General features: G+C 45.1%; 1 protein-coding gene and 1 pseudogene across 2 annotated transcripts; both read right to left on the bottom strand.

Moving 5' to 3' along the window:
* Positions 1 to 3,035: 3,035 nt before the first annotated feature.
* Positions 3,036 to 4,787, bottom strand: LOC120222613 (annotated as a pseudogene).
* A 45,301-nt stretch (positions 4,788 to 50,088) lies between these two features.
* On the bottom strand, positions 50,089 to 121,093 carry PRAG1 (PEAK1 related, kinase-activating pseudokinase 1). Of its 2 annotated transcripts, none has more exons than XM_039221137.1 (6): positions 120,993 to 121,093; positions 96,495 to 96,980; positions 92,444 to 94,278; positions 70,964 to 71,121; positions 58,961 to 59,718; positions 50,089 to 51,576 (listed from the first exon to the last, which is right to left on the bottom strand). In XM_039221137.1, the coding sequence occupies exons 2-6, from the start codon at positions 96,822 to 96,824 to the stop codon at positions 50,455 to 50,457; spliced, it is 4,203 nt and encodes a 1,400-aa protein (XP_039077068.1). In that variant the 5' UTR covers positions 96,825 to 96,980; positions 120,993 to 121,093; the 3' UTR covers positions 50,089 to 50,454. The 2 variants fall into 2 exon arrangements, with proteins under 2 accessions (XP_039077068.1, XP_039077057.1); XM_039221126.1 differs by lacking the exon at positions 120,993 to 121,093 and adding an exon at positions 101,523 to 101,576.
* Positions 121,094 to 130,816: the final 9,723 nt, after the last annotated feature.

The raw sequence follows: 130,816 nt of genomic DNA on the forward strand, positions 1-130,816 counted from the left end.
CTTCATAAATGAGGGCGACCAGTGGATGCTCCTTTTAACTTGTATAGAAATAACATCTCCTACGTTTGGAGCAAGAAGCCAGTGAAATAGCCAGGCGGGGAGCACAGCGGGCCAGGACTGCTCTCTCTGTCACTTCCTGCAATGTGGCTTCGGAGGTGGCCCCACAAGTGGGCTCCAGTTCCTTGCTTTCCGAGGGAAAAGTCTGAATGGGATGACCTCTCAGCTTCAGCCAGGTCTTGTCGCCTCCGATTCTACTGAGGTTTTACCGTATGGAAGAGGTTGACTTGAGTCTCTCTTTGTCTTCAGACTCCCCGTCCAAGGATCTTTCCACTGCACCAATTGGTTTCTCCAATTTCTACAATTAGAAACAAAGTTGCTTTGAAAGCTTGGTACTAGTTTGCTAAGTTAAAGGTATTTTTTACTAGGATTCCGTTTCCCTTTTTCTTGACGTTTGACAGCCATTCTTATTAGCGAGTGTTCCTTTTTCCATCTTCAGTTTCTCCTCTCTCTGCAGTACTCTGTTTTCCTCTGATTTAATTGAATTCTGCCTCTGCTATCTTTCCAAAGCACTAAATTTCCCTTGAATCAAAAACTTCTGAGTATCTTCCAGAAACGTTATGAATATTTTACTACGTTTTGTCATCTGAACCACTAGTGGAAATATAATATGATTACAGAATAAGCGAAATGAACCTGCCTGGAATAGTTTCCTCATGTTACTCTCCCATGCAAAGCCTGCATTCCATCTTTCCCCAAACTCCTCTTCATATGTTTCAACTCAGCTGTGCTAAGGCCCAGGGGTCAAGAAGAGAAGTCTGCATTCAGGAGTTGCTGGTGGTTGAAAAAGGCTGGGAAGAGAGTGAAACGTGAAATTATGGCAGCAACCAGATGAGGCTTTCACAACAAGGCCTGCATCAACATGGAAGTGTAGATACCTGGATGAGGTCAACGTGACGACGTCTGGGAGGCAGTTGTTTTGAAGGTAGGGAATTCTACAGAGATCTTGGCAAGAATGATGAATATAAGGATGCTGCCCTGGGATCTCACTGGAAGGCTAGGGAAAAAAAGGAAAAATAAGGATTCAGGACAGAACCCTAAAGAACTCTGATTTTTGTGGCATGGACAGAGTATGAGAAGCCCACAATAGAAGCCCGAGTAGGAGAGTATAAGGAGATAACTGTGCTGAACATTCATTCATTCCCTCAACAAAACATACAATGCACTATTTTGGGACCTGGATAAGAGATCGGAGACAGATAAGAGAATCATGCTAATTTTCCTCAAGTTTGAATCTAGGGGAGAGACAGACATTAAACACGTAATTGCCCATTTACTTAATTACTCTCCGGATAAGTACTTTTAAAGGGACACAGAGCTTGCATGAGAGAAGATGGCAGGGTAACCAGGCCCGTTCCAGGGGCTTCGGAAACGTGTTCTTGAATAAGTGAAGTTTGATCTGACCTCTGAAGGCTGAGTAGGCATTAGCTAGGGGGCAGTGAGGTCACCTCAGGCAGACGAAACTGTGTGGACAGGAGAGTCCAGCAAAGGATGGAAAGGCACGTAGGGTTGAAGGGCCGAGATCGGGAGGGAGAGCCCCTTGAGGAAAGCCTGGTGACTTAGGAAGAACACACAGGCTGGAGACTGTTCTCTTTATCCTATGGGAACTAAGATGCCTTTCCCCCGCCCCCCCCCCCCACCCCCCAGGTCTACAATAATTTTATTTTATTTTTATCTTATTTATTATTTTTTAACTTTATTTCTTTTTGAGAGAGAGGAAGAGCACACAAGGAGGGGAGGGGCAGAGACAGAGAGAGAATCCCGTCAGGCTCCACGCTGCCAGCGCGGAGCCCGATGTGGGGCTCACTCTCATGGAATGTGAGATCATGACCTAAGCCGAAATCAAGAGTCCGACAGCCAACCAACTGAGCCACCCGGGCGCCCCCACAGTAATTCTATTTTAACAGACAAAGCAGGCTGCAGTAAGTCTACCTGATTGGAGTAGGTGGTGGTTATCTTTCCAAAGAGTGGAGCCTGAGCCCAGCTCGCAGCACACAAACGTTGAACCCAAAGCCCAGATAGCCTCTTTCCTGGTTCTTCCTGGCATCACCCACTCATGTGTGAGATAGGAGACTTCACGACCTCGCCGAATGAAGTCAGGCGTCCAACTGGGCAGAGGCGACATCCCAACATCACTGAGACAATCATTGAAGACGATGCTGAAATCAAGTGCAGTGACCTACTCTCTGCTGTTCTCTGATGAGGAAGATGAGGGTGTGGGATGAGCACTAAATTGTGTTCTTTATTCTTCAAATAAGTTTATCCTATAGGATGGGGTTGATGGTCAACCAAGCAGTAGAATAGGGTGAAAATCTAGGCTAGTTTTAGGTCTCGGCACCTAAGGAAAAGAAGAGCAATGAAAAAGGAGAAGAGAGGAACATTAAAATGCCTGGAAGTATTAAAGAGAAGAGTGGGCTTTTTTTCTTATATAACACAGGAAACAGCATCTTTTCCTTGCTGCAGACTTGCTGGTTTTCTTGTAACGTGATTTCTGGAACAAGGTCTGTTGTTAAGTTTGCTCAATCACGGGAGGGCACACACGGGGCTGACGGCTCATGTTAGAATGAGATCTTCCCACAACGCCTCCTGTGCATGCTATTCTCATGCACGTACATGAGATCCACAGAGGTGCTCCCAACACCATAAGATGCTCCAATTAAAGCTTCTGAAATATTGCAATTTCATGAACAACAGGTTTTGGGGGGGACTATGTCTTTCTTGTACATGTACACTCTTGGAACAGCTAAAAGATGAGCAGGAGTTTGGTTTTGAGCCACAAAGTTTCAGACACCAGCCACAGATATCTCTGCCCTATCTCACTACAGGTTCTTTTCTGAGAAACATATTCAACGGTTGAGTGTTAAGTACTATGGTGGAAAGAAATGACCTGCTCACCCCCATCCACTCTTTCTTCTTCCATGTGAATCCACAATAGCAGATGCTGTAAACAGGAAGTAATTTCCCTCTCACCAAGGAAATTACTTGGTGACCTAGTGAAGGGCGTAGACAAGGTAGTCCATGTTGCCCGAGGCTACCCCTGCCACAGATACACGGCCATCCTTTGTCATGTAGATGAGAACTCCTTGGTCAGCCTCTCCACCTATTCAGGCTTTAGTCCTGTGAAACAAAACATGCCATCTGGTCAGTGATGTGCCACCGGTGTGGGAGGAGCCCTCTTCCTTGTGGTTGGAGACCAGCTGGATCCACAGGCTAATGATGCAGTCAGCCATGCCTTTACTTCCTGCAACCATTGTTTCTGCAGGTCAGGGCTGGTCAGGATGGTTGAGGCAATCTGGGCCCAGTGATTGGAGGGTTGGAATACATGGGATGGATCGAGATCTTCAACTGTGACTCCACCCTTTTGGCTTCATCGGCATCTTTGCCAACCACAGTGAAGGCTCTTACATGTTCACCGTATCAGCCCATGTTCTTGGCATAAGATTGGCAGAGACAAACATTAATGCCCTGTTTGATGAAGGGGCGTACAGCCAGGCATCCTTGTTGCTATGACCACGGGCAAAGCCTTGGTAGGTCATGTTAAAGAATGCAAAGAGATTGTTTTTCTTTGCCATTGTTGCAATTGCCTTCCACTGCTCAGGGTGAGGGTCCACTCCCTTGGGACTGTGGGCACAGGCATGAAGGAGAAGAACACTTTGCTGTGGCATTTTTGAAATGGCTTCTATAGCGCCTGTGAAGTTAGGGCCACACGCCTTGGGGTCATAGTATCAATAACCATGTAGCTGCAGGCCAGCATCCATGAAGAGGGGTAGGTGATTTCCCCAGGATAGTGTGGACAGAAAGACATCTTGGGTGAACTTAAAAAATCTTTGCAGAAAACTGGCTCCAATCCTCAAGTCCCGCAGTTCTAGAAACGGTCTGCATGGTGACATAGCAGCTACTTTTCAGCACGTGGTTGTTCTCACCCAGGGTTAGATCTGCAGATGCCTTAACAAAATTCAGCAAGTGCTGTGACAGGCAGGTATCCTTTGTCCAAATTTTTTGCAGCATTCTGGGCCTCTGCCTTCTGGACATGAGGGAGCACATAAGACTCCATTATCATCCCTGTGGGCACCAACTCTCAGATTCATCCTAATTTTTTTTTAATGTTTTATTTTATTTTTGAGAGAGAGAAACAGAGAGACAGAGACAGAGAGACAGGGCATGAGCAGGGGAGAGGCAGAGAGAGACAGAGACACAGAGCTGTCAGCACAGAGCCCGACGTGGGGCTCAAACTCATAAAATGCGAGATCATGACCTGAGCTGAAGTCGAATGCTTAACCAACTGAGCCACCCAGGTGCCCCCCAGATTCATCTTTTTGCTCTTGCTATCTTTTTAAAAATTTTTTATATGTTTTTCATTTATTTTTGAGTGTCACAGAGAGACAGCGTGAGCAGGGGAGGGTGAGAGAGAGAGATATACAGAATCCTAAGACAGGCTCAAGGCTCTGAGCTAGCTGTCAGCATAGAGCCTGACATGGGGCTCATACCCACGAACCATGAGATCTTGACCTGAGCCAAAGTCGGACGTTTCACTGACTGAGCCACCCAGGTGCCCCACTTGCTATCTCTCTCAAGATCTTCTGTGACTCCCACAATGGGATCTGGGGCCCCCATCTCCACATGGGTCCATCATGAGCTGGCTCTGGCAGAAGCCAGGGCAGCGAGTCTGGGGGGACGGTGGCAGCGACCCTGGACAGGATGCGGCTGGGGTGTGAGTGCAGCAGGGACATGGTGGGGGTGAGAAGGCAATGGGTAGATGCAGGACAGAGTAGAGGGCCACAGGTGGATGTCTTTAAGCAGGCGAATAATGCGATCGTATCATGACTTTAGAAGGCCAGTGTGACTGTGGTGTTTCCTTCCTGCAGGAGCTATGTATTATGCCTCTTTATGCACACCACAGTTCCCTGTCATGTGCTACGAGCATGTGCTGAATAAATACTTGGTAATGATGAACAAGCTAAAAAACAGAGGGTCCCAAACTGGCCTGGGCACACATCATTCTTATACCTCCTCTTTGCCCCCAACAGCCTTGACATTCTCTAAGCTCTTTTCTTTTTTTTTTTTTTTTTAGCCCATATTGGTTGAATGGAATTGCATTTGTAGAAATATCCTTAGTTTTATGCACTTTGCTAAAATAAACCCACTTCTTCCTGCTTACCTTCTGCATAGAAATCAAGTATAATCAGTGATCAGTTTCCTTCCTATATTAAACATGTATTTACTGAGCACCTAGTAGGTCCAGGCATCGGACTTGGCTTTAGAAGGAGCCAAAATCACCACCACCTCCACCACTAACAACAAAAAAAATCACTTTAATACAAAGCAATAATTATGTTTTACCAAAAGTTCATCTGTAGTAGTTAGTTTTGGGGTAGTCTCAAAGTATGCTCCAATAAGAAATAAAGTACAAATGACAGCTAAGCTTTCAAACCAGTCCAGAAAACCTTATGTAACTTCACTGTAGTAACAAGAGAATTAGTTCAGGTCCTTCCACGTGTCTGTGTGTGTGTGTGTGTGTGTGTGTGTGTGTCTTGATGATTGTACAATGCTTTTTTCCTACATATAGATTTCTAGCTAAAATTTTGCAATAGATGAAGTTTATCTCTGGTTTCCTTTCATTTCCTTTCTACACTCTGTCACAGTGGGGTGCTCTCTCTAGACCCCCAGGCCTCTCACCTTCCCCTGCAGCCTGGCCTCAGACCCACTCCCCTGCCCATGTGCAGCTCTGTTCGCAGAACCACCCCATTCCCTAGAGATGTCCTGTCTGTTTGGAAAGAGGCACTCAAGTCACCTGGTGTGAAAACTAAATAAATGGCTGGGTGGGGGTGGGCTCAGAGGAAAGGAAGCACTGAGGATTAAGGAATTTATAGTCTGCAGGGAAGATAGACATCAAACAATTACCTAATTATAATTGGGGCAAGTACAAGAAGTTTAGGGTCTTATGAGAGCATAGAATACAATGATCCACCAAACCTGGGATTAGGAAACCCTCACTGAGGAAATGGCATTTAAGGTCACTCATGAAGCATGAATAGGAGTCTTTATGTAACACAGAAAATTCCTATTCTTCCATGTGAAGTCCTCTTTTGTTCTTACCTAAGTCCCTGGTTCTCCCACGAACGTCCTGGACTCCAAGAGCACCGTGCTTACCAGATCGACCCCAGGACGAACACACTGACAAGGTGTCAGCCACCTGGATTGGGAACCCTCTGCATGCATGTCCATGGTCCGTGCTTTTCTGAACAAGAGTCAGATTAACTGTGTCAACCAGGGACTCCAAATTGTGCATGTTAAGAAAACAGGCTTAGGAGCTGGGCCACACTGGGTTCAAATCCTGTACAGCTAAGTTGCTGTACTACTTTGGAAGCATCACCGAACCTCTTCAATCTCTAGTTTCCTCATCTGTAGCAGAGGGAGAAAACACGCCTGCCTTTATTATTATAACAACAGGATGCTTTGACAGCAATAAGCAGAAACCTCCCTTACACCAGATTAAACAATAAGGGGATCTATTATCTCATAGAAGGGACAGTATATCAGAACGCTGGTTGCATTTCTCTGTGATTCTCTTGGTTCATGCCACCTCCTTCTGCAAGCATCAACCTCAGGCAAGTAGCAAGATTCCAAGAATTAGACTAAAGTTCATCATGGACTAGAGAAAGAAAAGAACTTTCTCTCCATGGCTCTAGTAGGAGTGAGGATACACTGCCAGGACCTCTGTTGGCCACAACTGGGGCAGGTGCTCATTCCTAAAACAGAAACCATCAAAAGGAATGGGAGCATACTCAGGCAAAACAGCCAGCCTCGTGCTGAGCACAGAGTGACTTCTCCTAGGGCACGTGGCTGGGTGAGGGTGGAGAGAAGAAAGGGGTCATGGATGCTGGGGAGGGTCTGCTATAGAATGTGGGAGGCATTCCATGAGAGTCACACATGAAGTCCCATTACTGTGCTTGACTTACATAGTTAGTCCACATTAACCTGATAAAAGGGCAATGCGGAAGTGTCTGTAGCTCTACAGAAGCCAAATAACTAGTGCATCCACCTCAACTCCTTTCCCAACAACATCCATTCTATAACAATAGACCTGGCAGTTGACAAGTCCCTGGGGGCAGGAGGGAGTGCGACACCTAGAAAGATCTCTAGAAAGCCGTGTTGTATGTCAAGGGTCCAAAGTCATATGATAGCTGTCCATCCCTAAAATGCCTGGCTTTTCTCCAGAATCTTATAGACCCTACACTTCAGAAACTAGAAGTCCACTTGGGCCCTGCGAGCTTTCTGTTTCCATCTTCCTTCTGCAAACATCCCCATGGTGCCCCTACAGACCCCAGACCACCCTCAACACCTCATCCTGGACACCAGACCCCAACAAGAGCTCCGGTAACTTATCCTCTGGGACAGTGGGAACGCCCTTCCAGCTTCAAAATGTAAGCTTCAGACTTTTTCAGAGCCTTCTACCAGGCAAATCCAGGAAAAACCCTACAGGAGAAAGCCTGGCGGTGGTGGTAGTGGTGGTGGTGGTTTTGGGGTTAGTTTTGAACTAAATCCTTCTAAACACAGGCAGCATGACCTCAAATAGCTGCCTCTTTGGGTGCCGCCTGATACTCTTACTCAGCAGTTTGCCTCTTTTTGATTGTTTTTCTTTTTCTTTTACCTTTTGTAAAGCTTATTTATTCTGAGAGAGTGTGTGTGTATGAGCAGGGGAGGGGCAGAGAGAGAGAGAGGGAGAGAGAGAATCCCAAACAGGCCAACATGGTGCTCAAACTCATGAACATTCAGATCATGACCCAGGCACCCTTTGTTTTTCTAACCCATTTGGTGCCTTACCTTAGTTTCTACTTGTTCTCTGACCCCCAGGATTGCTGACCCAGTGTAGAATGTTTATTTTGGCTCTGACCTTGCTTTCCTCCATGGACTTGACCTTCAATATTTACCTGTCTGTACACAGTGCAGCAACCAGCAACCAGGAAAGAGATGCCTCATTCCTTAGCCGCATCCCAACCCATAGACTGAAGCCAGTCCCACCTGCCCCAGGAAGCCAACTACAGAAGAAAATTCTGTGATGAAGACTCATCTTGCCTCCCCTCCACCCCTGCCCGAACATTCTGCTCCTTCCCGGCTCTGCAGATGTAGGCGGAAGGCTATCTGACTGAATTGATTCCATCTTACGTGTGAATAAGCAATACCCATTCCACACTTAATCTTATGTTTTAAACATATTTCTGGTTTTTAGAAGTAAACAAAGGTAGCAACACAAAGTGAAGTATTCGGTATTTGGGGTACAGGAAGTCTCAAGCTGGAATACGTTCCTTCCTGGGAAGGGAAATCTCATGTCTATCCTCAGCTGCCTCTTTTCTTCACCTTTTTTCTTACTCTACTTCTGAAATCATGGATCCCATAAATGTTTCAGGTTTTCAAATGACTTCTATGGTTGTCACGGTCCGTAGACAGATAAGGGACAATACGCTTAGGTTTTTTTGTGTGTGACTTGGCATATGGAGCTATTTACTTCCAATCCTGCCTTGAATAGTCACTCTGATTAGTACCTTTGTGTTTTCCTTCTCACTTAATAGAAGAGCTCCACAGAATGAAAGACAAGACAGGGAATAAATCAGACTTATCTTAAGAAAGGAATAAGTTAAGTTTTAAAATGTAAAATAAGTACTTGAATTCTGTCTTGGATTTTAGCACAGTAGCAATCCCCCCCCGGCCCCCACCTGTGAAGGATGTATTCCAAGACCCTCAATGGATGTCTGCAGCCGCAGCTAGTATCAAGCCCTATATATACCATGTTTTATCCTATTCACACGTGCCTATAATAAAGTTTAACTTATAAATTAGGCATGTTGAGAGATTAACAAAGCAACTAATAATAAAAAAGAAAAAGTATACAATATTTACACTATACAATTATTACAATATACTATAATAAAAGTTACATGAATGTGGTGTCTCCCCCTCAAAATATCTTAATTGTGCTGCCCCTACCCTTCTTCTTGCGATGATGTGAGATGATAAAATGCCTGTGTAATGAATTGAAGTCAGGTGAGTGGTGTAGGCATTGTGATGTAGCATGAAGCTCTCTTGACCTGATGATACATCAGAAGGAGGATCATCTGCTTCCTGTCCTTGGTTGACCGAGTATAACGGAAACCATGGAAAATGGACTTGGACCCCAGTTCCTGGCACTTCCTGGATGATAGGAGTGCCTTTGGTTCAACTGGGAAGACTCTGGGTGGCTTACCAGAGAGGGTGGTTACCAGAGTAACCACATTCTCAAGGGAGGGGAGCAGGGCCAGAAAATGAGTTAATGATTAATTAAATCTACAGGATGAAGCCTCCATAAAAATCCCTAAAGTGCTCCAGAGCTCCTGAGTTAGCAAACATATCCATGTGCTGGGAGAGTGCAGCAGACAGAAAGTCCTGTGCTTGGGACCCTTCTGGACCATCCTATGTATCTCTTCATTTGGTCGTTCATTTGTATCCTTTATCATATTCTTTATTACATAATAAACTGATAAATGTAAGTGTTTCTCTGGGTACTATGATATCATGAGACATAATAGCAAATCATTGAACCTGAGGAGGGGGCCACTGGAACCCTGGATTTGTTTTGTGCAAGTTGGAAAGAAGTGTGGATGACCTGGGGACACACTACTCAAAACAGGCATCTGGGTTAGTCTTGTGAAACTGAGCTCTTAACCTGTGGAGTCTTCTGCTAACCCCAAGTAGACAGTATCAGAGCTGAACTGAATTGCAGGACACCTAGCTGGCGTCAGAGGACTGGTCAGTATGAGAAAAAACCCACACATCTGGTATCAGAGGGACTGTGAGTGTAAAGCACAGGAATAGAGCTTTCCCTTTCATTTAGTAACTAATGGTTATCAGGGCCACAGCCAGATGATGATGCCTGGCTGTACACATGAACCAAACGTCACTCCCTGAGTCAGAGGTACATATGAAACTCTGTGTGATTTTAGAGACTCTAAAGATATAAAAATGTCTGTAGTTAAACATTTACCTGTACTTCTAATTAAACCTTTATTTGAATGCCAGAACAGGAGGCTCTGAAATGATCTACATAAATCCTTCTTTCAATAACTGCCAACTCTGGGTGGTAGTAGTAATAACTCCAGATGTTTTCATAAAGCTGATTAATTAGCGGTTTGAATAAACTTACATAACTTCCTACAATAAATAAGATCTGTGTAACTCTCATAATGCAAATGGATATGATGAGACTATGGAAGCCAACAAACCTAACAGACCTGCTTTGGCATCTGATTTCGCATCCAGATGCAAGGACACTGGAACATGACTGTTCTCGAGAAAATTTCCATGGGCCAATGAACCATTTTCCAGTAATTGCTCAGGACTAATGATAGCTCTACAGGAGGCAGGAGGTTTACACCACTATCAAGTTCAGACTGACACCAATATGCAAGTTTCTTTCAATCGAGCTTCAAGTTCAGAATAAGCATATTCTTTGTGTAGGGTGTTTATCTTCCTTCCTAAAGTGATACTAATTTTGTTATCTCAAAAAATGGATGATTGCTGGAACATGTATCTATTTACCATGCCAAAGCCAGGAAATAAGTCTATTGACATTCAAAATAAGAAACATATTTGTAGCTAGGAAAAAAAAACAATAGGAAAAAATAGTTTCCAGGATTGAATAACTTTCAAACACTTATAGATTCTTTGTTTAGTTTGAAACACTGACAATAGTTAGTCAAAGGGCATAGCAACTTTTTATTTTCTGTTTGAGAAGCACAGACTAAAAGGAGCCAAAAGACTGAGAAATTTGAAACTACTATAAAACTGCCTTCATGTTTCCTAATTAAAGAGTAGGCTGCTCTGATTCAGAAACGGGCCTGAATCAGTGAATGTTTTATAAGAAATGTAATTTATGGCCACCCTTGACAGGGATAAGAGAATTAAATTAAAAGCCTTACAGAATAAAAACTGTTTTCATAAAATAAAGACTAATCATTTGGAGTTCATTCATTACTTATATATAAAGGCTACAGCTAGGTTCATTTCCATTTTTTTAAAAAATGCATTTGCTTTAGCACTTAATAGACTAAGCATGTCCCTTCTTAGGTTATTACTGGCAATGTAGTCTATCTGGAATGACACGAAATTCCAGATTAATGGAGTCCAAACTAATAAACGATGCTGGCTTTGCCTATATCGTGTCAGAGATATATCAGTTGCTGGCTGGCTTTGGTGAGAGGGGAGGATATTTTTTTAACATTCTCAGAAAATAAATTTATAGCTGCATGACAAAATGATGGTTCATTTCTGCAATGGCCACCAGAGGTCTACTTACCACTACAAATATTCCAGGCCTTGCTGCTGAAAGCAGTTTCTGGTTAAGAAATAGATGCTCCACATGTACCCCAATGTTCATAGCAGCACCCTCAACAATAGCCAAAACATGGAAAGAGCCTAAGTGCCCATCAACGGACGAATGGATCAAGAAGATGTGGTTTATCTATACGATGGAATACTACATGGCAATGAGAAACAATGAAATCTGGCCATGTGTAGCAACATGGATGGACCTTGAGGGTGTTATGCTGAGTGAAATAAGTCAGGCAGGGAAGGATAAATATCATATGTTTGCACGTATAGGAGGATTAGGAGGAACTTCACGGAGGACCGTGGGGGAGAAGAAGGGGGGAAATGGTGGGGGAGAGGGAGAGAGGCAAACCATGAGAGACTCTTGAACGCTGAAAACAAATTGAGGACTGATGGGTGTGGGGGGGAAGGGCATAGAGGAGGGCACTTGTGGGGATGAGCACTGGGTGTTATATGGAAACCAACTTGACAATAAACTATTTGTTAAAAAAAAAAAAGAAAAAAAAGAAATAGATGCTCCAGCCATTCCCCAGAACTACTAACTCAAAATCTGCATTGTAACACCCCCTTGTGTTGTGAAGTTTGAGTTGTGTGTGAAGTTTGAGAAGCAGTGTTCTAGGCTATGGAAAGAAAACAGTTTATGCTCTACCCATGACCAGGATGAACAGATTAGACAATTCAGAGGATCTTGCCATGAAGTTCCAAACTTAATCTCCTAACCAGATTAGCTGGGTTTTCATAAAAGCATTACAACTAAAAAAGTAGTCTTTTCTTAAAAACATTTTCCTTAAAGGGTTTCTTTTATGACACACTCTAGTTCCATAAATTATCATAGTCACGGATGCTTATTTAATTTCTGATTTATAGATTTGGGATGCTGAAAGAGCTCTTACGTATTATCTCACACCAGTCTACACTTTCTTATTTTACAGAAGAAAGACCTGAGCAGGGGATTTTCAGAATGTGGTGATCTAAGTGAGATTCTCCTCCCCTCTACTTCCAAATCCAAAAGATTTGCCTCACAAGAGCCAGGCTCCACTGTGGTTATAAATGAGGTTCTGGGCCCTCCACAGGGCTCCCCACCTCCCTGAAACTTCCCGTGGAGAAGGAAGTTGTGCTGAGCTGGGTGAGTTCAGAAAAAGGGACTGCACTTATCAATCAATCAAGATATATAGACCCCAAAGGGGGAGTCCACCCTGTCCTACTTGAGCATGCCAAGATTCCCCAGGGACATAAAAGTTTGGGCCAGTCTTCCCTGCCATGGGTGCTGGGAGATCCCAGGTGACTGGCTTCCTCTAGGTGCCCCAGAGGGGACTGTCTGCCTCTGCGCCAGGCTCACAGGGATGGGACCCCTTGGCTTGAGAGTTTCCTGATTTTTAGAGTAGCACTAAAAATAGGCTTAAAGTCCAGTTGCCAATGGAAGAAAACAAACAAACAAAAACAAAAACCCCACATAGATATAAAGATGTCCAGAAGCCAAAGAAGACAAATAGATTCAACAATCAGATTACATGCCCAATGGAAGAGACCTGCGGGAGGAGACAAGTGGATTCCTAAATTAAACAATTAGAAACACTAGGAACAAAACTACAGAATAATAAATGAAATAAAAAGCTTTCCTAGAGCATTTAAAAACCTCACTTATTCAGTGCCTGAATCCAGAGGGTAGAGGGTGACTGATGAGATTTGTGTTAGTGGGGGATCATCCTCAGCACAAATCACAGACTAGAACATTCCATAAGCTGGAAATCACCAGGGACATGACAAGGATTTGGGAAATGGAGGCAAGATACCAGCCATTTGAATAACAGACATCCTAAAAGAAGAAAGAATATATGAAGTAGAAGAAATAATTTTAGAGGCACCTGGGTGGCTCAGTCAGTTAAGTGTCCCACTCTTGATTTTGACTCAGGTCATGATTCCAGTGTCATGGGATTTAGCCCCGCTTGGCTAAGCATGGAGTCTGCTTGGGATTCTCTTTCTCTCTCTCTCTCTTCCCCACTTGCATGCGCTCTCTCTAAAAATAAATAATAATAATTTTAAATCACTTAGAAGATTTTCCTAAGCCTAAGAAAGACAAGTTTGCAGAGTAAAAAGATTCAGAACGTTCAGTTAGATTGATGAGACAAACACCTGTTTAGGCCTATCCAGGTAAAACAGGTTTCCAGGCTTTTCCTTTTTTGACTATTGCTATACTTCTTATCTGTAACTCTGGCAGCTGGAGAGGAGTGGGCTCATATCTTTAGAAGATTGCAAGGAAACCGCTCAGTATCCTATACTGGGCGTTTTCAGTTGCGTAATGGTAAGGTAAGCGTAAGATACCCAAGGACACACACTGATTCAGAGAATAAATCATAGAGTGCTCCATCTGAGAAAAATACTTGAGAAAAAGACCTTTCCAAAGACCAATGGACTGGAACAGAGACTTCAAGATGGGAAAAGGGAAGGCAGGACACAATAAGAGATGAATGATGCATTGGTTTTAGAAATACATCATTAAATATTAATGGATAAGAATATAACATATAATATAAATCCTGCACATGGACCCTGAAGAGAAACAAACACACAAACAAATGTGAAGTGAAATTCTATGTCCAACTATCTCAGCAAAACCTCAGAATTAAGAGGGCAAGAGGAAGCAAAAACATTCCAGGGATTAATTAGGGGGTGAGAGATGCCTTGAAGGAGGGGGAAATGGGAAAATAAAAAAATTCTAAAGATCTCATTCCATTAGGCTTTGAGCAAAACATGGAGAAATCAGAAAGAGAAATCAAGAGGGAAATAATGGATCTCAGTGGAAGAAATAGCTTTGAAATAAGAGGGCAATAGAGGCACTTGGTCTGATTTATAGAACTGGAATAAGCCAGGTCATTAGTTGAGTGGGCACATGATGGTAAAACTTCTAAATCAGCAAGATGAAAATGGAATGCTTAGCAACAAAAGCAGACCAAAAAAAGTAAGAAAGGAAAATGAGGAACAACAATGTTCAGTAAAAACTGTAAAGCAACAGGAAAGCAATAGTGTTTCTTTTCTTCTTCATTATATGACTTTCTTTTGGTACTCATCACCTTCTTAAATTGGATGTTAGCACATATATTTTCATCTTTTTGAAAACTTAAGGCATTTAAGGCTTTTTTTCTTATGCTAAGTACAGCTTTAACTGCAATGATATGTGGCATTTACCTTACTTTGTAATTCTAACTATTTTTTAAGAAATTGGGACTTCTGACCCACTGGTTATTTATTTTTATTTCTAGGGACTGGGTTTTTTGAGGGAGTGCAGTGAGGGATTACCTTTTTGGTATTGGTGTCTAATTTAGTTGTGCTGTGGTTAGAGATTGTCATGTATATGAAGTAGTTTTTAAAAATTATTTGTTGTTACTTGCTTTATAGCCCCAAGATATAATGACCTTTTGATCAAGTTTTTTCTTGCCTACTTGATCTGTCAGTTGCTACAGAGGGATAAAGGAATCTCCCGCTTTCATGATACATTTAATAGGTAAATTTCTTCTTGTAATTCCTTTAAATTTTGCTTTTTATATGTTGAAGCTGTTTATTAGATCTGTACAAATTTTGAATTCCTGGTGAGTTGAAATTTTTATCAATATGTAGTGATCTTCATGGTCATTAATGGTTTTTGCTTTAGGGTTTCTTTCATCTAAGATTAAAATGGCCATCTTTGTAGGATTTGCCTTGTATTACTTTCCCCTATCTGTTTTTACTCAATCTTACTGTGCTCTAAAGTTTTCTTCTTGTAAACAGAATGTAGCTGGATTTCTAAAATAAATCCAGTCTATCTTTATCTTTGAACTGGAGATACTAGTCCATTTATAATTAATGTGCTTATTAGTTCATACTTTCTAATTGTTCTCTGCCCTCACCCCCCTGACCCCTACACTTCTGGGTTTATCTCTCTTTTATGATTTTTCTTACCCTCTTTTGGATTATGGTTGTTTTTGGCCCCATTCTTTAACACTGTCTTTCTAGAATTTTCTAAGTAATAAGCTGCTTCCATTTTTTAGTAGTAACCCAGAAAATATCACATGGATATTTAACTTAACAAAATGTAAAATTAACTAATAGCTTTACCTTCCTCTGAAAGAATGGTCTTAGTTAGCTTTTTAAAAACTTTACATTCCCGTGGGGCACCTGGGTGGCACAGTTGGTTGAATGTCCTACTTTGGCTCAGGTCATGATCTTACCGCTTGTTGGTTTGAGCCCCGCATCAGGCTCTGTGCTGTCTGCCTGGAGTCTGCCTCGGATTCTGTGTCTCCCCTTCTCTCTGCCTCTCCCATGCTCATGCTCTGTCTCTCTCTGTTTCTCAATAATAAATAAAAGTTAAAAAATAAAAATAAAAAAACTTTACCTTCTCGCCAGACTTTTATACTATTCTGGTACAGAAATTTAGATCTATCTTATTTTTGTAGCCTTATATATTAGGCATTGTTATTGTTATTACTTTGTCAATCAATGTTAACTTAAATTTTCTTTGTTGACTTTTTTGCATCTCAGACTCTTTCTGGGCTCATTTTCCTTCTCTTACAAGGAAGTTACTTTAGAGAGCATCTATCTATTGATCACGACCTCTCAGTTTTTGCTTATGTAAACATGTCTTTTTTTAAACTCTTATTTTTAAAAGAGATTTTGCTATTATGCAATTCTAGTTGCGTAATTTTTTCATCACTTTGGAGATCTTATCCATTGTCTTTCTGGCTCTCCTTGTCCTTGCAATCAATTGAATCATTATTCTTTTATAGTTTTGGTGACCAGACACTCATATTTACCTGAGGCAGACCCAGATTACATCTATGGTCCTAGACTCTATTTGGATTACATCCCCTTTCCTTCTCAAAAGCATCCTGGTTTGTGTGATAAATTATGTAGTTAGCCAATTAATGGGCAAGTTATCCTTTCCCTCTGGCTATCTGATGGATCTTCATAATCTCTTACCACACTGTCATTCTTTCTATTTGCCTTTTTGCCCCTTAAGCATATTAAACATACTTGTTATATATTCCTTGGCGATTCCAATATTTATCATCTTTGCATTTTTGACTCTACCGTTGTCTGTTTCTGCTGAATCTTCCCTGTAACAGCCTTCATCCTCCTTCCTCATCTGCGGGAGGGAGGTCTGGTTTTACAGGGTGAACTTCCTACCAGCAGTCTGGAAATACCTCTCCCTTAAGGTCCCTACCAGCTCAGGATCATGTTAAATGCAAACTATGGTTTTTCAGACCACATAAATGGTAGAAATTCTGGTCTTAAATACTTGTTAATATGGTTTCGAGGTTAGAAATTTTCACAAAGTATTTATCTACTTTCTTCTAGTCACACTGCAGCCAAAAACAATATAAGCAATTCCGCTCACTGTCTTCCTCTCCAAACAAGTTTCTGGTTCAGATTGATCATGCCACCCATGGAAATACAGTCTTATGAAAGGGGTCTCATTAGTGATCTCTTGCAATGTTCAGGCTCTTGGCTTTGTTTCCCAATCCCTATATGTGGACTGTTAAATTTCAGGCTCTCTGTCACCAGACCACCAACATGCCTCCAGAGAAAACTCCAAGGCCAGTGCATGTCCCGTGGATTTAAGATTTCTTGTCATTTCTGTACACTAAAGAAGTTCCTTACTTTGACCAGCTAAGTCATGTAATATACATCTGTCTATCAATAACTTATCTACCCATACACATGTTTATATAAGTGCACATCTAGCAATTCTAGATTAGTTATATTTAAACAGATTAATCTAAATATCTTGTCTACCTTATTTCCAGAAATTGAACTGGTCTTCTGTGTGTGTGTGTGTATGTGTGTGTGTGTGTGTGTGTGTGTACTTGTTGGCTTGCTCAGGGAAATCTAACACTTCACAGGGCAAACCCTACCATATGAATGATTTCAGTGTCTTAAGTGAATTGCCTCACCCTCATACCTTGCTTCTAGCCTCTCCTGATACCCTGAAAGCATTCTAAGCTAGATTTTTGCTTTGACTGAATGTTTGTCATATCCAGTGGCAAGAATTCAGGGGCTGTTCTCTGGTGGAAATATAAAATGAGAATCACATGCTTCAGTGAATTTCTTGGCTACTGAATAATTTAATAATTATACTTACTAATGAATGCTTGCCAAATACAGAAATGAAGTCATGAAAAGAAAAGGCAGGTACATGTCAGTAACCTAAAAGCATAAACATCTTATAGGACACAATAGGTCTATTGATCACTGATAACTGACTGTGATAGGTATTACATAGCTTTGAAATTATATTCAAGGTAAGGTCATTTGAAGTATATGACCTTTAAGTCATGAAAAGTATCCTCTATCTAGACCTGCCACTCCCTTGATTAAGGAAATATTTTTAACTCCTATAGACAAAAACTTAATGGCAACTAAAGCATAATATCAAAAATTTCTTTAACACAGAATTATTTGAGTTACACGTAAGGCTTTATTCCTTCCTCTCCATGCCTTATCTCATTTCTTTCTCATTTGTTCTTAGCGTTCCAACTTTCTGCTAGAATCTACCTCAGAGTCTTCTTTTTATCAAGCTAATTGTGTCATCTTAACTTGTTAAAACTGTATGTGTGCAGCTCTGTCTGAATGTCAAGGCAATGTTTATTTCATTCATCCCATGTTCTTGAATCACATATTGTAACATGCTTGTCTTTGGATGACTTTGCTCAGAGGAAATCCACTCACCTTTCTCTGAGTGTCACTCAGTATCGCAGACTCATTTGCATTGTGCCACTCCATCACATGCCTTCGATGTTTAATATCCAAATCTAGGAAATGAAGGAAAGGATTTTCCGGAGTTAAAATTGCCTCAAATCAAACCGAGAAATTATTGTGGGTGCGTTTTGGTTTCTTAACTGAAGGATGCGTGGCAGGATGATTCACTGAAAGGTTAAAATGTGTTTCTTTTTCCTGTTTCCCTCTGGTGTTCATAGTTTGCAGACACTGACTCTTGCTGCAGGCACCTTAGGCATGGCAGAAAGCAGGAGCTAATGGAGGGCAATGTCTCCGCTGGTCTTTTACAAAAGTTGGAGCTCACTGAAGACAAGGTAGTCTGTGTCCCAGGGAGGGAAGAAACTCTTTCTGTTATTATTATTGTTTCCTTCCTTCCTTCCTTCCTTCCTTCCTTCCTTCCTTCCTTCCTTCCTTCCTTCCTTCCTCCCTCCCTCCCTCCCTCCCTCCCTCCCTCTCTACTTTCCTTCTTGTTCTTTCTGTAGTGAGATTATAAGGTTCAAATGTATTGGAGACCACACTCTCATGTTCGCAGTACCTCTGGGGGCAAATCCATATGGTGTAACTAGACACCTATGTCTTGTGGCAAAACAAGAAGAAGCTAAGTTTGAACTGAGGGTGTGCTCATATCTAGGGCTTGCAGGCTCAGAGAAATGTGTGGTCAGGGGCAGCCAGGATGGGCTGAAGACATCAGGTAAGTTCCTCTCCATTTCGAGTATGATTCAGGCTTTCTGGGCTCTTTGCATCCCAGAGAGGAGAGAGGGGCACTTGGAATGATCGAAATGGCATTTTCTACTTGTCCCCTCAGAAATCCCAAATCAGTATTGCTTTAAGTGAATGAAATGGAAACGTTCCTAGTATACATGAATTTAGGTTTGCAAATGCATGTCCTCCACAAGTATCTGTTAGCACCATAATGGCCTCACAGCTCTAAGGAAGTTTGGAAGTTCCTGAGGCAAAGACACTCACCTTTGAGATTCTACACACCCCTGAGAAAATGTATGTGAAAACCTGTGTGAAGTTTGAAGTGCTAAAAGTGATTATAATTTTTAAAATAAAATATGTGTCAGGTATTGCCTGAAGGACTCGAAGTAAGAATTCCCCATGAAACAGAACTCAGAAAAGTGCTTTAGAGATTTACATAACTGAGTTTCCAAAACTGAATTGTAACACAAAACATCATAATCAATCTTTAAAACAATTCAGGGGTACCTATAACAGTGCGCATTGAATCTCAAATTTGGCAATTTCCCTGAACTTCTCTGAAATTTGGCATTTTCTTCATTTGCTTGAGCATGGTAGAACCCAGGAAATGGCCATTTTGTTGGCCAAAACTTGTAGACTCTTCATGATTTCAGTGTTCCTATACACGTGACAAGACTCCTGCTTTCTAGTCACACAGGTGAAGAGCTTGAAACTCATCATTCCTATCTTTACAAGAAAAAAGCTGAGCAAAGTCAAGATAAATGACTCTTCTTAGATCCATCAGAGAAGTGAGGTCATGAGCCAACTGCTCTCTCTAAAACTGGAGAGACAGGTAGGTATAGAGAGTCACGGTTTACTTTGAGAGTTAGAAACTTCCCCTAAGACTGGACGCCCACACTTTCATGAATCTGACCTTCAGGAGTTTTGCCAGCTTTTCATCGTGAAGGCTGAAGAAAAATCTCCTTGTGTTTCTGGCAAGGTAACTATTTTTGAAACATCCCCAAAGCATTCTGTTCTCCTTAATATGAATGCCTGAAGGGAAACTATTTTACCAAAGCCTCACCCACTAGCCTCACCCACTCCGGGTGCCTCACTGACAGACTGAGACCTAGTCACAGGATTACAAATGCCTCCCCTACTCCTACTGCTCACACCCACATCAGTGGGGCTCCCGTATTGTAACCGGGGGACACCACTAAAGGAGTGCAAACCTCAGACCCTGTTTACGGAGTTTCTGGATAATCCAAAGACAACAAGGGAGGGGCACAAAAGCAAAGACACTTAAGGGAATTTTAACCTCAGACACCACAGCTAGAGCAAACCGTAAACATGGCCTCACTCCTGGCCAGAAAAATGTAAGGCCTTACATGAAGATATCTGTACCCCAGCACCTTTTATCCCATGGAATGAGAGAGGCTCGGGTAGTCAGGAAGCACTCAAGGACTACCTTAGAGGTGAGGATGGGGACACACTGTGGACCATTCCCTCAGCATTTAGATACAAGTTGCCCACAGGCTACAGCAATCATCATGTGCACACCTGCGAAAGAGTCCCCAGGAGACACCATCCATCTGGAAGGATGTCCACCAAGCTCTGGGGTCACAGATTATCATCAGTACGGGTCAGTGGTAGTATCATCTAGTGCTCGTCTAACCCTAACTTTGCACATGAGAAAATGGAATTCTGGAAAGGAGGAGCATTGTCCCGCATAATGTAAATAGTATCTAAATCTAAATTTACATGTACATCTAAATGTAAATAGTAATCTAGAATCTGACTTTCTTCTCTGAAGACATGTATGTGAAACCAGCAAATATAGTAAACAGGCTGGGCTCTCGGGGTGTCAGCTTAAAGCTAAATTCATTTTTTTCCCTCCCACTGTTCCCGTACATTTGTTCAGTGGTGGACGTTCTTTCCTTGCCTCTGAATGAAAAATACATTAATTTTTCATCAGCCTGTTCTCAAGATTAGTAATGTATAGTGCCCAGGCCTCCATAATAAGCAAAATTTCAAATCTAAGAGTAAAAACTCTTACATTGTCCATGGCCCCCATGCATATACCCAAGCCTGAGGGCTGACCCCTCACAATGGGACAGGAAGGCTTGCTCAGTTTGGCCTCTCCTGCCACAGAGCTTTCTGACCCTGTCAGGCTGACGCAGGGAGAGCAAGAAGTAGAGGGAAGTTCTAAGACAGTCATTCATTCTCTAAGTGCGCAAAAGGTTGAAGTCTGACTCTTTTTCCCACTGGGGCATTTCTGAGAGTTTGCTGAGATTCTTTCCCAGCCATCAGCTAACATTTTCTGCAGAGGACCAGGTAGTGACCATATTGGCTTCACAGGCCCTACAGTCTTTGTCATGGCTACTCAACTCTGCTATGGAGGGTATGTCAAAGAAAAGGTCTGGTTGTGTTCTGGTAAATACATATTTACAGAAACAGGCAGCCAGCCTGCTGGCCGTAGTTTGCCAGGGCTGGTCTCTCTAGCTTGAGGCGGCTTCCATATAGTGTCTCCTCACCCTGGGCAAATGGAATTTATTTTGTGGTTGCTCACCCTCTTCTCAAGCCTGTGGAAAAAGGAAAGTCCCTCTTGCTTCTCCTCTCCTGAAGGCTGGTGCTTTTCTAGAGGCCCCGAGAACAAATTCGAAGACAAGTCTTTATTCCTTCTCTTCATTATGGGCTCACCAGATCAGGTCAATGGGAAACGCTCATGAGTGATTTGCCCACCCAAAAAGCTGAGCAGCCAGGTCCCAACCTGCAATCTCCTTCACTCTGACATAAGAACAGAGCCGGGTACTTTCGGGCCTTACATTCCTCAGCCATGGGTCAAATCCAAGTCCATTCTGTCTACTGCTGGGACACAAGTTTGCTAAAAGGTCTTGAGAAGCCCCCTGCTGCTAGAGGCAAGAGCCATGGGTAGACTTTGTAACATACCAGCAGCAATTTCCAAATAAGTAACTCCACAGATCCCTTCAATCCCCAACCACACAACTTGACCCTTAGCATAGGTGAATTGTCTGACATGGTTTAACATTTCCATGGGATCGTACATCTCACAGCTCACCTGACACGTGGCAGCCACAGTCTTTGTGCGTCAGACAAACCAAGACAGGAAGTGCCCATTTCTCACCATACGGATAAAGTGCCCATCCCAGGCCTGCGCTCAGTGATTGTCAGTTCCTGTGTTTCCCTTCCATCTGAATTCCAGATGGCCCAGCGTGTCCCACACTGGCATCATCTCTTTCCCTAACATAAATTTTTATTATTATTGTAATGAGGACCTAAAAGATGTAAGGAACACATTCAACAAATTAATGCATGTGTGTTCACAATCTTCCGCTTTCCTCCACTGCACATTTTCGGTGGCAGGGAAAGGTGGGCAGAAGGGAAGAGGACCGATTTGCAAGGCAAGAGGAGAAAGAGACAGTGAACAGGTGTGAGACAATTGTGTGGAGGAAGGAAGCACACGGTGGGGGTGACTGGGAGTCTGCCACGGTGCAGACTCTGGGGAGACTGGGGCAGGAGGAAGAATTTTCGGTGCTTAGCTATGCACATAATGCACTCCTTGAAAGCACTGAACCCCCCTTTCAAGAATCTGTAAGAAATATCTGTATCATTCTTTGAGGTTTCTGGAAGAGTCTGCACCCCCCCCCCTTTGTTACTGGTGGTGGTGGGGAGTGTTAGTGTCAGTAGGCAGAAGTAGGCTTCAAGATGGCTGCGTTCCAGGTTGTTTGAGAAATACAGGTACTGCCACTTTGTTTGAGTGCCTGCGTATGTCTCACCAACCACCTTTAGGGAGGGTATCCTAGTGCTTTAATTTATCCAAACAGTCCCTGTTATCATCTCTTGTCTTGGCATAATAACTAATAATACCATCTTTCACTCTCAGAAGTGTCCCTGTTTAGATGATACATTACATGGTTTCTCTTCCTTTAAGTGACAGCTCTTAACCTTACTGCAGGGCTTCTCAATGCTCATCTTGCTGAAGATTCCAATATGTTTTCTATTGTGAAAAGAAGATTAATTATTTCTACGGACAAGAGCAATTTGTGACTTAAAGAAACTGGAGAGTCAGTAACACACTTGATCCTCCCAGGCTGGGAAAGTGAGGAGGAATTTTATTAGCCCCTGTTGCACAGGAAGGAGCCATGGCTGTGCATACATGTGGCCCAAATGTCGCTGTGGCTCATCAGCCTGGATACACTTCAGCATCAGTAACTCAGGCAACCTATTCTGCCCACACTTCCATGCACAGGCCTCCTTCCTGCTTCCTCCCAACCAAAATACTTCTGGGACTTTCCCAATAACCAGCTCAGCCACAGCAACCCCCCCAAGACATCTGCTATGTTCTTCATTGTATACCCTGCCTTGCCCTTTTCTGAGTGAGCTGCCTACACAGGTACTTGTGGGAGCCACATGCTTGCTGCAGATGACCAAGTCACTCACGAGGCTCGGTGTCTATGTGAAGGTGTCTCCCTCCTTCCCCCACTGCTCCCTAAGCTGTGCATCCTGGGTGGGGGGGCTGCAGCAGAGAGGAGCTCCATGGAGAACCACAGTTGGTCACTGGGCCCCACGGTAGCGTGCTTGTGCATGGAGCCCTTCGTTTTCTGGCCCTCACTCTTTGTTTCCATTGGAGCACCAACCAGGCCAAAGGGCTAGGTGGGAAACTGTGTAGTCTTTATTTCCTTCTCTCCCCTACGGACCCCTCTTTTTGGTCAAAACTAAGCTCCCAATCATATTGCTTCGTGCACATGGGTACTTGGTGAGAGACCTGGAAACTTTCAAAAGTATCTAATCCCTAACCAATCCTATCACATAAGAGCTTTTCTAATTATCAGAACTATTCAAAAATAGACTGGCGTGCCGGGTTAGGTCATGATTTGTCCATAATCCTGGCAATTTTCAAGGACTAACTGGATCTGAGTCATTCCCCAGAGTACTATAGGAGTCCCTTCATTGGGTGAGAATTCTAATATCAAGGCCACCAGGTACCTGCAATTCTGGGTCTGCTATTCTAAAATTAAGTTACTTACTATCCATTGACATATTCAGAAATGTAAAAAATAAGTCTGTTTCAATCACAACATGTTAGTGAAATCATGTTATTTATAAACTGGAAAAAGAGAATAGTCCAAAGAGATATTTTCTAGGCAAAGCTACCATTTTGCTCGCACGATTAAGCTTCTCTCCCCTCACTTTTAATTAATATTTCGGTTTGGGACAAGACATTCATTTTGGACTCTTTATACTCTTCACTTACCTACTTAGACCCAAATGTCAAATCCTTTTATACCTATACTCTGTAACAGACCAGGGGTTGTCCACAGCGGTATCGGTGATGGATGAACCCAGCCCCTGCACTGTGGCGTGCGCGGCAAGGTGCCTGGTATGCAATCACTCAATGCTCCACCTGCCTTTCAAGGAGATGGGGTTGAGAGATCTTTTATCACTTCCTAGTTTCCCGTCACAGACTATTCATCAGGGCAGAATAATTGACAGGATGTATACCGAGTTATGAGTAATAGTCTTTCCCTAGCAGCACCTAATCTTTTATTTGGTTGCTGTGACCATATCATTAGCATTTCTTACCAGGGCAAGAGGTCTGCCCAGCGGGAGAGAGGACACATTTGTGAGGAAATGAAGTTGGAACAAAGGTTACTACTTAAATCCCCTTTGCAGAAAATTTTAGACTTTGGGGAACCAAAGAACTCCAAGGCAGTCTAAATGGTTTTTGAATGCTTAGTCACACCCTCACATTTAAAAATACAACTTTATGTAAGCTGTGCATATACAAGCCATATGTGACATCCATACCCATTTGTACCTCTGCAAATGAGACGCTGTAGACAACCCCCGTACTCTCCCTCTACCCAGCAATCTGATAGGCACTCAAGCGTTATGAATGCGGAAATAATTAATTCTAGAAAATGGAACCATCAATCGCCATCATTTAAATGTGTTTATGTATACAAATATTTGCATTTACCCTGCAGAGAAAATACAGTCAAATATTAAAATAGATATCTCTTCCCGTCTGCAAATAATCTAGGAGAGTGACTTTGCTCCACTGGAGCGCGGTGACGTGAAAACATCTTCAGCTGAGCCAGGTCTGGCCAACTGGGTGCTGCGTGGTGCTACCCCGCCTTCCTGAACCTTCCCTGTTACAGTCTCCATTCCCAGCCTCATTTCCGAAGCTCTTCTCCAGTCTGTAACTTCCTAGTGATACATTTTGGGATTTTGCAGCTCCTTATGTGGTGCTATAATGTCTTTGGAGAAAAGCTGTTCTAAAGAGAGAGAGAGGGAGAGAAAAAGAGAGAGAAAGTGGGACAGAGATTCCTGTTCATTCCTTTCATCTTTATTACCATCTTTTGCCTTCCCTGTTTCTCTATCCTTGCTGTCTCTTTAAAACTATTAAAAGAATCTTAAGTCTAAATACATGAAAAAGTCATGTTATGATTCACTACTTACACAGAAACATGTATGTATTAGCCAGCTGGTGGGACTAACAACTACTAAGACCGTGTTCTTTCTGCTTCTGGCCGGCAGATTTCTATCACCGTTTGGGTTATGGCAAAGGGTAATGCAAGGGACCCCAGAATCAGCCTTAGAAGACTAGAGTCTGAATTCCTGTTGAGCTATTACCTCCCCATTTCATTTCTGCCTCGCAGATTTAAGATACATGCAAATACACATATATGCACACAAATGTAGATACACGCAAATTTTTATGTGGTTATATAGTCAGGATAAACTCCATTCTCTTCTTTTGCTTCAATCAGTATAAAACGACAGAGATTTGTTTTGGCCCAAATTTCCTACAGCGAACAGAGTGGATTTTCTGAGGGTATAGTAATACTATTCTTCATTTGGTTTTCAGATAAACAACCAACATTAGGAAATTGAGGTGTATCGTATATAGAAGGCTGTGCTCTCAGAACAGAAAGTGTCAGCTGCACACTAACTCTCTGTTGTGTAAAGAGATCATCTAAATCCCTTGAGTGGCTGTTCAGCTAAAATTTAGAGTCTCTTAATCTTATATTTGATGCTAAACCAAATAGGCCCTTAGGGAAGAATTAAAAACAAGCCAGACAGTATAAAATTCTTATGTTGTTAAGGTTGAATAGTATTTGTTGCATTAGGTACAACCAGAGTGATCGCTCTGAGGGTTAGTTGTGTATACTATCTGCCCTTGAAAATAAAGTGCTCTAGGATCCAGACGGACTAAAGAGATTCAATACTTTCATCTTATTATTTGCCATTCAGAGTATTGCCCTTTCAGAAACCAGAATGTCATTCAGATTATAGATAAGGTCATGCCTCCAGGACCACAATGAATCAAAACTGGGGGGTGCATGGGGGTAGGGAAGGGAGAGGTGAGTAGCAAATCTTGACCTAAATGCCATGAACCTCCTTTTTAACCCTCTTGAGTCTTGCATTTTATCCACAGAACACTATCATTATCCAAGTAATGGAAAATAGAAAAGATTCATCGGTAATTAGAAAAGCTTTAAGAAACCAAAAATGAACATGAATTTCTAAGAAATCAATTTTTTAAACACTCTCCTTTGAGCAAATACTGTAGTAATTTAAGATCTGTTTTCTCATCTCAGAAAAATGATTATTTGCGAACACATTTATCTTTTAAGACGCAGATTTTGCCTAAAGTCTAAGTTGAAATGAAAGCAACCCAAACACTTGCCCGTAAGGCTAGTTGAATTTTTAACTAGAGGTCACATCTATAGTCATCACTTGTATTTATCGCTCGTGCCACAATTTTTTTCCCCCGGGGATTCTTTGGGATTTGTTCCTACATTTATTTGTAAGATTATTTCTCTTGTTTACAATACTGTTTGAACACAGCTCTGCTAGACACGTCAGTAAGTACCAGCCCCATCCCTGCTTCCAGACAGTGCAGCAGCTTTTGTTTGGTACCAGAGCTCTGGTGGGGACTTGCCACTTCATCCAGATACCATGCTGTGTGCACCGGGTGCGGCCACACCCCTGCTGGGCACTGCCAGGCTGCTGGCTGCTATAGCCTCTGCCCTCCCCCGCAGGCGCCACTGTTCCCTGTTCACATTCACCCAGACACCCTGGAGCCCACACAGAAGTAATGGAGATACAGAAACCTCAGGGTTGGGGGGCTGCTTGGACGTTGCTTTCTGAGCTGTAGAACATTCCTTGGAAAAGTGGGAAAGAATTAGCAACTTCGTTTTGGTGCGATACACCTGTAAACTGATCCAGAAGATCCATACCTCAGCGTTTTGTGAAACCGCTATATATTTACGTGACTCTACTTATAATCTGTTCGAAATAAGATTCAGGCGTGAATGAGTCCACGGGATGCAGCAGGAGATACACCTGAAAGATACACCCAGCCATCCTCTTCCGGGATCACCCAATCTCTAGTCTTCTAAGAAAGAAGTCTGCCTGCCCCTCTCTCCTTTAGGACCCATCCTATGTATGTGTAGGTTTTTTCTTTCCCGGGACTCACTTTGGCTTTCATGTAAAAAGGCTGCTATTTACCCAGGCCATGTCTGAGTCCCAAACTTGGACTTAAACGAGCTGGCATGACAGTCCATGTAATGCAACCTTCTCTTGGGAGAACCCAAGGGCATGAGGCGAGAATTCTCACAGACCCCTCAAATAAACTTATTCTTTGTGAGCATCTGTTATGTACGCACTACTAATTCTTATGCATTGCATGGAGCCATTCGTCACCTCCCTTACTTCTTTGTGCCTCAGTTTCCCTGTCTCTAATACAGGGATAATAAGAGTTTTCAACTCACAGGGTCTTTGGGCAGCTTAAATGAGTTAATACATGTTTTATGCTTAGAAAAGCGCTTACACTGTGACTGCTATTTAAATATTCGCTATGATTACTTCCCCAGCTTTTTCTAATTCATTTTGTCACATCCTGTGTTTCATTAGCTAACTTAGTGGGTTTTCACAGGTGACCTAAGTTTGTTTGCTTTTCCCTTTCTCTTTTTTATTTTTGTCTCCCTACTTCCTGTGTGAGGATTTTCCTTTAAAACATCCTTCCTGCTTTTGTTTAACATGTTTGCTAGGATTCCTGATGTAGTTGCTTTCGCCTTCATTTAGTTGCTGACCTCACTCAGCTTCCCCTCCCCACCCCGGGTAAAATGGGAAGGCAGGCAGTACTTCAAAGTCAAAGCAAGCAGGGGCCCGATCCAGGAGAGAGGGACAGGGATTAGTTAATTATCCCAGAGGAGGTGGTGGGGAGGCAGCTGAGGGGAAAGTGTGCTATGCTCCCCTAACCTCAGGGACTGGATGAGCCTTTCAGGACCCAGTGAAGGGTCAGCTAGCAGAAGTCGCAGCTCGGTCCCCGCTCACCTCGTGTCCTGTGCCTTCAGCAAACTGAGGGTCCCTCGGCTACGCTCTTTCTCCAAATCAGCACGCTTCTCAAAGCTCGGGCCTCCGGGGGTTCTTTCCTTCTTCCCGGAACGAGTGCCACCTGTCCTTGGGGGAAACCACGTGCTACCTTGCAGGTCTTAACTCCTGGCTGAGAAGCCTCCCCGGGCCCATCTCCCTGGCGGTCTGCCATTTCTTCTGCCGTCTGTCCCTCTCGCCACCATCACAACATTTATCAGGGATCCTCGTGATGCCTTGGGCTTGTTTCCCTCACGCCAGCGTGAGCCCTTGGCAGACTGGGATCCTGTGTCCCCAGGCTTGCTAAAGGGTCTGGCGTGGAGTACCCACCCAGTCTGGTGGCGACGTGACAGACTGAATGATGGAAGAGGCGGATGAAAGAGACAAGTCGGCAAGAGCTGAGATTGTCCACAAGGAAAGGATGCAGGGCCGCTGGAAGCGAACCTCTAGGGCAACCCAGCACGGTAGGAGGGCTCCATGTTGTGAGAAGCAAGCGAGAGCAGCGGGCAGAGAACCTCGTCAGGAAGAAGTCAGAGCCCTCCCTCCTGGGAGCGAGGCCACCTGGTGCCCCTCGCTCAGAACCTTCATCTAGCTGGCTGGTGCAGCTGGGGCTCCTCCGTCTAACCCCCATGGCTCCCTGTGGCTGAGCTCAAGTTCAGGCTCTGCATTCGCCCCTTCCAGACCATTCCCAGCAGCGGGAGGGACTCTGATCACAGAGCAGGGCCCAGCCCTGGGAGCCTCAAGGGCCAGCAAAGCCAGCTGACGTCCCCACGTGCCCAGGGCTCCATTTGCCATCTCCGGGCACCGTCCCTCAGACCCGTCCGGCTCACAGAAGTGGCTTGCAGAGCCTCTCAGAACCTGGGGCACCATGCTCCGAGCCCCAAGCAGCCTACTTACCCCAGCCCCAGGTTTCGAGTCCCTCAGCCTCACTCTGGCCCAGAGGCCTCAAGGCCAGGCACTGGTCCCATGGCAGTAAGGCCCGTGGCACCTCTGTGGAAACTACTGTTAAAAAAACAAATATTCAACCAAGTAAATCCGAAGATCTAATTAGCCTTATTTAAGAAACAGTGCATCAACAGGGAGCTTCCCAGCTTGCAAGGAGAGGGGAGCCCTGAGGCGGAGCAAGGAAGTTACTAGCTAAAGAAAGCAAAGGACTATGCCAGGCAAGGTCTCCTTTCCTTAGAGGGAAGAGCAGAGGGTCCCATTAGGTGGCTTACCTCCTCTTCCTTTGCGAGATGGAGAGGGCCCAGGTGACAAATCACCTCACTGGTGATCAGAAATTGCCTAACTGACCAGTGAAGACTACATTCCTGCGGGGGTTTGAAATTGCAATTTGGTTAGGTGTTAAGCCCCGATTTGGTGGCTTGGCCTAAGTGATGCCATTTTGGGCCTATGGTTTTCTTTTTCATACTATTTTTTTTAAAGGTCCTAGGCTGTGTCCCACAATTAGGCTGCTGTAGTCTGCCCCCTCTACCCCCCAGCTGCCTCCACAGATCTCATCTGTGAAAGTGCTGAGCCCATCACTGCCATTTCTGATTTGGTGGCTTGGCCTAAGTGATGCCATTTTGGGCCTATGGTTTTCTTTTTAACACTATTTTTTTTAAAGGTCCTAGGCTGTGTCCCACAATTAGGCTGCTGTAGTCTACCCCCTACCCACCCCCCACCCCCCGCTGCCCCCACAGATCTCATCTGTGAAAGTGCTGAGCCCATCACTGCCATTTCTGAGTCCCTGAGCTATTCTAAGTTCCAGTCCGTTCTGTGGAGAAAATGTGACTGCGAGGGAAGCGGGGGAGATCTGTGGTAAGTGTTGCTCGAGCGCAGACACCCCGTTTCTCAGCCCAGCGGAGTCCGTAGTCGCTGACCGCCTACCGGGTGCCAGGAGCGAGGCTCCCTCTGACCGTGTCCTTCGGACTCTGCCTTCCTCACGGAGGTCGCTGGGGAAGGCAAATGACTTCCTCCTACTGGCTGGCAAGGAGCTCAGGGGCTTCTTCCCACTGGCTTGCAAGTCCTGCACACCAAACCCGTCCGGGGGGCAAACACAAGTTTCGGTTGTTTGGAAAAAGAGTCGTTTGGACTCCCCGGGTTCGGGTGGAACCGGGGCCGAGCCCCGCCCGGAGCCCAGAGCAGCAGCGGGAAGGGTGACCAACGCCCTGCCCCTGTCGTGGGGGAGGGCCAGCCCGGCTCTCCTGCTCTTCTTGCTCTTGGGGCGCAGTTCCGTTCACAGCCAGGCTGGGCTGCTCTCGTAGCCTCTGACTCACTACCTACACGAGGGAGGGTGTGTCACCTAGAACATTCCATCCGGCTGACCTCGGTGGTCAGACCTGATCTCACCCCCGTCTGCAAGGTGGCTCAGGGCGCTACTTCATGATCACCGCCACTTCCTGCTTCCCCTCACACCCACTCTCTGAGAGTAGGCAACTTTCCTGTGAATTCAGCAAGTGACACCTTCTCAGACACTTTCACACGGAGGGAGACCCTGTGCAGAGCCGACCAGGAAGGGGGGCTCACCGGAGCAGTGCTTGGTGGGGGAGGGTATCTGTTCCACAGTAGGGGTCACCTGTGGAGCCATAGGACATGTTTGTGGTCACAGGCACCTGTGTGGGGAAGGAGGCCGCCGAGGGACCGTCCCCTTCAGCCAGTCTGGGGAGACCACAGGGAAGGCAAAATGGGGCTGAGGGGAGGATCTGAGGGGATTCGTCCCCATCTCCGTGAGTGTGTGTGGAGAATCTTGGGGTAGAATCGAAAACGGCCCTGTAAGGGTCAATGGAAAAGGTTAGATTGGTTCAAATAACACAGTAAGGGCTACTGACTCCGATGAAAAATGCTGAAAGAGAGCTGAAAAATGTAGGCCCTAGGTGGCCCCTGAGTCAGATGATGTGGTGACTTTGATGTCCTCCTGCTTCCTTCTTTATTTAAACAGAGCTGGTGTCATCTCCTGCCATCACCCAAAAGGACACAGAGGAACATAGACACTTAGACCATGGTGGCATTATAGTAGAAAACCACTAGCGTTCAGTTATGCCAAAAGGGGACTTGCGTTGACCTGATAAATGACCAGGAAAGAACAGGTGTGGCGGAGAAATTCCTCGGCAGGTTCTAGCTGCTGGGTTAGGATTTCAGGTCTGAAGCTTTGCCTAGGAAGGTGGGCACAGTGTCCTCTGAAGTCGGGCCACCCGGACAGGGCCCAAGGGTCAGCTGGCAAATCCCTGTGGGGAGGGGAACACTCAGGGAAATATTTTCACAGGTAGAAATGTCTCCCCTCGAAAATGGAAAGTGAAAACCAAGAGAAAAAGACAAAGAGGGTGAGAGAGAAAGATAATGTAAGAAGAGGGAAGAAGGAAAAAAAGCAAATGTCTGGTGTAGGGGGACCCATGGTCAGGAGAAAACTAATGTTAAAATTCGAGGCAGTCTCTCCCTCGGTAAGCCATTCAGCCATCTTGAAAGGAAAGGTAGTGAGAAAGAGAGGCTCTTACCTTTAGGGGCCTTCATTGCCAACAGTGGCTATCGAGGATCTTAATCATTCAGATATTTAAGTAACTTTAACCATAAGTTAAAAGAATGGTTGCATCCGGTTATTTACAGTTTGTCTAGAACCAGCCCCTATGCCCCAGGACAAGGCCCTCAGAACACCTATGTCTCACATGCCACCCAGGACCACCAACCACAGGGAGGGCTCCAGACACACCAAGGGGCAGATTCCAATTCTCTTCAGTGTCCCTCTGATCAAGGTCCCCTTGTGGGCCGGGAAGGCCTCGTGCCTAGCACATGGCCCTCAGGTGGGTCTGCTAGTGTTTAAAAAGAACTGCCGTGTCTACCTCCATTTTAGGTTGGAATGAGCCATTTGTCTAAGGGGACAAACCTCAAAATACTGCCAGACTGTCCCCATGAAGAATCATAGTGGGTGAAAACTGGACAGGAGAGCGAAATCTCTGAATTCTCGAGCTAAATGTTAAGGCAAGGTGCGGGGGTTACATTAACCATAAAGTTCCCTAACATCTGTGAAAGGCAGACTTTGCTGAATAGACAGAAGCAATAGTCTTTTGGTTTTGTTAAGGGGAAACAGCATCCAGAGAGCCAGAGAACTGGAAAAGACATTACGGATTATCTTCTAATGTAAACCCCAGGCGAAAATTTTCCGCGAAAGATTTTAGGTGGACTGATTACAAAAAAATAAACATAGGGACGCCTGGGTGACTCCGTTAGGTAAGCATCCGGCTTTTGCTTTCAGCTCAGGTTATGATCTCCCAGTTCCTGGGGTTGAGCCCCGCATCGGGCTCTGCGGTAACAGCCCAGAGCATGCGTGGGATTCTCTGTCTCCTTCTCTCTCTGTACCTCCCCTGCTCACTCTCTCATTTTTCTCTCTCAAAATAAGTAGACATTAGAAAAATAAAATAAACACATTCATAAGTGATTGCCAGTAATGAGGTGGTGCTTGAGAAGACAGAAAAATAAAAGCTGTAGTTTTAATCAGGCTTTAAGGAACGCCAAGTTTTATAATTGGGCAAAAGACCAGCTTATGGTATGGAAGTGAGCCCTGGATGCCTCTAACTCTGCTCTCCCTCCCCCTCCCCCACCCACATGATCTGGGTTTCTGGCTCCCTGCCCCACCACATTCCTGCTACCTGGTGTATAGAGTCTTTACCCATGGAGAGATTTCTGGAAGAGCAGGGCCACAGCAGAAGCCAAAGATAATATCAGGAACCCCTCAAAGACCCTTCGCACACATTGTCCCAGTGAAAGGATGGTACACGGAGCCTTTCAGTACAGCAGTTCTCAAGGAGACGAAGGAGGATTTTCAAATGTGAAGGCCAAGAAGATGACGTCTTTGTCAGGGGGGTCAATGAATGAAGAATTTGATGGAAAACAATTTGCCATATGAAGTAAGAGATTTATTTATTTATTTATTTATTAATGTTTTATTTATTTCTAGGAGAGAGAGAGAGACAGCGTGAGCAGGGGAGGGTCAGAGAGAGAGGGAGTCACAGACTGAAACAGGCTCCAGGCTCTGAGCTGGCAGCCAGCACAGACTGCGGGGCTCGAACCCATGAACCGCGAGATCATGACCTAAGTGAAAGTCGGACACTTAACTGACTAAGCCACCCAGGCGCCCCTGAAGTAAGAGATTTAAAATGAGCGTATCGCTTCAGTGATTCTCTCACAAGGGAGCCATCAGAAATGCACCCTTGTACCACAACACGTGTACAATTAAGATGAAAAAGACTGGCCAGCCCATGCCATGTGGGGGAACCGGACCTCTCATACACTGCAGGCGACTATGTTTCCTACTTTGGAAAACTATTTGGCAGGGTCTCAAATGTTAAACTAACCTTGACCCTATGACCCAGTTATTCCACAACTAGGTATTTACCCAAGAGAAAAGAAAGGAACACTTGTACATGTGTGTGTTCTCAGCAGCAATTTGATAAAAGAAACTCAAATATCCATCCAAAGATGATGAATACCATGCGGTAAATCCTTACAATGGAAAGCTGCTCAACGATGAAAAGGAAGAAACAACTGATACACATAACAAGACAGGTGAATCTCAAAACGATGACCCCTGAATGAAAAGCGTACACATTCTATGATTGCACGAACACACAATTCGAGAAAAATGCAGGTTAATGCAGAGGAAGAGAAAGCCTATCAGCAGCTACTTGGGGATGGGGTGGGATGAGTGTGGGATGAGTAGGGCAAGGCAGGAGGGAGAGATTACATGGGCCACAAGGAAACTTTTGGGAGTGATGATTATGTTCAATATGTTGATTGTGGCACAATTATATGGGCACAAATACGTGTCAAAACTGACCAAATCTGAAATATAGATATGTGCAGTTGAATTTATATCAAATACATATACCAAACTAGTTGCTAGTCGTTACAAAAGATAAAGTGTCTTTTTCCCCTTGTCTGTCTTACATTGTTTTAATTGTCCTTCAAAATTCACCTCCATATTGTCTTCCTCTGGGATCTTTCCCAGGTCCTCCCCTTTTCCACTCCAGGAGGCAAAATTAGCTTTCCTTCCCCTGTACTCTGCTTGTCCCTTGGCTCACATCTCCATGATAGGTCACATTTATGTTTGTAGTTCATATATATGTTGCTCTAATAGTTTCTTTGTTGCGTCTTCTCTTTAGCTCTACTGGGAACCATCCCTGTTGGCTGTCTAGTCAACGTAAGGATACTGAGACACGTTTATTATAAATATAACATCCTGAAGATTATATGACCGGTGTCATGGACTTTTAAGTTGAAAGGTACTACAGAAACATAATAAATAAATCATAAATAAATACACCAAGCTTTGCTTAACTAAAGACAAGCAACTCCTCCTGACATAAATTCATAATGCCTGGCAGAAGCAGAGAGAACAATGCAGTTTACTTAGCATAATAGTAAAGGAAAAGCTGGGAACAGAGAGCTTGTCTTGGGCTTGGCTTTTGCATAATTAACTTTAAAAAGTCTCCCCTTTAGACTGCCTTTAATTTCTAATTCAATGTTTTCATTCATTGATTAGACATTAAAAGTTAAGAAGCCCCTTAGTTTTTAAATTGGAGGACAGTCTAAAAGCTAGCTAGGTTCCTAGTCACTATCTAGGGCTTGGAGGAGCACAACTGTAAATTCAAGATCACAATTTCCTTTATTACACTAAATCTTTTGGGGGCGCCTGGGTGGCTCAGTGGGTTAAGCACCTGACTCTTGATTTCGGCTCAGGTTACATCTTGCAGTTCTTGAACTTGAACCCCATGTCAGTCTCTGTGCTGACATTGCAGAGCCTGCTTGGGATTTTTTCTCTTTCCTTCTCTCTCTGCCCCTCCCCTTCTCTCATATTCTCTCTCTCTCTCTCAGAATAAATAAACAAACAAAAAAAAACCCCACAAAACAAAAAAAAGCTAAATCTTTTGGGTGAACTTGGAAAAAAAAATTAACCTACTCTTTTTAATTATACCATTTACCAACCCTCTGTCCTCAAAGTCACAAGACAGAACTAGACAACTTTCCCCTCCACAAGCAAGTCAACTTCTTGGACTTGTTTCCTCATCTTCTAAATGGGAACAGCAGCGCATGTACTCTCTGAATCACAACATGAAAACACTTTAATAACGTAAGGGATGACCCAATGACTCCACCCGTAGGTAGGTACTCCAAAGAAACGAAGCCACACGTCCACACAAACACTTGTATGTGATGTTCACGGAAGCTTCATTCATGATGGGCAGAGAGTGGAAACAATCCAAACGTCCATCCGCAATGCCCGTGGACAAATCAAATGCGGGAGAGCCACACCATTTTATTATTTGCAATAAAAAGAAATGAAGTATTAACACATGTTATGACATTGATGAATCCTGAAAATATGCTGAGTGCAGAAGACAGTCACAAAAGAGTTTAGATCATATGGCTTCATTTGTGGGAAATCAAGAATAGGCAAATTTGAAGACAGTAGATTAGGAGTTGGCCAGGCCTCGGGGAGATGGGAACGTGGGAGGTGATGGCTAGCGTGTGGGGGTTCTTTTGGAGAGTAACAGAAATGTTCTAAAATCAATTATGGTGATGGGTGCAAAACTCTGAATTTACTAAAAGCCATTGAATTGTAAAGTCTAAATGAGTGATTATACAGCATGTGAATGAATCATATCTCAGTCGAGGTTTTTTTGATTTTTGTTTTTTTTTTTAAAGGAAAGCATTTAGGGCACCTGGGTGGTTCAGTCGGTTTAGCGGCTGACTCTTAATTTCAGCTCAGGTCATATCTCATGGTTCGTGAGTTCAAGCCCTGCATTGGGCTCTGTGCTCACAGTGATGAGCCTGCTCCGGATCCTCTGTCTCCCTCTCTCTGCCCCTTCCCCACTGTGCTCACTCACTCTCTCAAAAATGAATAAATGTTAAAAAAAAATTAAAAAAAGAAAAGCAGTTATATGATAATAACTGGGCTTGAAGATTGGCGATCTAGAGATATAAAAGGCGCCAGCAGCACTTTCTATACTTTAATGTGCATACAAATTACCTGGGGATCTTGTTAAAATGCAGATTCTGATTCAGTAGGTCCAGGGTGGCGCCTGAGATTCTGCATTATTAGCAAGTTCCCAGGGAAGCAGAGGCCACTTGCCTCATGGATCACATTTTAAATGATGTAAAAGAGTGAAGAATGGTTGTTTTTAAGAATTTGAAGAAGCATTGGTGAAACAAGGCACACAGAAAATATTGATCAAAAAATTTATGTTTGAAAGGTGTTGGTGTGCAAACTTTAAGTGCTATAAATTTTGCAAGGCTTGGCCAAGTTCTGGTGGTTAGAACAATCTGAGAAAATGGCCATCCCTTTTTTCAAGCTCTGACTCAGAACTGACTTACTTTGGTCATTGTTTCCTGACTGTCCCTATCTTAAGCCAATAATCTTTTTCTTGCTTCTATCAATCTCATGTATTAAAGTCACAGGACATGGCCATGCCTTTGATCTCCAGTTTTTCCCATAGGGCCATCCTGTTCCTTACTGAGGATGCTGGACAGGCAATTCATGCTGCATGTAAAAATGACTTAGGGAAACTTTTATCATAGCTCTTAGTAAGTAACATTGCTATAAATTTCTATCAACCACACAGTCAGTGACTGAGGAAATTGCTTAGGGCCCAGGACATCAAACAGTGATCACATTACAGCTCAGTGATTGCCAGAGAGAAACTTCTTACCCCAGGACTGTGGCATGTCACATGTTTCATTGGCTTTTGAATACAAACAAATTTTTTGAGGATGTCTATGGATGCAAGAAGGAGTTAAATAGGAAGATTTACATATTTCTACCTCTTATGTATTATTAAAAAATCTAGTTTCAGCATCTCTTAAGACCCCAGATTTTACCAAGAACTGAATAGTACCAACTCAGAGCTTTCAAAGAGGTTTTATGGCCCCTTTTGCACACCCAGCAGGCTCTGCACACCGTGGAGATCTTCAGTCCTCACCAGGACCCTCGTATTGTCTTAACTTCCTCTGACCTTTCTGAATGATGGGAGCTAGGAGAAAGGCAAGCCACCTGCAAACCCACCCGGCTGCAGCCAGAAAGTGTCCATTGCAGTCAGCCCCCGGCTCCAGATGCAGAGAGTATCGTCCTCAGCCAAAGTAAACACTTCCCCATCTGGGAGGCCCACTGAGTGACAAGCAGCTTTGATATAGACATCACTCCCCCAGAGAGCTATTTGTTTGGAGGCTGGGATGGCGGGAGAAGGAAGACATTCGTCTGCTATGATGTCCTGCTATCCTGCGTTTGCTTCCTGCAATGCGATCCTCATGAGTTTGGGTAGAAGCGATTACCCTGGCACTTTAAAAGGAAAGTTGCTTCTGAAACCAGATTCTTCTTGGCAGCGCCCTGACATGCTTTCATAGGGGCCGATGAAATAATCTGCTGAGGATTTAGCTCACTTTCACAGACCTTCCTGACCCAGAAATGGAGAGAAACCAGACAGAGGCCTGAACTCTACCCAATGTAGCTGTCAGAGACACTGGGATAGCTTCATGAGGTTTGTGGATCCTTTTATCCCAGGGTAAAGGACATTACTTTGGAAAACTGAATTCCTTGGAAAACATAACACTGAGAAGCAGCCCAGAAACAAAGGACCCTTGGGCCATGGCCAAGAAATAAGAACATCTCTTAAAGCTCATCCAAATGTGGGGAAACCCAGAGGGCAGAACCCTGCATAATGGAATTTTTTGCTCAACAACATTCCTTTAAAACCACTGGCAAACATTTAAATGATTTGTAAACTTATATATGCTTATAGATTTAAGTGGTTCTCATAAAACTTCATCCTACGTTTTGCCTAAGCATTGAAGAAAAGTGTGCTCCCTGTAGGAGTCCCATGTATAGGGACTTCCTATAGAGCGAGTTCGCTGTTACAAGTAGCCTAGTAAATGTGCTGCCTGTAGAGCTAAGATCACAATGTGTTCACCATGCCATTCAGCACTGCACCCTGCTATCCAGAGCCCCACTGAAGAGGTTCAGTTGCTGGGAATGTTGGGATAGCCTCATTATAAACCGGAGGTGTCCCACCCAGCTTGGAGTCTTACTAACACTCAGCCTTAAGGAAAAAAATCTCACCGTACAGAGAGAAAGATCAGCAGGTTGGGAAACGTGAAGATTCTTGCTCCTTTTCAGCCCAGGTAGCCTCAGTTTGATGCAGAAAATGGAATTTGATGTTTTATAGCAGTCTGGCAAAAACCAACCAACCAACCAACCAATCAAACAAATGAACAAACTACAATGCTCCTGCTGTCCAGCCGTCCTGCTTGAGGCTGGGCACCAGGCTGACAAGCTGAGGGATGGAGACACCTCAGGAAGGTGACCACGGAGTCACAGCTATTTCACTGCAGGCATGCGCAGAGCCTAGCACAGGGCTTGTCAGGGGCTGAACTGGGCAGACACCTTGGACATCCCCTGTGTGCCCATCTGACAGGCCCCGTGAAGCCTCAGTGAACTGTGGGCTGGCAATTTGGCAGAGCCAGTGGCTTGGGTAAGAGCGGATGATTCAAGAGAGAATGTGCTCTCTGGGGATGGGGAGGGGGGGGCCTGCAGGGAGCACTGATACTTTGGGAGTGCATCTAGGGTAATTCAACTGAAAAATGGTTCTAATAAAACTTGTGCGCATCTGTTACTACCCACCTCAACACTGCACATTTCAGAGAGATGGAGAATGTTTGCTTGAAATGCCTAAAAAAAACCCATAAAATGTTCCTTTGAATTTAACTTTTGAAATCAATAATGGAGAATTATACAGTCATGTTGCAGTGGAAGCTGTCAACGTAGCAAAACAGAGCCGCTTTGGTGGAAAAGACAGAGACCATGGGGTTCCCAGTGTGAAGGCAAGTGTGCTATACTTCAGAAACAATGGGGTCGCTGTGTTGTGGGGGAAAGAATACTGGATTTGAAGACAGATGATCTGGTTCCAGCCTCAACCTCATTACTCACCAGTCAAAAGGACTCTCCGGCAAGTCACTTTAGTCTCTCTGACTCTCTCTTTGTCATGCTCTGTGCTTGGGGACATTGTATGACTCTGGAGAAGTGGTGTGAGGTAAGCTGTGCTTTCTCATCCATAAAGCCGAGTGTGATTTGTGAAGTGTCATCTTTCCTAAGCAGTGGGGATAGTCATCAACTGTAAACCATGCCTCATCATAAATGTCACATAATGACACAGTTATTAAGCATCCAATGTACAACATAAGGAGATAGGGAATGGCGCAACAAAGTGTTTTCAGGTATGGTCACTGCCCTCAAGGGGATCAGAGTCTACTTAGTGAGAAGGAATATACTACATTGCCACTCTTATTTTAATAAGACAAACAACAACAACAAAAAGTACCTGTCTCTGAAAAGTGATCAGTAGTGGGTCAAGAGTGAATGCAGAGAAGACAGAAACACTAGCTTTCATGGACAGAGTAAGACTTGAGCTCAACACTGATGGATGGCCAGGAGGTTGATGGTCAATTGTCTCTTTAAACGTAGGTCACCTGTCTGGATTCTCACATATATCAGAGAAATGTTGTAAAAAGGTAAAGTAATATTTCAAATACCAGGACTTTAAGTCTTTTGGAACAGAGAAGTCAGGCAAACAAAAAGACTATTACTATGTCATTCATAGTTTTCTAATATTTTCATTAGATGCCAAACTAATAACGTCTGTTATGAAATCCAAGGAGTCCATGAATGAAAGGTTGCCCATTATGTCAAAAGAAAGCCAGAGTAGCAATACTTATATCAGACAAGCTAAATTTTAAACCAAAGATGTAACAAGAGATGAAGAAGGGCATGATATCACAATAAAGGGGACAATCCGAGAAGATCTAACAACTGTAAATATTTATGCCCCCAACTTAAAAACACCAAACTATATAAAACAATTTTAATAATAAACATAAAGGAACACATTAATAATAAAACAATAATAGTAGGGGACTTTAGCAACCCACTTGCATCAATTATATAAGAAGAAAATCAACAAATAAACAATGACTCTGAATGACATTTTGGACCAGATGGACTTAACTGATATATTCAGAACATTCCTTCCTAAAGCAGCAGAATATACATTCTTTTCAAGTGCACATGGATCACACACTAGGTCACAAATCAGACCTCAACAAGTACAACATGACTGAGACCATACCATGCATCTTTTCTGACCACAATGCTCTAACACTTGAAAAAATTTGAACAGTAGAACAGATCAATGTAACCAGGAGCTGGTTCTTTGAAAAAATTAACAAAATTGATAAACCTCTTCCCAGACTTATCAAAAAGAAAAGAGGAAGGACCAAAATAAATAAAATCACAAATGAGAGAGGAGAAATAATAGTGAACACCAAAGAAATACAAACAATTAGAATATTATGAAAAATTATATGCCAACAAAACAGACATTCTGGAGGAAATGGATAAATCCCTAGAAACATATAACCTACCAAAACTAAAACAGAAAGGAATAGAAAACTTGAACAGGCCAATAACCAGCAAAGAAATTGAATCAGTAGTCAAAAATCTCCCAATAAACAAAAGTACACAGCCAGATGGCTTCCCAGGGGTATTCTACCAAACATTTAAAGAAACGTTAACACCTATTCTTCTCAAACTATTCAAAAAAATAAAAATGGAAGGAAAACTTCCAAACTCATTCTATGAGGCCAGCATTACCCTGATTCCAAAACCAGATAAAGACTCTACTGAAAAAAAGGAACTACAGACCAAGCTCTCTCATGAACATAGATGCAAAACGTCTCAGCAAAGTACTAGCAAATTGAAACCAATAGCACATTAAAAGAATCATTCATCACAATCAAGTGGGATTATTCCTGGCCTGCAAGGTGGTTCAATATTCACAAATCAATCAGCATGATTCACTACATTAATAAGAGAAAGGATAAAAACCATATTATCTTCTTAATAGATGCCCAAAAGCATTTGACAAAGTACAATATCCATTCATGATTAAAACCCTCAACAAAGTAGGAATAGAGGGAACATACCTCATCAACCTAAAGGCCATATACAAGACCAACAGCTAATATAATCCTCAACAGGGAAATGCTGAGAGCTTTTCCTCTATGGTCAGGAGCAAGACAGGGATGTCTACTCTCACCACTGAAGTCCCAGCCTCGGCAATCAGACAACAAAAAGAAATAAATGGCATCCAAATTAGCAAGAAGAAGTCAAGCTTCCATTATTTGCAGATGACATGATACTCTATATAGAAAACCCAAAAGACTCCACAAAAAAAAATTGCTAGAACTGATACATGAATTCAGTAAAGCCTCAGGATACAAAATCAGCATACAGAAATCTGTTTCATTTCTATAAACCAAGAATGAAGCAGCAGAAAGAGAAATCAAGGAATTGAAACTATTTACAATTGCACCAAAAGCCATAAGATACCTAGGAATAAACTAAACCAAAGAGGTAAAAGAGCCATATGCTGAAAACTATAAAACATTTATGAAAGAAACCAAAGGTGACACAAAGAAATAGAAAAACAGTCCATGTCCTTGGATTAGAAGAACAAATATTGTTGGAATGTCAATACTACCCAAATTTAATTCAATCCCTATCAAAACACCACGAGGATTTTTCACAGAGCTAGAACAAACAATCCTAAAATTTGTATGGAATCACAAAAGACTACAAATAGCCAAAGCAATCTTGGGGAAAAAAAGCAAAGCGAGAGGCATCAGAATTCTGGACTTCAAGTTATGTTACAAAGCTGTTGTGATCAAGACAGTATGGCGCTGGCAGAAAAAAGACACCTGTTTGTCAATTTTCTGATCAATGGATGATCAATGGAACAGAATCCAGAAAATCCAGAAATGAACCCAAAACTACATGGTCAACTATCTTCAACAAAGCAGGAAAGAATATCCAATGGAAAATAAAAACAGTCTTTTCAACAAATGGTGTTGGAAACATTGGACAGCTACTTGCAAAAGAATGAAACTGGACCACCTTTCTGGTACCATACGCAAAAATAAATTCTAAATGGATGAAAGACCTGAGACAGGAAACCATCAAATCTTAGAGGAGAACACAGGCACTAACTCCTGACATCAGCCATAGCAACTTCATTCTAGGTATGTCTCCTGAGGCAAGGGAAACAAAAGCAAAAATGAATTTTTGGGACTTCATCAAGATTAACAGCTTCTGCATAGCGAAGGAAACAATCAACAAAATTAACGGTCTACCTTTCGACTGGGAGAAGATATTTGCAAATGACATATCTGATAAAGGGTTAGTATCCAAAATCTATAAAGAACTTATCAGACTCAACACCCAAAAAACAAATAATCCAGTGAAGAAATGGGCAGAAGACATGAATAGACATTTTCCCAAAGAAATCATCCAGATGGCAAACAGACACATGAAAAGATGCTCAACATTACTCATCATCAGGGAAATACAAATCAAAACCACAATGAGATACCACCTCACACCTTTCAGAATGATTAAAATTAACAACACAGGAAACAACAGGTATTGGCGAGGATGCAGAGAAAGGGGACCCCTCTTACAATATTGGTGGGGATGCAAACAAGTGCATCCACTCTGGAAAACAGTATGGAGGTTCCTCAAAAACCTGAAAATAGATCTGCCCTATGATCCAGCAAATGCACTACTAGGTATTTTCCCAAAGGATACAGGAGTGCTGATTCAAAGGGGAACATGCACTCCAATGTTTATGGCAGCATTATCAACAATAGCCAAACTATGGAAAGAACCCAAACATCCATCAACTGATGAATGGATAGCAAAGATGTGGTATATATATTTATGTATATTGGGCTGCTACTCAGCCATAAAAAAGAATGAAACCTTGCCATTTGCAATGACATGGATGGAGCTACAGAGTATTATGCTAAGTGAAACAAATCAGTCAGAGAAAGACAAACATCATATTCTTTCACTCATATGTAGAATTTAAGAAACAAAACAGATGAACACAGGGAAAAAAGAGAGAGGCAAGCCAGAAAACAGGCTCTTTATAGAGAAGAAACTGAGGGGTTTTTGAAGGGAGGTGGGCAGTGGAATGGGCTGGATGTGTGATGGGCATTAACGAGGGCACTCATGATGAGCATTAGGTGTTGCATGTAAGTGATGAATCACTAAATTCTACTCCTGAAACTAAAAAAAAAAAAAAAAAAAAAAGTTTCCCATTAAGGCATTCCTTTCTTGGTGCTCAGACCTCAACAGTATGGGAGTCAAACTAGACAAAGGACCTAGATTACGTGGCCAGTTTCTGTTCGCTAAACATCGTGGTGTCCATTTACAGACACACAGCGGGGCCAACCTGTAGCTGGTGCCCGGGACCCATAGTGTGCTCTTAATAGCATCACCAGAGGAATATTAAGTATCTCTCTCCTACCTCCTTTCTTTCCATTCAAGGTAGCTTTAGAGGTGTCACCAAGGAGAAATTCCAGACCTTCCAGGGCTTGGAAGGTGGTAATCGCAGCCCTCTGGCAAACCGCTCCAGGTGAGTGCCTTCCAGACATGCATGTGCACCCTCACGAAAACCCTTTTCAGGAGCCCTCGTGGGGCTGGGTGCTGTTTAGAAATGGTTATCCTACCAGTGCTGCAATCCCCTTGTAACAACGCCCTTGTTTTTCTTCATTCTGGGGCTTTCTCCAGTGGGCCGTTGCCTTTCAGAGCTGAAATGAAGGGGGCTGTCCAGTGATGGGCCAAGGCGGGGCAGCTGGCACAGGCCGGGCCTGTCTGCGGGATGAGGGCAGCTACTAAATGTGTGATTCATGGCCGGAGGAGGCTGCCAACCCCAGCAGCTGGGGTACAGTGGGCACTGACCAAGAAGGCACTCTCTGCCCCGTGCCCCTGCGTGCCTTCTGTGCCGGGAGCACAACTCCTACCCCCCATGTTCCTCCCCTACCCCCTGCCTTCCCAAGAAACCAGTCTGTGGGACAAAATGCTCAGCAAGTTCCTTCATTCTATCCATATTCAATCAGATACTTGAAACAGCGCATGGCTCATGGTGGACTCTGCCAAGACCAACATCATCAGGGCCCCTTTGTGTAAGAGTTAATTCTCGGTTCCATAAAGGATTTCAACGAGTGGAACCTCGTTGCTTCCACTGCAGCGCTCGGGAGTCAGGGAAAGGGGTGAGGACCGCACTGGAGCCGCAGAATAGCTGGGCCACAGAGGGTCGCACGATCTCCTTCTCCTCTTGACCCTCTTTCTGGGAAGTGTTTTCCTCGAAGACCTGGTCATAGTCTCTAGGTGGCGTTTGCTGCAAGGGATCAATGACGGGTTTATCAAAGAAGTGTCAGGTTCCCAGGACGAGGACTAGCAGATCACTCCAGGGAGGAGGGGGCACCTGAGAACAAATCTCATTTAACTCTGCTGTCAATGAAGCTCATGGTATCCGTGTGAGGACAAGCAGCCCATAGCTCCCACAGAAAATAATATGGGTTATCCTAAGAACCAAGGGGCAATACCAGAGAGTGATCATTAAAAGTTTGGTGAATTAATACTCCCCAAGGTGTTTTTATCACCTTGGCAGAGGGTGATGGACTGGGTTAATTCTCTGGATCAAGAGAGAGATCCAGTCACCTCCTTGCTCTAAGGAAGTTTTTGTCGACACACTGCTAAGAGAAGAGCAAAGTGCTCTTGCAGTTCTGGTATACTAACGTGTGTGTAAAAAAATAAAGAGAGTCATATCTGCTCATTTGTGTAAAAAAAAAAAAAAGCAAGAAAACCCACAAGGAAGATAAGAAATTAGCAAGCTTGGTAACTACAGTGGATTGGTGGAAGCCAGGTAGAGAGGATGGAAAGATGGGCACAGGGTCGGGGGAGCGATACTTCTCTGAATATATCTTTTCCCATAGTTTTGGCTTTTAGTGCCATGTTAAGTTTTGCATGCTCAAAATAAATAGAGCCAGTAAGACTGAGGGGTAGGGGAGACGGAATCGGTTACTCCTTTACGAAAATGGAAAATTGTCTCTATCATCATGGCAAAGAAAGGACATATATAAAAGGTACAATTCTTAAAGCCTTTCTGACTTTTTAAGGAATCTGTTACAAACTCTAAAATTGGACTCTACACCGCCAAGGATTCTATAAAGCTTCCACAATCTGTAAGAATAGAATAGATGTACAAATGTCTGTATGATTCCAGAAAAGGGCTGGTGCTACAGTAACACTGTAGGCTGAATGTTTGTTCCCCCCAAATTCACCCATTGAAGTCTAATTCTCAAGGTGATAGATTAGGCGGTGGGGTCTTTGGGATGTGCTTAGGTCATTAGTGTGGAAACCTCATCACAGTGGGACTGGTGCCCTTAAAAAAGGGATCCCTGAAAGCTCCTTTGCCCTTTCCACCATGTGAGGACTCAAGAACATGGCCATCTATGACTAGGAAGTGGATCCTCATCAGAATCAAATCTACTTGCACCTTGATCTTGGTCTTCCTAGCTTCCAGAACTATGAGAAATAAATTTGCATTGTTTATAAGCCACCCAGCCTATGGCATTTTTCTGTAGCAGCTTGAGCAGACTAAGACTCATGAATCACCTTCTGGGGTCATGGGAAGGTATTGCGGCTGGTTCCAGGCAAGTAGCAAAGCAGGTGCTTTGTCTCTGAACCCTGTTTTCCTGTCTTCTCTGCCCTCCTTGAACCTCCACGCTTAGTTCCCCCAATCTGTTTCCATGCCTGATTATCCCCAATAAGGCAGTAAGTCAGAAGTCTGAAGACTTAATAACCCTTCTTAATAACCCTTAAGAAGTCCTATAACAGAACACAAAGGTTCTCATGGTCTGAGCGCATCCAAAGTTCAGGACAGTGGTTTTTATTGTAGTTGTTGTTGTTTGTTTGTTTTTGAAATAGCTATACTCACTTCTGGTAAAGGATTATAAAGATTTGAACCCAGCATTTATAACATAGGATAAAAGTATATGTTCAAATTCTCACTCGTACAGTTCAATACTAAGCTGGCCTGTTTGCGTGCAGAAGACTCCTAAGTAAACTTGACTTTGATTACCCCACTCCAGAAATGGACGTAGTCAAGCTCTGGGAAGAAAGAGGTGGATCAGAGAAGATGGAGTATCCAGGGCTCAGTAAGGTTCCAAATTGATCATGGAAGTTCTGGCTTAGCCCTGCTTCTCCCTAAATAAATGATAGCATTTCTGGATTAATTTACATTCCGTTCTTGGGGCCCTGGAACCCTTCTGGCTACATCCCAACTAACCTCCCAGGGCATAAGTCCTCCCAGGACACCCTTCATCTGGAGGAGGTGTCCTTGGCTGTCCCTTAACTCTGCATTAATTAGCATTGGAAAAGAGAAGGGTATTTTGTTAACAGATTCACCCCATGGAATTTGCCCCAGACATTGTCTTCTATTTTTAGCAATGACATCAGCGGGTTAAATTTTGTTTTTTAATGAATCATTCCATTCACTTCACCCTCTATTAAACATGCCAAGAAGATTTTACATTACAAATCTCCTACTTTTAATGAGATTAATAAGCTTATTCTTAGATCTTTGAAGATTTATAGATATTCAGTAGAGTGGGAAAGGCCTGCCTCATTTATTGGCTGTGTATATTTAAAGAATGGATTTCAGAGAAGTCATTAAAGTGACATGTGTCTTCCCTCTTCAAAATCTTTATAACTCTTTGTGTGCATGTATACATCACAAAAGAGCTTTCTCCAGCCCCAACCTCTTGAAAACCAGGAAGTGTTACACAGAGTGGTAACCACAGCTCCCCAGAGCCCTGTCTTTTGAGATCTGAGCCATGTGTTATGATAAATAAATAACCCCCTGAAGTGCATATCTTGCTTCTGGCAAGGATGTGACAATTTAGATGTACGGCTTCATAACGCCTACAGGAAAGAATTTAGGAGAAGAAAACGTTCCACATCTTGGCATGAAAAAGGGAAAGGCCCCATTAATAACCAAGGTTACCAATGCAAAAAGTATATGGAGGCGACCTGACTCAGAGCTGGAGAGAAAGAAGGTCTGGAGATTTAAATACCAGTAATTGGGTCTAAAGCCAAGCAAAAAGGAGGAGATGAATCCCCGGATGCCAGGAGTATTGAATAACCAAATGTTAGGAGCCCGGCATCCTACAAAAGCCCTGGCTTGTTTCTGAACCTCAGTCCAAACTATTGTTTCTGGACTTCATCTGTTTAGCGCTCGAGCTTTCTGTGAGATAAAGCTGCGCATTGCAGGTGTATTTCGAGGCAACAAACAAACAAAAAACTAGTTATATCGAGTCCCTGAATTTAGAGTGGCTAAAGCTGTTTGCCCAACCTAATATAGGTAGTCATGTGACTTATCATTTATTGAAAAGGCAACAACCCATGGAGATGAATGGGTGGCAAGTACCCTGTAAAATCACTCCGATGAAAATGGGTTTGAATGTCACCAACTGGATTTCACCAGTGGTGAATATAAGAAATTGCACTATCTAGGGGCGCCTGCGTGGCTTAGTCAGTTAAGCGTCCGACTTTCGCTTAGGTCATGATCTCGCGGTTCGTGGGTTCGAGCCCCGCGTCGGGCTCTGTGCTGACTGCCAGCTCAGAGCCTGGAGCCTGTTTCAGAGTCTGTGACTCCCTCTCTCTCTGACCCTCCCCTGCTCACGCTGTCTCTCTCTCTCCTAGAAATAAATAAAAATATTAAAAAAAAAAAGAAAGAAATTGCACTATCTAGGAAAACGTCTTAAAAAACAAAACAAAACAAAAACAAACAAAAAACAGCACCACCACAGAAAACAACAGAACCACGCACTGGGAAAAGGCTTGTTCATCATGACGACCTGAACCATCGCCTAAGATTACACACAAAGAATTCGGCAGCCCAGTGTTTTCTACTTTTGCCAGGTTGGTGGACCGCTGAGAAGTAAGTTTCATGTGTGTTACCATTCATCTCTACTGGAATTTATTGCTGTAATTTGTTCTCACCTTTACTTTGGGGTTCATTTTGGTTTTAAAACCTTTTCTACAATCTCAATTTTTTTTTCCAAAAGTGGGTGGCATATACAAAAAGTGTCACTAATACAGAGATTTAAAACGTGCCTCTTGAGACATTTCCAAATGCATTCCCTTGGCAGAATGTCTGTTTCCTCCCTCACCCTTGCTTATTTACTTGAAGTGAGAAAGGAGAAGAAAGCAAAAGACAGCAAATGGTGGGCAGAGGGTGTGCCTGGAAAATTCCCAGGAATAAACAACTGACAAACTATTGCCCCTGAAACAGATAGGTCCTAGGAAGAATAACGAATTCCATGTTCGAAGACTCTTTCTCTTGCACAAGCAGAGTTGGAAGCTGGTTTGTTTATTCAGTTCCTTCTTTGGTGCTCAAGCAACAGGTGACATGACAGATGTGCTGTTTGAGCACTGTCTGTTTACCGTAGTCCAAAACCAGCAAAATTAATATGCAGAAGGGGACCTGAGAGGTTTCCCTGTCCTGGTCGCTAACCACATTCCCAGATTTCTAGGACATCCACGAAGATCTTTGCATTTGTTTTACAACTGTCCAGAATTATTAACAAGGTTATAGAAATTAATTAGCCCACAAGTTGGAAGATTAGCCTTTAGGTAGAAATGTGAGGGTCTTGTGGGCTGTCTCCTTTGGAATGAGTAATTAGTAACCTTTTGTGTGTCTAGTTTGAGGAGGAAAGTTCTGGTGCTTCCTAATTCTGCACGCTTGAAAGGTATGGTGACAAATATTGACTGCGGTAGATGCCAGGTGGCAGTAAACATGTTAAATGAATGAGTTTTACAAACGGAAACTGGAAGGAGCTGAGAATGGCAGAGGGATTCCTGGTCTGGGAGCCGGCCCTCCTGTTTCCTTCTGCCGCTGCCGTTGCCTAGCACAGTCGAGGCACCCATCCTTCCCCCTTCCCTGCCCCAGGAGGCCGATCCTGCTGACTACATCACCCAAGCCCCCCGTGTGCTTGGCCTCGGGATGGCAGGTGGGAAACAGAAGGTGAACAACTAGTTCGCCCGTCTCAGCTCCTGCTCTTTGCCTCATCATCTTTCCTTTTTTCTCCTGACCCTGCCCACACCTCCGAGTGGGCCCCTTAATTCGTTTGGACCATCGGGGGTGGATTCCATTTCAGCCAGGCCTCTGATGGATACAGACGGCAACCAGCTTTAGCAAACTGGAAATGGATTTGGAGCAGCGGGGTTGAATTCTGAGCCTCTGCTGGGCTCCGAGTCAAGTCCGGATTCTAAGACACTGCTGGGTGGGGAGGGGGGCGGGGAAGGTTAAGTGGTGCCCACGCACCCTGGGCCTAGTGGTCTGCTGCTCTAGCTCACCAGCAGTGTGAGGTCAAGGACACCTCGAGTGGTCTTGAAGCTACTGCTCACAGGCAGCTGAGCTGTTCAATTTAACCACCAAACATCTTAACGCATGTGGGCGCTTGGAGATATAGGAGCTCAACCCCCAATTTTTTAAAATGAAGGTTTGTTGGGGCACCGTGGCTCGCTTGGTTAAGCCTCCGACTCTTGGTTTCTGCTCAAGGCATGGTCTCACAGTTCCGGAGTTCAAGCCCCACGTCTGGCTCTATGCTCACAGTGCGGAGCCTGCTTGAGATTGTCTGTCTCTCTGCCCCTTCGCCGCTTATGCTGCCTCTTCCAAAATAAATAAACTTTGAAAACCAAAAAACATTAGGGGCGCCTGGGTGGCTCAGCTGGGTCAAGCCTCTGACTTCCCCTCAGGTCGTGGTCTTGGGGTTTGTGAGTTCAAGCCCCACGTTGGGCTCTGTGCTGACAGCTCAGAGCCTGGAGCCTCCTTCAGATTCTGCGTCTGCCATGTTCATGCTGTCTCTCCATAATAAATAAAAACGCTAAACAAATATTTAATACACGTTTGCTTGTTTTTTTTTTTAAATAGCTATTTGACAAAAGGGTAAAGTGAGGTAGCGAAGCCAGAGTCCAGGCTTCACTGCGTCCGCGGAACAGTCCCCAGGCCCTGGCGCTGGGCCAGAAGCGTAAGTAATTACAGGAGGAAACCCGGAGGACTCGGGGGGGGGGGGGGGGGGGGGGGGGGGGGGGGGGGGGGGGGGGGGGGGGCCGGAGCGGGCAATGACAGCCACAGTCCTTCTCATTTAGATATTTTACATATATATTACATCCAAGTATGACAGTCGTGTGTACCATTTCCCGGGGGGAGGCAGATGTTTCCAAGGCCAGGCAGGGCGTGGGGGGCGGGCTGGGGGCGGGCAGGGGGGCCGCGCTCACAGCAGCTGCAGGAGCTTCAGCGACTGGAGGAGCGCCCCGGGCTCGGCCGCCGCCAGGTACTGGCAGCACAGCCAGTCCTCCAGCTCCACCCCGCGCCTGCGGTCGGCCGCCCGCTCGGCAAACTTCATCATCATCAGCGCGCGCTTCATGTCGATCCAGTTGTGCAGCGTGCCGCGCAGCGCCTCCTCCGACGTGCCCGGCGGCTCCACCAGCTCGCGCCGCGGCCCCCACAGCAGGCACTGCAGCACCCGCTTGGCCTCGCCGATGCGGATGCGCTTGATGGGGTCGGCCTCCAGCAGCAGGTGCGCGAGCTGCTGCAGGCCGGGCGAGTAGAGGGACAGCGCGGGCAGCGCGGGCAGGTCTTCGCGCCGGTAGTCCTGTTCGCGCAGCTGCGCGCGCACCTCGAACGGGTTGGGCTGGTGCAGGAGCTCGTAGATGAGGATGCCCGTCTGGAACTCGTCGAACTTGCGGTACTGCGAGGCGGACACGATCTCGGGGGCCAGCCGGGCCTGGCTCTTCTTCTGCTGCAGGTTGGCGGTGCCGCCCGGCTTCTGCTTGGCCTTCAGGAAGTTGCTGATGATGAGCCGGGGCAGGTACTTCTCAGCGGGCGCCCCCGGGCAGGCGGCAGCGGCGGGGGGGAGGGGCGCGGCGGCGCCGGCGGAGGAAGCGGAGGGGGCGGCGGGGGGCGGGGCACCGGGGGCGGAGGGGGAGGCCTGGGGGGAGCAGTGCACCAGTAGCAGGTTCTCCAGGCACAGGTCCCGGTGGATGATCCCGTGCTCCTTCAGGTGCTCCAGCCCGTTGCAAAGCTGCAGGAGCAGGAAGCACACGCGCCGTTCGTAAACCTCCGGTTCGGACTGGTGGCTGGAGGCGGAGTCCCGCACAAAGTCAGAGGCGGTCTGGTGGGGCACCTCGGGGGTGATGACCACCACGCAGTCCTGCTCCTGGGCGGGGGGGTGTGACGGCGGTGCGGGCAGAGGGTCCTTGGGTGCGTCGGGAGAGGTGAGCATGCTGGAGGGCACCGAGGCGACAAAGTGGCCGCAGTCCTGCTGGATGTTGAAGTGCACGGGCACAGAAGGGCTGCAGTAAGGGGCTGCTTTGGGCTCTGGGGTCTTGCAGATCTGCGGGCGAAAGGCAACGTCAGGTCAAAAGTGGAATCCAGCATCCCGCTCAACAAATGGCGTTGGGATATTTGGGTGTCCGCGTGCAAAACGGGGCAGTGAAACTCTTACTCACACCAGACACACAAATGACCTCAACAGGGATCACACTTAGGTGGAAGCGCCCCAAATACACATTTTAGAAGAAAACCTAGGACAGAATCTTTGAGACTCTGGGCTGGGCAAAGAGATCTCAGATGCCACACCAAAAGCATGGTCCATAAGGGAAGAAAGTAGGAACTTCTCAAATGTCTTAACTTCGGGGCTTCAAGAGATACCATTAAGAAAAGGAAAAGACAAGTCACACATAAGGCTGGGGTAAATATTTACAAAACACCTGTCTGATGAATAACTTTTAAATAAAATTTAATAAAAAACTCTCACAATGCAGTAAGAGAATGAGAAACTACCCAATCAGAAGTGGACAAAAGATATTAATAAGAATTCTACCAGAGAAATATGTGAATGGCCCCAAGCACAGTGGTCACTGGGGAGGGGCGCCTGGGTGGCTCAGTGGGTTGAGCGTCCAACTTGGGCTCAGGTTATGATCTCTCAGTTAGTGAGTTAGAGACTCATGTCGGGCTCGCTGCTGTCAGCACAGAGCCCACCTCAGACCCTCTGTCTGCTCCCTCCCCCCACCCAGCTCTCTCTGCCCCTCCCCTGCTTGTGCTTTCTCTTTCTCAAAAATAAACAAACATTAAAAATAAAAAGTAGTTACTGGGGAGATGCAAATCAAAGCCACAATGAGATCCCAGTTGACGCCCACTAGAAGGTCTATAATAAGAATGTCAGACAGTAACAAGTGGCCATGAGGGTGTAGAGAAATGGGAACCCTTATATGTTGCTGGTGGAGTATAAAATGGTGCCATCACTTTGGAAAATGTCTTTACGAGTTAAACATAACACCATGACGACACGATCCAGCAGGAGGGGGGTTCCAGCAGAGCAACGTGGCGCCCTGCAATGGGTAAGAAGACATGTGTCTGCCCACAGTGTGTGCTAGACAAATTCTCAGGGCACCAGACAAGAGTTTACACAGGCCGTCAACCTTAATCCTCATTCCTTGTGCCCTATGGCGGCTGCCTGACCGCAGACATGTTTGACAGCTGGGGTGCTCCCTTCTTGGGGAGTCTCAGGGACAGAAGCAGGCCCTTCTAGCCTGTGGCCAAACTCCCGAGGCTGCCCTAGTTTCCAGATCCAGGTAAACGTGCAATGCTGGGCGCTGGCACGGCCTGCGAGCCAGCCATTTTATAGGAGCTGTTACAGGGAAGTCACACACCTCCCTCCGAGGGTGAGTCAGGGAGCTGAAAGGAAACCGAGGGCTTTCCAGGGTTAGGGAGGCCAAAGTGCCCAAGGCACCCTCTGAACTGAAGGCAGGAATAAAGCAGCAGGTGAGCTCCAGGGAGTCCCCACAGCCATCGTTCTTCTGCGTCTTCAACACCTTGTGCTGAGGCCAGTGCCAGCCACGGGCAATCTGGAGCCGCAGTAATCCTCCTCTGGCCGCAGCGCAGCTGGAGAGTCAAGCCAGACACAATGGCCCTCTGTCAGGCCTCAGTTTCCCCGTAATTACAATGAAAGGGACAGAAGAGGGTCTGTGGTCTCCTCTCTCAAAACGATACAGTACATCCTCAGCTATGCGTTATAGAAAGGTGAGGCTCGGTGTGTAATCCTGCAAAGAAAGGCACCTCACATTTACCTAACGCATACTATCCCACGAGCAATCCAAAATAACCCTTCAGGCTGCCGCGTTGCCAGATGCGAGTGATTACAGCAGCGCTTACAAAGCGCCACATTGCTAACAGGTGACGTTTCTAGGAGTTCTATTGCAAGCGTCTTTTCACAGGAAGTTGTTTAGATGGCGGCTCTACAAGCCTTCTCAGCATGAAACCTGAAATAAAAGAGTCCAGCCTCTGAGGAAACATTTACAACGAGAATTAGTGGGTGAAGGGAGGCAGCACATTAGTAATCTCTGTATTACAGAGGTAAAACAGAAGTCAAACGCAAGTGCATTTTCTCCTGGACATTGCTTCCTAATCCACTAACAGAAATGATTCGGGAACACATATCTAAAGGGCATTGCTGCGGACCCCTCATTGTAGCCCATCCAACTGTATTTGGTTTTTAAATGGCCGTCTTCTAAAACACTATTAAACGAAAGGGAATTTGCAGTCCTCAAAATGTAGTCTTGCATATAGATTGCAGCCACTGTGTATGGACCTGTCTGCTGAGCCCTCTGTGGCAATATGGGCCACGCATGGCTGAGGTCGGGGTCACTCCTGTCCCCTGAGAGCTTCTCAGCCACGACACACACCTACGAACTCTTGCACGTGTGAGGCACTGTGCCTACTAAGCATTTTTCACACAGTCTCATTAAGTCTCAGACAACCCGATGAGAAAGGGTGAGGTAGATGCTTCTACAGAAGAGGAAACAGAGGCTTCGAGGGGTTAAATTATTTGCCCAAGATTGTACAAGGGAGAAGTTTCCAGGAGTCAAAAGTATGGGCTTGGAAGTGAAAAAGACCTTGGCGTAAATTCGAATGCGGCAAACACTGGCAAGTTACAATCGATTCTTGTTATTTGCAGAACTTAGGGTCTATTAAGTAGCCACAGACACGGAATGAGTGAATACGGAGCCACTGCTCTAGGGGAAATAAAGGGCGAAGTTCTTGCAAGCGTCTGTTCATAACAGCTTTTACCAACTGGCCAACATACCACTTTACTTTGTGTGTGTTTCTGTTTAAAGACGCTTTATTAGTGGATACTGTTGATTCATGAACACAGAACTCCCGCAGACGGCACTGTAACGCATGCCTAAACGAAGCTCACCTGACACTCTCCCAAAGGCACATCTTGCCCTCACGACCACTAGACAGGGCTTTAGCGCTCAGCTCAGCTTGGTCATTTTCAACAGTGGAGTCATCAACACAAAGCACAAATATGTGAAGAACGAGACAATGAAGAGACACCTGTTTACAGGTGAGAGCCGAAACAAGAAGCTGGAGCCTTGTCTCATTCCAACCTTGGCTGGGAATTTGCATGTTGGGTGACTCAGATTTCCCCCTCATGTGTGCATTCCAGGGGCCACAAAAGGGCCACAGATTATGATTTGAGGTTACAGATAAATTTTAGCAGGTGCATTCAGAAATACGGAATCCACAAATAAGGAGGATCAACCTTACTTATCTCAGTCTGTTTTCTCCTCTGCAGTCCGGGCAGTGATAGGTCCTTTCTCCCAGGGCCACTGTGAGCAGCCGGTGGCAGGACCCAGGTGTGGCTCTCAGCAGTGACCAGCCCACGGTGAGCACTTGCTAGAGGAGGTTGCTATGGTTACCGCTCTGCAGGTCTGGCTGTGGCCATGTGGTGAGGCCATCCAGAGCTGGCTTGTGGGTTATCTTACAAACCCGGGGGCTGCAGCTGTCCAGGGCCTGGGACGTGTTTCCAAGGATCCCTTTTCTCTAGGGCATCAAAGGCCTGGGCCCAGCAAACACCACTGACAGTTTGCACAGAGATGTAAATGAAGGAGCAGAATACATGGGGGCTGGGCTGGATGCATTTTAAAATTGGGAGCTAGTTATCTGTCAGGATGCCCCAGCTTTCCCCCTGCCCCGTATCTGAAAGTCAGCACAGTGAAAAGGGGGGGGGGACCCCCGGGCGAGTGCCCCCGTGATCGTTTCATGGTGCCAGATGGCAGGTGTGGGTAGAGGAAGGGGAGGAGACAGGGAGGCTTCTTCTCCACCCTCACCCCCTTCATTTCATTTTCAGGGAGTCTGAGCTTTGGTTTCGGTGCAAGACCTCACAAACCTTTGGTTCGGCTCAAATTTCAAACGTTTTGCTGAGCCAAGTCTCACTTTCAGCTTGGGAGCCATAGCCTCCTTCGTGGTTTAAAAATCTGGGCTAAGTCACGTTCTTTAAATAAAGATGGCCCAGCTGGCTTAACACAAGTCCCTAATTACTGAACTGGAGTCCTAGTTGACCGAGGAATAAAGCAGCTTCTAAAACTCACACACAGCTGATAATTTTTCCCCCCTGGCCGCATAGTCACGGAGCAGGGCTACAAGAGTTCGCTTTAATCTCCTGGCTGCTGCAGGGCGCCGAGCCCATAAACGAAGGGCCTGGCATTTAGTGGGAGCAGGTGCGAGCCTGGTTTGGTTAATGGGGACTTGCGAGCAAGGCTCGTGCTTACCAGGCACAGATGACAACGAGCTCAGTGACGGAGCGAGTGGCGGCGCGGGCGGGGAGACCGCTCCGGCCAGAAGATTCCAGATGACCGTATTCCGTCTAGACTGCAGCGCTAATGAGGGACAACAGCTGCACGCGGGAAATGGTGTTCCGAGAGCCCCCGCCCGTTACCAGGCCAGGCACACTCGCGAATTGATACTGTTGTTCCTCAGACTCTGAACACTGGATGCTCTCCTCCAGATTTCCTTTTCATACATTATAGAGACAGTCCTTGGGCTTCCGTGTCTCTGGCAGAGTCATATAGGACCGGGGACTCTCTTCCTTAGGGGGCCGGGGCCTAACATCTCACTTCCTTATGGCTTACGTTTCTAATGGAATGAGGAGCGACACTTGTTTTTAACCTCCTCCTTGGGGAACTGGATTTTCTGCATTGTTCTTCAGAGAATGCAGCTAATTCTGCATTGTTCTAGGAGGTCCTAGATCCAAGCTACACATAACAATCACTTAAAAATATAAAAGCCAGGGGTGCCTGGGTGGCTCAGTCAGTTAGGCATCCGACTCCTGGTTTCGGCTCTGGTTGTGATCTCACTGTTCATGAGTTCGAGCCCCACATCGAGCTTGCGCTGACAGTGCACAGCCTGCTTGGGATTCACTCTCTGCCCCTTCCCTGCTCTCTCTCTGGTGTGCTCTGTCACTCTCTCTCTCAAAATAAATAAATAAACGTTAACAAATATATATAAACCCCAGAAACCCTTTACCCCGAGGTTCTGATCAGTGGCCCACGAACTCCTTAGGTCTCGCAGCAGGATCACGTGATTTACTGTCTACCCTGAGGCAGGAGGGTGCAAGTACTTCTACCAGGTTCTCCCTTCCTCAAAATGGAGAGGCGCCAAAAGAGCCCAGTTCCAGTCCCAGGAGCTGGGTGACCGTGGTGATGCCCTTGACCCCAGGGAGGGGAAGAGAAGGGTAATTCACAGATGACCTCCTCAGGTTCCCTGGGGCTAGCAAAAACGAGGACCCTCCTCTGTAGACACCTCCATCCCTCAGCCTTTGAGGAGCCCACATTTCCATCCCTTTCATTGGTTGGGTCTAGACCCCTGGATCTGGGCCGACAGGGACGGCCATGTTCTCCTGTTCGGCTGGCTGGAGAGTCCTCTCCCTTTCCCTCTACCGGAGGGAGGGATATAGCACCACCCTAACAGGAAGGGGAACACTGGATTATTTCCTTTTTGCTTTTTGCTGTGCTTGGGGAGTAGCAGAGCAGGATCACTTACCAAGAAACTGGTGCTGGGTTTAGACAGAAAGAGACAATGAAGGTCAAGAAATCCACAGACTCTCAATACAGGATGTTTGCATTTTCTTCCATCCGGTGCCTGCCATCTTAGCCACACACCCCCTAGTCTTTTGGGACCTTGATTTCTGGATTATCAGTTGTTTTCTTATAGCCATATTGGCCTCCTCGCCCCCAGTTTTTCCATAGAAAGGCAGCAAATAATTATATATGGCCCCCTGAACCTATAAATCTGGGGTTACTAATCTATTTTTTATGGTAGTATCACGAAGTTCTTAAAAGAAAAATATCTCAAGGTAAAAGTCACTGCCATTTTCCTTGGCTAATTATCATAATATTTATAAATTTTTTTAACATTTATTTTTGACAGACTGAGAGAGACAGAGCGTGAGCAGGGGAGGGGCAGAGAGAAAAGGAGACACAGAATCTGAAGCAGGCTCCAAAGGCTCGAAACCACAAACCATGAGATCATGACCTGAGCCGAAGTTGGACGCTTAACTGACTGAGCCACCCAGGCGCCCCTAATTATCATAATATTTTTAAAAACTCCACTAGTAAGCAGGAAGCCACCCTACCTCCCCAGGCCATTTCATGTTAGTTCAGTCTTTGCATTTGTTTTTATTTTCTGACTGGAAATAAAAGAAGATCTTGGGACAGGTGATGGCAGGAAAAAGACCTCACTACCCGCAAAAGCTCGCATTTACAGAAGAGTGACAGCACTGCCAGGTATTCAGGGGACACCGAAGAGAGATGAGAAAAAGGGCCACATAGACGGAACAGAACGTGTGGCAGAGACCAGAGAGACCAGATGGGTGCAGGTGGCTGGACTGGCTTGCAGAGAACTGCAGCTTGAGAGAGAGGCGGGGGAGTGGGGGGGGGGGGGTTGGTAGCAACAGCCCTGAGCTGGTGGCAAAAATTAAGTAGCTGTTACTTGGGCCCGTCACTTAACTCCTCTGAACTCCATTTTCCTTTTGGACAGGATGGTAGCAGAGGTGTTGCAGACAACACGGGGCAGCATTCAAATCCGTCGCAGCCGCCAGCCAGCCGTGGGCAGCTACATCCTTCTGCGTGTCAGATCCCCCATCTGTAAAACCCATCTGCCCCGTAAGGATGTGAGGTCATGGAGTTAACGCACCCGAGAGTCTTGTTGCACAGTGAATGCTTCATCGATGCAATTACTCTTCTGCTCAAGATCATGCCTGGGCCCACCTCTCTCTCCAGCTCTAACATTTGAAGAACAGTGTCTTCATTGTCCATCGCCCTGACTGGATGATAAGCTCTATAGGAACCTTATGTTCACCTCTGTGTACTCAGACCTTTATAAAGCACCTGGCCTATCGTAAGTAACTGGCACTCGGTAAAATCTGCTGAATAAATGAATGAAACGCCTGCTGCATTAAAAGACAATTTGTTTCCCTAATCCAATAGATCACATAGGTTCATTCCCCAAAGCACAGAACGCGTCTTACATTCACTTACATTACACTACAAATCTCCCTGCACTGTGTCCTGGGCCGGGCTCACGGTGACGTCAGTGAGCACCAGTGCTAACAGGAAGCTCAGGCATCAAGCCTGCGCCTGAAGCCCGGACAGGTCAAAGGACTTGCTCCAGCGGCAGTCCTGCCACAGCCAGGACCAGCTGGCTGCAGGGCAGAATAGGAGGAGGGGGCAGGGCGGCACCTACTTTCACAGCAGGGCGCAGGGCGGTACCTGCTTTCACAGCAGGGCGCAGGGCGGTACCTGCTTTCACAGCAGGGGGCGGGGCAGCACCTGCTTTCACTTCAGGGGGCGGGGCAGCACCTACTTTCACAGCGGAGTGGGGGGTGGGGAGGGGGGGGTACCTGCTTTCACAGCAGGGGGCGGGGTGGTACCTACTTTCACCGCGTAGGTGCTGCCGGGGTCCTCGGAGCAGGTGGCGCAGTAATAGATGGCGTCCCCAGAGTCACAACAGGGCCTGTTACAGGTCAGTTTGAAGAGTGACCAGTTATTCTCATTGAAGTGCAGCTCCTTCTTCTGGCCACCCATGAACAGGTCCTCACACTTGGCCGCGAGGCGGACCAGGGACTGGGCATAGAGCCCCCCCAGCTTGGCGTAGGTGCCCTCCTTGCTGCTGATGCTGCCCAGGAGGCTGTGGAGCTGCAGCTGGGTGCTGCCGGTGGAGGCCTGGCTGGACACGCTCAGCTGGGAGGCTGACGCCGAGGGGACCCCTTTGCACTGGAGGCTGGGGCTCCCGCAGCTGCTCTGGCCGCCCGCCAGCCCTGGTGCCGGCAGCCAGTGGCCATTGCCTTTCAAAGTTTTCTCCAGGGGCTCAGAGGAGGAGAAGATAGGATGATGGCGGCTCCCGGGGCTCGAGGAGTAGCTGAAGTGGGACTCTTCGTGGGCACAGACGTTGGTTTCCGAGTGGCTGAGGTTCAGCTTGGGACTTGCGGTTCTTGGCTTGGGGGAGCCTTGGGTCCAGAAGAAGCCATCAGGCGAAGAGGCCGCCCGGCTCACTAACTTCTTCTGGGGGAGCGGTGGGGGCTGTAGGGGGCTGCTGGGGGACACATCCTCTGGGCAGCCCGAAGGGAATGGAACAGGAGCGAAGAGTTTCTTCCCGCTGCTGGTGGGCGAATGCGCTGGCTCAGACGAAGGGCCTGAAATTGAGAAACAGCAACAATCAGGCTAAGAGGCCTATGCCACTCAGCTCCAGGGCCCTGTGGTCGAAGAAATTTATTTTATTTTATTTGTTATCTATTTCTAAGAGACAACATATGCACAATGAACACAATTCAAAATGCAAAAGAGGTCTATCGTGCCACCGACCTCTGCCTCCTACCCTGTCCCTTAGTACCCAGTCCCCTTCATCAGAGAAACCCACTGCTGTCAATCTCCAGGGATCCTTCTAGAGTTGTGCCAAGCAACCCAGACAAATGCACGTGCACACATTTATGCAAGGGAGATATTTTACATCAGATGTGCAGATCTATCTAATTCTTTTTAAGAGCCATCTCATCATCTATCATCATGTGTAAGTATAAGGATTTATTTAACCAGTCCCCTCTTGATGGACACTTAGGTTGTTTCCAATGCTTTGCAAACAATGCCTGTAAACAGCAACAACAAACTTGAACATGTGTTTTGGATGGATTTTTTAAAAAGTCAGGTTTATAAAGGGTACAATTTACCTAAAGTAAATATCCCCCCTTTCAGTGTGTACTTCTATGCTGCTCCGGAATGGTTAACGATTTTCTAAGTCCACCCGGAGTTGCTCCCTGCTTTCCCAACCAAGGGAAGGCAGAATGGATGCCCCCAAGGAACAAGCACTGGCACCAACACAGGGTGTCCTTACTTGGGCTACCCCCTAGGGAGTGGGCTCCCTCTTTTGAACAAGGTGAATGACCACGTCATCAGGGCTCACCTTGCCCATTGATATCCAGACCCCAGTCTCACTGAGTGAGCACAGGGGCCTTCTGTCCAGTACAACCCCAAACGCAGAGCTCACAGCGCGACAAAGTTGACGCACACAGCAAGTTGAACTCAGGAGCTGGGAAGCAACAGGCTCGTGCAGAGAGAAGCCTGTGCAGCACAGCAAGGCCGTCGAGCCCCACACCCACACCTTCCCTGGCTCTGCTTATCGCTCTCACCGGACCCGGGAGAAAGCACAATGCTTCTCACACTCCCACATCTGCAGGAGGCAAGCACGCTTGCTTCTCAGTGGTTTACCAAGATCGCAGTTAAGTTTTCTTTCCCACCTCACCCCTGCGCTGCTAATGACAGGCGGGGCGCCTGCTAGCAAGGCTGAATGAGGGATTTATACCCTTCCAGGCCAGGTTGATTATAAACCAAGCAGCAGTGGCACAGTCAGGCCAGGCAACATTACACACCCGTGTATTTTCCCCTCGCGGTCTGAATGGGGGCTGGTGACCCTGATAGCAGCAGGTTCTAGAACCCTGGGGTCTATGGGTGCCCCACCCCACTCTCCCCAGGAGGCTTTTCTGCTCCTAAGAGTACAGTCAGCAGTGGGGGAAGATGAAGGCTAGGGCTGCACAGTCACTTCCTCTCCATCCTCCCTCTAGCAGAGGCTGAGAGAGTCGGGGAGCACCGCTCACTAGCTGCTGGGCTGGAAAACGGGAGGACCGAGACCCCTTATATATGGGGCTCTCGAAGGACACTAAGCCTCAGTCACCAAGTACCCAGGGGATGAGCAAGAGGGTGACTGAGTGGAAACAGGTCCATTTCCAGATCTTTCTGCATTCTGGATGGCAGAAGCTTGCTACCATCCAACTGATTTCTCATTTGTTATCAACACACAGAGGATGGAGGATAAGGGGGGGTAGGCAGGGGAGTGTGATCAGAGTCTCCGGTCAATGCTTCTTTTTTTTTTTTAACGTTTATTTATTTAGTGTGTGTGTGTGTGTGTGTGTGTGTGTGAGAGAGAGAGAGAGAGAGAGAGAGAGAGAGAGAGAGACAGAGAAAGAGAGAGAGAGAGAGAGAGCATGCGTAAAGGAGGGACAGGGAGAAAGAGAGAGAATCCCAAGGAGGCTCCTCGCTGTCAGCACAGAGCCGTATCTGGGTCTCGAACTCATTAAACGTTAAGATCATGACCTGAGCCGAAACCAAGAGTTGGATGTTCAGCTGACTGAGCCACCCAGGCGCCATTCTAGTTAATGCTTTAAGCAGTCCCTCCGGTGACAGGGACAGCCTGCCTACTGTAGCCTACTGCCTACAGTCCTCAGTCCCCAGGTGGTTTCTGACAAATCAGTTTCTTGGCTAGATGCCTCTTTAAGTCTTTCGCTTACTTCTCCGCTCTTAATGGTTTGCCTTCCTTGCCTTCCCCATATGGCTCTTCGTGACGCCTCTAGCATGTCCTTTCCTGCCTCTACCTGTGACCTGTGGGTAGACAGCGGGATGAACCCCTAACTAGCTGTTGCGCTCACCGGGCTGAGTCATTTAAAAACTAACCAGATAGTATCACGGTGAAGGTCCCTTCCAGCATGAATAGTCTATAGTTTTGGCTACTCTCTCCAGTTGCAACCTCTTCCAGCATGCGTTTTGTCTCAGAGCTGCCCCTGAAATACAATACCTCTTGGCAGATGGCTCTCCTGCTTCTCTCCCTCTAGCTCCCTCAACTGCCCCTGGTCAACTTTCCAATCCGTAAGGGTAACAGGAATATTAAAAACAAACAAACAAACAAAACCAAATCTGTAACACTTCTTATTCCCCAGATTAGCAAAGGGAATCAGGAGATTCTGCTTTCACACCAGAAATAACCTGTGTTTTCAGGCAGTTGGAAGGAAGTGATTTTCTCCTTTATCTAATCGCCATTCTTTTGCTTTCCTGTGGGAACTGAATGAGTCAGCGGCTTCGATCAGATCTATAGGTAAATCTGGCAAGGAGTTCTGGGTATTAGGCGGAGCGTGGTTTCTTTTTCTTTATTCTTAGCTGCTGTGTGCCGGTCACCCGACAATCACTGCACAAAGCCTGGGCTGTCCCCACCCCCCGTCCCCAGCAGGGAAAGGCTATAGTTACCCAAACCTCATCCAGGGAAGTGAGGCTCACCTCAAATGTTCACTTTACCCATATAATTGGATATTACATACACATATTGTAATTCTGAGGTAAAGAAAAAACAAAACAAAACAAAAAAGCCTAGTTCTGTAACAGACACACCTCCTTCTGACCTGGAGGCATCGTTCTTAACTTAGTTTCTTAAAATCTATCTCCCGATTTGGAGCCACAGCTGGTGTGAAGACCACACTTCACTCTGATAGCCTCTGGGCACCTCAGGACCACAAAACAGGTCAGCCCGTAATATTCTTAGGGCTACTTGGAAAGAGATGTCAACGTGTGGCCCTTGTCAATGAAACTGTGATTTCTCCACCATGAGACAAGCAGTACCTACTTTCTATGGGACCAGGGGGCACCCCTAAAGCCCCACACTGATTCTGCCATTTTCTTTACTCGTACATGGGGTGCCTCCTCTGAAACATGGCTGGAGGTAATGCAGTAGCTAGATTCTCACTACAGCTGACCCTTGAACATGGGCCCAGAATGCGTGGGTTTGCTGATAGGTGGCTTTTGTATTTTGGTTATTTTTTTGTTGTTGTTTGATAAATACAGTACTGTAAATGTTACTTTCTCTTCCTTATGATTTTCTTTTCTCTAGCTTACCTTGTAAGAACGCAGTATATAATACATTCAGTGTACAACATCAGCCTATGTTATCAGGCTTCTGGTCAACAGTAGGCTATCAGTAGTTATGTGTCTAATAGTAATGGAGCCGTGGACTGTTGACTGTGCAGAGAGGGTTGGTGACCCAAGCCCTGTGTTTTTCCCAGGGTCAACTGTATTTATGGCGGCCACCACTCTCTGCGTTTAGAAGAGTAGGAAAGAATAGGGAGCAAATATGCCTTGACACCTAAAATAGTTACAAAATCCACAGGCAAACCACTGGTTCAGAAAAAATGTGCCAAAAGAAAATGCTGAAAAACTTTGGCCAACAGCCCATATTCTCAGGACTTAGATTCAACAACAGTGAGAAGAATTCAAATATATCCTGGTTTTACGCTGGTGTTACATCACCCTGTTTCCAAATTCTGGCTTACAATTAAGAGTGTAAAAAGGAGTGAGAATGGAAAATACTTTTCTGGCAAGTTTCCCTCCATCGTAGTTACATCATTGGTAGGTTTTTAAATGACTTTTCATGCTAACTGGGCCACAGAGCTCCAAACCCCAGTTCCTAAGTTTTTCTTCCAATTGCCATTTCTGCATATAAAGCCAGGAGCCCATCAGAGCACAGAACACCTCTACCTCTCTTCGGTGTGTTGTTTCAGAGAAGAGAAAGTGTTTCTGGTGGGGAAACTCCACATCGCATATGGTGCACTGGGTGGGATCTTAAAAAGACCGAGGAGCTGGGGCGCCTGGGTGGCTCAGTTGGGTACGTGTCCAACTTCAGCTCAGGTCATGATTTTGTGGTTCGTGGGTTTGAGCCCCACATAGGGCTCTGTGCTGACAGCCAGCTCAGAGCCTGGAGACTGTTTCAGATTCTGTGTCTCCCTCTCTCTCTCTGACCCTCCCCTGCTCATGTTGTCTCTCTCTCTCTCTCAGAAATAAATAAAACATTAAAAGAAATTTTTTTTAAAAAAGACCGAGGAGAAAGTATACTAGTTGGTGCCATTATATTTAGAAAGCAGAGAAGAAATCAGGATTTCAGTGGTCGGGATAAACAGCTGAAAGCCCTGGCAGAAATGCAGGCCAGAAGTTCAAATTTGGCACTGTGACGTTTTCTTTATTATAGAGTCCTCTCTTCTTGCTGGCTTTTAATAGGCACTTTCATTGTTCTCCACGGCCAAAATGAGAGGTAAGCTTGTGCAGGAAGTGGTCAGTCCAGTTTTGAGCCGTGTGAATGAGACTGTTTGGCTCCCTGAGTGCACAGCTCTGCCTCCTGACAGCAGCTGGCCAGAGCAAATGTGGAGGCCAAGGGCAGAGTCACGGCAAGGGGAGTACCCAACCAAGCTCCAAATTCTTAGCTTTGGCATCTGGCTATTCTCTCACTTCGGGTAAGGTAATGCAAATTGAATTTTCTTTTGTCTGAAAAACGTGGAGTGTTCTACAGATCATTTTTTTAAATGAGGATATAGATTATAAGGCTGGAAATGGCTGTATAGATTTATCTATTCCATCAGCCAATACTTCCTGAGCACCTACTAAAGGCAAGGCATAGGGAACAAAGAGGATGAAAAAAACCCTCTCCTACAGCCCGTGGCCTTGTCCAAAGAAAGCCATCTATGTGGGCGCCTTGCCATTGGCCCACAGGAAGTGGCACCCATGTGGGTTTCTGCCAAAATCCCTCTTCTCACCGCAGGAGACATGTGGTGAAGGGGATGTCCTAGCCTCGCATGTAGCTTTTTCCTCCAGAGAAGAACTGTGCAAACTCTTATTTGGTCACACCATCAGAAAGGTGCAACTCTAAATGTTTAAAAAAAAAAAAAAAAAGAAAGAAAGAAAAAAAGAAAAAGGCAGCAAAGCATTCCTTCAGAAGGAGCCCTGGCTTCCTCCAGAAGGTAAACGTGGCCTGAAAATGGAGGCACATTCTGAACATTTCACAACTGGAAGGAAAATGTGGCATTCGTGATGAGTCTCTCCAGATCCCTTACTCATCCTGAGAAACAATAATCAAGATGTGAATGTGATTTACATGCCAAAGTGCAGCACTGTCTCAGTTTGGAAAACAGGCTCATGGAGAGAGAACATTCTGAGCCAACAGCCCAAGCATGGCTCCTGAACCTTGCCTTGCCGTCTCCTGTGAGAACACAGTCATTTGAGGTTGTCTTCCAAATTAACAGTAAAATTAAGTCAACTCAAAGCGCCTTCACATGCTGTTGATGGAAGCGTAACTTGACATTTTACAGGATAATTTGGGAACATCTATTTAAAATGCATATATGTTTTGACTTATCAATTCCACTTCTTTTTTTAAAAGCTTATTTATTTTGTGTGTGAGAGAGAGTACACGTGTACATGCATGCGCGTGCAAGCAGGGGAGGGGCGGAGAGACAGGGAGAGAGAGAATCCCAAGGAGGGTTTCCACTTAGCGCTAAATCCAATGCGGGACTCAATCCCATGACCCTGAGATCATGACCTGAACTGAAATCAAGAGTCAAACCCTTAACCAACTGAGCCACCCAGATGCCCCTAAATTCTACTTCTTCTAGGAATTTTTCTTGCAGATATGTTCACCAAATTATCTCAAAGTATACCACAGGATCTCACTGGGGACTGGTAATGAAAATCACCTACACATGCATTGTTAAGAGAGGGGTTTAACCAATTCACACAACGACAAAATATGCAGCATTAAAAGAAAAATGATATAAACTTAGAGGTTCTGATTGGAAAGGCTTCAAGATATATTAAGCATATCAATGTGTCACATTGAGGTTTATGATATTTCAAACATGGATAAAAATTTCTGAGAGGATACAGAAAAATATGCTCAAAACATGTCAAAGGTGGGGGCTGGGATAGGAGGTGTCTGGATGACTGACTTTTCCTGTCCTATCTTTCCCCTGCATGTGAATTTTTATCATAGACACATACTGACTTTAGTGAAGTAATAAATATATACTTAAAAATTCAGTTTAGGGCGCCTGGATGGCTCAGTCGGTTAAGTGCCTGACTCTTAATTTTGGCTCAGGTCATGATCTCGTGGATCAAGCCCCACGTCTGGCTTTGTACTGACATTGCAGAGCCTGCTTGGGATTCTCTCTCTCCCCGTCTCAGTCTCTCCTCTACTCGTTCTCTCTCAAAATAAATAAATAAACACTAACAATTTTTTAAAAAATTCCGTTTAAAAGAAATAGCTTAAACTAAGACAAATCTTCACTTTGGCGATATTGTACGGGCTCAGGCTGCAGACAATCTTAAAGACTGAGTATCTTTTCCTTTGGGATGGCTTCTTCATCCTTCACTAATAAATCTCTCAGAACAGAGCCCATTATTCAGTCTGTCTCCAGTGGGGTGGGGATGAGGAGGGTCTAACCGTGTTAGGGCAAAATACCAACTGTAATATATTAGGCCGAACCCACCAGTCTAGGATCAAGTGTTCTGGCAGCCCGTTTGATAGCCAGAACACACTATTTTCAGCCGGGGAGTTTTAGATGCCTTTTCAGGACTGCTTTTTTCTTCTTAGAGAGACTCAGCCTGAGCAGGGGAGCAAATGCTCAGTGAAGGTCAGGCTGTCACTCCTCCTGACTGATGTCTGATCTTTGTGGACTTACTATCTCTCCTCTTGACAGATCTGCCCACCCCTCCCCGCCCACCTCCCCGGCTTGATTTTTCCCCACAGCTCTCACTGCCATCTGACACCCCAGCTACTGTAGTCCTTTATCTCCCTCATTGTCCATCTCTCCCCACTGGAATGTGAGAGAAAGAACTGGACATGTGTGGTAACTGCTGTATGTTCAACATCGAAAGCTGTACCCAGCAGCACAAGCTCTGGATTTGACAAATGTCTATCAAATCAAGGACTGAATTAATGTATATATTTAGAAAATCCTCTTGGCATTATTACTAAGAAAAACAAGCTGACTACCGTCAAGATTATAGTAAAGCCTTGGTATACGAGCATAATTTGTTCAGGAAACATGCTTATTATCCAAAGCAATTGTATATCAAAGCGAATTTCAAGAACCATTAGCTCAGTTGTGATCAGGTGACATTTGGCATCACGCACTACTTGTATTGAAAGACATAGCTTGTCTATCAAGTTAAAATTTTTTAGAAATCTTTGCTTATCTGGCAGAACAGTTACTCGCAATCCAAGGTTTTCCTATCTTTCATTAACTTGGCTGTATCTCTGGTTTGCTAGTTATAAAAATACCAACACTGACCTGGCACATATCTTCATGTGAATTTATACCTATATTCGCTGTGTAGTTAGACCTCGTATCTATTGCTTGTGTCAATAGTCTCAATCCAAGAGAGTGCTTTCTAATCTCCCGTACTGTGAGGGCCTGGCCTCTGTGATGTCTGTGAAACTGTGGAACCAAATTTTAATGTTATCCTAAATCAAAAAGGAAAATGATCTTAATGTGCCATTAGGTTTGCCTATTTAAAAGAAAGCATTTAGGGGCATCTGGGTGGCTCAGTCAGTTAGGCGTCCAACTTCGGCTCAGGTCATGAGCTCATGGTTCATGAGTTCAAGCCCCACGTTGGGCTCTGTGCTGAGAGCTCAGAGCCTGGAGCCTGCTCTGGATCCTGTGTCTCCCTCTCTCTGCCCCTCCCCCACTCATGCTCTGTCTCTTTCTCTCAAAAAAAAAAACATTTAAGAACAATTTAAAAGGAAGCATTTAAAGTCTGAGAATCTTTCCTTTTTTCTTTCCTTCCTTCTTCCTTTTTCTGATGACCATTTGTGATGATCATTTAGCTGAGCACTTTACCTCCCATCTAGTTATTACAGATGACCTCTTGGCAGCATCCATAGATCTGTCCTGACACATGCAGTTTGTCCCTCCCAAACTGAGCATAAACCAAACAACTGCTCAGATGGATTTTTCCTGCCACTGAGTTGACTCACTGTTCAACTGAATTGCCCACATGGACAAAAGGGATAACAGATGTGCTTTGAGGAGTATGAGATCCCACAGACGCCTAAAGAGGTGAAATCAATCCTGATATATAAACATACAATTTAGATAAACTGGTTTCCAAAATGCAACAAAGTTATAGATTTCGACTATGTTTGCTTTTCCTAAAAAATTTATTATTATTTGTTTTTTGCCACAAAACCCAAATAGTAGAAAACGAACTTTAACCACTAACTCTGATAAGCTTCTGAGAAGTTTACATAAACTGTTAGGATACACTCTGGAATGACTTTGTCCTCAACTCACTTTGCTGCAGATATAAATAGTCTGCGAAATGCATCTTTTTCATCAGTGAATTCTTACTGACAAACCAGAGAGTCTAATGATATCTTTTGACTTCATATATAACATTAGAGAAGTAAACACTACATTCTGGTCTCCAGGAACGTCAGCTTGGATGAACTCTACCTCTCTTATTCAGATCCACTCTCTCAGCTGCAATACTAGATATCAAATAGTCACAAAAGTCATGATGGGTAAATATTTCGATATTATTTTTATGAGTTAAAAGAGAATAAGAACTCATGGGACTGAAAGATGATTATCCAAGAACAGACCTACAGCAAGCCACCTTGGTTAAGGATGAGAAGCGGACTGAGGGCTTCTTACATTTTATGACCAGCGGTTCTGAATAGTCTCCAGATCAATGTTTAATAGATGTTACAAAGGGAAGGTGGAGAAAGAAAGAGACAGAGAGACAGAGAGAAGATATAGCGAGAGAAAGAAAAGAGAGAGAAGAGAGCATGCTATTGGTCTCCTGCCAGTTTCACAGCATGGTCCCAGGTACAGAGCCATCAGCAAGGAGTAGCAGATAGAAATGGTTCACTCTAAGGACCCAGTCTGGTAACAAGGTATATACTTTTTGTTGATCTAGGAATCCAAACTTGAAGGGCATTTCCATTGCATAACTGGCTCATGATAAAAGAAGAACCATGAAAACATATTCATTCCGATTAGAAAATGCCCGAGTTAGGTGTCACCACTGTATTCCTAATCCCCAATGGCTCCATATTTCCCACTTCCACACCCTGGTTCTGAGGGCTCTGTACAACCCAGCCGCACCTTCACGCCAACCTCTCGTCCCTTTTCCCCTTGCCTGCTTTCACTGAGGTGTATCAGGTGGTCCCAACCTTGTCCCAGCGTGCACTGCTAACCCTGTACCTTCGCTCCTCCTTTATTATTTCCTTAACCTGCAAAGCCCTTTCCTCCCTCTCCCTCGTCTGTTCTAATCACACTTGAGACATGAGCTCAAGGGCCATCTTCTTTAAGAACCTTCCCTGAACACTTCCTCTGCCCTCATTGACTCCTTTCTCTTCTGGAAGCCCCGATAAGCCTCACGTTCTGGGAAGCCCAATCTCCTCACTTAGACCAGCCAGCTATGTGTCATGTGTTTTAGTCTTGCCTCCCTAGCTAGAGCTTCAGAGGCCTGAGAGCAAGCATCATGACTTGCTGGTTCTGCGAAGCCAAGTTAAGACCCCAGGCAGTTCGGTAGAATGCAAATCAACACACACTGGCTGGTGGTCAGTAGGGGGCTCCACGGTACCCTGCTTGCTCAGAATTCCCACAGTCCCCCAGAGAGCATGTCAGGGCCCAGGGTCCAAGGGTTCATGTGCCCTGCCCAGCCCTCGGTGGAGTAATCCACCTTGTAGAATTTTGGCACAATGGGATGGTAAAAGGGAAAGATGGAAGCCCAGGAAAATCTGTAGAAAAAGAAAAGCCTCTTTTGCTATGTCCCACCTAACTGAGATTAAGCAGTTTCCTGTTTTTAAGTCTGAGCTACCAGCAGTTTCCCATAAGAACACACCACAGGCTGACTTATAACACATGCTTCAGTGTTAGTGGTACTGCCTCTCAGGTGGGGAATTGATGGTGGTGGTGAATTCACGACGGAAATCTCAGCTCCAAAATTGCCTACTGGGAAGAAATGGTTCCACAGGAGCAAGAAAGGTCGTTGTGTGAGCACATGTCCAAACGTCATACGCTAAAGGGAGTTTAAGAGAAATGCAGCAGAGGTCATTCACACACACACACACACACACACACACACACACACACACACAAAGAGAATGTTGAAATGGCAAGAGATTTTACTATTTACCTGTCCCAACTACAGAAACACAAGACTTCCCTCTCAGGAATGTGCCCAATGGGGACATACCCACATTACGATGCCTTAGAACTTTATCCAGGGAGTGGGATGGATGGTAGACTAATGAAATCTCCATGTTTTAATACAACAAACATTTACGGAAGCACCTGCTGTGTCCAAGTAAGTGTCTGCACGTGTGTGTGCAATCATGCACATGAACGGGCAAATGAGCTGGGGGACGGGGGAGAAAGAGGGACACAGACAGAGAAACAGGGCGGGTGAAAACTTGTGGTTGGCATGTACCTAATCCCCTGAGAAGTAATCCCGAAGATGGAAATGGACAACAGACCTATATATCAATGGCTCATCACCCAAGGAATCAGGGGTCTTTCAATGTGCTTTCACTTTGAGCCTCCTCCACCTCATTCCACATGGATGCAATGTGTGTAAGTAGAAAGGGCAGCGTGGGACGCCCGGGGCGTCTTGTCCTGCATTCAAGAGAGAATGAGTGCCAACTGATCCTTGGTGGGGTCTACCTCGTGAGGAGAGGAGGACCGAGACAGTGGGTCTGGCTCAGCCAGTCCAAATCCTCGCAGCAAGGCGAGGGCTGGTCTTCCAGGCTTGGGGGGAGCTAAGCCTCCCCATCAAGGTCAAGTCCATTACCTCCATCGCTGCAGGTCCTGGAGTCCGAGGCCAGGCTGTCCGTGGAACCCGTGGTGAAGCTGACGTGGACACCCCTGCAGGGAGGGCTGAGGCTCTCTGCAGAGCCCTGGCTCGCTTTTTCCAAATCAGAGCTGCTCTTGTTCATCTTTAAAAGATGCCTGGAAAATGCAAGGATGCACAAGAGAAGCAATTAATTTGGTTTGGTTTCTATTCAAAAAACCAGGCTGATGGATCATGAACCTACTACGCTCCTGAAGCTTGATAATACCAGCAAGTTTTGAAAAAATGATTCCGGGGAGAGAGACCAGGGACCCTTTTGAAACTTTATGCACATGAATGGAAGGAGATTTCTCCAGTGTAGTTATGAGGAGTGGGTCTCTTGAAATTGAGACAAATACCAGAATCGTGATTTGGGAGGAACTGCCATCATTTTCTTGACCCCGTCTACCAAAATATTTATGTCAACTATCATACAGTGTATAACGTCTCTACAGAGAAAAAAAAAAAAGAACAGTATCACACGAGTCAGTGTCTGGAGATATCCTGATATTGGACAGTTTGCACAAGATCACAGTGCAAGTGAATTGCAAATTGGGATCAACAACGTGGGATTTCTTTCTGCCTGTACTCTCCTGACAGAGCTTCAAAGGGCCTAGGTTGTTCCTTGGAATTAAAGAAAACTTTATATCAATGTAATCAGACTTCTAGTGCAATCCTCAGAAACATGTTAACATAAGCCTTCTTCCTGAAGCACAGAATCTGCCCTCAGGCTTTCTATAAAATCTTTTCTTGCATCTCGAAAGACACCATTACCAACAAATCAGGGACAGGAACACCAAGTCCAAGAAAAAAATTACTTGCCTTGGAGAAAACAGTGCCATTATCAGAAAGAGTGGTGTACCTTATTGATTTCTCCTTCCCCCTTTTCCAAGGACTACATGAATATTCACTCTGACCTGACATTTTCACCACAAAGTGAGGCAGGCCACAATCAATTCGGCTCTTTCCCTGTAGGTGGTAACCCAGATTTGTCTGAACTGATATTTCCTGATGACATTCCTGTTCCCACTCCAGCAGATCTATATCTTGATATTTGCTGCGGGAAATATACAATGCAGTATTGATTTGGCATCAGAACTGCATTATTTCATGCACGTGATCTTACCGTCAAGAATTTATCGATTGTTCTTTGTGTTCAACATCGCCAGGCCCTGAATTAGTCTTCACAGTCACTGGGATCCCTTGCTTATTACCAGAAAAGTTTAGAGAAAATCTCTTAGCTACCATGAAAATACTCTCTAGGAACATGTCCTTCTCCTCAGCCCCAATTCTTAGAGCCACATTAAACAATATTTTAAAGCTGTCAAGTGTAGGTTTTTTTTTAATGTTTATTTTTGAGAGAGAAAGAGAGAGAACATGAGTGTGGGAGAAGACAGAGAGGGAGACACAGAATCTGAAGCAGGTTCCAGGCTCTGAGCCGTCAGCACAGAGTCCAACACGGGGCTCAAACCCACAAACCATGAGTTCATGACCTGGGCCAAAGTCAGATACTTAACTGAATGAGCCACCCAGGCATCCCTGGTGGGTTGACAGTGATGGCAAAGGTTACAACTAATAATATTCCTTACATTTTAATGTCACTGTAAGGATCTGGGAAATATCAGATCTTTAGGAAGTGCTGTGGCAATAGATTATTTTATCCTCTGACAAAATAAAATCATAGAAAGTTTTGTAAATTATTTCTATTCTCATCAGATCTCAATAATAGCTTTTGCAGACAATGGCTAGATACAAAGTTGTGAGAAATGACAACTCCTCAAAGAGAGAAGCCAAGTCGGCAGCAACGCAACTACCCTGCCCCCCTCCAAAATGGCCCCTGGAATGCCTTGGTCCTCAGGCCCAGAGAATCGCCAAGGAAGAAATTCTAGCACCAGAGCTGTGAGCTAGCAAAGCTCCGCATTCCTCAAACTTAGAACACTGAATGAAATGTATGTAAGTAGATAAAACTAAAAAATACATAAATATGTGAATGTGTGAGTACACACACACGTGCACACAAACACACAATTACTTATAGCAAAACACGGAGAGGAAGAAGAATGCTTGGGTGCCACATCAAAGAGGGAACTCAATAACAGAACACTACAAGGGATACTTGAACACAAAGTGTGTTCTTGCTGTAGCTTCTGGAAGATGTTCTATTCAGATTAAGGAAGTGTATTTCTATTCTAAAGGTTTTATATTCTAAATCATTTACAGTTATCAAATTTTAGCAAATGCTTTCTCTACATGTATAAAAAAGGCATATTGCTTCCCTCCTTTATTCTGTTAATGTGATGACTTACATTAGCAATTCTGAAATGAACCCATGCTTGCACACTTTGTATAAACTTATTTTAGTACACATTGCTGGATTCAGTTTTACAAATATTTCACTTAGGATTTTTACATTTACATTAAAATGTGAGGTTAGCCCATAATTTTTCTTTCCTATACTGTTCTTATCTAGTATAAAGGTATAAAGGTTAGCTTATACTCATTAAAATGAATTGGGTAACTTTCTCTCATATACCTTGTGTAGTTTATAGAAGATAGGGATTATGTGTTCCTTGAAAGATTACTGAAACTTGCCTGTAAAACCGTCTAGACCTGCTTGCACTATAAGTGGGCCAGTACATAAGCGTTTCTGATAAACGTGGAATCATGTTTTGAGGACACAGATCCAAGAAGCAGATCCATGAACAGGAACTTGCTATGTGACAAATGTAGGATTGGATTAGTGATTGAAGAACACACATGTTGGTTCATGGTGCTTACACACCAGCTATTTATAGCAGGCCAAAACCCAAGATTTAAAATCTGTTAGAAGAAAAAATTTTGACCTTGGGATAGGAAGGAAAAATTTTAAAAAGTAGAAAGCATAAAGGAATAGATAGATAAACTTGATTCTTTAAAACGTAAAAATCCTGGGGCGCCTGTGGAGCTCAGTAGGTTAAGTATCCAAATCTTGATTTTGGCTCAGATCATAATCTCATAGTCTTGGGATCAAGCCCCAAATTGAGCTCTGGGCTGAGCCTGGAGCATGCTTGAGATTCCCTTTCCCTCTCTCAGCCCCCTCTCCCTCTCTCAAAATAAATAATAAAATAAAAATAAACATTAAAATGTAAAAACCCTGTCTAATAAAATAAAGACACTATAAAATTAAAAAAGCCAAACCTGGGAGTGGTACCCCACACACATTTGCAATCTATATAACTAATAAAGAATGTTAAAAAAAAAATCAACAGACAAATGGTGCTATTAAAAAAGGGGCAATGGATATGAACAGGCAATTCACAAAAGAAAAAAGCACAAAAGGTCAATTGACACACAAAAAGATGATCAACTGTAATCAGATTATAAATAAAATGAGATTCCATTTCACATCTATCAGATCAGTCTGGCAACATTAGGTTTTGTTAAGAATGTAGGAAAATGAGAACTTTCTTGCACTGTTTGTGGGACTGTAGATTGGTGTGTACACACTCACACATACACACACAAACACACACACTGTGGCTATATATCTTTGAGAATTGTTATTTAAGTAACTAGCGGTGAATGAATGGCTAAGTCAATTTAGTGAGTCATGGCACCTTACCAGCAGTTTATTTTAACAAAATATCCTAGGTGACCAGAAAATATGAAAATGTGATAGTAAGGATTTTTGAAATGTTTTCTGAAACTTTTGTTTCAGGTGTGTACTTGCTGGAGGATGATAAAGGCTAAAAATCATTGCTCTAGAAAAGGGGTCAAAAAACATTTCCTTAAAGGGCCAGATGGTAGATATTTTAGCCTTATAGATCATATGGTCTTTGGTACAACTACTCAACACTGCTGTTATAGCAGGAAAGCAGTCATAGACTTCATGTAAATAAATGGGCATGTTTTCCAATAAAACTTTATTTGTAGACACAAATGACCACACTATGCATGGTAGATTCCTTACTCCTGATCTAGAACCAGTCCTTGTCCAATAGAATTATAATGGAAGTCATATATATAATTTTCAACTTTTTAGTAGCCAATTATAGGTGAAATTATTTTAACAATATATTTATTTAACGAGATATATAAAAGTATTGTCATCTTAATATGCAATGAGTATAAAAATCATTAATGAGGTATTTTTTTTTTCAGTCTAAGTCTTCAAAATCTGGTATGTATTTTATACTTACAGCACAATGCCATTTAGACTAGCCCCGTTTTATGCTACTGGCTACTGTACAGTGCCGATCTAGAGAAACTCTCATACATGGACAAGGCTGTCCACAGTGTTACTAACAGCAAAAACAGAATCATAAACAGTCCAGTGTCCATCAGTAAAGGAATGGATACATTGTGGTATAGTCTTAAAATGGAAGCTGATACAGCATTAAAAAATAAATGGACTTGATTTTAACGTACTGATATTGAAATGATTCTTAAATGTTGGATGTTAGAAGTAGCTTGCTGCAAATCAAAACCACAATGAGATAACCATCTCACACCAGTCAGAATGGCTAGTATCAAAAAGACAAGAAATAACAAATGTCAGCAAGGTTGTGGAGAAAAAGGAACCCTCTTGCACTGTTAGTAGGAATGCTAACTGGTGCAGCCACTGTGGAAACCGGTAGGGAGGTTCCTCAAAAAATTAAAAATAGAAATACCATATGACCCAGCAATTTCATTTCTGGGTATTCACCTAAAAAAAGAACACTCATTTGAAAAGATACATGCACCACTATGTTTACTACAGCATTATTTACAATGGCCAACATATGGAAGCAACCAAAGGGTCCACTGATAGATGGACGGATAAAAGAATAAAGAACAGATGTGGTATATGCACACCATGGAATATTACTCTGTCATAAAAAAGAATGAGAACTTGCCATTTGTAACAACATGGATGTACCTAGGGGGCATTACGCTAAGTGAAATTAGACAGAGAAAGACAAATACCATATGATCCCATTTATATGTGGGATCTAAAAAACCAAAGTAAAAAAAAACAAACAAGAAACAGAAACAGACTCATAAATGCAGAGAACAAAAAAAGTGATTGCCAGACGGGAAGGAAGTGGGGAGGACGGTTGAAATAGGTGAAGGGGATTAAGAGGTTCAAACTTCCAATTATAAAATAAATAAGTCACAGGGATGAAAAGTACAGCATAGGGAATATAGTTGATCAGATTGTAATAACTTTATATGGTGACAGATGGTAACTACATATCATGGTGAGCATTTCATAATGTACGTAATTGTCAAATCGCTACATTTACACACCTAAAACTAATGCAATATTGTATATCAATTATACTTCAATAAAAAAAATTCTGCAAAAAAAAAAAAAGTAGCTTGCAAAAGGCCTTGGGTACAACGTGATACCATTTTTTTTTATATTTTATTTATTTCTAGGAGAGAGGGAGAGAGACAGCGTGAGCAGGGGAGGGTCAGAGAGAGAGGGAGTCACAGACTGAAACAGGCTCCAGGCTCCGAGCTGGCAGTCAGCACAGAGCCCGACGCGGGGCTCGAACCCACGAACCGCGAGATCATGACCTAAGCGAAAGTCGGACGCTTAACCGACTAAGCCACCCAGGCGCCCCAACGTGATACCATTTAAATACATAATGATGCTATAACTTTCTAAATTATAGAGAGAGAGTAAAATGAAAATAATAATACTCAAGTTCAAGAAAGTGAACGCTCTGGGTAAGAACGGGAGATTGAAACAAAAACTGGATACAAAGCGATCTTCCGCTGTGCCTGTAATGTTTCAGTTTTCTAAAATGGCAAAATGTTAATAATATTTGAAAAATCTTTGAAGGACACCTAGGACAGTTATCACTGTGTGCTTGAAACATTCGATAAATTGAAAACAAGCATTTCTAGAAGGAAAGGAAGTCCCTCGGGCTGCACCAGCCCAGGTCAGCTTTCTTGTTCACCTGTTGCTTATCGTCCGGCAAGGAATTAAGGATGACCCGGTGGGATTTCCACCAGGCCCCACAGCGGGACAGGCAGATTCAGTGAGGGTTAGTGCTGCCACAGAATAGCCTTACAGGCAGAAAAAGTTATTTCTCAGACCTCACCACTCTTCTGAGACTTCAGAAATTAGTACTTCCAAATCTAGTCACAGTGAGGGAGAAGTCACAGTCTTGAACTCACCAAGTGAATGCAGACGAGTTCAGAGTATTCTTGTGGTTGCAGGATAAACCTTCTGCAGTGTGCACGTGTGTGTGTGTAGAGAAGTTGGGAGCTTCCAAAAGCAGACCTGGGTAAATCTCAGTATCTAAGCACAAGTGGAATTTTCAGATTTTCATGGCTTCTGGGAAATATTACTACTGTTTCTCTACTAAAATGGCTTAAGTGCAGGCTCCCTTCAGGTAACGAAAACCCAACTGGCATTTGGAATGCTCTGGAGTAAATGGGGAAGGAAAAGGGTAACCCTTTCTCTTAATAGTGAAATGTTGAGACGGATGACTCATTTGTATGAATTGCATCAAAAATCTTTTATCTTGGAAGCCCGTGTCATCTGCTCTCTTAAGAGAATTGCCACTTCAGTTAGGGAATTCTGAAGCTAACTGAGATTTTCAAAATGAAAGGGGGAGCTTGCCGTCAAAGCAGAGACTGGCAATCGAGTTGTTTCTGTGTGTCCTATGGATGCAATAGATTTCTCGAGAATCCCTGGAAAAGGCTTAGTCTTCCAAAGGTGACTCTTCTGAGCCCTACTGGATGGTTCTATCAGACATAAGGCCAAATGGCCACACGAGCGCAGTCAACAATGCACAGCAGGCCTCTACTTACTGTTTTTAAAGGCACTTTCCCCTCACTAATGATAGTTTGATTTGTCTTTCACAAAACGGGTGCAAACCATCTATAAGATGAAATCTCATGTCATGTGATTTAAGGAAGTGCCTTCAACAGGCCGAAACCACACACTCCAGTCTTTCCTCTCTGGGTGGTGAATAACATTCTTATCAGCTGCAGGGCAAGCGCGGCCCGCACAGATGTCTTTGCTCACGAAGTGTGATAAACGACTTGTTCTTGCTCACACTTCCTTTCCTGCCTCCCGTTGATTAGACACAGTCACCGGAGAGTCGGATGAAATACACGGCCAGTGTCACAGTGTCCGCACAGAATGAGCCTTGCAGCTGCTGCCCGGTGGTTTTAGAATGGCTTTTCCCCCCATTGTCCTCGGAGAATCGAGCCCTGCCAGAGCTTTCTCCCTACCGAATTGGTAGAAAGCTGGAAAAAAAAATAATCCAGGCGGAAGAGCCATCTGCCAGACTTCCTCATTCATAGGAACAAGTCTCATCTAAAAATACTACTGAGCATTTAGGACGTCCGAACCCTTAACGGATAACGGCTCTACCACGTAGCAGAAACTGCGTCCCCGACTCCGCATGGTCTCTAGGCTCTCACAGGACAGCACAGTTCAAAGTGTGACTGAGGCAGAGGTTCACTGTCACCGTCCTCACTTGTGTTCAGTTCACCTGCGTTTGGGTGAGAGTTCTCCGCCTCTGGAGCAGAAGCCGTGAAAGCCCAAATGACACCAGGGCGCAGTTTTAGACCGGGTCTCCAGACTCTGGTAGTGAGCACCAAGTCTTCGGATTGGTCACATTCACTGCTGAATCTGGTGATGACTTGGGGAAGACCTGTGAGCTAGCTCGGAAAGCACGAACGGGTTAGAAGGTTCCATATATATATTTTTTAATTGCCAAGAAGAAGTGAAAACAGACGCGTTTTAGACGCAAGTAAGTCAAGTCATGCCCAGATCAAAGAATAAGAACCTCTTACCATCCTAGACTCTGGCCCGTGGTGCCGTCCTCATTGGCATGGCCTCCCAGAGCCCGGGGCCAGGCTGGGCCAGTGACTGTGGGGTCCCACGGAGCAGCCCTGAGGAGGGCCAGCTTCGGTGGCAGTGGCGGAACGCCCTGTCAGCCTGCTGTGAATTCACGGCTCAGAGCGCTCCTTTCCCCTCAGTTCCTCTCTGACTTTTCTATAAAATGCACTTCCTGCTAAAGCACAGGAAAGTGGGGACGGCACTGCCTCTGATCTGCGGCTTTCAATCTCCAATTGCCTTGTTGGGCTCCAAGTCAGAGGCAATTCAAATACGCTCTAAAACACAGTAAGCTTCACCCCACTCATTCTCTACTCTTTAGCCACATCCTAAGGTCAAAATCATGAAATGATTCAAGCTGAAACAGTGGCTTTGCTTGGTGAATAAGAGCACCTTTTTATTACTTCTCCTCTGCCTGTATCACCAGCAGGGTGCCCCCTGTCCTGTCGATCCTGAACACCATTCCCAAGGTTTTCAGGAAACAAATTTTGACTGCCTGCTCATGGCGAGCACTGGGTTAGGTGTTAGGGATATAATAGTGAGTAGAGGTGACACCACCCTTGCCTCAACAAACCTACAACCTGGGAGGTAAATATTTACCAAGCTCCTCTAAGAAAGCATATAGGGGGTTCAATCTAAACCTTCAGAAGAGATCTGCAGCCTTGGGGCTGAGCATCCTGACTCAAACTCTTTCTAAAATTCATCTCTTATTGACGGCTGACCCTTATGAGCCCTACACAGAGCTCTTGTAAGTATTTGTAACCTCGGCCACCATATTGAATCTCGGGTCCTCTGTGGTGACTGAAACACACACCCCAGATATTCTTTTCCACTATCAGTTTCAAATATTTTCCCCCTCCACACACATACTGTTTATATATTAGAACATGTGACTAGACTTGTTTGAAAAAAAAATTATCACCATTTTGGTTAATATACTACTACTTCCCCTCCTAAATCCTTTGCACTGATTGGGCTAGTCTCTCATTGTCCTCAAAGCACTCTACATTTCTGTCTCCTCCCCACCCTGGCTCTGAGGAAACCACTGTCTCTCCATTTCAAACCTTTTTACATCCTCAAGACCCAGCATCAGTATCACTTACCTATAAATCCCTCCCAAACCATTGCACTCTTTTCTGGCTGCTCTGTCTCCTCTGGAACCCAACACCGAACTGAATCTGATTCACATCACTGGGCATTAGGTTATAATCCTGGTTAGATTATTCTAATTGTTTCAGGTGAAATGGGCTTGTTACCACACCCAAATTATAAACTGTTGGAGGGGTTGTGTCATAGTCAGAATATACTGGAACACAGAGGAATTATTAAATACTTCTTGATTAAGTTTATCTGCCTCTGTTTCAATAACTTGGTAGCATCTGGAAGGAAAGAAGTTTCCTTTTAGAAAAGAATTACACTTGCCGGGCAGAACTTGCAAAAGGCAGGGACACTGAGCAAGCCCTCCTCCATAAAGCTGGATTCAATAACTGAAACTTTCTCGTATTTACAAAATACGGCAGTCCCAGAATATTTTGGAATTTTCACAAATCTTGTGGTTAAAACAATTTTTTTTCCAAGAGATGGGATGAGAAAGGCAGATAACTATGCTGGAAAGCCTTGCATCGTTTCTATCTGTGCTTCTCTTTGATGAAGATGTCAAGGGAGTTATTTTTCCAAGTATCTACGTGCCACTTGCAAGGGCTCATAAGTCCGGTCTCCTCTGGGAGCACGTTTCCCTGAAGATTTATTAGCACGTATAAAGATAGGAAATCAGTTTCATTTTCAGTCAGGTGACCTCAATGTTCCCCACAGTGCAGGCCTGTTCATTTGCATCTACAGTGAATGCACTAGTGACTTCCACGGCTCCACAAGCTGGAAACCCCTTTGGTTCAATCTGAAGATGAATGCAGTTTGCATTCAGTGGAAACCATTTAAAAATAGGAATAAAGCCATACTTTTATTTAAAGATAGGGATGTAGACACACACACACACACACACACACACACACACACACACACACACACGAACATACACATTTAGATCAGTAGTTGGTTTTAGGGAAGGATAGAAATGCCTGAATTGGTCAAATGGAAATTTGCAGGCATTTGCCCCGACTATATACAGATATACTTTGGCACTGAGAGATACAAATATTTTTAAAAGATGACCTTTCAGGTCTCGGAAAACTTAAGTTCCTTAATCTGTGGCCCCAGTGTGCTGGGTAGTTTCTGTGTACTTTCCTAGAGAAACTCTTGGCTGCCAGGTGAAGGAGTGAGGAAGGCAGAGGTTTGGGGGAGCTGAGGCTCAGGGCAGACGAGGAGACCCCATCACCACTGCACTACACTTTCATCTCTAACATGATCATCTAAGAACAGAGGCCACACGTCCTGGCCTGGAAAGCAAGGAGGAAGCTCTTACATCCGTTCACACGGGGGCAGAAAGGAAGAGGGGATGAAGGGCTGAGCAACGAATGGAGCACCAAGCAAATGCAATGCACACAGGGGCACTTACCACTGCCTGCCCCACTAAAGGCCAGCAGGGCAGGAGGACCCTCAGGAGCCTTTGGGAAGAACAGCTGTGCAAGCATTTGCATAACTTCCCAGATGGGTTTCGGAGTCACCTGGGAAGGCCTCCGATGTGGTGGTTAAGACCGTGAACACATGGGCTCTGCTGCCTGGTTTGGATCTGGCTCCACTGCTACCTGGCTGGGTGCCTTGGAAAGGGCACTTAACCTCTCTGTGCTTCAGCCTCCCGTCTATCCCATCCAACCTATCCCATCCAACTTATAATATAATATTGCTATTATAAGTAGCAATAATACTTATCTCATGGGGCTGTTTGGAAGAGTCAATGAGTTAATATTACTAAGTGGTAAAAACAGCACCAGATACATCGAACGTGTTACTTATACAGAAAGATGAATGGATTGGATGAAGAGACAGACAGACAGACACGCAGGGAGTCTCCGCAGTCTCCAGTAAACGGGGCAGTTCTGCTACCTGGATGGACGCAGAGAACAGCAGATGGGTTAAAGATTTCACTCTCTCGATACCTCTGCTTTTGTTCTGGTTTCATCGGGATGATGCTCTGATGACATGCATTATTCTAAAATAAGTAGGAAGAACTTATCTTTCTATCAACCAGTTTGAATCTTCGTATCCGTGACCTTGGTAATTTGTAGTGTAGCCCCAGGCTCAGGGGCTGACATGCTCCACAGAGGACCAGGTTCCTGAGCTCCATTATACACAAATTTAGAAACACAAGAACGTCTTTTATTAGATGAGCCTGCCTCCCACCTGCAAAACAGAACCTCCCATGTTTCCTTCCCCTTTCACAGCCCCTCTCCACCCCCGGTGGCGGACTTTGGTGACTGAGTAAACCACAGCAGCAGCGAAGTCTTACTCACCCACTTGGGAATTACTGTTCTTCGCCTCCTGATTTATTCTTGTTGGAATCCAGCCACCAACATGATCTGTCTCTGACCAGAATCTTTCTGTTTCTAGACTACTGGTTTTGGCAACCACGCTTGCAGAATTATCTTTCCCTCTTTCTCTTGATTCAGCAAATGCTCCAAGTCCACTTTGTTGACCCAGTTTCTGAGCCCAACTATTGGCTTAAGAAATCTGTGTGTATTTAAATTAGACTTTGCTCCTATCCCACTGGCTTAGGAGAGTCAGGCAATTTGTAACAAAGCCACTAGATGATCTGCTTCTCACTCGGCACTCTGGCCCAGTCTGTTGCCCAGAAAGGATGAGGTTCCTTTCCCACTCGCAACTCACTTCTTCAGTCCTCTGTTAGCTGCTCCTCTACAGCTCTGTCTCCCTGGCCTTGACCCGGCCTGAAACCTCCCCAACCTAGGTAAGGGTTCTGGTCACCCAATTCCAACGTGGTGGTGGGGTTTCTCTACCCCACTGATTCTCGCCAAGTGGGTGTCCTACCATTCAACTCAATTCTGACACGAGCTACCCAGAGACAGCATCAGACTCTGCGGGTTAAGGGCTCAAACCTGCTAAACTGCCCTCTGTTGCAGATGAAAATCGCAGGTCCATGACGCCACCTGTACTCCCGACCAACAGGCTGTAGATCAGAGGTTCCAACGATCTCTTCCGTGGGTCTGATTAATTTGCTAGAGCAGCTCACAGAAGTCAGAGCAACATTTCACTAACAGAAGATAGCCCAGGAGCAGCCAGACAGAAGAGACGCATAGGATAAGGTGGGGGGAATGGGCGCAGAGCCTCGGGTGACCTCTGCAGGTGCCCTGCTCTACCCCCATCTCCACAGGCTCACCAACCTTGTAACTCTTCAAACGCCATCCTTTCGGGATTTAATGGAAGCCTCATTACATTGGCACGGTAGATTAAATCACTGGCCGCTGAAGACTGACTCAACCTCCAGCCCCTCACACCTCCCCAAGGGGTAGGGGGTGGGACTGAAAGCTCCAACCCTCTAATCACTGGGCTGATTTCCTGGCAACCAGCCCCCATCCTTAGGTGGGTCCAAAAGTCACCTCATTAACATAATAAAACACACCTTTATGGCTCCTAGGAAATTCTCCGAGTAGGGTGAGTTTTAGGAGCTCTGTGCTAGAAATAGGAACAAAGACCAAAGATTTACTTCTTCTTACAAATCAGGACATCACACTAGGTAACTACAGTCACCTTCCATTTTCACTCCCGCACTAGTTGGCCAGTGCTGCCCCAGGAAAGTGCATAACCATGCACCCTGAGGCGACAATTAATTCAAGCTCCCTGCCTTCAGCTAGCTCTAAGGGCCTCCTGGCAATCCTTGCACTTGACCTCCCCATTCTCCAAAGCAGCTATTCCAAGCTGTTCCAAACATTCATCATTTTTCTTTACATTCTTTGTTGCCATCCTTATCTCTTGCAAATAAGTCCTCTCTCCCTCTCTCTCTTTCTCTTTCTCTCTCATGATTCATGTTCCTGTTTACTTCAGCTATAGAGAGGTGAGATCATCCTATGCTTCGACTAATGAAACACCTTCACATTGATCTGTATTATTTTCGTTTTTCCCTTCATCCCCATCTCTCCACTAATTCTCCATTTTCCCAATTCCCCACTTCCAGGTACTCACTGCATTTCCTTGGACTTAGCTTTTAAAAAGATATGGGGTTGCTTTACATGTTTTCAATTTATATGCATTACATTGTGTTACAGATCTTGTTCTGTTTCCTTGTTATTTTGCTTGATACTAGTTTAAGGTTCATCCATGTTTCTGTATATACATCCAGCCCACAGCTTCTGACTGCTATTAAGTATTTCATTTCATAATCATGACATTTTACTCTTCTGTCTTCCTAGAAAGAAATACGTGGGCTTGTGCCAACCGCCTGCCTCTGTGAACAATGTTGTAATGACCTTCCTTGTATATGTTCCCCTATTGACCTATGCGTTTCTCTGAGGCATAACACTGAGGGGTGAAGATTGTAGGGGCATAATGTATTCTTATACTTAATTGTACTCAATAATTCATATTCAGTCCACTCACACTAAGTCTTCAATATTTAGTGATTAAATATTGTCAAGACCAAGAAAATTTCAGACTCTGAACTGTGAGGAGTCTCTTTCATGACGTCTCTCGGCTTTTATAAGAAATATGGACAAGCGCTGGAAGTAGAAAAGAAGTAGGATCAAGGGGCTGGGTTTAGGATTTACTGGTAGAGATGATTTCTGCTTCAAGTTTTGGAGAGGACATGAATATACAAAAGGCACTTTGAGAGATTTGAAGGGAGGTCACGAAGTAAATGTAACAGATCAGTGAATATTCTTGTCCCAATTTTCTTGTTTTCTCGTACTTCCTCCTCAAGAGACATGCTCTGTCCCCACACTGAACATCTCGATGAAACAGACAACCTAAGTCATCACCAGCCAAGAAGACTCAGAAAAATTATATGCTCTATGTGTATGAAAACTATGGTTTTGTTTTTATCTCCACAATTTAAATTTATATGATACTGCTGAATTTTCATTTTCAAACTATCCCTCTAAAAGATTTAACATACTTCTGCCCCAGCTCCTCACTCTCCTATTGAGGGCATAGAAAACCACTGCTACAAACCAAAGAGGGTACTTTGTTTAATAGGTACAACGTACATTGTTTAATAGGTAATAGATGTAACGGTAACTCTTATTTACTCAAATACAGATCTCCGAAAAGGTTAAAATTCATGGCATATTCATAATCGCTCACCAAGAGAATACAACACGTTTTGGCATTAACAGTCTGAACTTTGAGGCTGTAATCAAAGAGACAGCCACTGTCTGACAAAGTTTGCTTAGGACAGCCTGGGCCGTACAGAGCACAGAGCCTCTCCCAGGTACGGAACTCTTAAATTAGGGTAGGGAATAGTCATTGACTTCCAACGATTTCAGCATTATAGATTTTAGATTCTAAATCTTAGATTCTAAACCCGGATTGATAAATATCTGGCACAGGCATCTACACTTCCCACTGGCATCACCTGCAGACAGTCCTAAATGATCAAGGTGAGCTTTCCTGAAGCTCTCCTTGCTTTTCCACGTGGAGTTCCCGACTGCTACTCCAATTGATTGGAACTGAGGTGAAGGATGCAACCTAATGGCCCTCAAGGTTCAAAAACATGCCACCTCGGGATCTGCCTTTTGATCTGCACATATTAATAAGAATTACTTTTAAGTGCATCCCCACTGTGACTCGTTTTAAAATTCCAAAGACTTCCTCCCTTTTTTCCTGATCTTCAAGGTCCTATTACTTAAGGAATATGTCAATTTATCCCAACTATTCTTGTATTTATCCAAGGTAGTTGCATTTTCTCATTCATTTTGCCTGCCATTTGGAGCTCCCTGAAGAGCAATACCCATTCTGAACAGCTTTCTACAGCCCAGGAACATACGTGGTAACACTGCCAATTAATTGCCTAGGTTTTAGACTCCAGATACGTTTTTATGGCAGATGCATAAATGGGCATGAAGTGTCTAAAAAACCAAACAAGGAAGTCAGCGGATCATCTGACAGTGATGGACATGGGAGAGTAAGATGAGTAAGAAGGGAAGGAGTTTTGAAAGCACTGTTGAATCTGGAAGTTCCCCTTCTCCATCCGCCTCCGTGGAGAACAGTTGTTTCTATGAGTCAGCCTGTTAGAGAAGCGCAGAGAATGAGCCATCCAAGACATTAGACAAAAGCTACACTCAGAGCAGGGAGTTTTACAGTGTTGTATGGAAATAGCACAAGCAGGCTTAACAGCCAGCATTTCTAAGGGATGTGCCCAAAAGTCAATATAAAGAAAGAGTGAACAATTCTAGTACAGAGGATGAAGACTGATCTTTTTAAAAAAAATTTTTTAATGTTTTATTTATTTCTGACAGACAGAGAGAGAGAGAGAGACAGCACGAGCAGGAGAGGGTCAGAGAAAGAGGGAGACAGAATCTGAAACAGGCTCCAGGCTCTGAGCTGGTTGTCAGCACAGAGCCCGACATGGGGCTCAAACCCATGAACTGTGAGATCATGACCGAAGCCGAAGTCGGACGCTTAACTGACTGAGCCACCCAGGCGCCCCGGATGAAGACTGATCTTAAACTCTCAAAATTAGCAGCTGCAGAAGGGGCCACTGAGTATTTTCTGCAGTTGGTTTATCAGCCCTGATAAAAGGAAGTCCTTTCATGAGCAGACGGACGATCCCAAAATAACAACAAATTACTTGCAACCACAAATCGAGACAATTTCTCACCAACTAGTGAGTTCTAACACCCAAAAGGTAGGTTGGCAAATTTACGAAAAAGTCACTCTGATCACTTGATGGAAAAAGGAGGCTTGAGCATATGCCGTACACATGTATTTTCCAATGCACCTCAGAAAGCACGAAAAACATATTCCCAAGAGAAGTGAAACCACATATATAATTTCTTGAGACTCACTGGTGGGAAAAAAAGTCCTTAGGTGATTACTACCTGAAACGAACATTCTTGTGGAAAGAGGAGAGGACTGGCTCCACACACCAGCTCAGCTTAAAAAAAATAAATAAACAAAGAGCAGCAGAGTATGAGCCCGGTTGCAAAACTGAAATGTATAATCACTGGAGAGAAATTAATCCATGAAAGGATGCATTGTGCCTACATGGTGTTTGCCCACCTTGAAGCATTAATAATTATTAACCTCGGATTCTTTTACTCAAGGTGACAATGTTCTACTGGGCAAGGCTAGATGGAGAATTACGGTATTACAGTGGGCTGTCGCACTGTCATTCAGGCCACGATCTGTAGTTCACTCTGGCCTTTTCTCCCCCTAATTCAAGAATCCTTTACTGAATACCTACTATGTCCCAGGCACTGTGCTAAGGTAGCCTATGGGCAAATCAAAGAAAAAGGTACGAAACATGGTACTTGTACTCCCAGAAGTTTACAATTTCTTGAGGAGATACAAAGACGGATCCAATGGAATGCAGTGCAAGACTTACTGTGTTAATCACCAAAACAGAGGAATGGATAGTGTACCGGGCAATCCAGAAACTTGAGGTTCAGAAAGATACTGATACAAGTATTTAAAGGTACTTGCTTCTTTCTCAAGGATAGTGCTTTTGGAGAAACTGAAATAAACAGGGCACAGTCTTTACCTACAATTTAGCCAGTACTTCTTGAGCATCTATTATGTGCCAGATACCACACAGGATACTGTGTTATTACAGACAGCTTAGCACGCCCTTGACCTTCAAAGATCATCTTCCCCCACCCTGACTTTTTAAAAGTAAATGGTTATCTATATACCCGTACTAAGCTTGGTCTTGGATCAAGACAAAAGACACTTACAGGAAAGACTATTCTCTCACTCTCCTGGATGCCACACTGAACTTACCTCTGTGTTACTTAACAGAAGGAGAATGTGCTGAGAATCCAGTTGCTATGATAACCAGTCTCATCAAAGGAAAACCAAGGCAGAGGGAGGGCCCTTGGTGGTCCTGTTACACATCTACTGATTCGATTTGTACCAACTCAACCCTTAGGGGCCTTAAAGGGCAGAACCCCAGTCACTGACTTTTTAGCACATTAGACAGAATGTAATAGAAAGTAGGCGGTTAGTAGATATCTGATGAATTAAAGAATCTCTAATCCCTAGCCGTAGCCATGAATGTATGCTTAAAACTGGAGAGAAGTTCTAAAATATTTGATACCGACTACTGTTCACCTCTGTGATTTTTTTAAATTACATAACAGAGATCTAGAAATCAATTTTAATTTTCCCGGGTCCAGACAACATCATGAGATAGATATCCAGTGTTTTTAGGTTCTATCCACAAACTCATGAGAAGAGGCCAACTATTAATTTGCCCCAGGTAGGGAGCAGAATATAAACTTGCATTGTGGATGTGCTTTGTTCTGTTTCCAAACTTGGTGCGAATATGTGGGGGCAGTTTCTCTCCCTCTAGTATCTCTGATATTCATTTTTCCCTGGATCATACTGACCTCCAGCTAACTTATCTCAGTTTTGTCAAAAAGGCTAAACCTAGGGGCATCTGAGTGGCTCATTTGGTTAAGAGTCCAACTTCAGCTCAGGTCGTGATCTCACGGTTCAGGAGTTTGAGCACCACATTGGGCTCTGTGCTGACAGCTAGGAGCCTGGAGCCTGCTTCAGATTCTGTGTCTCCCTCTTTCTGCTCCTCCTCCACCTGTTCTCTCTCTCTCAAAAATAAATAACCATTTTTAAAAATGTTTAAAAGGCTAAACATAGAGAAGATTCTCAAGGCACATACAAACTGTGCTTTCTAATACAAACTGTGCTTTTCAAAATGCCACACAGAAAACCATCAAGACTATGGGATTTCCTAGCAAATAGTTGCCGTTCCACCCTAATCCACTATAGCAGAAAGGATTGCAAGAATAAAGCATCTGGAGCTTTACTTGGATTGGAGATGGAGTCTGGAGATAAATACCAACCCGGCCATGGTACTCACGCTGAGAGCCCATGTTACCAAGAGACCACACAATGAAGTCATTTTGATTCCTCTGGTTAGCCAAGGGGCCACTTCTGTGGACAGAGCAGTGCCCCAGCGGCGACACTGTCATCACCTGTCTGCCGAGAAGAATGTGGGGCGGAAAGTGGGGAATCCAGCTTGAGCAAAGGCCCAAGGACAGACTCTGTCTCTGCTCCCTGGAATCCCCCCAGAGGAGGGGGTGGATGCAGTTAAGCAGCGGGTTAAAATTATAATCAGCATGAGTGAAAACTTCAAAAGTTAACGTCTCTCACTGTCTCAGAGAAACTTTTTTCTTTAGATTAGTCTCACCTGGGGCCAGACCGCTGGACACTAAAACCATATAAACTTTGTCTGAGTTCTTATTCCCTTGCTGGGAACTCCTCCTCTAAGTGCAGGCCTATCATCCTAATTTGGGGTTTCTCTGGGAAACTCCTGTCTGCCCTAATCCAATGATTCTCCCTCAACTGACCTTGTCACTCAAAAGCCATAGGTCATTTAAAACCAGGTTTGCAACTGTGAAATTAAGAGCAGAAATAAATTTGATTCTTTTGCATCTGAATTATTTCCCCCAGGCACTGTCACTCTCATTAAACCGCCTTAAGTCTTGAATGTGACATTGAAACTAAGAAGTCTGTACTTGTTTCCCGCGGGTCTGTCTCCTAACTAGCAGTACCTGTCAATCCTCACCTTTGAACTCTGCCCTAAATTGGTGCACTAAATCATCCCAGAGACTCAGTGAGGTCTGTCAGTCTACGTAGGTGAGCCCGGGGGTGCAGGCGGTTGCCTTGGCAACAGCAGGTGCCGAGGGACCCTGGCCGTACCTCAACTACTGAGAGGAAAACTAGGTGCGCTTCAACACCTCTAAAGGGCTCCCAGCAAAGGACATGAGCATTGAGAACCTTTGTCCTACATGGCACTACAGCAAGAGTTTTCTCCAGAACCCTAATGGGAGTTTACAGAGGACCGTATCTCAAAGAGACAGATAAGCCACTGCCAAACATCGAAACTAAGACCACAGGAAAGTCAAGTCATTCTCAATATCTTTTTTTTTCCCCTCCAAGCCACAGTTTTGTAAAACAGGACCATAGGCCAACCAGATAATGATTCTGTGTTCTTCCGGAATAGTCCAAGAAAGCAGAAGGAGCTAAGAAATATAAATGAAAAGTAACACTGTCCTGTATGAAACAACCCCTTTCTCTGAGGGTCAAGTGCATGTAATACACATCGTGAGATTCGTTATCTTTGTTTGAAGGTGAGGCTGATCCTTAGAACTAGGACCGATTAACAGATGAACCATGGAAAGAAATTAAGTTAACCTTGAATATCATTCAAAGACCTTCCAACATTTTCCAACTCGGAAACTGACATCAGTTTGACATAGTTACCACTTCAGTTCTCTATTGGTCCTGCATCAACTGTGGGCTGTATTCTCATTAATAGTCCAACGTGACACCACCCTGACCTGCTAGATTTGAAGACTGGGTTTCTGGCACCCTCCTCAGAGGGACTCAGTAAGTACTGAGTTCCAGAATTACAAGTCAGCTTATGGCCCCAAGCCTGCCCTCATATCTCCTCATGAGGAAGATGTGATGACTCAAGACATGTCAGTAATGCTTTAAAAAACTTCCCCAAATGAAAATATATATGATTTGTTTTATTTTAAATAGTACCAGATGCTCTTTTCTCTTTCCTGTGTTTCCTTAAGCTAATTTTATTTCCAAGTTTTTTTTCCTTAAAGCCCTTAAACTAAGAACTTTTTTTGTTTGTTTTTTTGTTTTTAAGAGCTAGAAGCCAGGACCTCTGAGAGTCCCACCTGGTTTGAGCTATATATAATCCAACGGTTTTATCATAACAAACTGGGCCAAAAAGCTCTGATGTCAACCCAGATGCTAATGCAAACCCTGAATCACGTTGCTGTGGTGACTGGATTCCACCAAGCCCTTAATTCTTACATAAGAAAGGTTTACTTTCTTCTCCAAGGAAGAGGTGGTGTTCAGGTGGTGTGCTTTGGATTGGGCCAGAAGGCTCCTATAGGGTGTGGGTGTCCCTGCCACAGTCAATAATAGCTCCAGGTGGCTTTTGCCTACATAATAACTCAACTCTCTACTGGATTCTGTTCCTCTCACTGGAGTCTTTCAGCAACAGGATGTTATAAAAGTATTGTTATCACCATCCAATTTTAGGGAGGCTCAGTCACAGCAAGTGGCTTGCTCAAGATCACTCAGCCCCTAGGTAAAACAGATGCATTATGAACTTGATTTTCTGGTCAAGTTCAAAGCCCATGCTTCTCACTAACCTACCCAGGCCGGAGGCAGACATATTTCACTTCCTACACCTGCTGAAGCACTCTATGTGTTTAGGAGCAGACGCTCCCAGGCACAGCTGGGTTATCTTGGTGGTGACCTCAGCTCCTTCTATCTCTGTTTTGTCATCTGTAAATTGGGGATGGCAATTCCAACCTCCTAGGGCTGTTCTGAGGATCAGATGAGTTCATGTCTAATTCCCTTAGATCCAGGCCTGGCCCATAGTAAGTACCGTATAAAAGGGAGCTATTCTTAGCCATTGGACCCCTCATTCACTCAGGAAGTTAAAACTATAGCCAAAGGGAGTCTGCGATCACCTGAGGATCTGGAGGATGTCTATACCACATGGCAGGTGGCCAGCACAATACCAGAACAAAGTAGTGGTCATGGAAAAAGCCCATGTCACAGAGCATCACAGCCTGAGGCGCCTTGATGTTCAAAGTCAAGTATTCACAGCTGTGTCTCTCTGTGGTCCGTTTCCCTGCTTCCGACATCAACCCGGAGGCACATGAGCTGAAACAGAATCACTGGAAATGACACAACTAGAGAAAGTCTGTTTGGAAGGGCTGTCATTTTTTTAAAAAAAAAAAACAGCAGGCTTCTCCCTGCCCTGATAGGAATCAGTTTTGCTCGAAGAAGAAGGGATTTTTTAATTCCGTGCACACCTCGATACCTTTAAAAAAGGCATTTATTTATCTTGGGCCTTTGAAAGGTACTTGAAACTGGCGGGAGACAGGAGCGAAGTGGTGGACAGAGCTGTGAGTTTCACCACGCTGAAATGAAACTACTTTCCCTCCCTAAAAGCCCACATCTAAAGGTTACCAACCATGTGTAGGGCCACCTACTATTTGGGTCTTGGCTCCAAAGCCTGTTTCTGGAACACACGTTCGGCGTTGCCCGTGGGCCTTCCCATCTCCTTGCCTCTCCGAATTCTGCAGCATAGCCTCCTTTGGCATTCTTCTGCATGTTTAAATAAATGGAGAATCTCTGGGTTTTCCCTAAAAAAGCCTGCTAGACGTACTCCAGAGAGATGGAGAGGAAAAGAGCACCAGCTTATAAAACTATGAGCCTCAGAAAAGAGGGGCAGCTTAGCAGTGCTTCTAGGAAAGATCTGTTTCAAATAGCCAATCGCGGGCAGGGTACTGCTTGCAAGTCTGTTTGTTGAGCACAAACAATAACAACTTAGAAATTTACAGAAAGGCACAAGGCCTTTGAGGAGATGCTGCTGCCCCGAGTGCTGCGCCCAGAGCTCGGGCCCCAAGGGCTTTTGGGAGAGGGGCCACAGTTCTTTCTGGAAGAGCCCTCCCCCTGTCCTCCCAGACAGCCCCGGCATACACACAGACAATCATACTCACCTGGACTTTGGAGGCGGCGGAGGGGGTGAGAATACCTCAATCCCACCTCTGTCCTTGGGGAACTCAAAGGCGAAAGAGGCCGATTTGCTCATTCCGGGCCCGACTCTGCTGCTCTGCCCAGGGGTGCCGTCTGTGGGGCGGAGACGGTGCCAGGTGGAGGAGTTCGAGGGGTCTGTGTTGCCATTTTCCATCTCTCTTCCCCAGCTTTGGCTCAGCAACTCCTGCTCCACCTCCTCCTCTTCCTCGATCCGGCACTGACGACTCCAGGCCCCCGTCTGGAAGCGGGGCCGCCGCAGGTCCAAGGCTGAGGCCGTGGCAGCAGACGGGTGGCAGCGGGCAGAGTCGCCGGTGGTGATGCCACTGGGCCGGCAGGAAGAAGAAGAGTCGGTGGGGCCCCCGGATGAAGCCTGGGGTCCAGTTCCACCCCCAGAGCTCCCCTCGCTGAGGTCAGAGAGTGGGGAGGCAGAAGGGGACACGGGGGACACCCCGGGGCTGCTCTTCGACAGCTTGGGGGGAATGGCAGGCTTGCTCTTGGGTGTGTTCTCACTCGCGTCGGGACGGTGGCTTTCTCTGGAGCTCAGCCCCTGCCCCACTGGAGTCTCCTCTTCAGCCACCTCCGAGTCCTGGTTCACAGGCCCGCGGGGCCACTGTACCCCCACGGCAGAGTCGGGGCTGCTCAGGTAGATGGTCCGGTGGTCCTCTTCTGGGTGGGCTGCCATGACCGTGATGGTGGCTGCCACCTGGGGAACCTTATCTGGCCCTTCCCTGTCCCGGCCCCAGCCCAATGGCACTTTCTGAGCCCAGGCATTAGCTGTCAGTACCTGGCTCTGACCCCGAGCAGCTGCTGCTGCATGTTCCGTTGTGGTCTGTGGCTTAGAAGGTGCTGGAACCGCCTTCTTCCTCTTGGTGCTCTCAGCATAGATGGGTTCGGGCTGTACAGCCTCCCTGGGGTGGGCTGGAGGTTGGGGCTCCCCAGTCAGCCCAAGGCACCTGTTAGAGGCCACCATGTGGCAGCCAGTGTCCGGCTCATTCTCTGGCACAGGTTCCTTCAGGAGGGAGCAGTAATCACTCTCGAGGTGGGGGGCGAAGGGGCTGCTGGCCCCGCTGCTGGGACTCCCACAGGAGAGGCCGTCTGAAGAACTGGCCACCTCTGAGGGCAGGGATGGCTTCGTGGGGCCCAGGCGGGGAGGGTTCTCAGCGGGGGCCCGGCTGCGGCTCTCTCTTGGGAAGCCCACAAGCCGCTTCTGTTCCTCAGTGGGCCCTGCACCCACCGCCTGCCCCCAGCACGTGGCGGGACAGTCCCCTCTGCCAGGCCTGCACCGGGAGCCCTCGGCCTGGGAGGTGTCCGTGGCCGCGGGGCTCCCGGGGCAACAGTCCAGGATGGAGCAGTATTCTCCCCCTTCGCTGTCCCCTGAAGGCGAGCACCTTAGATCGCTGTCATCCTCCGAGGGCAGGGACTCCCGCAGGGGCTGCGGAGAGGGGCAGGGCCCAGCGCCCTTGTGACAGCCGGACGTCATCCCGGCAAAGGCAGCCACTTTCTGGCGGAAGCTCTCCTGAGTGGAGGTCAGCTCCTGGTAGGGAAACACGGGTTTATCTTCTCGCCCCCCCTTCTCACTGGGGAAACTCACTGGGTGGAAGGCAGTGCTCCGCTCCCCCCGGGCCTCGAGGCTGTGCAGACCGACCATGGCATACGCGGGGGGGCAGTGAGAGTGGCCATCTGCCGAGACGGAGGGCCCAGCGGGCTTCTGGACGCCACGGAAGGTGCCCAGGTAAACTATCGGCACGTCGTCCTGCTTCGGCAGGGGGAGCTTGCCGGGGGCTCGTCTCCAGATGACCTACACAGCCCCAAGGTTAAAAGACTTACATTAGACCTTGTCAGAGAAAAAAGGAAGAGAGAAAAAGTGAGAGGGAAGGGCCATGACATTGTGAACGGTCTTCTGTGCCGCAGTGAGGAAGCGTCTCACTCGCCTCCCCCTCTGATCACCCCACGGCCTCTCTTCCTTGTCACACCCACGGAGCCACTGGCCTTCCCAGACCCCGAGCTGCGCTCTCCTCCCCGGGGGCTGTCATTCTTTTGGCTTCAGCCAGTGAGGGAGGTGAAGGAAAAACTCTAAAAAAGGAACATTCTGCCTTCTCCCGCAAATTGCCTGATGAGGTTAAGTTCTCCTAAGAGCTTTGAAGAGAGTTTTGAGTTTAATTTTTGAGCTATGTTTATTAATTTTTGATAACCATGTCACAGTACATTCCTGAAGAAACCAGAGTCCTAAGGCTTTTTAAAATACCTTGGCTGGGAGAGTAAGGGGTGGCTTCTGAGCTGGGTCCCAGCCTCCTTGCTGCTCCCCGGGCTATGACCTCAGCCCGAGCCTACCTAAGTGGTTGGACTAGTTGAACAAGGAGACAAAGATATAGACTGGTCATTCCCATCCCTGAAGTCACGGTCCCCTTGTGCTTCCCTTCTAAAGTCTCCCCGAGCCCCAGGGTGCCTGGGTGGCTCAGTCGGTGAAGGCTCAGGTCATCATCTCACGTTCTTGAGTTCAAGCCCCGCACTGGACTCTGTGCTGACAGCCCGGAGCCTGCTTGGGATCCTGTCTCCCCGTCTCTCTGCCCCTCCCCTGCTGGCTCTCTATTTCTTCTCAAAATAAGTAAAAATAAACTTAAATAAAAAATAAAGTCTCCCCCTACCCCTTAGAAGCAGCTCCAAAGTAGGGTTTGCCTTTGCTTCCTTTCCAAGATGATTCGGAACTGAAAGGGCCCCTGGCTTATGTCTGTGAAGGCTGAAGGTAGTGCGTGCAGCCTGGCGAATGGGTGTGACTGGCTCATGACAAATAGAGCAGGGACAGGGAGCTAATTGCAACCACAGGAAATGCTTCTCTTCAGTTAAGCCACTTCCGATTTAAAACTGACCTCTGATTTTACACAGGCTTTCACACACCCTTCTGATCCACTCACCATGAGGGTTTAGGAAAACTAGAAAAGGCAAAAAGGTCAAACAAGTCCCAAGCAGTTTTAGAAAGAATGTCCTTGACTGACAGCTTTCTAGGCACGTCTAGAGGCAGTGGGACTCTGCACACCCTCTAAATAATTACACCTTTGTAAGGGCGGCCTGTGGGATGAGCGGAACGGTCTAATCTCTAGGGGTGTGATTGTCTTCAGTTATCCCAGGTCAAAGCTGCGAAAAATCCAAGCTTCACAGCTGGAAGTTTGAACACCGGCTGGGAATCAGACATGAAGGAACGACTACTAATATTTTAAGAGCCATCTCGGTATTGTGGTTCTATGTTTTAAGAAGATTTTATCTTTTAAGACGTGTAAGAAAATGATGTGCTATCTGGGGTTTGCTTGAAAATCATAGGGAAGGCAGAGTGGAGGTGGGGGCGGAGAGGAAGCAAGACAGAGACCCGGTCATGGGCCGGTCTGTCGACACTCCTGGTGAAGGGCAGTGGGATGCAGGGCGTTTGTTATGCAATTATTGCTACTTGTGTACACATTTTTCATTATCAATTTAAAAATTGTTTAAACTAAAAAAAAAAAAAAAAAAAAAAGGCTTCATTCTGGTGTGCCCCCAGATAATTAATTAGTACAGCCTGCATTTAAACTTGAGGGACTGAGGGCGCCTGGGTGGCTCAGTCGGTTGGGCGGCCGACTTTGGCTCAGGTCATGATCTAACGGTTCATGGGTTCGAGCCCCAAGTCGGGCTCTGTGCTGACTGCCAGCCTGGAGCCTGTTTCAGATTCTGTGTCTCCCTCTCTCTGACCCTCCCCTGTTCATGCTGTCTCTCTCTCTCAGAAATAAATAAAACAAAAAAAATATTTTTAAATTAAAAAAATAATAATAAAATAAACTTGAGGGACTGGATTGATGGTTCTTAGCCTCCAGGGACAGCTGGGAAGGAGGGCAGCAGCCAGGAAGGGGCAGTCATGGGGCGAGCTGCTGGGAAGCCATCCTGTCCTGCAGAAGTCTTGCTCTAACAGCCCTCCCTGGCTGGCGGCCAGCCACCGAGCGTTACAAGAGCAGCCCCTGTAAAAATACCACACGCGTTAGTCAGCCTCACCTGCGAGACATCGGCGCTCAGGTTCGCCTCCGTCCACACGTCAGAGGCGTCTGAGCTCATCATGGTGGGCTTCACGGCGATGGTGGGCTTGGAGTAGGGGGAGCTGTTCACACCGTCATCTTCCTGGCGGCAGGTCTCTGCCCTGGGGGGCAGGCGAGGTGGAGGGGGCAGGCTGCCCGCTCGTGGCTGGGGGTGGCCAGGGGCCAGCTGGTGGTCACTCCTCAGGCAGAAGCAGTTCTTGCAGGATCCGGGCTTCCAGATGTGCTCCACGAAGTCACTGCACGCAGACATGGTGGGGCTCGCGGGGCTCAGGCGGACAGTCTGGTGCATCTTGAGCAGACGGTGTGCTGGCTCATCTTGCGCCCGGCTCTCTGGCGAGGTTTTACGGGAGGCAGGCGTGGGGCACGGACGGCTCCAGGGAATGGCAGAGACCTGCCCGATCAGAGATCCACGCGACCAGAGGACGGCTGCATCACCAGCTAGAACCTAATTATCTGAATGGGGTGTAGGAAGGGGAGGAAGGAGGTAAAAAGGAGAAGGAAAGGTCAAGATCAGCATTCTATTTCTTCTGAGACCCTCACCTGTTTGTCCTACTGATGCTCCTTCCCAGTCACTCTGCAGGGGTGTGGCCTTACAGGAAGCTGTAAAAACTAAATGCAACTCCGATACAGGAGTACAGAGCAGAGTGGACAGTTCAGTCCCCTGAAGTCCTGAGCGCTGAGGTTTGGGGACTGTGACAGGAGGAAATCACATAGGGTTTTAGATGAGGAACTGCCCTGTCTTCTGTGCATTCCCTGCTACTGGGGGCGGGGGGAGTGGGGGGGGGAGTCTAGAGCTTAGGACATGAACTACAAAGTAGTTCTGCAAGGGAAAACGGTGGCTTCCGGAGAATAGGCCCCAATCTGTAACCAAGGACTGTGCAGGCCTGCACCTGGGCCCAGCGCTTGATTGGTACTTCTGGCGAGGCGGAGATGAAATGCAGGAGGAAGGGGAGAGGCGTGGTGCCGCCTGCCCCTCAGGGGAACTGGGTCATGAGGTCTGGCGTCTTGGGAATCTGCCCTCCTCCTCTTACTAAATATAAGTTAGTCAACCCAGTGCTGGGCGAGGTCAACAGAGCAGGGGCTTCAGGTCAAGGGGGTAACAGAAAGAGAAAGGCCTGACTACCACAGCCCTAAGGTGGAAGGGTGGCTGGAGCGAATAGCACAGAGGGAAGAGATGATCACAGTTATAGCCCTGGAGGTAAGACCGTAGGTTTGTTGAGAGGTGGCCTTGACAGTCAAACTGAGCACAGAGAGTTTGCCCATAAGACCTAGTAAAGTCACCCATTCAAGATGAGCTCAAAGGTTTGCAGATATTAATCAATTAGCCTGAGTAACACCCTGCAAGTAGCTGTTATCCCCATTTTACAGATGGAGCGGTGCCTCGCTGGCTCAGTCAGAAGAGTGTGCAACCCCTGATCTCAGGGTGGTGAGTTAAAGCCCCACATTGGGTGCAGAGATTACATAAATAAATAAGTAGAAAAACAAAAACAAAAACTTATAGACAGAGAAAACAATGGCAATGACATAAACTAAGTCTCATCCGTAGACACAGGGGGTTTGGTGGTTTCGGGAAGTGAGGCCAACCGTGCAGGCAACCCCTCACCTCATCACGTCCTTCATTAGACAGAGTCTCTGGCCATTACCTGCTTGCTGCTCATTGCTCTTCTCTCCTCATTTAAATGAACTGAGCTCCTCATAAGGAGGGTGTTCATGAGAAAATAATTCTTATAAACCTAAGGTGAACAGAATCTCATCCAATTAGAAGTTTTGCCCGAGAGTTTGCTCTCCACTGTCCTCCAGTGAGAACTTGCTTTGAGGTTCATGCCTTCTAAACTATCAACAGGACACGGGCGCCTGGGTGGCTTAATCAGTTAGGCATCTGACTTCAGCTCAGGTCATGATCTCATGGTTTGTGGGTTCAAGACCTGCACTGGGCTCTGTGCTGACAGCTCAGACCCTGGAGCCTGCTTCAGATTCTGTGTCTGCCTCTCTCTCTGCCCCTCCTCTGCTTGTGCTCTCTCTCTCTCAAATACATAAATAAACAAATAAATAAATAAACAAACTTAAACTATCAACAGGACTAACCAGGTGGAATGAGCCAGGAGCCCACTCCAGAATCTTTTTGGAGAGTGCTCTCTTTCTGTTGTCCCACACACAACCACAGACAAGGGTGCTTATTCCACAAGCACTCGGGCTGAATTTGCTTCCCTTCCCTCCAACGTTTCCTGCGAAGCCACTGCCTCCCTGAGCTAAACGCACACTCTGAAATAGACAAGTATTTGTCTTCCAGCAACTGTTAGTGGGTCCTATGCACCCCTCTCTTTAAGCTGATTGTGGGTTCGGTTCTTTTCCTCCCCTGAATACACCCAAGTAGCAGGTTCATTCCTCACCAAGTTCCCCAGAAGAGGTCACTAAGCTTCAACAAGCAGAGGAGGAGAGCAAGGAGTTTTTTCTTCCTCCCATAATCTAAAGCCACGGAGAGCTTTGGCTGGGCTGCTAAATTTTGCAAGGAGGGAAAAGGGGAGGATGCATAGCCGTATTCAGAGGGGAAGGCTCCAGATCCCTGCCCCAAGGTGAGGAGTGGGTCCTCTCTCAGGGAGCCGACAGGCTTCCGGACCACAGAGAAAAACAGGCTCCCCTTTACCACAGGCAGAGGCTCCTGAGCTCCCTCACCCCCACCCTGATGACAAGGGAGAAGCAAGCTTCAAAACCAGTTCTCCCTGGGCCTTTTGCATTCCTGCAGCTCCTTATAAGGCTGAGCTAACTGTGGAGGTGGGCATCCAACCACTTCCTCAGGGCTACCGCAGATTCACAAAGAGGCAGTCTGGGGTGGCCGCATTTCATTTCCTCCCCAACAGGCAACTGAGAGCACAAACTTGTCACGTCTGCTTGGTGCCAGAGGCCCCCATCCTTGTTGGCGCTGCCCCACAACTGCCCTGGGGCTTTGGTTGGCTCCGGATTGATGAGTGGGAAGCTTCCTTCAGAGCCTCGCCGGCTCATGCACCCTCTCTTGGCTCGCTGGCCCAGCTCTGAAATTCTCTGACATGGGCACAGCTATCGCCGACACAACTGCTCAGAGATGCAAAGGGTTTTAGGGGCAAGTCTCTGAACAAGAGAACAGAATGAAGTGCTAGCCTTCTAGCATCACTGACCCACTGCATCCTGTTAAAACTGGTTTCTCAGTCACAGCAAACAGAATTCACCGCCCTGTCGAGCCAGAAAAGACTTTTCCAGTTCTGTCTGTTCTCCATGCCTGGAATGATCTCCTATTTGTTCTCAGCGAAAGATGGTGAAAAACTCAAGTGGCGCTCACAGACCAGGAACGTCGCTTCGCCTAACAGTGCCAACTCTCCACCGCCTGGGAGTGGTACCTTCCTGCCCACGTTCCGAGGGGAGGCGGCCCCCAGAATTATGCAAATTCCCCCAGTTCAGTGGGAGGCAGCAGTGCAAGATTAGAAAAAGATCCCAGCATTCTTTCTGATCCAAGTCATGATAAAATATCTTTGCCTCTGCAAAGTTCTGCACTAGATTTGTGGCTGCAATTTGCAAGACTGAAGTTGTCAGACACACTCCCATCCCACTTCCAAAAGAATCTGAAGAATGACGGCCAGGTCTGTAAAAATTAAACCTTTTGGCTCCAAATACCCCTCACGCTTGCATCAAAGCTTGTTCATGCCTCACCCCGAAGTGACAGAATTCCAGAAAACACTCACCTGATAAATGTATATATATCACAATTAAATTGATGCAACACTGGATGAGAAAAGTATGTATGGAAAGTGTCTGGTTTCAATACCCCACTGGCAGGAGTTCCCTGGGCAGAAAGAACAAAGTGACGGTCTTAACACACCTCCTCCCCCCACCCCCCGAGGGTAAGTCATGATATTCGCCCAACTTTTCATTTTATTTTTTCCTTCTCCAATGCTACGCAATCTAATCTCAGCAGTAGGAATGTGATTTTCATGGGTTAGACGTACTACAGTCTAAACCGGTAAGGAGGATGGCGGAATTCCACTGGACCACGCGATGGCCAAGTAGCTGCAGAATTCCCCAGGGCTTCCTGTCAAATTTCCCTCTCAAAAAGGGAAAAGGTTGCTAGCACAGACCGGGCCGGTGATCAGTAAGGTCTGCGGAACCTGACTCTGCACTGATGGCATTGCAAAATTCCTGGCCCCTGGACCTTTGGGCTTTCCTAGCCAGCTCTGCAAAGCCACGTTCTTGCTGGCTGAGCTTTACCTGAGAAAAATAAACACAGATGGCCGTGCCTCCATTCCCATTTACAGGACCTGAAAGTGGAGAGGTGGAGAGGCTCTATTTTCCCCGAGTGTGCATGCGTGTGCGCGCGTGTCCGGCTGGGAACACGAGCAGCACACGCAAAGGTTAAGAACGCGCCCACAGTATGCCCCCTTTCAGAGGGCTCAGCCAGGGCTGGGCAGAAAGGCATCATCTCGTTCCCTCCGGAGACTCGGAGGCTGGCACGTAACCCGGTGCAGCGCCAGCGGCGGCTACCCTGCGGCCCCAAACCATCACCCCCGGGATCCAGGCCGGCCTCTCCCTCGCTCTCTGCTCCTTTGACAATACGGCTGGCCGCGGAAATGAAGTCTCCCCGCTAGCAACTCGCAAAGCGCTCCGCTCTCTCGCCCCAAACAGAAAAGCAAGACCATCAAGAAGCAGCACAACAGTCGGTGTCCCCTCCCCGAACTCGGAGGAAAAGTTTCCCCGTTTAAAAAAGCGCGATGCTCGAATGAATCGAAAACACCCCTCCGGCTCCCGTGTGCTCCGGGCTCCGAGCCTGCACCTGGAGCACAACGCCTGGCGCACGCGGTCCGGACGCTCCACCCTCCCCGAGCGGCCGCCTGTCACCCCGGGGGAAAGCCGACAGGGGGTCGCCCTCTCGGCCACCGCGGCGCTCCCCCGGAGCTCCTCTCTGCGGCCACGTTCGCCAGACAAAAAGAGGCCGGATTTGGAGAAAGCGTCGCGGGCTCACCTCGGGGCCGCGCCCCCCCCGGCCTCGCCGTCGGTCGCCGAGCCACCAGCCGCCCCGCCGGGCGCCTCGGAGCATTGTTTGGAGAGTGAGCGCGCGCGGTGCGTGCCCGGCCGCGGGCGGGTGTCCTCTGCCTGGGCCCGGAGGCCGGGTGGCAGCTGCGAGCGCGGCTCCGCCCCCTCCGCCTCCGGTTACGCCGCCCGCCCAGGCTCCCGCCGCACCTCCGCAGTCCCCGCCGCCGCCCCGCGCCCCCGCCCCCCTACCCGGGCCCGCGCGCCGCCAGCTCCCAGCCGGCGGGCTGCGGCTCTGCGAGCCGAGTCTTCCAAACTCTCCCCGCCCCTCCCACCCTCGCCCACCCGCCCGCTCCCGGCCGTGAGGCCCCGCCCCTGGCCCGGGACTGGGCGCCGTCCGACCCGCGAGATGGGTCCCCGCTCGCCCCCTTCCCGGAGACGGCGGTGCGCGCCTCTGCCACGGCGACTATCGGTGCTGGCAGCCTGGCTCTCACCACTAAGTCCATATAGGTATTATAAGTGTCCTGCATCCCTTCAACCGGCCGGCTCTGCGAGACTCTGGAGCGGGTAAAGCCAGAGAGCTGGAGGTGGGGGCTGGGGGGTGGGGGACGAGAAAGCCAGGGGTCGGGAGAGGAACAGTGAGGTTGGGATCCCAGACCCGTCCCGAAAGCTGCGTGGGCACCGGGACTGTCGATTACTGTAGCCTGGGGGAGGAGAGTGGGGCGCGAGGGAGCCGGACTGGGGCGCGAGGGAGCCGGACTGGGAATCCCGACCTCGGATTCCAGGTCCCGCTCAGTCCCTGGACTGAGCCCCAGGCCATTTGCTTAACCTCTAGGAACTTCAGTGTTCTAGATATAGAATGAACGGTTGGACTGGAGAGAGCTGGTCTTCCACCCGCTCGGACATCCAGGACTTACGAAGGCCAATATTACACCTGTGTTTACGGTTTCCAGTAAGTGACTCACTCTCTGAGATACTGAGTTCGAGATAGTCCTCCGGCTAAATAAATATCTTTTAACAGAGAGTACCACAGCCCACACCTACTCAGTCCCTTCCCCCAGCTGCCTCTGAAAGGCTCCGCACCTTGACCGGGGTGTTCCCTCAAGATGTTAGCCACCAGGTCACCACCTTGAGCCTGCCTGGGTAGGGGCGCTGTGGTGAAATGGAATGGGGAGAAGACCCCGGAAGAACACCCACGGCCTCCTCTCTCTGCCCTTCCTGCCCTCCTGAGAGATAATGTCTTGTAACTCTGGTTAGATCCTCTGCCCTTCAGCCCCCCGGGGATGAGTCTGTGAGCCTCCCCCCAGCTGAGAAGAGGAAGACTGGTTCCCCTTGAGATCCCTGGGCTTTCCTTGAGATCTAGCCCTGAGAGGTGAGGAGGTAGTGGAGGGGAGAGAGGGAGAAGACAGGATTTTGAGGTTGGGCTGGGGGTGAGAAAAGGAGAAAGGTAGAGGGATGTAGGGAACACTGCCTCGTGCTCAAATGTCTGGCTTTCTCCTGAGTGTGAATAGAATCTGGGGGAAGGTGTAGAGGGATGGAACTAACACTGGTCAAGTCCCTACCCTGCGCCATGCCACCCCAGGAGAGGGACATCACCCCCGTTTTACAGAGAAGAAAACTGACCCAGGAAGTACACTAACTTGCCAGGGCCCGTTTGCTGAAACATGGCAATCCTGGGAGCCGGGGGAACAGCTGTCTAGCCCCGCTGCCGGACGATTCCACTCCATGCTGCCTCCTTGTCCCCAAGCACAGGGAGTCCAGCCCTATCTTTCTTCCTTCCCAAAGTGAGGGGACACCACGTAAACAAACAAGGAAGGAAAACTCTGCTTAGCCTCCAGCAGCAATCAACAAACTGAAGGGTCCAGGCCTCTCTTGACTAAGATGTGGGCAGGGTGTTGAGAAGCAGATTAGGTACAAAGGGGTCTGCACTGGAGAAATACAAAAATAGCACAAGGACATCCAAGCATCAGTTACACAGGGAGATGGCACACCCCTGGGGTGTGAGAAGTTTCTGGTTCCCATGGTTCAGACTCGATGTTTCTGTTCTTACTCTGTAAGGCCCGGGTGGGGACACCCACCTCACAGGATTGAGCACATAGGAGGCACTCACTTCCCCACTTTATTTTCTTCTGTTTACTTAATTTATCCTTAATACAGAAACAGGCAGAAGAACACGATGATAAGAAGCAAATGCAACATCGTGTGACGAGATCGGCGTTTCTGTGGCATGGGACAGCGGTCAAAGGGTTAATTCCGTCTTTCTGCAAAATAAACTGTGTTCCCAAGTGTTTTTGCTGTGCTCACACAAAATAAATGCATCACACTGTAGTTGCTGACTTACAACGTGCATCTTTTTATGCCAGCGACATGGCCTTAAAGATGGCTTCATCCTGCCTAATGAAAAGAATCAAAAAATACTTCAAAAGACTCACTTAGATCCACATAAAATTCCCATTCTCTTATGCAGTGCTCCACCAGTGACTGTTAAGTATGTTATCTCCTCAGGAAAGCTGCAGTGAGCTCATGCATTTTAATAAACAATTCTTGCTCGAACTTCCAAACTGCATCCTGCAATGCAGGGCCATTTGTGTACACACAGCATTCTGCTTCTGGCCACTTATCAGTCCATTTCATGACACTTTTAACTGCAGGGCTTGCTTGCATGCCCTGATACAGATCAGACCTTGAAGAAGAGCGACTCCCTTCAAGGGTTTAGTCCAGGAGCACCGTTCTGTGTAAGAGAGCAGTTACATTCCGGAAAATGAGGATAAAGGCTTTGGGGTAGGTAAGCTGAAGTGAATTGGAATTAGAGGAGGAAAAAGGCAGAATGGGGACGTGCACACCATCAAATTATTCCGAGGAGATACTAGCTGGGGAATGTGAGGGGTGAGACAGCGTGAAGATTGGACCAAAGTAATCCCATGTCTGATCTCTCCCCAGCCAGAGACTAGGCCCCAAACAACAGAGAGGTGTCGCTCCCCTTAATGGGAGAAAGGTGTTCAGTTTTAGTCAACAAGCATTTATGGAGTGCCCTCTACTTAGCACTGGATGAGGTCCTACGGGGAAAATAGAAGGTGTGTGAGAGGGAGAGAATGCAGGGGCAGTGGGGGTCAAAGAAGGAAAACACAGAAACAAAAAAAAAAAGTGGTTTCACGGAAGAAGCGGGCTTAGCAGGATTTCAACACGTGGCCAATGGGGACCTCCGAGCGGAGAGGAATGGTACCCACGAAGCAACGGTCGTGGGAGCGGAGGGAGGCTTTGCAGGGATCTCCTACGCAGTCTGGCTGGAGCGCGGTTGCCGGAGACAAGGCCGGAAATGCAGCGTGGGGCCGGCAGGAAGGCGAGGCCTGCCCGCAGGAGAGCCCCGACTTTTCTGAGGAACCGAATGACATTATCCGAGTTAGCTTTTCTTTTTAGTTTTTTAAATTAATCTGAAAGTTTAATTTTTTAATTTTATTTATTTTTATGTTTTTTATTTATTTCTGAGAGAGACAGTATGGGGAGAGGAGGGTCAGAGAGAGAGGGAGACACAGAATCCGAAACAGGCTCCAGGCTCTGAGCTGGCTGTCAACACAGAGCCCGATGTGGGGCTCGAACCCACGAACTGTGAGATCATGGCCTGAGCCAAAGCCGGACGTTTAACAGACTGAGGCAGCCAGGCGCCTCCCGAGTTAGCTTTTCATTTGCTCTCCTGGATCTTCTATCCCAGACAGATCAGGAAGTGGGGATAGAGGCTGGAGACAAGGAGACTGGCTTGGAGTTTCTATCTCCGGTCCAGATGGGAGGTAAGGGGCCCTTGATAAGGAAGGCAGCGGTGAGAATGGAAAGGAGGGATGTGGGATGGACGGTTCTGAAAGGCATGAAGAGGGAGACATGGGGGCTGGTTACTTATTAATTCACTGTGAATAATAAGATATCAACTAATAGCTTACACTGTGCAGGGCCCATTCCGCACCAGGCCCTGAGTGCTAAATGGGTTACTCGTGCCAACCTCATGGAAACTCCCAGGTAGGTGCTGCTATAAGGTAGAGGACAGGATCAAAGATAACCAGTGGAACTGTAGCCTCCAGAGTCTGGCAGACCAATGGTATCCCTAGTACACTAGGGAAGGCCGGACGGTTAGTTTGTGGTCTCTTGAACCTGTCACGTATGGTAGCCACTCAGTGAAAGAAGGTGTCATGCCAGCTGTGGCGTTTGGAGCCATAGGAAAAAGGAAGGAGGTTGGAGGACCATGAAGAAGAGATGATATGAAAAGGTGAAGGGCTGGGGGGCATGGGTGGCTCAGTCCGTTAAGCGTCTGACTTTGGCTTTGGTCATGGTCTGTCAGTTTGTGAGTTTGAGCCCCTCATCGGGCTCTGTGTGACTGCTCGGTGCCTGGAGCCTTCTGTGTACCCCCTCTGCCCCTCCCCTGCTTGTGCTCTGTCTCTCAAAAAATGAATAAATGTTAAAAAAAAAAAAAGAAAGAAAGAAAGAAAAGAGAAAAGGTGAAGGGTGGGCAAACACAGTAACCTAGAAGAGGCTGTGGAGAAAAGGAGTATGAACCCTCTCTTTGAGACCTTCTTAAGCCCAGGGCAGTATGAAGAGAAGTCTCCTGGAGAGAATAGCCAGGGCGGAGGTGACATGAAAGGAATTCAGGTTTCGGGAAATGTGTGAGGTGGAGAGTGTCTGAGACCAGCTTGAACTCTTAGTTACTCTTTTCACACAGCAGGAATTTCCGATGGACCCCAAGGAAGGAGGAAATCGGGTGGGAGGAAAACAGGTTAGGAAAGGTGGACTTGTTAGGACTGTAAGTGGGGAAAAGGGCATTTAACTGGGGGAGAAGTTGGCCGCAGCTGAGGTAGGATGGAATCCCCCGGAAGCCATGGGCAGGTGCTGGGCCTGCCTTGGTGGCACCGGGGGTCCCAAAACCACCACGGAGGAGATTGGGAAGGCTAGGAGGCAAGGAACAAGGTCTTCTGGAAATTGGCTGTGAGGAGCTCATCTTGAGTTCTGTCCGCCCTCCTGGAAAATGATACTCTCAGCCAGCCAGTCAAAAGTTAGTCTAGCAAGCGTACGCAACCCCACCCCACCCCTTATTTCTCCCTGAGCGATAATCAGCTCGTTTGGTTGCCATCCCAACTTACTCTCTTTCTTCTCTGAAGTGCGGAAATTCAAGTAATCTTATCAGTTAACCCCTGTCCTGTGATCACGGCATCACATCCTTGTGACCCAGCTTTTTCAAAATACCTTTTCCAACATCCCATTCTCCCCCCCGACTAATGTCCTAGACAATTCTCCACAGGATAAAACATTCTAAATAATTTACAGTATCCTATTCCAAGCACTGAATAGATTTTGCCCCCAAACTGAAAGCTATTATTTAAATAACTGCGGGATGTCAGAATCTCAAACCACATGGGACTGAGAGCCAAGGGTTCAAGATTGTTATGATCTTCCTTTGTGCCCAAGTGACACAGAGCTCAGATGTCAGGGGCTGAAGTAGGAAAACACCTTCTTCTTTCCCTTTCATAACATAAATACAGTTAGATGTGCATCCAGTGACAGATACTTTACTGCAAACCTCAGTTTTTCAAAATGTCACTTACAGGTTGAACTGTGCTCCCCCCACCCCAAAAGATGTATTGAAGTTCCAACCCCAGTTTCTCAGAATGTGACTTTATTTGGAAGTAGGGTCCATAAATAGGTAACCAAGTTAAAATACAGTCATTAGGGTGATCCCCAACCCAATGTAACCAATGTCCTTATAAAAAGGAGAAAAGAGACAGGCTCCCAAAAAAAGGAAGATAGTGTGAAAACACAATGAGAGAAGAGGCCATGTGACTATATTGATGAATCTAGAAGCCGAGGAAGGCCAAGAATTGCCAGCATACACCAGAAGCTAAAAGAGACAAGGGGACATTTTCCCCCAGAGCTGACAGAGAGAGACTGGCTCTTGCCTCCACCTTGATCTCAGACTTCTAGCCTCTAGGCAATAAATTTCTGTTGTTTTAAGCCGCCCGACTTTTGGTACTTTGTTACAGCAGTCCGAGGAAAATAATAGGGTTACCAAAATGAAAATTCCAATGAATGATATACACTACTGCTTCTAGATGGAAGAGAAAGATTTTTCAAAAATCAGCTCCAGAGAGCATGACCTACAGGAGACATGGTAATTAATGCTCACTACATACGTAATGCCAGACAGTTCTCTGTGATAAGGTCAATGTCCTTTTGTTCAACCTGCCCTACAAAGAGAATGGTCATTCTTTCATCGATAGCTCCCTCTTTCTCCAGTTTCAGGTTGTATGGTTAGGAGAAAGTCCTGGTTCCTTACCTGAGCTGGCATTTGCATGGTTAAGAAACTCGTTAACCTCCGCACCCAGGCAGTAGTAATGAAGATGTACCTCAAAGCCTTGATGGCTTTGATCACCCCCTTTTACATCACCCCCTTGATGAGGGGGTGTTTTTGGTCCACATACACTTCCAGAGATGTCATTAATGGACAGGAGAGATCATTCAGGTCTAATCCTTCAAGGATAAATGGAGACGTGGAGGTCCTAAATGACTCACATGACTTGCCTAAGGTCTAAGACATTTCATAACCCTGTTCTTCTCAGCTTTCAAGGTTGTTTGGTTTTAATGTGGACTAACAGTGAGTCAAGGGTGTGAAAATGAGAACTATTTGAGGAATTAATTCATAACTCCCACTGCTTGGCTTTCTGACTGAGCTGGAGACAGGGTTAGAAAGAAGCAGAATACATTAGGAAGGGTCACAAAGGAAAAACAAGCCCATTTGAAAGATCTGCTTTGCTACCCTAAAGAAAACCTCCTAATGGTATAGCTACTATGGAAAACAGGTTAACGGCTTCCTAAAAAGTGAACCATAAACTTGTCACATGGCCCAGAAATTCCACTTGCAGATATCTACCTAGAAGTAGAACTAGGAACACACAAAAACTGGTGCACAAACGTTCACACAGCATAAGAGCTAAAGAGTAGAAACAACCCAGATGTCCAGCAACTGGTGAATGAATAAATACACAATCTGTCCAGATAGTGAAATTCTATTCAGTAATAAAAAACAAATGAAATGCTGAGATATATGGCAACACGGATGGACCTCAGGTAGGTTATGCTAACTGAAAGAAGCCAGACAAAAGATTACATAATGTGTGGTTCTATTTATATGAAATATCCAGAAGAAATAACTTGATAGAGACAGAAAGTAGATTAGCGACTACCTGGGGTGGGGGGTGGGAATGGGGTATGATAGCGAGGGATCACTGCCAATGGGCATGGAAGATCTTACGCCAATGATGGAAGTGTTCTAAAACTAAATTGTAAATCGAGATTGCACAACTTGAAACATTGATTAAATATTGTTGAATTATAGGCTTAAAATGCTTGAACTTTATGGTATGTAAATTATACCTTCATAAAGTAATTCATGAAAAGAGAAAGGATGGAATATCATTGAGCCTTAAAAGCAATAGAAAAGTCTGAGACCTGCTACACCACGAATAAGCCTTGAGGAGATTATGCCAAGTGGAATAAGCCAGTCACGAAAGGAAAATTGCTGGATTCCACTTTAGCTGAGGTCCCTAGAGTAGTCAAATCCATAGAGACAGCAAGCAGAATGGCGGTTGCTGGGGAGAGGGGCGGCATGAGTGGGGGAGTATTATTTAGTGGGTGCAGTTTCCCTTTGGGAAGATGAAAAGGTTCTGGAAATGGATGCTGTGATGGATTTATAATGAGAATGTGCTTAGTGCCAGGGAACTGCACATTTAAAAAAGTTAAAAATGGCACATTTTATGCTGTATATACTTTCTACAATTGAGAGAAAGAATGAGAGAAACACCCATGTCTCTGTAAGCGAGCTGCTTGTTTCTGAAAGAGGAAACAGGTCTGAGACATCTCATGTTATCTTTAAGTCATTGAGCCTTAGTCATAGAGAAGACCATCAGTTCTTAAACTCCTGTAGGAAAGAGATAGATCCATAATTCTATAAAGTCACAAAACTCCAGGCCTGTTGCTGCCTGATACATCATGGATGAGAAAACATCACATGCTTTCCTGTTCAACCATCTCACCACTGGACATCCTTCTCCCCTTGCCTTGTCCAAGGCAGCTTTGGGTTTGTGTTTTACTAGGGGTCAGTAGGCTTGTAAATCCTGATCTCTGCGTTGTTTTTGTGATATTACCTCTGAGACCTAGTTATCATTTGCCAGACCCAGCCATGTGAATGTCTTTGCAGGGACTGCATCTGAGGGGCTGTTACTTGCAAAGGTAAGCCAATGCTCTGAATCAAGTTTGACTGAGGAATGTCCAATGGAAGGAAAAAAGAAAGGTTTCTATTTATCTGGAAAGAACGTGACATTTGTCACCTGGTGTAAAGTTTTATGCGCATGTTGAAAAACAAAGTGTTTCCTTTGCCTATTCCCCTTAAAGTAAAGCCTTTTCTCTTCCCCTCTTTTTTTTTCTTATGGTTCTCATAGGAAACATAATCTAAAAGGATTGAAAGGCAATCTTGGACTCTTAAAGCATTTTACTAATAACCAGCACTGGCCCTTTCTAGGAGTAAAATCCCATTTGGATACAGCACAACTGTATAAGATGTAACTCTGAGAACATCTTATTTCTCTCCATGGTCCACCACATGGTGAGACCAAAAATACTTTTACCCGCTTCCTCCTTTCATGTTTCCGAAAACATGAATTGAGTGACAGGACAGATGGTGCGTGATTTCTGCACTGGGTGGTGTGGGGTGGAGTGACATGGGGGAGCAAATAAACCTTCCCATCTAGGACCAGTAGATATGTGCCCCCTTCCTTCAATTTCATGTCCACAGTATGTAACTGACATGGATTATCTATAACTTAACTATCCAACCCCAGGGCCTCCTACAAACACTGGCTCTTATTAGCAAATTACTTCTCCCCAAGTCATAAAGTCCTAGAACTAGCATTTTCATGTGGGGAAGACTTGCATAGTCAGAACAGTCAATAATCAAGTATAGAAGACTGGGGGTGGGGGGCCGGGGAGTGGCTTATTTATTTTTCTGACCCCCTGTTTAAACTCCCAGACAGCATTGCCCACAATATCATACTTTGTGGAGTCAGAGTAATCTGCTTGTGGATTTATAGCCCTAACTGGTTCTGACATAGAAATGGTGGCTGAGAGGCTCCCAGAGGGACGCGTGGTAGAATGTCTAGCAGTCGCAGAAGGTAGCAGAGTCACCAAGCTATGCAGTGACCAATGAATGGCGGAAGGGGACCACCGACCACAGTATCTAGAAAGGGGGAGGGGAGGCAAACCTCCAACTAATTTACTGGAAAGGCCCAGGCCTTGTTAAGGAGGATTTAGGATAATAGCTCTTTTGACTGTTCAGTTTTTTCCCCTTTTAGAAGTGGCAGTGGTGGCTGGCAGAGAGAGACGTGGAGAGAGCAGGGCAGGAAAGGGGTCAAAAGACACGTGATGGGGCTGATTAACAAGTAGGCTTTTTAAGCAGTGGCCAGGGGACACCTGCAGCTCTTCCAGACTGGCTTGCCCAGTAGGGGTTGTTTGAATGAGAAAACAGCTTCCAAAAAGATGTAACACAAGAGCATAAAAGGAAAAAGAAAAATGTGCATTTGTGAGATGAGGGAATTGTAGAGTTTTATCTCTGATTCTTCTAAAGAAACCTTTCATTATCTAATATTCTCATCAGTAGGTCAAGGCTCACAAGATGAGGAGAAAGGACTCATCGACAGGGCACTTTGCTGGTGTTTTCCTCAAAAAAGAATTTGCTTTCAAACAGACACGCATTCACTAATCTCTTTTCTTAAAAAAAAAAAAAAAAGAAAAAAAAGAAAAGAAAAGAAAGAAAGAAAGAAAGGAAAGAAAGAAAAGAAAGAAAGAAAGAAAACCACAAACACAAAATCTCTTCCAACTCAGCTGACTGAGTCCGAGTGGGGATGACAGCAGCATTCACTTGCACGATCCCACAGAGCTAGTGTCCAGAATGAAAATAAATGTGACTTTTCAGATCGGGGCATAGTATTGCTTTGTTTGTGATTCAATTAAAGAACAAGCATTACAATGTTATTGTATGGCAGGGGAGATAATGAAGAGAGCCACATCTTTTGGGTTGCAATAAAGCAACACCTGGGCTTGACAGATTGGCATCAGTATCTTAAGAAAGCCAGAAGGGGACAGACAGCTCCTGACGTCCAAGGGGCTCTTCTTAGTGTGGTGGGGGCTAAGGGACAAAATCCCCATACCTTCCAGAGTCAGCCAGCTTGGCCCAGATCTATGCCAGATGGTATGTTTCATATTTACTGATACTTCCTACAGTTAATAAAGCTTTCCTTGGTAAATATCAATTGTGTGATTATATATATGTCGGATATATATATGATATCTACCCATCTCTCCCTATTGGGATACTAACTTGCCCAAGAAGGTCAGCCACTTAAATTTGGTTTTAGCCAGACTTGGAAGAAATTAAGTGGCATCTCATCACTGTCACCCGTGGAAGGCCTCTGCTGACTCAGGAAGTGAGTTAGATGTTCCTTCTGAGTGCTTTCACTGGCCTCAGTTTCCTTGTCTGTAAAACACGGTTAGTGATACCTTCCTTCAAGAGGTTGCTTTAGAAAGTAAGCAAGCTAAGTTATGTAAAATGCCTAGCTCAGAACCTGGTGTCTTCGATCTTACTACATTTGGGCTATTATAACGGAGTGCCATAAACAACAGACATTCCTTTCTCACAGTTCTGGAGGCTGGGAAGTCTATGATCAAGGCACCAGCAGACTCAGTGTCTGGTGAGAGCCCACTTCCTGGTTCTCAGAAGACTGGGGGTTTTTTTTGTTTTTTTTGTTTTTTTTGCTGTGTCTCCATATGGTGGAAGGGGTAAAGGAGCTCTCCCGGGTCTGTTTTATAAAGACCCAAATCCCATTCAGGAGTGTTCCACTCTTAGGACCTAATCAGCTCCCAAAGACCCCACCTCCTAATACCAGCACCTTGGGGGTAGGTATCTATATATAAATTTTGGGGTGACCCAAATCGTTAGTCTACAGTACCTGGAATATATTATACTCAATTAATGACGGACGTTGTTAGAGCATTCATCAGAAAGTTAAATCTATTCATTCACTCATTCAGTACATTTTTCTTGAGGACACATCCTGGGCCAGGGTCTAAGCAAGGTCCTGGTGATATAGTGATGAGCCACACAGATATGCGTCCTGCCTTTCTGAACTGGGCAGTACAGTGGGGAGTGGCTGGGAAGCAATGACACAGCCCAATAGAACCATGCATTTTTTTAAATATTATATTCCCTTCTTTAAAAATTTTTTTTGAGATAAATAAATAAATAAATAATTTTTATTTACTTTTGAGAGAAAGACAGACAGAGCACAAGCACGGAGGGGCAGAGAGAGAAGGAGACACAGAATCTGAAGCAGGCTCCAGGCTCTGAGCTGTTAGCACGGAGCCGCGGGGCTTGAACCCACAAACTGTGAGATAATCACCTGAGACGAAGTAGGATGCTTAACCGACTGAGCCCCCCAGGCGCTCCTAAAACATTTTTTTTTATTGAAGAATAATTAACATACAGTATTATATTAGTTTCAGGTATAGGGACCATGCATTTTTTTTTCTTAAGTTTTATTTATTTATTTTGAGAGAGACAGAGACAGTGTGAGTAGGGGAGGGGTAGAAAAAGAGGAAGAGAGAAAGAATCCCAGGCAGGCTCCTCACTGTCAATGCAGATCCAGACGTGGGGCTCGAACTCATGAAACTACAAGACCATGACCTGAGCAGAAACCAAGAGTTGGAAGCTTAACCGACTGAGCTACCCATGCACCCCTAGGGATCATGCATTCTTGATGGCAAATTTGTGACAGGTGTTCTGAAGGGCAATACTCTATCAGGTCACAGAGCAGGGGATGCTACACCCAGGGAGTTAACGAGGTCTTCCTGATGACTGATATTGTGGCTGAGGTTGCAAGGATGGTGGTCGACCACTTGGAGAGTGAAGCATGACACAGAAGCAGGATGTGGGAAAGGGTATCTGTTCTGTTGTGGTTTAATTTCATGCTCTTGCAGGATCAGGCTATTTATTGGTATGAATTTGGAAGAACTAAATTCCAGCACGTTTTCTGGCATCTGAGTTGTTACTCTCTGGTGGCACAGGGAATGCAGACAATGCAAAGGAGGGAGATTAAGGGGTGGGCCGGGAAGATACCTGGGTGAGGATGATGGAGGCAAATAGGAAGGCACCAATAGGAGCCTGGGATAAAACCACGGAGCACTGAGCTGAGAGTCAGCAGAGCTGAATTCTGTTCCTGGCTAGGAGTTCTAGTTCACAGATGAGAAAACTGGGGTTCAGAAAGATTATACATTCACCCAGGATATATACCTAGTAGGTGGTAGAACTTAGACTACAATCCAAGCCTTTTTATCCCAGGTCTTTTGATGATACCATAAATGGAAGATTTAAGAAAATAACTCTTGTATCTTTAATAAAGCTCAATGCTGTGAAATATCCTATGGTACTCCCTTAACAGCACAACAGAAGAAGAAGAAGAGGAAGGAGAGGAGTAAGGCTTCATCTAAAGAGGAGACAGGGAAGGAGAAGTGTAAGTAAGCAAGGAGAAAAAAGGGGGAAAAAGAGACAAAAAGAAAAAGAAAGGATAAAGAGGGAACAAAACCTTAAATTCTACTTATGACTTTTCAACTTTGGAATATGCCCAATTTCATCATTTGGAGATCCATTAAAATCCACATCAGAGCAATCACCAGCTGAAGATTTTGTCTCCATCTCACGCTAAGGGTAATCACTAGAAAGACATGGAACTTCTCCATCATATTACCAGAATGGTTATTTCAGCCAATGCTTGGTTACTATCTGTGCCAAACACAGGGCAAACTGTGGAGACATGAACCCTGCAGAGAGTTCCAAACCTTTCTGAGTCATTAGCTCCAATATCCTAAAAGCTCCAGAAGCAGCCAAGCTGGAGGTCTTTGCTAAGCTTCATTCCCTTAACCTCTTCCTCGCTATTGTTTTAAGCCTATAGGTTAAGTAATCCAAGACAGCACGTGGCAAACAGTTTACTTTGCCCTTAGGGTAGACAGCAAGTTAAATCACCAAGATGACAGTAGCATTTCAGTCTAGACAATTCCTTGTCCTTTTAATACTTGAACCAAACCTATTTTTTAAATGTTTATTTATTTATTTTGAGAAAGAGAGAGAGAGACAGAGTGGGGGGTAGGCAGAGAGAGAGGGAGAGAGAGAATCCCAGGCAGGCTCCTCACTGATAGCCAGATACGGAGAGCTCGATCCCACAAACCGTGAGATCATGACCTGAGCCCAAATCAAGAGTCAGATGCTTAACTGACTGAACCACGCAGGCACCCCCCCCTTGCACCAAACCTTCTTTTGGCTGCTCCAGGTATGAGGCAAATATGCTTCTCCTTTGGCATTTCCTTACCCCCTAATCCACAGAGACTGAAGACACTTCTTCACGCCTGTGTCTGCTCCAACTGCCCTCTCTGATAGACACACTGTTTTCCTGTGTACATTTTTGTAAGAAATTGAAACGTGTTGTCATTTAAACATAATATCAAAGTCCCCAATGTGTTTCTCTATTAGAAGAAAGGAATCATCATAAAAACTGTGCATTGCGGTTCTCATGGAATTTAAATATTTAAAAAATATGGGGCGCCTGGGTGGCTTAGTCAGTTAAGCGTCCGACTTTCACTTAGGTCATGATCTCGCGGTTCATGGGTTCGAGCCCCGCGTCAGGCTCTGTGCTGACTGCCAGCTCAGAGCCTGGAGCCTGTTTCAGAGTCTGTGACTCCCTCTCTCTCTGACCCTCCCCTGCTCACGCTGTCTCTCTCTCTCCTAGAAATAAATAAAATATTAAAAAATAAATAAATAAATAAAATAAAATATTCGTATGAGGCACCTATCTCCTGCTCATGAAAAAACCTTAATGTGATAAAACAAATGTCTAAAAAAGTAGAATCTGGGGTGCCTGGTGGCTCAGTTGGTTGAGCGTGCGACTCTTGATCTTGGGGCTGTAAGTTTGAGCCCCGTATTGGGGTAGAGATTACTTGAATAAATAATAATAAGCTTAAAATTTAAAAAAAGCAGAATTTCCTTTTTTTCGTGAACTAAAGACTCAGGAGTGACTTTGGAACTTGTTATAAGTGTAGTATTACAGACTCTCTATTATGGAATAGAGAGAGTAAGTAGAATTGAGATTTCAGAGCTGATTGATACACATACAAAAATAAACATCTATGAAAACAGCATATTAATAGTAGACTTATTTTTATCCAATGTTACAGTAAAACAGAAGATGTTCTCAACATTTATGCCAAATTCCATTACTGAAGACTTTTCAAGAGAAATATCTAGAAATGTAGAGACCAGGAAGTGCAGTGGCTTTCCAAGACCGTGGAGACAGAAAATAAGGGCAGTTCCTGTTAGCATACAAACTATTTCAACAAAAACCAGACCCCCTGTAAGCAGGAAATGACCCTATTTGGGGGATGAGGCCATTAGAAATCATTTGTGTTGAGAAATGTATGTCATTTGCGTGTAATGAGACCCCCAGTCTAAGATACAACTCAAGACTGGCAACATTGGGTCCTGTCATTGGAGAGTGATCTCATTTACTTATGAAAAGAAAATATATTGTTGTCCTTTGTGATGCTAACACTAGATCAGGATACAGACACATTCCCGCATTTATCTTCATAATCTATCAAGTGTATATAAACTACGAGGTCATATAAGTTCTATACAGTTCTATAAGGTTTCCAACTAGTTTGCAAAGTAATACTTAATTTACTTCCTCCAAATTCTGTCATTTTCTACCTCCAAAGGATAATTGGACTTCTCCTTTGGCCTCCAGGGCAGCAGTTCATATTCTCTCACCACTTTGATTTCCTCAAATCTCTCTGGGTCTTCCCCAAGCTTCCGTACACGAGTGCACTGTAGACATGCCTCCTTAAATCTGTCTTCAGTGACAGATGCATTCACCCTACGGATGAGTTTTTCCTTCCATATTTTTTATTTTAATCAGTTCCACCTATAAAGCTCTTTTCTCACCTGGCCGGCCCCATCTAAATTCTATTCATCTTGTGAAGTTCATTTTGAGGTCATTGCCCCCGCACCTCCGCCAAGTCCTTGTTCTCTACCTGTGACCTCCTATATCATTTGTATTGGTCCCCCTTCATTACTTCCATGCCTCTTTTCATTTGTTCTTCACCATTTTACAGTTTTCTTCATTGTTCTTGCCTTGTCAATTGCAGCCAAAAGGTCAGAAACCCTGATTTACCCTCATTTTACATCTCTCTTAGCCTGTAGGAGTGAGCTCTGCATGTAAGAGAGGCCACATGTGTGTTTTAGACTCTGATGGTTTCCCTGCCAATCTTTGTCAAGAATATATTTAGTCTAAGTTTGTCCTCTTGTTAAGTTTATTCTCTACTTGGATAGTTATGTTGCTGTGCATGCACACAGGATACGTGAGAGAAGAGCGGAAGCTTGTGATTTCAATACAAAGAAGCAGAAAACGGGCTCCGTGGATTAGCAGGCAGGTAGATGAAGACTGTGCAGTGGACACAGCATCTACAGATTTCATGCAGGCGTTTGACTAAGAATTCCATGATATCTTTGTGTGAAAGAAGGAAAAATAAATTGTGTTGAATCCAAGTCATTTCTGGAACAATTATTACTCATTCTGAGTTAATCCACTGGCCTTCTGGATTTTATATACTGTATCAGTCTCAGGCTTGTTCTGCCACAGACAGCATGCCCGATGTTCAGGGTGCTGATAAGAGCCCAGGTTCTCTGCCCTGGTCAAGCCCACCACACATACCTGGCTCACATAACCATGTTTCTGAGCCAGGGGCCTCACCTTTTCCTTACGCTGGCTCTAACATTACAGACTCAGGACTAAGCCAACAGCAAAGTGATGGCTTGCCAGAAAAAGTCAGTACAATCTTTGCACCATTGCAGTGTTGGGTGATGGGCTACTGAGCAGAGCTAAGGCCTACCAGAGCCAAAGAATCTGGATACTGTTGATAAGAAACAGTAAGAGCCTGGAAGCTGTATCATGCAGAAAGCAGGATTTTATGCAAAGAGGGAACAGCAGGGCTATATTTCATCTATATGTGGTAGAAAGTGATATGGACGTGGGCCTTTATGTATATGAAAGCTAGGACTAGTGAGGGTACAGCATAGGGAGGCTCAATAAGTTTATGGATGCAGACGGCAAGCTCCCAACATTGGTGAGATGTATGGACTTGAGTTCAGATAATTAATCCAGATTTTATGGAAGAGCTTCCTGCATTGCATGGGACTAAAAAGTAGGTGCTCCCTAATGCTGTATACAAATTACTCTAACTCTGAGCTCCTTTGAGTCTATTATGATTTCCAATTCACTTAGGTCTTTCATGGGATGTAGCAGCTGTAAACAAATAAGATCCCAGCTTCTGAGGTGCAGATAAATCAAGATTTCATGCAAGGGCAGGACTTGGAAGGTGGTGCATAGGAAGGTTCGCCCAATACCTTCCTTGGGGGTAGATTTTTCTTGAATACATGGTGGGGGTGATGCGGAAGGCAATACTGATTTTGTTCCCTCCTTCCCAGTATACCACTCAATACATTAGCCAGATTTAAGGCATTCAAAAGCCTATAAAAGCTTGAAAAACATTGATCAGTTGCTTTAAATGTGCCCAGCCTTCTTTTCGTGTCAACTTACAATGGATAGGAGTGGCAAATAATTCAACTGTTGGGGGGATTATTCTTTGGAGAAAAAGTTCCATTTGCTATTTTCATACATACTATCACATTCTCCAAATTAATTCCATCAGAGAAGTATCATTATTCCAATTTTACAGTGGACAGAGTTGGGGAAAGCAAGCAACACACAAGTTCACACACGCATTAAGTTGTGGAGCTTGTATTTAAGTCTAGGCCAGCCCCAGCCATATATCCTGCATGCTTGGGGAAGACAGAAGGCAATGTTTAGAGAAGCCCTTTACTTCTGAAAGGAATGGCTTGGCTTTACAAGGATAGAGCAGTCTTTGCTCAGCAGGCAGGACCTCCTGCTTTGGCACTGCTGTGGGGTTGACTATCAACTCTACCCTGTAGAGTGCCCTTCAGCAAGTTCATGAATTTCTCTAGGTGTCTGTATCCTTGTTTGAACAATGGGAGTGCTGATAGTGCCTTCCTCATGGGTTGTTTTAATAGTAAATGAAATAATACATAGAAAGCACCTAGCACAGGATGAACATAGAAAGTAAGTTCCAGGCGTTATGAGGAATATATATTCTTTTTTACCTTATATCTCTCTAGTCAGAAGGGAGCTGGTGGGGGTCAAAAGACATTAGTGTAGAGCTAAGCTGTGGGGAAACAGCAGAGGAGAGAGAGACAGGACAAGCAGATTATTCTTGGAAGTTAGACTTATCTGATAACAGTAGCACCCTTACTGACTCTAATGGATTCCTCTGTTAAAGGTGATTTTCTGTAGATGGCTCTGATAATCTTTCTCCCTCTCCCTCAGTGCCTCACACAGTGCTCACATGCTCACTGTCCCATTTACCGAGGTAGATGGTCTCATTTGGAGGAAGAAAAGAGCACACAGCTTAGAAAAGGTAGCAGTTTACCACTTACACAAACTAAGGACCCGGGTGATATACAGCCTTGGTGATCGTGGTGAGTTGTATCACACCCAGGACCTCAAAGCAAAGTACAGATTGCAATCGCAATGAAGGCAACAGTATTTCAGACCCGCATAAATGACTTAGACACATTGCCCTGTGGGAAGACCCCATTTTGCAGAGAAGAAAACAGACGCAAAACTCCAGCAAATGAGGGGCATGCTTGGCACCAGGAAAGGAAATGCTTAAATTATATTCCAGAGGTAACTCCGTAGCTCAAGCCAGCATTGATGCAATTTGAGGTGTTCCCTTCCATCCCCTAGATGCTCTTATCTTTCTTTCGCCTCTGCCTTCCCACCCCTGTCAAACCTCTTCTTTCACTTCCCTTCACCTTCTTATAGTAAATGGGATTTACCTGTACTGTGCCTGCCTTTTAATCCAACTGTAACTTGGGCTGGCACTTAAAGTGACACATCGCTGTCCCCAAAGCTCCTTTGCTAACTTTGGAGCAGTGCCCCTGACTTTTGTAGCCCTTTAAGGCAAATGAAAAACATGTTTTTTCCCCCATCTCTGCTCTACCTTCTCCAGTTGCAGTCCAGGCATAGAAAGAGGGAAAACAAACTCATTCAGTTGGCGTTCTTTTAGTGCCCTTATGAAGCTGGAGTGAGCATGAGGATTTTCTTCCTGGGGGATCAAGTCTGCAGCTTCTTCATCACCAAGTTTAACACTGACTTGATGTTTTCAACCTTCAACTAGATAGTGAGAAGGTTTGATAAGTAAACAAAGCTCGGGCCAATCTCTGCAGAAGTATTTAGAATTGGGTGGAGAACAGGGTTTGCCCTCTGCTGCCTCTTTTCCTCCTCCTTCCTGCCCACCTGAGGTACGGAAGAGCATGCAGGGTTCGTGAGGCTCTCATAATTGTCATTCTTCATTTCCCAGGAATCGTGGTCTTTCTCTCTCTCCAGACATTTGCATTATCATATGTCTCTTTCTTAGAAGCCACATTTATGGAGGTATAATTTCTATATAGGAAATTCTCCCTTTTTAGGTGTGGCAGGTCTATGAATCTCAACAGACACATGCAGTCTTGTGAGCGCCACCACAGTCAAGATATAGGATACTTTCATCACCCCAGAAACTGTATTCCTACCCCTTTGGGGTCAACTCCTTCCTGCCATCTCTAATCCCTGGCAATTGTTTATCTGATTTCTGTCCCTCTAGTTTTGCTTTTTCTGGAATATCATATTAGGAGAATTATACACTACGTAGTATTTTGTGTCTGGCTGCTTTCACTTAGTGTAAGACATTTGGGATTTATCAAAAGTAGCAATTTGGTTTTTTGTTTGTTTGTTTGTTTACATCTAAGTAGTATTCCATGACATAGATATACGACAATTTGTTTAACCATGCACCAGTGGATAGATATTTGATTAGTTTGTGCATTTTGGAGATTTTTGAATGGAAATTGATTTCAAAGCATTTTTTTTTTGCAAGTCAATATTTTTTTTAGTAACTTACCATAACTTACTCATGTAACAATTAGCAACTATACTTTCAGTTTTGATTTGATATTAATAAATTATCTTTAGGGGTGCCTTGGGTGTTTCAGTCGGTTAAGCAGCCGACTTTGGCTCAGGTCGTGATCTCATGGTTCATGAGTTCGAGCCCCGCGTCAGGTTCTGTGCTGACAGCTCAGGGCCTGAGGTCTGCTTTGGATTCTGTGTCTCCCTTTCTCTCTGTCCCTCCCCCACTCACCCTCTTTCTCTCTCTCTCTCTCAAAAATTAAACATTAAAAGAAAAATTTAAAAGAAAAAAAGAAATTATCTTTTACCTTTTCAGCTGACGCCTTTGTTCCAAAATATGATCATAACCAGGGCAGGCTGGCCCTGGGAATTTGTCACAGATGTTCCAATAGGCAGCTTTCTTCCTGTACTTGCCATTCGAGGCCTATAACTTTCCACTTGGAGAGCAGAGCACTGCTTCTTATCCATAGCTGAACAAGCAAATGTACTGCTGGCTGAAGGGACTGAGAAGTCTGTCCCTTTTGCAATATGGCCATGACGTCAATTATTGTATGTGAATGGATTTTCAACTTTCTCCATAGGAATCTAGGGGCTCAACTTTAATTCTCCAAGCTCTGTTACACATTGAAAATTGCACACCTGTGAAGGAAGAGGAGCAATCTCTATAAAGACATCAAATTACTGAGATATGTGAAGTGCTGATTTATTATACAGTGTATGTACTCAAAATGGAATTTGTCTTTTAGATACATTTGCCTCAGGCATCATAGAGTTACGACATTCTGTGGTATCGAGTTGCAAAACCATCCCTGTTGAAACTTCTCTCTCTCTCACCTCCTTCTTTTCCCAGAAGGGGGAAAAAGGAGAGAAAAGGGGATAGGGAGTGGAGAAGAAGGAAATAGAAAATTTAGGTCATCATATGGCACTTTTTATCTTAGAATCTCAAAAGTTGTTTTCAGAATCAACCCACTGGCCAGAAACAACCTGACTGCCAGGATAGGGGAAACAAGGGAGGAAGGAGGGAGAATTTTTGTGGAGAACCACAAGGTGGCTGTTAATTTCATGTGTCAACTTGGCTGGGCCATGGGTTGCCCAGATATTTGGTCAAATATTATTCTGGATGTTTCTGTGAAAATATTTTGTGAATGAGATTAGCATTTAAATCTGTGGCCTGTGAGTAGAGTGTATTACTTCCATAATGTGGTGGGCCATGTCCAGCCAGTTAAGGCCTGAATAGAACACGGTCTTGACCTCAGGAACAAGAAGAAATTCTGCCAGCCGACTGCCTTTGGACTTGAACTGCAACTTTCCCCTGGGTCTCCAGCCTGCCATGAAGATTTTGAATTTATCATACTTCAGCAATTACATGGGCCAAGTCCTTAAAATCTCTCTCTCTATCTCCAAGCCCCTCTCTCTTTCCACACACACATACGCATATATATACACACATATCCTGTTGATTCTGGTTCTCTGGAGAACCATGACTGACACACACCACAAGTCAGTGGCAGACTGAGTGAGGTAGTCAATGACAGAGGCTCTCGAGCCAATTATCTGACCTCAAATGAAGGCTCCGCCCATCATTAGTTGTGTGTTCAGTCTCCTCATCTGGGAGGCAAGGCTACCTACCTTATGGAAATGTGATGGCACAAGGGCTCTGGGAACCCAGCTGCAATCATCATTATAATTAAGATCTGAGTCTGAGTGGCATTTCTTTAAAAATTGGCCATGTTTTCAAAGAAATGTACTGTTTCTAAAAATCTTGAAAATGGTAAAAAGTTTTGGGAGGACCGAGCAGTTATATCTAGGGAAGCCTTTCTATCAAGATTTATCTGCTTTTTATTCAGTATTTACAATGCATCAATCACCCTGGAAAGAATTTTACCTAATTCAGTCCTCCAAACAAACACACGGTAAGCATTATGATCCCAATTTTATAGGTGAGGAAACTGGCAGAGAGGTGAAGAACGATACCCGAGGTCACACAGTAAGGCAATAGCACAGACCTTGGGGACCTCGTTAGCACAATATCAAACTGAAAGCAAATTGCACACACAAACACACACACACACACACGCACGCATGCACCCACGCGCATGCAAGCACACATGCACAAAAACTCAAAAATCACAAAACTTCCACGGTTGGGAAAATACTAAAGACAATTTATTCCAACTCTCTCTCAAGCTGTAAATCTATTCTCGAGCATCCTCTTAAATACGCACTGAGCCTTAGCTAAGTAGTTTCTGCCCAGGGACCCAATGGATAGTGAAGCAGCTACTTCTATTTTTGGATAGCTCTAAACGTGTCAAGCCTTATTTTATTTGCTTCCTATACAAGTCCAATCTATCTACCAATGTCTTCTCCCTTTGGTGACAATCCTGTACCTGGGAGCCATGCAAGCTATTTGCACACAGGTATGTGCTCCCCTTGTCCAATTCTTCTTAATTTGAACGATCTGTGCGGCAGAGTAATTCTGAAATATTAAGTAGTTTTGTTGGTGTGTTTACAGATTTCTATGTACCTGCCTTCTCCTTCCTTCATAAATCACCTCAGACATTTCTGCCTACTGCCTCAAGGAAGGGAAAACAGCACAACTCTGAGGACACGGCCAATTCTGGGATGGAGCAGAAGGAGCGTTACAGTGGAAGGAACTCATGTGGCAGTGAGGACACTGGTGGGCCTGCTGGCGAGGCCTCTCCAGGATGCCAGCCCAGATGGGCAATGTCCAAGGCATAGATGAATCCCAGACTCCACAGCGTCCTAGACACAACAACGGGACATGAAAGGGCAACTGTAACTGCCTGGGGTTAAGTCTCCACCATTAAGTAAAGGCACAAAACAAAATTTCAGTTGGGTTATAAAAAAATCTGGTTATATTCCTTGCTCAACTGAGTATACTGAATCAGATCGACATTGGCTTTTATTCCTCAGTGAAAAGAAACTAAGAGAAAATGATTCTTTGCTCTGGGAATAGTCTCATCCCTGGAAGGGTCAAAGGGTGGGAAATCATGGTCCCAAGAAAATAGCCTGAGAGTCACGGGCATATATGTTTATCTTATATTGGTTCCTCAGCTCATTCCATCCAGTTAACATTCCTTCAAAAAACATTTTTGTAGGTGCTTGGGATATGCCAGCAATGTGCTGAAAAATCAAAGACAAGGGAGCTTGTTACCAGGAGGAGAACTAAAATGTGAGCAAGCACAAGGGAATGACAAAATTAAATTGGTTTAAAAACATGTAAGATGGTCTCCTTTCCTTTCCTCTGCAGACCTGCTTAAAGGCAGTTACCTGAATTTTATCTTTAAAAGTGATTATTAGGTCACCAAGGTGCTATTGAATCTATCTCTTGGAGCTCATGAGACCCTGAAAGAAACTGTCAGGGAGTAGAAATTCTAAAGAGCTGAACTTTACAATGGTTGGGATCACCCTGTGGAGTGTAACTCCACACATAGTTCTCAGGCAGGCAAGGCAGTGTTTGGCTTTCTTGCTGGTGATTGTGGTCTTTTGTACAACAATGTAAATGCATGAAATAGATAACATTATGGAGCAGTGCTCTGTGCTTGACACGTATTATTGTATTTCATCCTAGCAACAACCAATGAAATAAGTGCCATTGTTTACCTGTATTATTGATTAGGAAATAAAGGCTTAGAAGGTAAATTAACATACACAGGTAATTAGGGGCAGTGCAAAAATTCAAGTCCAAGTCTAATCTACAACAAAATCATTTACCTGCTATATATTATTGTGCCCTAAAAAAAATGCAGAACAGGAATTTTAAAACCCAAAGAGCTATACATCATTCTGTACATTTTTGCTATATCGTCAACTATAAAAGGAATCAGCAAACCCTTCACTTGTTTTTGTAAATAAAGTTTTATTGAAACACAGCCATGGGCACGTGTTCTATGGCTACTCTCATGCTACAATGGCAGAGGTGAGTCGTTGTGATAGAGACTGGACAGCCTGTAGTCCTGAAAATATTTACCATGTGGATCATTCTAGAAAATGTTTGCTGACCTCTAAATTATGATATGGAGAAATATGACAGTGATATCACATGTAATTTAACAAGATCATGTTCCTTTTAATCAGGAAGCCATATCTTCCATACTATCTTGAAGTTGGTTTCATTGTATTAGATTCAAAGGATTTTAGGGGCATTAGACAATCTTGCTAGGTCTCTGTGACCCAGCTTATCATGTTTGAACAGAAGTTTCTCTTCTCCATATAGTATCCTTCTGGATCTATTATGAGTGCCAATATCATGAGTAACAGACTTCTCAAGGATCTCATTTTTGACTAGTTTGGGAATTAGTCATATGGCCCAACCACCTTTAAGAGAAGGGCAAAAATAATTACTTTAAAACTTGGAACATTATCTGGGTTTGGGAGTTACAAAGTCAGTGACTCTTCTGGGATTATCTCTTCTGAATTAGCGCAAGTCGTGGCATGCCAAGAAAATGACTCTCAAAAGCACAGGAAACATGTCTAGTGTGGCTGGTACCCTCGTTTACATAATAGTGTTTATGCTTTATGCATAGATACCCATCCAAACATTGTATATACACACATTTTAGGCACATCAGTTGAGAGTTTTTTTCTTTGTATTCTTCCATTGCTTTCAAGAGACCAGAGTTAGCTCTGTCTTCATTCTATGACTCTTCTGTTCCAATCCGAGACTGACTATATTTGCCTTGGACTTTTCCTCTTGTGCTGAATCCACATTGATGATCTCAGAGCAGGTTGCATTCAGTCTTGCACCTTCTTCTCCTCCCCAACAATTTCCCATCACCCCTCATTATCACTGCTTTCATCTGCTTAAATGTCCAGGCAGTGACTAGGTTAGTCACGTGCAGCTAGAGTAATAACACCATAAAGAAGGTCCAGTGGAGGAAGGCGGGGGGGAGGTGGTGCCCATTTGCTCCAGGGTGGTGCCTGCTATAAGACGTCATAGGAACACCGGTGAGGAGGAGGGGAAGAGCTAGCTACCTTGGCACAAGGGATGTTTCCCGGCAGAGGTGGTATCTGATCACGATCTTATAGAATGAGTAACAGCTGTTCTCAAGAAAGTGAAGAGAAACTACATGGAAGAGCAGGGAAGGGTCTGGACAGAAGGATGCACTGGCTCATTTGTTTTGGAGAGCCTTACCTCTGAGCGAGCTCCTGCTTCACCCCACTGCCTGGTGCCACACTGTGGACGCTACCAGGGGAAGATCAAGGAAGCCATCTTTGAAATTGACAAAGTGCCTTCTGAACTCTGACCTCAGTTAAACTCTAACTTCTCTCTGCGCCTTATGGGAACAGTGCCTTATGGTAGGAAATACATGGTCAGCTTTTTCTTCCACATGCCTTAAATGGGAGGCTCCTCCTGGATGATGCAGGTTGTAGTTATTGCCACAGAATCCCACCACTTACCATTTTAATAATTTATTTATTTATTTTTGAGAGAGACAGAGATAAAGAGCATGTCTGCACACAATAGTGTGTAGCCTGATGCGGGGCTCAAACCAAGAGTCCAACGCTTAACCTACTGAGCCACCCAGGAGGCGCAGAATTCCCTTTATCTGGACTAGATGAGAAGCAAGATCTAACAGTGGCGCATTTAATCAAAGAACTGCCCTTAGGACTTTCCTTATTTAGCGAAACTGTTGTTGACAAATCAAAACTGCAGGCACGCTCACACCCACAGTTTATTCAAGGTATTATACTAAAAGAACTGTATAAGTAACAGCTTCTTTCTAGAAATCTTTGGCTCCAGAAAAGAGAGTTCAGATGTTAGTCTGGTGGTTTCATAAACATCTTCAATTAAAATTCATGTTAGCACAGTTTCTGCGAGATCTGATTTCACATGAGACAGTGCCCAGTGGGGCATGTATAGTTTACATGTGTATAATTTTTCCCTCTAATGTGCACACACTTAGAAATGTCTTTTTCCTGAGTTAAACAATAATACAAATCTTAACAAAACACTTTCTGAATAAAAACTTTAGAAAGTATGCTGCTAAGTTTGATGTTTGGAAGATTAATAATTTCAGAGCTCACATGGTAGTGTTAAGATTTGCTGGTGGCCCTTATCGGGCCTACATAATACGGTTTTGTGTAGTGACATGGGCACTGCCTTACACAGTATTGTGACATGAGTCCATGATATTCAGCACATTTTGGAGCAAAAGCATGACACTAAGACCCTTTCTGACAGGCTCCCATTTTACCCCTTGCCACATCACAATAGGGACATTGTTTTTCCAAGACCAACATGAGACCAGCACTATCAGATTATGGCTTGATAGCTATTTATCACTTTGGGTTGATGTAAAAACCAGGCATTTCTAATCACTCACAGCTTAGAAAGACCACAATGTTATCAGAGAAGAAGGTTTTAAAGAACTGTTTAAAAAATTATTTCACAAACATTTTAAGTAAACCCTTGAAGAAATCTGGCTTCCCATTCAAATATTCGGCTAAATAACACATGAAGCATTTAAATTTGATCACTTTTCTAAATCCCTTCTGTTTTATGTATTTAATGTGGGGAGGGCCAGAGGCCAGAAGGAATTTCACTGTTCCTTCCAGGATTTATCACCCAAATACTTTGTTTTTTACTCCTAGGAGGTATTACACAGAAAAGTTGGGACATGATAAGAACGAGAGCTTAGCTGATTCCATTACATCTGATGCATTAGTCAATTGATTGAAATGATCAGATTTCAGATGTACCTCAAGGCAAAGGAAGCAATCCCCTGAAAGTGATAGACAGGTGTTGGGTGAGGGAGGGGATCACACGGTGAGGACTTCCCCCACCCTCTGAGGAACAGCCTTCTGCCTGTGTGGCCATCATAAGCATCCTTTACAGACCTCAAACCCAATATTCATACAACGAGGGTTAATTATCTGCGCATCATCTGCTTCTCCTACTAGACTGAGCTCCTTGATGCCAACCATATGTTATTTAAAATGTTTTCCCAAATCCTAGCCAGAGTAGATGCTCAATAAGCATTTTGGAGGAAGGAAGGAAGGAAGGAAGGAAGGAAGGAAGGAAGGAAGGAAGGAAGGGAGGAAGGAAGGGAGGAAGGGAGGAAGGGAGGAAGGAAGGAAGGAAGGGAGGAAGGGAGGAAGGGAGGGAGGATAGGAAAGGAAAGGAAAGGAAAGGAAAGGAAAGGAAAGGAAAGGAAAGGAAACAGGGAGGGATGAAGGGATAGAGGCAGTGAGGGAGGAAGAGAGAGGCAAAAGTTCATATATGGTATCTAAAAAAGGTATTGGACAAAGTAAAACATGGTATTTAGTTTGAGGAGCCATTGTATTAAGAACCAATTCTGATTTACTCAGAACTAAAACACAAGTTATAGGGGCACCTGGATGGCTTAGTTGGTGAAGCATCCAACTTTGGCTCAAGTCATGATCTTACCGTTAGTGAGTTCAAACCCCACTCAGACTCTGTGCTGACAGCTTGGAGCCTGGGGCCTGTTTTGGATTCTATGTCTTCCTCTCTCTATGCCCCTCTCCTGCTGGTGCTCTGTCTCTCTCTCTCTCAACCATTAATAAACATTCAAAAAAATGTTAAATACAAATTATAATTTAATAGGTACTATGGGCCTTTTGTAATGAAAAATACACACAATACCTTTTAAAAGGCTTTCAAGTACTAAATATAAACCAAACTGATGAGATTTTTCAGCTTTAAGAATTACTCAGGGTAGGAGCTTTGTGAAGAGTTAACAGGTAAAAAGAGAGATTGCTGACAGGAGGCCCAAGTGGATTGTTTGCATAAATATTAGTCACTTCAAAACTCCAAAGGGTTTTGAAAGTGAACAAAGAAAGCAATCTTATGTATCATCCTTACATATTATGAAAACAAACTATTTTAGTGAGTCTCACTAACGATGGTTGATTTAATTCTTCATCAATGAAGTTCTTTTTTTTTTTTAAACATGGATAGTGTAAATATGTTGGTTAATCATTAGAGGACTCCCAGCCTTTGTCTTTGTTCTACTCCTTAAATAAGAAGCTGTAAATCCTTGGGGTTTCCTTGGAGTTATCTTAGGTAAAGTCCAAAGTTTAAGGTAGTGTTCTATACACCATAAACCTTGCTACCACGGTACCCCTAACGGAGGTGAATATTCAAAGGAAAGGAGCTGACATTCTGGTATAGTCTTTACTTGGCGTGACTTCAACCTATTTCTTTATAGATTCGTCATACTTGGCTTTTTACCTCATGACCTATTTGGATTTTTTTAAATAAATTTTTTATTTGAGAACAGTTTTAGATGAGAAAATTTGCAACTATAGCACAGAGAGTTCCCATACACCCTGTCCCCAATTTCTCTTATTATTAGGATTATATTAGTAAGTTCATTTGTTATAATTAATGAGCCAATATGGATACTCAGCTTTCCTTAATTTTTACATAATATTCATTTATGTTCCAGGATTCTGTCCAGGATACCATGTGATATTTAGTTGTCAAATTTTCTTAGGCTCTTGTTGACTCAAACAGTTCCTCAGACTTTCCTTTGATGATTTTGAGGACTATTGGTCAGATATTTAATAGAACTTTCCTCAATTGGGATGTATCTGATGTTTTCCTCATGGTTAGACTGGGGTTATGGGTTTTTGGCAGGAAGACCACAGATAAAGGACACTGCCCATCACACCACATCCAGAGAACATACTAATCAATATGATTTATCATTGTTGCTGTTGACCTTGATCTCTAGGCTGAGGTGGTGTTTATCAGTTTTCCCCACTGCAAAGTTACCCTTCTCCCATCTTTTCCATACTATACCTCTGGAAGGAAGTCACTTTAGCCTAACACATAGTTACAAAGTGGACATTCAAGCTCCACCTCTGAGAAGGCAGAGTACAGCAATTATTTGGGGGGCACCTGGGTGGGTCAGTTGGTTAAGCGTTTGACCTTAGCTCAGGTCATGATCTCGCAGTTCGTGGGTTAGAGCCCCGTGTCGGACTCTACGTGGACAGCTCAGAGCCCAGAGCCTGCTTTGGATTCTGCGTGTGTCTCTCTATCTCTGCCCATCCCCTGATCATGCTCTCTCTCTCAAAAATAAACATTAAAAGAAGTTTTTAAATAAAAAATAAAGAAATTATTTGGAATTATTGACATTTGTCTTTTTTCTCTATTTATTCAATCATTTATTTATAGTAGCATAAACTAATGGATATGTATTTTTTTTACTTTAGATTATAATCCAATTATACTTTATTTTGTTGCTCAAATTGTTCTAATTTGGGCTTTAATTAGGAGTTCTTTCAGTTGGCTCCTGTGTCCCTTTGACATATCCCTATCATTGTGGGGTTTTGTTTGGGGGTTTCTTTTATCTCCAGCATTTTTTTTTTTTTTAATTTTCTGGCACTATAAGATACCCTAGGTTCATCTTGTATATTTCCTGCCCTGGTCTTAGAATCAGCCATTTCTCCAAGGAGTCCTGGTTCCTTGTATTGGAGAATGTTATTAGAAAACACAATTTGAGTTCTAGGTGCACTGGCTTCTAGGTTCTCTCTGCTGACAGAGCAAGGCAATATCCGTGTATGTCCTAACTCACATGTGTACACATGTCTATGAATATTTGCACATATGTATGTACCCGAAGTACATCCAGATGCTTCTATGCCTGTATTCAGCTAAACGTAAGTTCATACAGTGTTTCCAATGTGAATCCAATAACACAGGGATCATTCTAGCCTTCTCCTTTTGCTTATCTGTCAACTCTCCTTCCTACAGTGAGAAAGCTGATTCCCATCATCGGTTATCCATTCACTTATATGTTAATTTCCACTATGTATAGTAGTAACTCTTGTTAACCTGCACCCCCGTAGAAAACAACTTTATCGGGGCACCTGGGTGGCTCAGTTGGTTAGGTGTCCGACTTTGGCTCAGGTCATGATCTCATGGTTCGTGGGTTTGAGCCCCGCATCAGGCTCTGTGCTGACAGCCAGCTCAGAGCCTGGAGCCTGTTTGAGATTCTCCCTCTCTCTCTGAGCCTCCCCTGCTCAGGCTGTCTCTCTCTCTCTCTCAGAAATAAATAAAACATTAAAAAAAAAAAAAAGAAAACAACTTTATCAACTAAAGCACAAAGCTTATATACAGATTCCTTTGTGCTTGGTCTTACAG

Source organism: Hyaena hyaena, unplaced genomic scaffold (genome assembly GCF_003009895.1).
Source record: "Hyaena hyaena isolate Hyena2069 unplaced genomic scaffold, ASM300989v1 scaffold_17, whole genome shotgun sequence".
NCBI lineage: Eukaryota > Metazoa > Chordata > Mammalia > Carnivora > Hyaenidae > Hyaena > Hyaena hyaena.

Bases quoted from the DNA above. Each gene is read 5' to 3' on its own strand.
- PRAG1 (XM_039221137.1), bottom strand. From the start codon at position 96,824: ATGCACCAGACTGTCCGCCTGAGCCCCGCGAGCCCCACCATGTCTGCG. The intron at 71,122-92,443 runs GTGAGTATGATT...TGCATTTTCCAG, and splicing joins CCGCCGCCTCCAAAGTCCAG to GCATCTTTTAAAGATGAACA. The intron at 51,577-58,960 runs GTAGGTACCACC...TTTCGCCCGCAG, and splicing joins GCAGCACCTACGCGGTGAAA to ATCTGCAAGACCCCAGAGCC.